We start from the raw sequence: 143,218 nt of genomic DNA on the forward strand, positions 1-143,218 counted from the left end.
ATAAAAATCCTCGAAAATGAAATGGAGCAAATACAATTGATGGTCCAAAAGAGAAAACAAAATCTCTTGAAAAGATTAATGAAGCTCTAGAAGAGCCCAATGACATAACAAAAGAATATAAGGTACCTGAAAAAAATGAAAATGATGAGATCTCAATAAATTATGTCATCACAGAAATAAGATGGAACCAACATAAGACAGAAGTCGACGATAATTTTTCATATTATGTTCTGCGCTCGATTATAAAGAAAATGAGGATCTTGAACCTAAATCTATTGAGAAATGTATGAATAGAAAATATTGGCCAAAATGGAAAGATGAAATAAATAAAGAGCTTAATTGTCTTACCTAATGAAAAGTTTTTGGACCTGTAGTCTATACACCAAACAGAGTAAGAACAGTGGGACACGAATGGGTATTTGTGCGCAAAAGAAACGAGAAAAAATGAAGTTGTGAGATATAAAGCAATACTTGTTGCACAAGGTTTTACCCAAAGGCCCGAAATTGATTATGAAGAAACGTATTCTCTTGTAGTTGATGCAATTACATTAAGTTATTTTATAAGTTTAACAACATATGCAAAACTTGTATGGTAATAAATGTACAATCTTAACAGATCATAAGAGTCTATAGCATATCTTTGAACAAAAAGAACTCAACATGAGGCAACACAGGTGGTTCGAACTGCTAAATGATTACGACTGTGAGATTCGTTATCACCCTGGCAAGGCTAATGTAGTGGCAGATGCTCTGAGTCGGAAAGAGCATGAGAAACCTAGACGTGCGTGTGCACTAATCATGACCGTTCATTCCAATCTAGGTACACGGATACGGCAAGCCCAACTCGAAGCTGTAAAAGAAGAGAATATTGCAGAAGAAGCCCTGCAATGAATGGAACAACAATTCGAGCTTAGGGATGACGGGACACGATATTTCATGGACCGAATCTGGACGCCCAAATTCGGAGGAATCACGGTTCTAGTCTTGGATGAGGCTCACAAAACAAGATATTATGTCCATCCCGGCTCCGACAAGATGTACCAAGACCTAAAGAGGTTGTACTGGTGGCCGAACATGGAATGCTTGACATCTTTTTATTTGTATTATGTAGGATGGATAGTGATGACTCTAATTCATTCAATGATACTGAAGAATGTTGGGGGGAAGAGGATAGAGAATTTGAAATGTTATGTGGATTAGCTTTGAAAGGGGTAATACTAGCTCGTAACGTACGTATGCAATGTCACACTTCAGACCGTACAGGGCACATGTTTATTAATGAAGCACTAAATGGCCATCCTAAATGGTGTTATGAGATGTTTAGACTGCACGTACCGGTTTTTGGACAATTATGCATAGATCTTGCTACAAATTACGGACTACAACAAACTCGAAATATATCTATTGAGGAGTTTGTAGGAATATTCTTGATGACTTTGGATCATGGGTGTAGCTCTGAGTCGGAAACTATAATGATGATGTTCCCGAATATATATTAAATAACCCTCAGTATCATCCAATGTTCAAGGTATTATCCAATGTTCATTTTCTTGGTAGTCAAACTTTAACAAATTATTTATTTATGATATATTTTTGTATTTGAAGGATTGCATTGATGCTATAGATGGGACACAGTTAGGGCATCAGTTCCACAAAAAGAGGAAGCGAAATACATTGGTCAAAAGGGATATGCAACACAAAATATAATGGTTGTTTGTGATTTTAACATGTATGGACCAGTTGGGAGGGGACTGCGCATGACACAATAATTTTTAATGAAGCCTTATAGAGACCAGATCTTAATTTTCCATATCCAACGGGCGGTTAGTATATTTTTTTTGGAACACAAGTTTTATGTTTTTACTACTTGTTCGAAACAAATAATAAATGTTTGTTTTATTTACAGATAAATATTACGATTCCAGATATCCAAATACCAGAGGGTATCTTGCTCCATACAAAGACACAAATATTCGTTATCATTTACCAGATTATCGACGTGGACACACGGCTGCCATTCGTGAACCTCGTGGACCGAAAGAGAAATTTAACTATCTCCACTCATCATTGCGAAATATCATTGAACGAACTTTTGGAGTGTGGAAAGCTAGGTGGACGTTATTAAGAGACATGCATGTTAATTATAAGTACAAGAACCAAGTGAGAATTGTGATAGCATTTATGACGATCCATAACTACATTAGAAATGTTGGTAAGATTGATGAAGCGTTTAATAGGGCACAACAAGAATCCTACAATCACATACGAGGTGGTACTAGTAGTGAAGTTTACGAAGAAGATCCAAATACACGTCACACGAGTGATGATGATTTGTATATGACGTCGATACGAGATATTATTGCACAAGATATAATCACATTGCGAAGATGAATGTAATATTATCTATGATATTTTTTATGAATTATTTACAATTTGTATGAACGTAGTTTTAATATTATCATGGTCTAATAAAAAAATTAGAAATTTTTTAAAAGAAATTTATATTTTATATTTTCTAATAAAATATTTACAAAATTATAATATGTGTTTTAAAAAATATTAAGTATAAATAGTATATGTAAAGTAGTAAATCGTTGTAAACATGTAAACATCTTATTTTTAATCATTTTACATGTAAAAGTTAAACCAAATATTTTTTAAAAACCACTTTTGATTTTTGCCTCAAAAACTAATCCAAACACATTTTAAAAAAATTAAAAAATTAATTTGTATAGAATTCATTTTTTTAACTCCTTTCTAAGAGGTATTTCTACAAAAAGTATTTTTTTAAAAAAATTAAAAAGTAATCCCAATCACCTCTAACTAAGCTTTGAAATTTTAAATCCATAAATTTTGATTTTAAAAATCATACCTACTCAATTACTGCATATCTGCAATTGAACTTGAAGAGCGAAATGTACCGATTCCGGCAGCTGGAATTCCTCTCCCGCCCTCCCGGACATAGTTATATTTTTCCTTCTTTTGAATTACGAAAGTTTTATGGTTGAATTGCAGATTTATGAACGAAAAATGCAAATAGAGAGGGTGTTTGAGATTGCTTTTAAACATCAAAAGTGCTTTTTATAAAAGGAATTTTTGTAAAATGACTTTTTGCAAAAGAAGCTCTTTAAAAAATATTTAGATTAGCAAAATGACTTTTGTCTTAACTTTTACACACAAGGTCACAAAAAGTCATGTTTTTGTGACTTTTTAAAACCCTTCGTTTTACTATATGTAAAAAGTCATTTTAAAAAGAACTTTTCTATTACTCAAACATCTTTTGACTTTTAAAAAAAGTTAAAAGTCAAAATTCATTCTAAAATACTTTTTGAAAAAGTCAAAAATCAAAAGTCATATAAAAGGAAACCTAAACACCCCAGATTACCACGTTGTTATGGATGCGAATCGACGATTCGTCAATGGAAAGGTCGGTACTACAAATTGCTTAAAGTTTCTTAAAGTTTTGGAATCTTAAGACTAAGCGAAGTGGCACTCGTCAAGCCACTCGTTTTACTCGCCAAAAATGTAGAACACCACTCGCCAAATAAAACACGCCAAGCATAAAGCGAGAAGAAAGAGAGAGCACTGTGAGGTTTTGATTGGCTGAAATGAATTGTTTAGGGTTGCATGTTGAAACTTCAGCGTATTTAATTCTTGATTCCATCCAAATTAATTTATGCATTAATATCTCAACAACAATTTATCCATCCAAATTAATATCTCAACAATTTATGATTTAATTACAAAAAAAATGTTTATATATATATATATATATATATATATATATATATATATATTCAACTACCATTTAACTAATATTTTATATAATATTAGATAAAAAAATTATTTGTTTATTAAAATATAGTAATTAAATTAAATAGAAAATAAAAAATAAAAAATGGAGTGCTAGGAGTGTTACCACTCCTTACAAAATGTTAAGTTTAGATGTTAAAAGAAGAAAAATGGAGTGACATTTAAAATGCTAATGTGGCAAGGTATTAGTAATAATTTTTTCAAACAAAAACCTGATGCTAGAGGAAGAATGGGTTTTAGTAGTATACAAAAATATGCGGCAGCTCTTAGGTATTTGGGATACGGTATAGCATTCAATGCATCTGACGAATACTTGAAAGTGTAGATTGGTTTTCTGCATGTGTTTATGAGGTTTTTCACAAAGAATATTTGCGCAAACCTACTCAACGTGATATTGAGAGATTATATTCGGCTCATGAAGAGAGGCATGAATTTTCGGGTATGCTTGGCAGTCTAGAGTGTACGCATGTTGCTTGGGAAAAATGTCCAACTGCATGGCGTGGTCAGTTCACTCGAGGAGATATAGGTGAACCAACTATCATCTTAGAAGTTGTTGCATCTCAAGATTTGTGGATATGACATGCCTTTTTTGGAGTAGCGGGGTCTAACAACGATCTTAATGTTCTTGGTCAGTCTCCACTTTTAAACGATATTTGGACCGGCAAAGCACCTGATATGACGTTCACGGTGAACGGGCACGCGCACAAATACGGTTACTACCTTGGTGATGGGATATACCCGTATTATTCTACATTGATGAAGGCGTACTCGGTTCCTTGAAGTGAAAAGACAAAGTTTTTTACAAAAAAACAGGAATCGACGAGAAAGGATATCGAGAGGGCATTTGGAGTCTTTAAGCAGACATGGCATGTAGTAAAATATGATACACGACTCTGGGATAAAGAAAGAATTAAACGAATGGTCCTAGCATGTATTATAATGCATAATATGATTATCGAAGATGAAGGTCGAGCGATTTGCATGTATGATTCGAACGACGGTGTCATTCCAATTAAGGAGTTCGTACCGGGAACGAATGCGTTTTTAGAGCGAGTTGTTGAAATTCATAACAGTGAAACGTGTTTCAATCTTCGAGAAGATGTGAAACGACCCAAAAATACGACCCAAATTTTTTTTTTTTGTTTTTAATATAATCAAAACTGTAATCAGAGCATCATATAATAAAACCATGCGTGATGTACTCCAAAACATAATAAAATACTGTGCGGAAAACTGTATCATACTACATCAAATCAAACAACTAAATCAATCCCAGGCTAAAGCTGAGGCGGTGGTGTGTGCGATGCCGTCATCCCGAGCTCTTCCCTTTGCTTGCGGAAGTACCTGAAACCAAAACTGAAACTGTAAGCACGAAGCTTAGTGAGCTCCCCCAAAATACCACATACCATACAATAGCAATATCATATAAACACATATCGGGCCTTGCCCACTGCATCGGGACGAAGCCCGGAAACTGCATCGGACCGAAGTCCGGAACTGACTGGGACCTTGTCCCCTGCATCGGACCAAGGTCCGGAACTAACTGCATCGGACCGAAGTCCGGAACTGACTGGGACCTTGTCCCCTGCATCGGACCAAAGTCCGGAACTAACTGCATCGGACCGAAGTCCGGAACTGACTGCATCGAACCGAAGTCCGGGACTGAACATAGCATAGCATATCATAACAACTAGCATGAACACATATACTACATACTACATCGGGCCGTAGCCCGGAACACATAATACATAACACACAAAATATAGCTCACAAATCCTGTCTGAGCCACGAAGGCATCAAACATACTAACTTCTGCATCGGATCAAGTCCGGAAACTACTGCTAACTGGACGGGCCGGCATTGTGGCCTTAGACCCGTCCCTACTGGAAGGAAACTCACCTCGTAAGCTGGCTGCTGAGTGTGTGTCTCTGAAAGCTACCGGCTGCTGCTCCTGAATCCCCTCGGCTACAAGCCCATGAACACACTCAATCAAATACTAAACACTGCACTTGGGGTAAAATGACTCTTTTACCCTTGGTCAAAGTCAACTTACTTTGGGCTGACTCGCCGAGTTGGGCCACCCAACTCGCCGAGTCCTACTCTCACTTCTCAGTTCTACACGCTGCTACTCGTCGAGTGTGGCATCGACTCGACGAGTACCCTCTTGATCCAAGAACTCAGACAATCTTCATCCGACTCGCCGAGCCGTATGAACAAACTCGACGAGTTGTTCATGATCCTAAGAAGATTGCCTTGGACTCGCCGAGTTGTATGAATAACTCGCCGAGTCCCTCCATCACTGAGTCTACCCTCAACTCGCTGAGTCCACTCTCTAACTCACTGGATTCACTCGACACTGATCAAAATGAAGGACTGGGGAACTCGCGACCCAACTCGCCGAGTCGTTCTTCCCGACTCGCCGAGTTGCTGCCATGCAACTGATTTTTACTCGATTTTGTTTGAATCCAACACATACAATTGATAGATCTGAGTCCAATAAGCTGATTTACCACGTAAAGTTTCCAACTTTACGTGCACAACCTCATGAATAAGGGAAATAAGGCTAAAAGATGCATAAAATGGGTAGATCTATGATTAATATGCAAAGTAACTCCAAAAAGACAGTAGATCTGGGCTCTACAACACCCCAACATCCAGATCCAAAGGTATTTCGACTTATTAAGACATTCATGCAAACATAAGGCTTGGAACAAACATCAAATAGCTCTTAGAAGAGCTCTAATGGAAGTTTAAAGCATATAACAAGAAGGGAACTCCGAAAATACCTCAATAAACTCAGATTTGCCCTTGGATCTTTGCACTACAACTCGTTTCCTTGCTTCTTTCTTCTTCTCCTTCTTCACACCTTCACAAAATGGCACCAAATCACTTATAAGCTCTCAAGGGAGGATTAGGGTTTTCTCACTGTGTTCTCAGGGTGAGGGAGGCGAGAATGGGGCTATAAGGTGGTCTAAATAGTGGGCAACCTGGGGATTTAGGGTTTCACCCAGACGGATGGACTCGCCGAGTCCAGGATATGGACTCGCCGAGTCCCCGGCTCACGCGAGCTCGCAGCCGCGACCCTACTCGGCGAGTCAGGCTATGAACTCGCCGAGTTCCTCTTGCAAAACTTACAACAATTACCAAGGAATTAACATACCGGAAACGGGTCGTTACAATTCAACCCCACTTGTCTCAGACTTCGTCCTCGAAGTCTGCTACGGCTGGATCTGCAAATAACTCTGGGTAGTGCTCTCTCATTTCCTCCTCAGCCTCCCACGTCCACTCGGACCCCTTCCGGTGCTGCCACTGCACCTTTACTAACTGAATTTCCTTGTTCCTCAAGGCCTTGGTCTTCCGGTCCAGAATTACGACCGGTCTCTCAATATAATTCAGGCTGCTATCAACCTGAATATCCTCTAGGGGAACGACTGCTGACTCATCCACCAGACACTTTCTCAACTGAGACACATGGAAAGTGCTGTGGATCTGACTAAGCTCCTCAGGAAGATCTAACCGATAAGCAACCCGACCCACCCGGGCCAAAACCCTGAAAGGACCAATAAATCTGGGGCCCAACTTGCCCCTCTTCCGGAACCTGATGACACCCTTCCAAGGTGAGACTTTCAGAAGGACCATATCTCCCACCTGGAACTCCAAATCCGAACGCCTCCTATCGGCGTAGCTCTTCTGCCGACTCTGAGCAGTTTGCAGTCTACTACGGACCTGCTGGATCAACTCAGTCGTCTTGAGCACCACCTCTGTGCTCCCAATGACTCGCTGACCGACCTCGCCCTAACAAATCGGGGTCCTACACTTCCTCCCATACAACATCTCAAAGGGAGGTCGATCAATGCTCGCATGATAACTGTTGTTATACGAGAATTCCGCTAACGGAAGATACGTATCCCAACTGCCACCGAAATCTAGGACACATGCCCTAAGCATGTCCTCGAGAGTCTGAATCGTCCTCTCGCTCTGCCCATCTGTCTGAGGGTGGAAAGCGGTGCTGAAATGGAGACGAGTACCCATCTCGTCGTGGAACCGCTTCCAAAATCTGGATGTGAAACGGACATCTCGGTCAGACACCACTGATACCGGCACTCCATGACGTGCCACGATCTCACGCACATAGATATCGGCTAACTTCTCCGCCGATATACTCTCCTGGATCGGGATAAAATGGGCACTCTTCGTCAACCGATCCACTACTACCCATATCGAGTCCACTCCACGTGCGGTCCGGGGAAGCTTGGTGACAAAATCCATGGTAATGTCCTCCCATTTCCACACGGGAATGTCTAACGGCTGCATCCTGCCGTGAGGTCTCTGGTGCTCCGCCTTGACCTTCCGGCAGGTCAGGCATCTCTCGACGTACCAGGCGACGTCCCGCTTCATGCAGGGCCACCAATAATCGGGTCGAAGATCTCGGTACATCTTTGTCGCTCCTGGGTGGATAGAAAATCGAGACTTATGAGCCTCCTCCATCAATACCTGCCGTACCCCACCCCAGTACGGTACCCATACCCTACCATGAAGTGTCAACAAACCCCGACTGTCGTAATCAAATGAAGCTACTCGGCCTACTATCCTCTCACACTTCTGCCTCTCCTCCTTGAGGCCCTCCATCTGAGCCTCCTTGATCCGCTCCAACAGTGGAGTGATCACTGTCATCCTCATACACAGATCCCTGATAGGGGCCGCCGACACCTTGCGGCTTAGGGCGTCGGCCACCACATTGGCCTTCCCTGGATGATAAAGGATCTCACAGTCATAGTCCTTCAGCACGTCCAACCACCTCCTCTGCCTCATGTTCAAACTCGGCTGATCCATAAGATATCTCAAACTCTTGTGATCCGTGTATATAGTACAACGGACCCCATAAAGGTAGTGCCTCCAAATCTTGAGGGCAAACACAACTGCCCCCAGCTCCAAATCATGGGTAGGATAATTTGCCTCGTGAGGCTTCAACTGTCTCGAGGCATAAGCTATCACATGGCCTCGGTGCATCAGAACTGCTCCCAAACCTGTGATCGAGGCATCACAATAGACTACAAGGTCCTCTACTCCCTCTGGCAAGGTAAGGATCGGAGCCTCGCACAATCTCTGCCTGAGGGTCTCGAATGCTGTCTGCTGCTCCGGACCCCAACGAAATACCACCGACTTCTTGGTCAGTCGGGTGAGCGGCACTGCTATCTTGGAGAAATCCTGAATAAATCTCCGATAATACCCTGCCAACCCTAGGAAGCTCCGAATCTCAGATGGAGACTTCGGGACCTCCCACTGCATGACGGCCTCTATCTTGGCCGGATCTACCAGAATACCCTTCTGGTTGACGAGGTGACCAAGGAACTGCACCTCGCGCAACCAAAACTCACATTTGGAGAACTTTGCGAAAAGTCTCTCCCTCCTCAAAACCTCCAGCACCTCCCGCAGGTGTTCCTCGTGCTGCTCCTGCGTCTTGGAATATACCAAGATGTCATCTATGAACACTATCACTGACCGATCCAGCATCGGTCTACACACGCGGTTCATGAGATCCATGAACGCGACTGGAGCATTGGTGAGCCCAAATGGCATCACCACAAACTCGTAATGACCATACCTGGTCCTGAAAGCAGTCTTCTGAACATCCTCATCTCTAACCCGCATCTGATGATATCCGGAGCGTAGATCAATCTTGGAGAACCAAGACGCTCCCTGAAGCTGATCAAACAAATCATCTATCCTCGGGAGTGGGTAACGGTTCTTCACCGTTACCTTATTCAACTCCCGATAATCAATACACATACGATGCGACCCATCCTTCTTTCTCACAAACAGGATCGGCGCTCCCCAAGGCGAGCTGCTCGGCCGAATGAAACCCTTGTCTAACAGCTCCTGCAGCTGTGTAGACAACTCCTGCATCTCAGGGGGAGCTAGTCGATACGGTGCCTTGGCTATCGGAGCCGCACCAGGGACGAGGTCGATCCTGAACTCAACCTGTCTCTCAGGAGGTATCCCCGGCAAATCCTCAGGAAACACGTCCGGGTAGTCTCGAACAATAGGAACATCATCCACTGTCGACTTGCCCTTCTCCCGGGCATCCAAAACGTAGGCTACAAAACCGGCGCAACCCTGCTGAACATAGCGCCTCGCCCTTGCGGCGGAACAAAAGGTCGGTCCTCGCTGTGGCCTCTCGCCATGAATCACCAACTCTCCCCCACTGGGAGTGCGAACCCTCACTAGCTGAAGCTCGCAATCAATCACCGCCCCATTGGGGCTTAGCCAATCCATACCCATAATAACCTTATTCCCTCGCAGGGGAATAGGTACCAGATCTACTGAAAACTGCTCAGCAAATAACTGAAGAGAACACCCTCTGTGCACTCTGCCGACCCTCACGGTCCTATCATCCGCTATCTCAACCTCTAATGGACAATCCAGCTCCCCTGGAGCTCTACTGAACCTCTTGCTAAGCGCAAGAGATACGAATGATCGGGTAGCCCCCGAATCGAATAATACCAAAGCAAAAATGCCGTTCACAGAGAACGACCCCGTCACCACATCAGGAGTCGCTCGCGCCTCCTCTGCTGTCATCTGAAACGCCCTACTCTTCGCCACTGGCGTATCAGCTCGGCCCTGCCGGCCATCTGTAATCCTCAAGGTAGCAGGGGCCGTACAATCCCTACTCAAATGCCCAATCCGACCGCACTTGTAGCAGTCGGAACTCCCTGCCTTGCACGCTCCCTCGTGCAATCTCCCACACTTGCCACATCGACCGTGGCTCTGCTGACTCCTAGATCTGTGATCCGAAACCTTGGGCTTTTTTCCCGAACCGCCTGAACCCGAAACCGCCTCCGGTTTCCTCTTCTTCTCCATCTCAAGATCAATCTCCCTCTCCCGAGCTCTAGCAATCATATCTTCCAGCGTTTTACAGCTGGACCGGCTCACAAACTGGCGGATATCGCTCCGCAACATCTCATGATAACGGGCCTTCTTCATTTCCTCATCAGCTACATACTGAGGAACGAGAAGAGCCCTCTCCCTGAACTTGGCGGTGATCTCCGCCACTGTCTCTGTAGTCTGGGTGAGGTCCTGAAACTCCCTAGCTAGTTGTTGCACCTCAATGACCGGTGCAAACTCCGCCCTGAACCTGGTAGAGAAGTCAGCCCAGGTCATGGCGTCCAATGCTGCATCATCCCCAATGGCATGCCCGACCTCCTCCCACCAATCTCGTGCCCTGTCCTTCAGAAGACAGGACGCCAATCTGACCTTGTCCCCCTCGGGACATCTGCTAGTGCGGAAGGCGTTGGCCACATCCGCCAACCATCTGCTGCTCGCTATGGGGTCTCGCGCCCCATGATAGTCCGGAGCTCCACATGCCCTGAACTCCCTGAAAGTAAGGGTGCGCGACCCCATCATGGCCGCCACCTCGGCACGGAAGGTGCCCAATCTCTCATCCATCAGCTCTAGAATCCCCTCCTTGATCGAACCGAAGATCACAGGAGTCTGCTCTATAATGATGCGCGTAATCTCCGAAGAAAGGAACTCTCGGGTCTGCTCATCCATGCGCTCATCCCCCGATCCTGAACCTGATCCCTCCCCGGCACCTCCGCTGCCGGCTGCTGGTCTCGAACGCAGAACCACCATTCTGAAACACATCACAACTACATTAGAAAACAAAAATATCTTGAGGGATCATTGATACTACAACTAGCTTCCTGGTCTTGTCTCAGCCTTTCTTGATTCGAGTACGGATCCTCTGCTTCCAGTAGTACGGGCCCATACTACCTTCCACATCTATCCATACTTTCTTCAAGAACTGCCCTGACTCCACCAAGTCACTTCTACTACTACTGATCTCTGCTACTCTCATCCTAGGCTTGCCCCAGGGAAACCTCAGACTCAACTCAACTAGTCCTCAGCTGCTGCAGGTCTCCTTATAATGCTAATTAATCATCACCTGAACACCATCACATGTGACGAAGATCAGATAATCCTTCAAGTAAAAGACCCGTCCCTATAACGGTTGGACTCAAACAAGAGCTGCGCAATAGGGCCAGTTCCAGCACTCTGGGATTATTTAACCCTGATCACATATGGTGTAACGTGTTCACTTAATGGTTAACTTCCATCACTCAGAACTCCCACAAAGCACGAAGCAAGCAGCATTCGGAATAAGGGAACATACTTAGGCAAAACTATTCTCAAAACGAGAAACTGATCTAGCATAAGATGCTAAGCTCCTGCTATCAGGCATAACCTAATCAGGCTATCCTATTGCTGTCTACTCAGTACTAGCATGCAATACTCATAAAGCTGTAACACATAAGCAGGCACATAAGGCATTCTCCTAAATCCTTAGTCCTATACCAGCATGCTGTTCTACTAAAACTGAAATTGAACAAATAACTTGTATGGGTAATTTGGGAGTACTTACTTGAGCTCGGCTGACCGCATGCACACACCTCTATCTTGTTTAAAAAAATTCTTCCTTTCTAAGTACTTTCAAAATTCTTTTTATAAAACGTTTTTATAAAATCTTTCATTTCCCTTAGTTTGAGTTCAGATACACCCGGAAGTGTATCCGAATCCCTCAAACCAGGGCTCTGATACCAACTTGAAACGACCCAAAAATACGACCCAATTTTTTTTTTTGTTTTTAATATAATCAAAACTGTAATCAGAGCATCATATAATAAAACCATGCGTGATGTACTCCAAAACATAATAAAATACTGTGCGGAAAACTGTATCATACTACATCAAATCAAACAACTAAATCAATCCCAGGCTAAAGCTGAGGCGGTGGTGTGTGCGATGCCGTCATCCCGAGCTCTTCCCTTTGCTTGCGGAAGTACCTGAAACCAAAACTGAAACTGTAAGCACGAAGCTTAGTGAGATCCCTCAAAATACCACATACCATACAATAGCAATATCATATAAACACATATCGGGCCTTGCCCACTGCATCGGGACGAAGCCCGGAAACTGCATCGGACCGAAGTCCGGAACTGACTGGGACCTTGTCCCCTGCATCGGACCAAGGTCCGGAACTAACTGCATCGGACCGAAGTCCGGAACTGACTGGGACCTTGTCCCCTGCATCGGACCAAAGTCCGGAACTAACTGCATCGGACCGAAGTCCGGAACTGACTGCATCGAACCGAAGTCCGGGACTGAACATACCATAGCATATCATAACAACTAGCATGAACACATATACTACATACTACATCGGGCCGTAGCTCGGAACACATAATACATAACACACAAAATATAGCTCACAAATCCTGTCTGAGCCACGAAGGCATCAAACATACTAACTTCTGCATCGGATCAAGTCCGGAAACTACTGCTAACTGGACGGGCCGGCATTGTGGCCTTAGACCCGTCCCTACTGGAAGGAAACTCACCTCGTAAGCTGGCTGCTGAGTGTGTGTCTCTGAAAGCTACCGGCTGCTGCTCCTGAATCCCCTCGGCTACAAGCCCATGAACACACTCAATCAAATACTAAACACTGCACTTGGGGTAAAATGACTCTTTTACCCTTGGTCAAAGTCAACTTACTTTGGGCTGACTCGCCGAGTTGGGCCACCCAACTCGCCGAGTCCTACTCTCACTTCTCAGTTCTACACGCTGCTACTCGTCGAGTGTGGCATCGACTCGACGAGTACCCTCTTGATCCAAGAACTCAGACAATCTTCATCCGACTCGCCGAGCCGTATGAACAAACTCGACGAGTTGTTCATGATCCTAAGAAGATTGCCTTGGACTCGCCGAGTTGTATGAATAACTCGCCGAGTCCCTCCATCATTGAGTCTACCCTCAACTCGTTGAGTCCACTCTCTAACTCACTGGATTCACTCGACACTGATCAAAATGAAGGACTGGGGAACTCGCGACCCAACTCGCCGAGTCGTTCTTCCCGACTCGCCGAGTTGCTGCCATGCAACTGATTTTTACTCGATTTTGTTTGAATCCAACACATACAATTGATAGATCTGAGTCCAATAAGCTGATTTACCACGTAAAGTTTCCAACTTTACGTGCACAACCTCATGAATAAGGGAAATAAGGCTAAAAGATGCATAAAATGGGTAGATCTATGATTAATATGCAAAGTAACTCCAAAAAGACAGTAGATCTGGGCTCTACAACACCCCAACATCCAGATCCAAAGGTATTTCGACTTATTAAGACATTCATGCAAACATAAGGCTTGGAACAAACATCAAATAGCTCTTAGAAGAGCTCTAATGGAAGTTTAAAGCATATAACAAGAAGGGAACTCCGAAAATACCTCAATAAACTCAGATTTGCCCTTGGATCTTTGCACTACAACTCGTTTCCTTGCTTCTTTCTTCTTCTCCTTCTTCACACCTTCACAAAATGGCACCAAATCACTTATAAGCTCTCAAGGGAGGATTAGGGTTTTCTCACTGTGTTCTCAGGGTGAGGGAGGCGAGAATGGGGCTATAAGGTGGTTTAAATAGTGGGCAACCCGGGGATTTAGGGTTTCACCCAGACGGATGGACTCGCCGAGTCCAGGATATGGACTCGCCGAGTCCCCGGCTCACGCGAGCTCGCAGCCGCGACCCTACTCGGCGAGTCAGGCTATGAACTCGCCGAGTTCCTCTTGCAAAACTTACAACAATTACCAAGGAATTAACATACCGGAAACGGGTCGTTACAAGATGTCGCAGAACATTTGTACCAACATAGCATGAACGACGATTAGGTTTTTTATATGTATGTTTCTTTGTTTTTTTCATTAATGTAATTTTTTTTCTAAATTAACTAAGTAATGTAGTTTGAAGTTGTAATTTTATTTTTATAATTAATGAAACACTAGTTTAAAAAAATAAATGTTTTTTAATTATAAAATATGCAACTTTATTGTATTTTTGAATTAAAAATAAATAAAAATAATGATGTAGAGTGGTGTGTGAGTGGTAGATATCTCATGTTAGTGGAAGAAGATTGTGGTGTTGATGTGACAACACTAGGATGCGGTGGGTCCGGATGACCTAATAATGTTTTGACGTTCGTTTTCCTGATTTATAAAGGGCGAGGCGTCATTATTACACAAACGAAAAGTAAAATTACTAGTCCAATCAAACAGCTCAGGAGAATTCGGTGGAAATCCATGAATTTGATAAAATTACACCGAACATAGTTACAGGTTACTATGGATGCGAATCGGTTAATCTATAATTAAGGGGATATTGCTCATACCGGATACACGATCACTGAGCTCCGATCTGATTATTAATTCAAGTACAGTCTTTATAAGCTATTTTGTTTGAAAACCAGCAACCTTTCCAAGTGCTTCGACTTCTTTAGCTAGGAGTTCCACTTTATCGACCATCTCCATTACCAGAAACAAGAAATTTGCTATCGCAAGATCTTCAACGTTTTCAATTGCTCCTAGCTTTGAAGTAGAAAGCAGGATCAAGTCTAGTTTAATGGATTGCAATTCTGGCATTATGAAGACCTCTAAATTGCTCCTTTTCTTGTTCATGATGTTTTCCCCTAGCTCTCGCATGGTAAGTCCAAGCAACAGCCCAACATTTTTGCATGGCTCTTTGATTACTTCTAGCAGCATTGATGAGGGCTGTGTAGAGAAATGAGTGATTTTAATACCTTTTTGTGCTCTGATTTTATCTTTATTTGTTGCATTGGTCATAATTCATAAAGCAGATCCTGGTAGATAATACTGTGGACCTGTAATGCAGATTTAAGACACCCTTGAAGTGACAGAATGTTAGAAGCAAGCTCCCTCAGCAATTCTGTTATCTGTTGATGTTTCTCCCAAGGATTACAAAACCAAAATCTTCCATGTGTAGGTTCCCACCTTGCAAAATTCACCTGAAACTTATATGGAATTTCAATACCGGGTCTTGGATTTTGGTTAGTTTATGAATTTTACAAGAGAGTTTAAGACTTGTCGTAACAACTTAATTAAAAACTTGATATTTGGTGCATGGTATTTAAGTTTGATATGGATAAGAGATATCACCAGTGATTCATCACTTGAGTTCGAGTGCAAAACTGAGTTGCAACTGCTGACATGAATGATTGGGCGACTTTCCTTTTCATCAACTACCAAGAATGCTTCCATGCATTCTAGAATTCATCAATGATAAGTAAAAGAGTGTTATGTATGGGGTATAACATCAACATGCAAGTACCTTCAATGCAGGAAGCTAGTTGTTTAAATTTGGAGGAGGTGAGTTGATGAAGTTCATCAGTAGCCCACATGGGAAATACAAGTAAACCGATGAATATACAGACAGCAAAACCCATGGCAACTGCTGAAAGACGATGGTGGGCTAATTCCATGACTTGATCATCACCATGCAAGCTTGATGCTGCTACAAGGTTAAAGGTAAGGATAAAGATTGTAACCCCATAATCATATCTCTTGTTTATGCTTGGAATAAGTCGACAGTATGTTGCCATGGCACCTATAATCCATTCATTATACAATATCTTTCATTCATTAACATACTTCATGACATAGATCAGACAAATATCGGAAGTAGATGAATATTTATTCAACAAGTTTTGGAAAATACTTGCCAAAAACAAATATTAAAGTGCCAACAACTATAGTGTATTCTATCTTTCCCAGATCACTTGCCAAAGTTGATGCCAAACACCCAAGTCCACCACCAAGTAGAGTTCCAATTCCACGAAGTAACCCTTTGCTTAATGTGGCACCTGGGATTATATGTATTGATCAAACTAAATTCTAAAATTAATATATAGTTGTAGAATAATTCCATTATAACAAACCTGCAAAGAAGTCAAAGATAACTTCAATAGTCATGATAGCCCACATTGCATTTTCCCCAACTTGCTCAAATAGTGGATCAAGGATATACAGAAGTGAAACCAAGACCAAGGCAAATCCAACCTTGAAGCTGTGAATGAGTTTTTTTATGTCATGTTCACATATTGTGGGTAGTATAGGAGAAAACAGAGTTGAAAAGAAACAAGCTTTCTTTTGCTTTGTGTGGCTAGGAGTAGGAGAAGTTTCATTTCTGATGGAAATGTCTATTTTGGTGCTCATAACTCTTTTACTCCCTTTCTCTTGGTTGGGTTTCATTTCTTTTGATATATATATATATATATATATATATATATATATATATATATATATATATATATATATATATATATATATATATATATATATATATATATATATATATATATATATATATAGAAGGCCATTTCTTGAGAGATATGGAATGGAACATAGGTAAGTGCAAAAGTCTACATTCCTTTTAGGGTTTGACACAACATTAATTTGCACCACAAACCCTTACTTGAATAAATATTCAACTAGGGATAAGATAGTCCCATGAGTGCACTTGGCACACCCATCATGGTTGAAATGTCATAAGCCAATAAGCACCACAAACTAAGTAGTCACAATGGCTGATTCATACCATTATATCTAGACTAGCCTAGCCATGCTGGAGCTGGACTTATAATCACCCCATTTCTTAAATTACCATTACACATGGAAAAAATAAAACATGACTTGTAATCATCCCAAAACAACGTAAACAAGTGCAAAAATCTGAACATGTGTAAAGTAGTGAACTGATACAACAGATTTACAGTTTACCTAATTACCTCTCTCATTCAGCCAACTTTTTTTTTTTTATAATTTCATTTTGCCAAATCCATTTTTACATGTTTTTCCTTAAATCAGATTTTACATATTTTTTCATAAGTTGCTTTTACGACTTTATGTTTATAAGTTTTTTTTTTTTTTACCTTGTTTTAATAAACCGTTTTCGGCTTTACAGGGTTTTTTTACAAGTTTGTTAATGCTTCTGGAAACCCTATGGCTCCATAGAAGGCATGTAGAACACATTAACTCGACCTAGAAGAGTAGTTTGTGTAGGAATTGGGATGAGGCTTACACACACAGAGAGACAAGAACATTTATATTTATGGTTTGTGAAGAGTGTATGGTTTCTCACCCATCCCAATGAAGCTAGATTTTTAATATTAATCTACTACTGATTATAATGTACAGTAACTTAATAGGTAATTGACATGTCTTATCTATCAATCGGACTTGCATTTTATGTTGTTGGAGTCATGGCTTAGATTATGAAGACATGAGAGGAAGAAAAGCATAAATGATAATGATGATAAGAGGATATAGATATATCGTGCACCAAAGAATTTTCCCATGCACAGGATAAATAAGATGGGACTTATTGAATACGATGGAACAGAATTACCCTAAATCATAACGAGCGCACTTCACTTCACTTGTATCCAAAGTCCCAGACTCACATTGCCCTTCTCAATTGGGCACGTGTATATAAGAATGTTTAAGGTTGAATATGTAAAAATCAACTTTTAAAAAAAAGTTAGGGACTAAATTCATAATTAAAAAAAAAAAATTGTAAAAAAAGGTCATGTAACATGTGAAAATGCTATAGCAAGTCACCAGGGTATCATGATTCATGGATACAGTTTTTTAAAGTTACCAACAACATATGGGGGAGCAATATCAAGAAAGGTTAAATGGTCTAGGATTAGGAATGATACTGTAAAAAATTTCATAATGTTTAGTGTCCATATTTTAGTTTAGAATTTAAGTTGAAATGAAGCCTTAATAAATGGAAGCACTAGGGACCAAGAAGAGTGGATCTTAAGATGATGATTTTGAAAGAGTATAGTATAAATCATAAATTAGAAGCGAGTGTATATTTTTCCTTGCAATTTGGTTTATTAGGAATCTTGAAAAAACTTAATGTGAGGTGAGTTGAGTTGTGTTGAAGAAATTGTAGATAGTAATACTAGATAAAGCAAAAAATGTAAGAGAAGTCCATCCATATCCATAATAATAATAATAATAATAATAATAATAATAATAATAAATTAGCAACAAAGACAGAAAATGAGACTTTGAAAAGCGGATGGCAATAAAGGGGGCAAAACTTTATTGTTTTTGCAGTTAGTTACAGTCAGAGTCAGAACATGATCCCTTCAGTAGCATTCATCTTTTCCAAGTCTTGTTGTGAGAGGAGTGTTTTCTTTCCACTACCACCCGTTTTATCATAAGGCTGTGCCATTTTCCTCAAAAACTGCATTTAAAATACAACTTTAATGGAGTACACCCACCATAACTTCAAAGGAGGAGGGGAGGGCATTCGTGTGTGTGTGTGTGTCTTTTTGGGCGAGACAAACAATTGCATTTTTTGTCTCACTGATATCAATCCAAGTCCAATGCAAGTACTGTTATGTTATGTTCTGTGTAACAAATAAATCAACTGCAACTACAAGATGTGTGTGTGTGTGTGTACCTCTCTTGCTATATGGACAGCCATATCTGTACTCAAGTTGAGGTGGGCATCACGCAGATGAGACAGAATCCACCCAGGCAATTTTGACCGCTTGTCATGTCGGGTATATCTACATTTTTTTACATACATATATATATATATATATATATATATATATATATATATATATATGAAATCAAAAAACATGGAAGAAATAAATATAAATAACTAACTATAAAAAACAAGGGAGGGAACCACCTCTTGTCAGCAAATATCATCATTCCATAATCTGCCTTTGAACGGATAACTCGTCCCACACATTGAGCAGCTTGTCTCTGTTTAGATTTAGAATGAATATATATATATATATATATATATATATATATATATATTCCTTACAAACAATTCAAGATTCATCAAAAAAAAAAAAAAAGGTACCAATGCATCGAAAGTCAAAAAGTCCCCTTCTTTTATCTGAAAAGTCTCTCGCAGGTACTCCAACCGAGCAAGTAATATCCTGCAACCAAATAATATGATATATATATATATATATATATATATATATATATATATATATATATATATATATATATATATATATATATCAATCAGAATCCCCCACCTTTTATTTACAAACACACTTTCATTTATTATAGCATATCCTACTTTCATTTGTTTCTATTATTAGAGCATATTTCTTTTCTAGATTGAATAAACCGTTTAAATGATCATTTTACCTTTGATAAAATGCAACAAACAAATTTTCACAAGATTCATTGACTTGAATGTTGGGAAAGGGTTGGTGTCGTGTCTTAATAGGTTTCTTGGCTTATTAAGTCAAAAAGATACATGATACAGCCATGTATATGTATATGTATTCTATAGGGTATAACTATAGCATAGCCCCTCAGTTAATCTTGATTACTCACTCACCTGCTTAATGTGTACTGGAAAGGAATGCCAAACATGATTACAAGTCTCCCATAATGTCGGTCAAAGTCTATACCTTCTGCAACTTTTCCCCTGCAACACAACATTGTCGATACAAATAATCATACATGGATTCAAACTGCAATGCTATAACTATTAACTAGGTAGATTGAACAAACTTAAGTATGATGTATGATTCCTCCTTAATAGTACTAGTTAATAATAATGTAATGTAGGTAGAATGCTGTTGTTGATAAGCCCCAACTTTACTGGTTTATATAGCATAGGGGTATTTCTGTCTTTTATCTATTTATTTTCCTATTAGTGAGTCTACACTAGAGCCAATCATAGGTGGAAAACAACGTTAGTGGGGATATCACCTCGCTAAGCTGTTATGTTGTTCCCTTTTGTCCTTTTCTTTAGTAGTAGTTAGAAGGTAGAATGAGGGAGCTAAGAAATTATATTGTTAAGAACTTTGTTCTTCATGGAGAGTCCATTCCTCTCGAATGAATGGGAGGGAAAACCCTCCCTGATCTATCTTATTCTTATCAGTTCATAGTTTGATTATCAATGGGAATTCTATCCTGATTTTTTTATAGTGTTATTGAGTGTTTTGTTGCTGTGAATCTGTTAGTATACGATAGATTCAACAAGGGTCTATCAGTTACCTAGCAACAGAGAAAAACACAGCACCTCTCCCGCAATCACAGGCTTTACGATAATTGTCCAGTGCTAAAGTAGTTTCAACCACATCTTGTGTCTCAATGAACACCAGTTTACGTTGCATTATTTCCTGGACCATAACAAAATTAATTTCAAATTTCAAATAATACCAATAACTGAAGGAGAAGAGGGTTTTGTTTTGTACCTTCAAGATCCCTGTTTCATTCCAACTGTTGACAATGGCATCCATATACGAGTAACTCACAAAGAAACAAACAATTCCATCAGGAACCACTGACACCATCTCCAATAAAAGCCTTCCGTAATTTCTTTCCACTCCAGGGTCACTTCTCAAATCAAATTTTGTGCTAACTGGAAGCTGATCGCTGTCGTTCACAAGTCAACAAAAGTAATAAACAACTGAGATCTCAATCAAAATAAATACAATACACACATTTGTCAATCAGTTTACCTTCCACGTGTGAGAACCATGGGGCATATGCAATCCCTTGTCAAAGACATGGTAAAACTCCTACTAACCACTGGATTGAAATTAAGAAGCCGAGGATACAGATCAATGGGGCTTAGTGTTCCAGATGTGATCACAACCGATTGAAATCTCTCAAACACCGGCTTTATTGCAAGAGAAGCATCATGGCAGCTAAGCTGAAAAAATTAAAAACTATGATGTAACAGATTTGATTTCCTGATGTTGGAAACTTGTATAAATACCTGCAAAACTGGATCAGGAATATGGGGCATTCTCTCATCATAAGGTTCAATTATGATTGAAAACCCTCTGGTGTATGTCCCCACAAGTGTTGCAAAGTCGCAAATTGTTTGAATGTGCAGAAACTCATCCGTATCAGTTATTTCCAAAGTCAGCATAAGCGAATGCAGACGATCGTAGCAAAACTTGAGCATTTTTTGGTCAATCCCAACATGTGAATTCACAGCATTAACAAATGTAAGTGGGCCCTCCTTTTCAACATTGTCAGTATCCAAACGCCCTTTCAAATACTGCACTAATCTGCGCAAAACAGACAAGAAATGCTCTGCTCTCCTTATATTTCCAGGCACTGCCTCCTTCAGGATATCATCAGGCAATGCAGGATTTGCAAGCCACGTGTCACCAACTGTAAAGCTCAAGATTTTTTTATGTAAAAAATATATATATATATATATATATATATATATATATATATATATATATATATATATATATATATATATATATAATGAAAAAAAGTTGGTGTTTACATACGGGGTAAGTTCCCTCTTTGTGCTAAACCATCAACAAGTCGGTTGTATTCAGCACGCAGCCTACCAGCATCAGTGGCCTTAAACCTTCCTACCAAGTTGAACAAAGTTAAAATAAAGATTATCAAACAAAACAATTATCAATGAGAGCTGCCTAAATGATTTGAAAGTAATAAAAGGATTACCTTTCGATCTCTTGAGACATTTTATTAAGGTTTCTAGTCGCCCCTTCAAGTGTTTGTTTGCGTACACTCACACTTAGGGCTTCAATGCAGACATTATCAATATTGTGAGCCTCATCAAACACGACTACAGACTCTCTTTGCATCTCCTTTGATATGAAGCCAGCTACTTTCGGATCAAGCAAGTATTGGTAGCTATAAACCACCACATTTGCAAATTGGATCATGTGGCGGGCTAGAAAGTATGGGCACCACCCTTTCTCCTTCCCAAACATCCTCAGATCCTGCCACCAGTTTAAATCATCATCATAACATCCTCAAATCACACCAAGGTTAAGATATCGTCATTGCAGTGCATTCATGTGTTAAAGGTAATTCAATGTTTAATCTTAGCAAATTACTAGCTTAGTTATTCCAATTTCAGTACATAAGTGACACACAGGACTATGAAAATGCCTGTATCTCTTATGAAAAAAAACTACAAACCTGTAACGTATACACTCCAGGAGGCAAAACAGCATCAGAGCCAGCCTTCTCGTAGGTCTCAAAGAACGAACAAGTTGGAATATTAGGGTTTTCAATAGCAAGCGCCCTAACCCAACTAGCAGTAAGTTTCCGACATCCCGCATCAACGGAATCCCGATTCTCCGCAGAAACCACATCGGGATTTATACACAAATTCTTTCTCGACGAAAGCCCAAGGGCAAGCATCCGAGCAGAAGGACCGATATTCTCGAGCTGGTACTTGTGAAGGAGCTTGAGCTCGGCTAGGGTTTTTTCCATTTCGTGCACCGTGCGAGTACAGTAGAGTAGTTTAACGGGATTAGATGGTTTAGAAAGAGTGTAGCTGGTGATCAATGAGAGAAGGGCGATGGTTTTTCCGGTACCGGTGGGCATTTCAAGGAGGCAATGGCCTTTGGCGTCTAGGGCTCGTTTGAGCTCGATCATGTAGGAGTACTGTTCGGGATATATGTGATCGTAGGGGAAGTAGACTGTTACATCTTCGATTTGGAACTTCATCTTCCCCGTATATTCACACTAGCGTTCTTTGATATGATAATGATTCTATTGTGACTGTTTGAGAGTGCGATCTGCGAGAGAAAACGAAGATTGCCGGAAATGGCGACGGACTGAGAATGTCTGACGGCGCCAGGGGATAATGAAAGAGAAGCCGCAAGCGTAAATTTTTATAGTTTGAGCGCATGGTGTTCTTTTTGGGAAAAAAAGGTTGCGAATTTTTACATCTTTTGTGAAAATATTGTGGAAAAATAATAGTATTATTTTTAGAGGAAAAATCAAGAAATTCACTTTATATATATATATATATATATATATATATATATAGAGAGAGAGAGAGAGAGTTAGGTTCCAATGTTTTCATTATCTATTATGTACATGTATGATTGATTCTGAACCAATCATTTTAGTTATTTTAAGAAAATAATTAATGCATATTAAATGCTAAAGATGTAATTAATACTTATTATATTTTCAAAATTTAATATGCATTAATTATTTTCTTAAAATAACTAAAATAATTGGTCCAGAATCAATCTTACATACACACAATAAATAGTGAAAACAAAAGAACCTAACCTTTTATATATATATATATATATATATATATATATATATATATATATATATATATATTCTTTTAGAAATTAGATACGACACTAGATGCAAATAAATTGGTTGAAATTATGTTTTCTAATTTTTGTACACTTAATATTTATTTTTTAGACTATGTTTATTAGTTGTTTCATAGACATTAATAGTTGGATGAGACTAAACAAATCTTTTAAGGCATTTTAAAATAGGAGGATGAGAAAGTCAGTTCAAATAAAATGTTGTATTTTGTCACATTAATATCGATTCGGTCTATTTTATATAAAATACAATATAAATGTATGTAATGTATTACTTAGCAAACAAAGCTTTAGATTGTGTTTGGGAAGGGTGTGGTATCAAAAAATTATTTTCTTACAAATATGATAGTCAAATACTAGTATAATGAAATATTATTTACATTTTTTGAACTAATTAATCCCTATATTCTCATCTTCTAACAAGATTATTATTTTTATCTATGATTTTCATGCATAGCCAGAATTTGTTAAGCATTCACATAATTGTCTATCAAATGGTAAATAAAATTATCATTCACATATTTTTAACCTAATTTGAGAGGGGTTTACACTAATTTTAGGGAAAATGACTCTTGAGGGTAATTAACTTTTGCGTTTGTACTCATTTGGTCCCTTTTTTTTGTATTCAATATACCATCAAATTTGTTGTTGGTGTTTACCATAGCCCTTTTGACCGGCTTTTGACCTGTGATAGCCGGTCAAAGGGTTATGGTAAACACAAACAACAAGTTCGCTGGTATATTGAGTACAAAAAAAAGGGACCAAATGAGAACAAACGCAACAATTGGTTACCCTCCTGATTCATTTTCCCTTTACTCATTTACAACAAATCTTACATCATCTCCTACTGATATTAATGATTTTATGAGATTCATTCTTGCTTATCTTCAAAACATAACCTACGAAAGGACATTATTCATACATGTACAACTTTGTAATGCACTTGAATATTTATTAGGGGAATCTTGACTAAGCAGACGCATTTCATGACTACATTTACATTTGCAATCAAATGATTTATCGTATCATGGATTCTAGACAAGTCTACAAACGAGTGAAATCACAAGTGCTGTGATTTTTGAGTTTACTTAACTTTAAGATCGAACTCATGGGATAAGATACAACATCAATATGTAGAATATTATGGTGATGTGTCTACAAAAGCAGCATTATATTGTACATATTGATGTTGTATCTTAAAGTTAAGTAAACTCAAAAATCACAGCACTTGTGATTCCACTCGTTTGTAGACTTGTCTAGAATCCATGATACAATAAATCATTTGATTGCAAATGTAAATGTAGTCATGAAATGCGTCTGCTTAGTCAAGATTCCCCTAATAAATATTCAAGTGCATTACAAAGTTGTACATGCATGAATAATGTTCTTTCGTGAGTTATGTTTTGAAGAGAAGCAATAATGAATCTCATAGTCATTAGTTTCAGTAGGAGATGACGTGGGATTTGCTGTAAATGAGTAAAGAGAAAATGAATCAGGAGAGTAACCAACTGTTGCGTTTGTTCTCATTTGGTCCCTTTCCTTTTTTTTGTACTCAATATACCATCGAACTTGTTGTTTGTGCTCATCATAACCCTTTGACCAGCTATCACAGGTCAAATGTCGGTCAAAAGGGTTATAGTAAACACCAACAACAAGTTCGATGGTATATTGAATACAAAAAAAAAAAAAAAAAAAAAAAAAAAAAAAAAGACCAAATGAGTACAAACGCAAAAGTTAATTACCCTCAAGAGTCATTTTCCCCTAATTTTACGAGGAAACCTCATTTTTTTATCACAACAATGTCATTTTTGGTAATTTTATATGTTATTTTCTTAAACAAAAATTTATTTAACACTCAAACAGCTTATTATTACAACTTTGAACAATAAACATGTCCAAATACTATCTTTTTAATTGACATGGTGAGGTAATTGGTTCATGAGAATGTCTCTTTATACAAACCAATAAAAGAAAGATCTTTTTCTTTTTCTCAAATAACAAAGTACTTTTATTTTTTACCCATAATAACAACCTAGTTACATTTCACTACCAATAAGTGTGCAATATACTTTATTTGGTACATAATGCTCTTATCAGTAAGTACATTAGTATTATCATAGTAAAGAACTAATTCACATATTGCTATTATGGTAAAAAGTAAAGTACATTGTTTGTATAGGTAAAATGATTAAAGTAAATTGTGATTTCCTGCTATTTTCCCTTTTTTAAAGACATATCCATGTTTAATAAACAAACATCATTTTGATCCACAAACACAACACTATAACTTCCCTAGTATTGGTTGGATTAATACAACTTACAAAATTAATCAAACATGACATCCATTAAAGAGGGAATATAAGGAAAATAAATAAATGAATTTTGCAAACCAATTACGCCATCAATTTATGCATATCCATGCATTGTTTTAACCATGAAATAAGTCTACACTTTGAAAGATATAAGCAAAGATGCCAAATGGTTATGGAGATCATATCATGCTACAATTTACTGATTTAGACATATGATGAATACTAAACCTGTTGTTCTTCAGTTCAGCTTCAGAACAACCCCAACAACAGTGGTTTTGAAGTTGAATGAATTGATTGCTTTTGTTAGTTCCATGTCATGTTTCTTGAAGTAAGTTTGCTTTTGTTTAGAATGTGGGCAACATCAACCTCTGTCATATCATAAATCATAATGTTCATTCTTCTGGTGATGTCTTGCAAACCAAACCCTTGATAACATGCCGACATTGAAACCTACAATAAAAAGTAAAAACATTTTTTTTTCATTTGACCTCCCAAAAATGAAGACAATTATAATCAACTAATAAATTTCAATTTGAAAGGAGTATTACCAGATGTAATCATTTGAAGTAGAAGACATCATATTATTAGAGTCTGCAGGTTGAGGGTCAGAACTTAGAGCAGGAATCTCATGATCTTGGTTTCTACACTTGATTCTTAATCTCATAGGCACTATCTGCAAATGAAGAGCAATATTTTATACTTGTAGGTGTAGTCAGCAAAGATCTCACAGACAGGCAGAGGGGTATAAAATATGCTTCTTTATGAAATATTACCTTTTTATTGTATCTAAAGTCACGTTTGGGTAGAAAATGCAGAGGCGCATTGAAAGAAGAATGAGCTTTGATCAACAGGAACAACTTGGAAGGGCCTAAAAATGGCAAAGCTTCAACTCTCACCATTTCCAAGAAACTCAAAAGTTTTTTTTTTTTGTTTGTTTATGACAAAAGCTGATCAAAAAATACCTCCATAAGAAGCAGATCCAGCACCTCTGGATACAAGTGTCCTGATGGCCTGTTGCATAGGTGAAATATTACTATATTAGCCCCTAGAATGCTGGGAATATATATAATATTATATGGAGCTGAGATAACAAACCTTTCTAGAAATCCCTTCTGCTGCTTTAGTTTTGGTAAAATCACAAGCATCAGAGAGGGTATCCTGTCCATGTGAAAAGCAGAGCTCATATACATGTTGAGGTCGAGCAGGACTACCTCCAAGAACCAGAATGACAGCCTCAACATGTGGGATCTCACTGAAGACCAGTTTGAGGGCAGTTTGGGCATTACTGATATTGTTCATCAGCTTTTGGAGCCTTTTTATGCCATGTTTCACTTCTCTCTTTCTTCCATTTTGAACTCTTCGTTGAGACGCTTTCATATCTGTCTCTGCAAGAACTACCTCCTGAAAAGGAATTCTTAAATGAAATCATTATCTTTAAGAAAATTGTGCAAGCTTAGCATACCAGATCTTTATACTCCGTATGCAGTGCATCAAACTCAAGATTGACATCTTGTAAGATCCTGCAAAGAAAAAAGGTATAAAGGTTGACCATTTCTAGCATACAAAAGAGCACCATTACAAGTTTAATAGGAACTGAAGATTCAATTTATAGTAACTAACAGATTAAAACAAGTGCAGTTGTAACAAGAATCATCCTGATTTTCCTTCATACAGCTTCAAGCAAACAAAAGAACGTTTTTTCATGCTTCAAAAGTCCTATTTGATGTGAGTGGAGAAAGAGAGAATTAACTTTTTAACTTTTCTTTTTAATCTAATATAAACAGGAAGCTTATACTTGAGAAACTATCAGCTTTCTTTGTCTTTTTTCACAGGTCCTAGGAACGAGCTGATACCTAAAACATATCACTTTCTTTCTTCCAGCTTGAGAGAGAACAATTTAAACAAGATTATTATTGTCATCTTTTGCTTTCTATATCTCTATTTTTTTTCCCAATTGGGGGATGAAATCACACAAAATTAACAAACTTTATGATAAACATAAAGTTGCAAAATAGAGATGGAACTGGAACCAGAAATATTCACATTGTTGCAGCTCCATACGACCAATTACAAAATTCGGGACAAATTACTCTCATAACAGATAATCTTCCTTAAATTATCCAAATAAGAGTTGCGATACATTATCCTTTCACACATAGATCTAATTTTCGACTTCCTGAGGCATACGTCTAACATATAATCTCAATATTTAGGTTATTCAAGCACGGATGTTCAGCAACTCAATCAAATGTCAGAAATAATGAAACAAAGTCTGATTTGTGATAAGGAAAGTAGAATTGATATGGAACTTACGAAGGGATCTGTTGGTGCATGTAAAGAACAAACCCTAGGATGTCCATAACGAGATGAAACATCACAGAGGCGTCGATAGAGTCCGCCGCAACTTCGAGGTCGGCGAACTCCATCTCCGAGCTACCTCCTCCTTCCATCGGTTCTCTATCATTTGGCATTCTGAAAATCGACACTTGCGTGTTCAGTGCTCTGCTCCTAATTTTGAAAAAGCCAAGAGGCGGGTAAACATTCGTGAATCAAGATGCCAACTTTGATTTTCAACATAATATAATTATAGTTTTTGTAACGACATTTTTCGAATAAGGTTATATTCCGCATTCTAACTTTTTTTTTTTAATATATCATTGAAACGAGTTTATAAATTTTATAAAGTTCTTTAAAAAGAAATAATATATCGTTTATTAATTATAAAAAATCATTACCTATCTTAATTGATGATAATTTAAACTATTTGAATATGAAATAATTAAAACATTAAATAACAATTGTAATCATTTTCATGATTGTTCCTAAAAATCTAAATATCTTCTATATTCTAAAATTCATAAAATATAATTATATTATTTATTGAAGTTTATATAAATAAAAGAATAATCATTATATATAAAATATATAAAGATAGTATTTTTTATAAGCGTGTCTAACATGCGATACTTCAAGGCTAACGACATCTCTAATTAGTGACATTATTGATCCAGATTAACTGACATGTCTAATTAGTGAATTCATAAGCTATCATATTTTCATAAAATTGTATAATATATGATGCTTCAAATGACTTATTTAATTTGATTATGTGTTTGCATATTTTGAATTAATTATAAAAATTCCCTCATGCGTATTACATATTTCTCTTATAATAATGAATCATTTTTTTTTCTGAATTTTGAATTTTTGTTTATATCATTTTCCATTCAACAAATAAATTATCAGCTGGTTTTTAGTTACATAACACCATTTTTATCAACTATTATTAGGTAGCAACTATTTTCTTAATCGATCTGTAAAATATAATCTTGCCATTTTTGCTAACTATATCATTATCTTATAATAATTACTAAATGATAAATGTAATTTTGAATCAAAACTATCCAAAATGAAAAATATATATTATGAGATAACAAAGTACTTGTTATACTTTTAAGATTTAAAAAAATGTTAAAAGAGACATTTTATTTATCATATCTTGTAAAAAGATATATTTTTTTAGGTTGTTTTAAAGAATATAATGTTTTCTTCTTTTGGTAATGACATAAGAAATAGTTTATAAGATAATTTTTGTTTTTTTTAACAATTAGACAAACATTTCTTTTTTTGAAACGACAAATCTAACATACTCTTAAACTACACCTTAAATCTGACATGATTTTTTTAAATATATCATTTATTTATTAATTATAAAAACCTACGACGTCGATGATCATTTAAACTATTTGAATAGAAAAATAAGTAAACATTGTTATAACAAATGTAATCATTTTTATGACCAAAAATCTAAGTATATTTTTATATTCTAAAAATCATCAAATGTCTTGATATTGTTGATTAAGTTGAAATAAATAAAATAATAATCATTATATGTAAAGATAATAGTTAGGTCCTATCAAAATACATGTTAATGACGTCATTAATCCGGATGATGGTTAACAACATCTCTACTCAGTGAATTCATAACCTTGTCGAATTTTTATAAAATTGTCACATACCGCGTTTAGTTTTTTCGAATGACCTATTTAATTTGATTACATGTTTGCACATTTTGTTTTTTATTATAAGAATCTCCAGCATTATTATGTATTTCCTTTATGATATTGAAATATTTGTCCTAAATAAAAACAAACATTGATGTAGATCCAAAATGGTCATACATACCTATGACAAGAATTTCATTTATACACAAGAAAATCATATAATCAAAACTTTCCCCAAAACATTTAAAAAAATAATAATAATATTGATGACCCGACGAGGCTCTGGGACAACAAAACATATACCACCATATAATATAACCAGAGAGTATGTTTGCCCCCACAAATGGTTCATATCCCAGAAGTGAAACTTTGTTTTTTTTTTTTATTGTCTGCTCAGAGGGGAGCCCTTTGTTGCAACACATCATCATCCATCATGCAATAAGGCAATAAGTCGATAAGACAATATGCATGCTGCTTCCCTTTTTGTGTGTTTAGATTGGTAGAATATGGATCAATCTATGTGTGTATCATACACCGTATCGCTTTAAGGCTTTGGTTAAACTTGGCATGACATTGTAGGCTTCATAAGATCTTTTTAGTTCGATGATTGAACCCACCTGCACCAAGTCACAAACAACATGTCATGTCTATTCATTGTCTTGTCTTCCATTTTGCACAAACAAGATGTGGAATTAAGAGCTAAAAATTGAAAGTGGTATATAATAAAGACTTACGATGATTAGAACAGATGTAAACCCTATCGAAAATCCTTCGTTTGTTTTTCGCAGATAATGATCAAGAATTGTTGATGATGTCGCCAATATACTCAACAGCAAACCACCTGAAAAAACAAACAAAAAAAAGTTTCAGTTAATTAATCATGCTATGCAACAAAACACATAACATAATTTTAGCTGGAAAGGTTTGTTTGTGTTGTGGAGAGAGAAGAGATAGAATACCCCAGAAACGGGTTGAAGCTTGAATCTTGGTCAAATATTCAACAGTCGCCTTTCCAGGCTTTATATTTGGTATCCTTGCCCCCATTTTATTCAAGTACTCTGCAATTTCCTTTGGCATGTTGGCCTGACAATAACACAATTAGTCAATTAGTCAATTATGTTTAAACACCCTTGTATCTATCATACTCATTGCTAAAATATGAGTACTTACAATATCAAATATGTTGAAAAGGAAAACAAAGAATGCATAGATTGTATAGTACACCCATGGTGCTGCTCCAAGAGATGATTCAGGATTTAGAATCTCTCTCACATTTCTCCAAAATCTTGAACTAAAAAAGCTGCCAACAACAGGGGTATGTATGTATCAATATCTTCCAACTGATGGAGATGGATCAAATTTTAAATTAAAATCACCACCAAAACAAAACAAACCAAACATCAAACACATCCAATAACAATCAAGATGTTATAATCATATATAAATATGATCAAACCTGGCAACAATTGCAGGAAAGCCTAATAGGTAGCTGGTAGTGAGGACAGGTTGCATTCCAGATGGATTAATATTGAATGGAATATATTGCTCCACCTCTGTAACTGGGGAATCTTCTCTGTCCACAACATAAATATTTCACAAATTACTAATCTTCATTCTTTACTTGTACTACTACTCAAATCAAAGTATTAAAAAAAAAACAATATGACCTTGTGGAAGATGCAAGTTTGAAGCCATAGTATTGCAGCTTGATTTTTCTGCAACCCTGAGTTACAACAACCGCCCACATAGTCACAACAACAAACACACCCGACACTCCAAATATATATTGCCACCATCCACTGCCACCTACACCACAAAACTTATTTAATATTATACCAAGTTTTCATGCATTTCAATTACAAACAAGATGTTACTCACCTGAGAGCTGAGACAACATTTTATGTAATGTCTCTATGTAGCCATTCAAGATATTCACACATATCAGCAAAGATGATCCATGACCTACATCATGACATACATGCTATATCAAACACCTGAAAATTGAGAACCCAACACACACAATAAATTCACATACCAAAACCAGAGTCTGATATTTTGTCACAGATCCATGTTGTAGTCATTGCACCAGAAACCAACAAAATTGTTGTCAACATGATGTGCTTCAATCTGCAAGTAAAATATTAATAATAAGCAACTTCCACGGTGTGTAAATCAATACTAGAAATTACCTTTGACTTGCATTTGCTGCATAAATCGAATACGAAAGTGAAAAATAAGAAATGATCAGTGCCTCTACTATTGCAAACCCAAGCGACATCCACCATCTGGACTCAAGTAAGAAAAACATGGGATTATTAACCTTTTATAATAGTATAAAACCATTTTTAAGAGAATGTGAGTAAACATACATATAACCCTTTATTTTCTCATTAGCATCCAACCCTTCTTTCCTTAGCTTGATCAATGAAGGAAGAACATAGCAAAGTACCTGATCCCATAATCACTCTATAATTAGCTTAAATATATATATGAAATCAAATTCAATTTCAATCACAATCAACCTGCATAACAATAGATGCTGCAATTTGGGGACTGATTCCAAGTTGGAATAGGGAAAGCTTAAGTTCTGGTGCCAGCTCACCAAGCTCCTCTGCCATTTCAGACAATGAAATTATAATAAGAAATGAAAAGAAAAGATAATGATGATTAAAATGTCATTAACATACCAACTGAACCCGAGACAAAACTAAGGTAATTCTCTGGTACTAATCTTCTATCAAAACCAGGAAGAGGAATAAAATATCCTACACGACTAATCACAAGTAATGCAGCAGTAACAAATAATCTCCTTCTTATCTCACTCTTGAAAAATGATTCAGCAGCATTATTGATGACTGAACCAACACGTGCAAAAATAAGGAATCTGTTTTCATATTTGGGTTTTGGTTGTGATTTTTCAGGATTATATGAACTAACTTCAAACTCGTGTTCAGAAGTTTGCTCAATAGGTTCGTGGCTTAGAGACTCTGCAGATGCTGAATGGATTCTCATATGGCTTCTTTTGGGCTGATTGTATATGGACATTGGTGAATTGTGGCATTCACTTGAATGAAAAGGTTTTGCTAAATTTACAAAATGTAGTTTGTAAAGTTCTGAATTCGTGGTCTTGAGGGAAAATCTTTTTCTATCATATGGTACATGCCATAACTGGAGGCTACGTGCATGTCTGCCTGTTCATCAGAGAAAAGGAATTACATATTACACCCATAAGAATAAGATAACAATTTGATTTAAACTCGGTAGTTAGATAATTTTAGAATTATTTTAATAATCAGTTTATTTTGATCGCAAAAATCAGCAAATCCTAATCATATTCAGTTTTCCCAATCACTAGAAAGCTGAGAACTTATGCATCATTTTATAAATCCCCATGAGTAATCTTCAACATTTTTTAATGATGAAAATGCTCGGACAATTATCCTAAGTTCTTACGATTCTAAAAATTTGATCTTTGTCACATAATCAGAGCCTCTACTCAGGATAAGTCTTCTATTCATACCACTTACCCAACACAATTCATATAAATTCAAGAACATGATTATATGAAAAAAGTCGATTAAGAAATAGGAATTATCAAAATTACCTGATACGCGTAATCCACGTTGTAGAGAAAAGTAATTAGCGGATAGTGAATTAACGTCGCTAAAACATGGGTTGATGCTCTGCATTTGCAAATTCTTTGAAAGGTAAACCCTAGTCCTTATAAACAGTCGAGTAATAGCTATATCTCGTCAATTAACTATTGACGGCTTAGACCGGCGGCGATAAAGATTACGGCATCCGGCTCGGGTCACAATGAAGTGGACGGACTGTGGACGTTGGTCGTACCTGGGACTTGGGGTTTTGCTTCGACAGTATTGGGGTTTTAAGATGATTGTGATATTTATATTGTTGGTCCAGTACTTATATTTTTCATAGTTTTGCCACAGAACGTTTATCAAAGTTCAATAGAATTACCAAACTCCGGTCCCAATACAAAATAACTAACATACAAGGTCTATGTCATAATGATTTGGTTTGTTTTTGTTTTAACAGTAAAACGTTGCTCAATTAGGTAAGTTTAGTTTATAATGTTCCAAACCAAATCATGGATTTTACTGGACTAGTTTGGCTTGGTAGAAAAAAAATATATACGTACTTGAAAACTCAACATCCAACTTAGGTTTAGGCCATATTTGGAAAATAATAAGCTATTTTATTGTAATTTAGCGTTTGGTAAAATTATAAAAATAATTATTACAGTTTATAAAGCATATTATAAAATAAGTTATTGATAAACTAGTTTAAAATAGTTTATTGATAACTTAGCTTATAAGTTGGTTTTTCAACATGAGTACATGACCTTAACTGAAAATCTCAATCCCAAGTTGATGACCGAAGAAAAAAAATACAAAAACTATGGGATCCCAAATCCACACTCATTTATACTTTACAATATTAAATATTATAAGTTTATGGTTATAACAATAGAAACACAAGTTTTTGCTTGTTTTTTTTTCTTTGTGCTTGTTTTTTTTTCTTTGTGCTTGTTTTGACCCACAATCACCCCTCGATTTGTATGATTTTGTTGATTTCCCTTGTCAAGTATAAAAGATCAAAAGTCTAATCAGGTTTGCCTTGTTGCCCATTTACCTTCAATCTTTTGTACGTAAAAAAGAAAATTGAATAAGTTTGTTTGCATATTTAGGTAAAAATAAGTTCATAAGTTGATAATCCCTTTATGTCGATGATCATGTCGGTTAAAGTGGTTTCTTTAATATTTGTTATTTGCGTATGGTTTCAAGCGATTGAACATTTTGGTTTAGATCAATCGTAAAGCCTTCTCCAGTAAGTCTTTTGATCATGTCGAATGGGGAAAAATCCTGTTGACAATTGGTGGGATTGTTAAATTATATTTAGTACTTAACTATTTACTAGTAATATTAATATATTATTAACAAAAAGCAAATTATATGTGTTTGCGTTTATCATGTGGCTCCCAACACATAAACACTGCAACATAAGTATCGCATCTACTCAATTGCATACACATTTGGACTGGATCACCTACCATTTCTTCATATGCTTAGAGCAACTCTGAAAATAAAACCTATTTTATTCTACCAAACACGCTTCCAAACTTTACTAAGGCCTCGTTTGTTTTTCTACAAAAGTACTTTTTGAGCACTTTTCCCTTCTGGCGGGTACACGTTTTGCAAGTGCACGTCTTCTTCCGCAAACTTGGAAAAAGACAAAAAACATTTAACCACTTCCAAAACAAACAGCACCTAAGTCTCACAGTAAGTTTTACTCCTACTCACAAAAAATATATATTACACGTAAATCTGCTGTCAATACAGAAAACTCACATAATAAACACCATATAAATTCCAAAAAGTAGTCCCTCAGTAACTCAATGCATACACATTTGGAGCACAAACATATCCTTTCTTTCAAAGGATTAAAGCAACTACATGAAAATAATCTAAGCAATACAAATTAGTAACTTGACTGGAAAAAAAAAGGCCAATTTGCAAGACCTTTTTTTCTACTAAAGATGCGTTGAAACTTCACTTACACACATTTTACTTGTCACCTTTATAAGTTGATATGTTTCATCATTCAATTCCACTTTATCTTTCTTCATCCTCTCGCCTACAATTAATGGCATTTTTCCAGCTTTCACATACGTCTTAAGAACCAAATTATATATCTCTGTGCTCACATAGCCAGCATCACGAAGAGTCACCAACACTTGCTCAGCACCCTCAACATTACCATATTCTTCAAGCATTCCATACACTTTTCTAACAATCTTTTCATCCGGGTCCCACTTTTTCACTGACCCTATAGCTTTCTTGAAACATTCCAAAACTTTATCCATTTCCTTTTCATGTACATAACCATATGTAAGAAGCTCCCATGATGTGTAACTAGGTACAATTCCTTTTTCAACCATCCTTTTTTCAAAAAAGTTTTCAGCCATTTTCATTTCATTTTTGTTGATGTAAGCTGCAAGGATCAAATTTGGAACCCTAGAATCGCCAGTTATAGATACAGACTCCCATTCTGTATATATATTCTCTGCTTCTTTAAGCTCATTAAGTTTTATCATAGAAGATATCATGCAATTATATTCTGCATCATTTAGCTTGCGAAAGGTTGATTTCATCTTCCTCCATATGCGATCAACATCTTCTTTTTTCCCAAGACTTGTATAAAGACTGATAATTGAAGAATAAGCAACACGGACCTTTTTAGAAACCCTTTTCTCCATTTCCTTAACACTCAAAGAGGCGTCTTCATGTCGTGAATTTTTAAGATACAAACTGGTTAAAAGACTAAATGTTACCCAATCTGGATCCACCTTTCTCTTCTTGAGCTCAAGAATAATCTTTTCAGCAGTAATGATGTCATTCTGGGAGTTACATGCTGTTAACCATAGATTGTAAGTTACTATATCTGGTGAGGTATTCTTTTTCAGCTCCTGAAGAATTCCAGGAAGCTTCTGTAATTGGCCATTGGAGATGTAGAGTGACATCATATGGTTAAAAGGAAGAGGGTATTTCAAGAAACCACATTCTGACATTTTTGCCATTAAAGCTTCGGCTTTGGAAGAATCTTTATGCTGGACGTAAGTATGGAGAAGAGATGTACAGGTTGGCTGCCCTTTCATTTGATCCGGCAGATCTTCAAAAAACTTCTCTGCGCTGTTTACACCACGAATTTTTGCAATTAAGTCCAAGTGAACAGCGTAATCTCCTTCTACTAACTTGATATCTTGTTGTAAAGTCATCCATTCACAAACCTTCAGAATATTCAAATTAATGTTAAAAGAAAAACTTAATACAAATAATTTTCAAAACCAGCACATCGACAGTAGAATTAAAGCTATTATTCTTTACAAAAAGTCAGATATACTTCTATCTGAAGCTGATAACCATTTAATCAATCATAATGTAAAGACATACAAGATAATTCTTACTAAATTGACAGTGAAAACTTCAAATAGATTTATTCGAACTGATGCAAAAATTTCGTAATGTAGACGAGAGATATGAGTACCTCGAGGGCGTGTTTGTAACGCTTTAGCTTCCGGAGCTCTCGTACTATGCGATTAAGCTCGTACTTACGAACTACGTGCCCTTCCTCCTTCCATTTCTTTATGGTGATAACGGCGCAGCGTTTCGTGTAAACCAGGCTAAGAAGCCTTCGACCTAAGGTGTCCTTTCCGGCACCGGTGTTTTTCCTAGGGGCGATGGTGATGGCACCAGGAGCAGGGGATGGAACTGGAACTTTCGAAGCCTCCGCAACCGCTGTGGCCGAGAAATATCGGACAGCGGCGAGTGATCGTCGACCAAGACGGAGCATGGCTTACACCGTCAACAGACCCAGGCAGAGTGGTGCGGCTGCAGCCTTCTGGATTCCATGACCAAGACCAAGAAACGGTGAATCAGGGGTAAATTTTGGGCCCCCGTTTCAATTGAATATGGGCTTCGAAAGAAAAAGTTGGTTTTCTTTAGTTTGTTAAAAAATAAAATAAAATAAGTAGTACACCAATATTATTATTATTATTATTATTAATATTATTGTTATTATATCATCCAGTATGATATGATTTACTACTCAACCATAATACATGAAATATTAAATCATAACAAATATTATGATTAAATATTTTTATTATGTTATGTAGGTTAATCATAAATTTTGATATGATTCAAAATTATAAATTTAGAATTTATATCGTCTCTATTTGACTATTTGTATAGAAAGTTAAAATACAAATTTTGATGTATTTAGTTATCTTAATAAAAATAATATTGTATAACTAAATAAAATTTGCTAAAAAACCGTGCAACCAACCACTAATTATGCATAATAATTAACTGAGTTACGATCTGATATTTATTAAATTAGTGGTCGAGATTAATCATCGGGTTCCAAAAAAAATGGATAATTAGGATATGTCCAATGCACATTTGACTATTTTTAGCATTGACTTGGTGGAACATATTAACGAGGTTTAACACATTGACCTCAATTTTGTAATGTCCCATTTTCACAACCAAATTTTTTTATTTTATTAAAATAAAACTTATCAATTATAAATCCATTATTAAGAAAACCGTTTATTCTAAAATACATTTATTGAAAATCATAGTAATATTAAAGCGCAAAATATTCATTGTTGCTAATGAATGTTTACATTCACGCATTCGTCCTCCCATGATAACCGATAATATCTGAAACAATAAACAATTAGGTAAACACAAAGTTTAGTGAGTTTCCTCCAAAGTATTCATACGATAAACATACAGGCATGCACAACAGTCCTCAATCATCGGATTGGAATGCCCAGTCCCCATAAGTCATCGGACTTGAATGCGAACATGCAACGGGTCCAATTAGTCATCGGACTAGAATACCCAAGGTTTGTTGGCTTACCGCCTCAAGCCAACTGCTCGTCCCGAGCCTCCGTACCTACGGCTTACAGCTGGCCCGTACCGGGTATGTTGGCCTATAACACAAAGCAAGACCCCGCATCGAGTATATTTTTAGTTATTTTAATCGTTTGATGAGTGTTTTTTAATGTCATGGTATATTTTTTTATAGGTAATGCAATGTAATGTTTTTTAAGTAATGAAATGAAGTTTTTATTGTTTAAAATTTAGTTTTTTTTTAAATAGATTCTTAAAAAATGAGTGTGACACCACTACTTGGGTGTGGTATCAAACCATATTTTTGTGGTAAATACTGGGGTGGCGCCTACATGGCAGTGTGATAACATGAAGGAGTGTGACACAACTCCTTCCACCCTAAGGAGCTTTTGATAAGAAGGGTAATAAACTTTTTTTGTAAAATGATTTGCTAGAAGTCTCAAACACCTATAAACTTTTTTTTTTTAAAAATGATACCAAACATTCTTTTTAACTTATATAGGCTATATAGATATGAAACCGGTAATAAGTTAAAAATATATATATTTTTTAAGCTTAGCCAAACCCTCTCTAAACCACCACGACTCATTTTAAAATCTTGAACAAAGAAAAAGAAAAGAAGTGTGCTTTTATAGTCTTGGTGGAGTAAAAAAAAAATATAGTCTTGGTAATAACTTATATAAGCTGTATAATATTAATTATAATGTTATATACGTTGGAGTAAAAAAAATATATTAATAATGTAGAGTGTTGATCATTTCCAAAAGTTTGTGGTGTTATAATAAGGATTAGTGAAAATGATGTGCAGACGAGGCGTCACTTTTTCAATAAACATGTAGTGATCCTACCTCTTAGCTTGACCGTGACCACAAACGGTAAGTCAGAGGTAGATTTTGGCCCCCCATTTCAGTTGAATATGGAATTCAAAGGAAAAGTTTGTTTTCGTTTATATAAGGTTATACTATAATAATATGGGTAGATTTGTCGAAACGAAAACTAACAAATAACAAATAAGGCATTGAGTAGTTTAAAACCTTCTTTTCCAACAAAACTTATTTGATTATAAGCAAGATTTTATTTTTATTAAAATAGTAACACACCAATATATTTTTTTGTTGTTGTTGTAATTTGAATTATATCATCTCATAGGATACAATAACTATTGTTATGATTTGACAAACATGATAAAATATTTTTGCTATAATTTGTCATTTAATCATAATTTTCATTACGATTAAAAATTAAAAATTATAAATTTGTAATGTAAATATGTTTTCTATTTGTATAACGAATTCTGATGTATAACTAAATAAAATTTGCTAAAAAAACAATCAAATAACAACTAATTAATACATAAATAGTTAATTGAGTTACCAAAAAACACAGTCAAAAGATTTGACATTTATTAAATTAGTTATCGAGGCAAATGGTGGGTTTCCAATGAAAAAAATGAATAATGATTATAACCAATGTTGAAAAATGGATAATCAAGGTAGTCCAATGTTTGGAACTTATGGCTCACACATTTAATTGTTTTCGAGTTCATTTTAGGAGGGGAATAAAAAGGAAAAAAATCAAACATGTTATTGGTTTATTTTTAAGGATAGAATGGAAGGGAAATGAAGGACAAAGGGAAAATGACTTATGAAGGTAACTAATTATTTCGATTGTCCACATATAGGTAATGTTCTTTTTTTGTTCTCATTAATGAAACCAACTTGTTATTTATGTTCATATTTAGGTAATATGATCGGCTATTACATGTTTTTGCTTATGTGGCAGCCATCTGGCACGTGACTTGAATACGTTGCACCTACGTGGCATTGTGCATAAATTCTCTCCGTTTACAATATAAGAAGTCATTCAATTACACCCCTGATTTTGAACCCTAGATCAACGATGGCTTCTTCTTCCTCATCTTATTCTTCAAACGACAAGATGAATTTCAAGCTGATCATCCATGTGATTGCAACTTACCATCTCGTGTGAAAAGTTTAAGAACCCCTGACAACCCTGGAAGAAAATTTAGAGTTTGTCAAAACTCAATGGTAATCAGTATTGTTGAATACGTTGCAACTTTCTTCTTCATCGTCTTGTTGAATACCCTTTCTTCTTCTTCATCCTTTAATTTAACATTTTTTAATTTTTCTTCAAGAATGGAAAAAGTCCAAGCTATAAATTCTGGCAATGGCTGGATGAGGATGAAGGGAGGACAGATGGAAGAAAGCCTTACTGGAGGAAACCAGAAGAAAGCTTTAATTTAATCTTGAAAATTTGCACTTTGGAGAATGAAATCAGCATATGTAGGATGAAGATCGAACAAGAAAACAACACCAATTTGGTTAATAGATAGGAATTGTACAAAGTCAAGTGGAAGTTGTTTACTCACAAATTGTGTAACATCCCGAGTTCAGGAGTGCAAGTTCTGGGTTCAAAGTGAAAATGTGAAAGGGCAACTCGGCGAGTCCATGGGTGGACTCGGCGAGTAGGGTCGCGATTCTGGTCGCGTGTTAAGTGGCCAACTCGGCGAGTCGGCGGTTGGACTCGGCGAGTTGGTGCTGTGTGGAGAAAACCATAATTTTGGAGGATGAGCCCTATATAAAGGACATTATACCCTCTCCCCAGCCTCTTTACCCTCTCTTGAAGTCCATAAAACCCTAATGCGCGTTTGTGAGTGTTTTGAGAGCATTTGAACCTTGGAGAAGAGATTTTGGAAGAGATCTTGGAGAGTTAAGAGGCTTGGAGCAAGGGGCTTTGCTAGGACTCGGATTCTCTTCTGTTGGAGCTTCCTTTTGAGGTATTATTTCGTTGCTTGGGCTGTTATTACATCTAGATTCTTCATTTTGGGGTGTTTGGAAAGAATAGCTTGTGATATTTTGAGTTTGGAGGTTAGATCTGAGGTTGCTACCTCAGATCTAGAATGGAGAAGGTCTAGAGTGCATTAAAGTCCCTGTTCTTGAGTGATTGGTGAAGCCATCTTGTCCCAAACCCAAACCCTAGAGTGTAAAACGCTTAGATCTACTTGGATTCACGTAAAGTTTGCCACTTTACGTGATGGATGGCTTGTAGAAGGGTAGATATATGGTTTGAATCATCTGCATGGCCTGGAAAGCTTCTGTATGGATTAAGATCTAGGGGTACTCGGCGATTCACAAAGGTATACTCGGCGAGTTGCTTGAAGATGGGCAGGAACTCGATGAGTTGGAAGAACAACTCGGCGAGTTGATTGAAGATAGCCTTGGACTCGGCGAGTCTGTTCTTGGACTCAGCGAGTCTGGTCGTGAGGTCCTAACCTTCTTCTGGTTGAACCGTGAATCGGTGAGTCAAGGGATGACTCGGTGAGTTGAGTGAGAAAGGACTTAGAGTTGTGGGGCTCGGCGAGTCTCGAGGTGACTCGGCGAGTTGAGTCGCGGATTGGGGAAGTTCTGAGCATGGGGACTCGACGAGTCATCGGGTTGAATTGACGAGTAGAGTCAGTCAGGAGGTTGACTTTGACTTTTGTAACAACCCGAAGTTGTCCATCACTGAAACCCATTTCGTCCGTAAAACCCGTCTTTAGCGATTCGTTCCGATTTCGTTTTTGGGCTAAATTATTTAAATTTATATGTTTATTTTAATCTCATGAGTGTCCAAACCCCTTAGGAACTCATGAAAATTGGCCCCAAAATGTTTATTTGAAAATTTTAGAAACGTCCCCGTCGGGTTACGACAACTTAATCGGGTGTGACCAAAAGCCTCGTTTAACGTCGGTATTGTGTAGAATTCCACCGTGTCCAACACTTAGAACATATTTAAAACTCAAAAGACTTCATTTTGAAGTTTTACACTCTCTCTCTAACCTCTCTCCTCAAATCCAAGTCTAGGTCCAAAAATCATCCAAAACAAGCTTCAAATCATCAAGGTAACTATCTTAGCTCCTAGTATAACACCTTTGGCCTTCAAATTTGTGAAAAATATGAGGATTAGGACCATAAACATGTGTTTACGGCCCTGGAACATCCCTAGGCCGTGAACACATGTAAATGGGGTTTTTGAGCCATAAAACCCTTCCAAACTTCATTTGGAGCTTAGATATGACTTAGGGAATTACCAAATTGGACTTGGAACACCTTGAACATCATTTTTGAGGAGTAAACATGAGTTTCCTGCCCAAGAACATGCTTGGGCCGTAAACTCATATTCTTGGAGAGTAAACTCATTTCAATGTGTTAAGATGCCACTTAAACACACCATAAGCCTTGGGATAAAATCTAGAAGTAACCACAATCAAGTTAAGGGCCTTAAACATGCTAGAACAACCCCCATAGGAGCTTACGGCCGTGAACACCCCCAATAATGGGTTCTTAGGCCGTAAACCACCAAAACATCAAAGGAATGTGTGTGGGGGAGTTTACGGCCGTAAACTCCTAGTTTACTGCCGTAAACTCCAATAAATGGTCCATATGTGAGTTAAATCCATTCCAATGCCCTAGATGTGATCCTATCTAATTTTCCCAAGTGATATAAGGCCATTTAGCACCTTAAAACCCATCAACCATGAGTTCACGGCCGTGAACTCATGTGGTCATAGTCTTAGGGCCGTAAACTCCCTAAGGAGTTTACTCTTGAAGAGCAAACTCATTATCCAAACCTTATACGTCCTTAGATGTCACCCGGGTCACTCCAAACACTTATTTTAAAGTGTTTTCGCGTCCTGGAGTGTATAACCTTATCTAATTAGTGATTCAAAGTCTAATTAGATACAATTGTGTATTATTTCATATTACATAGGAACCTCGTGCGTTTGCAAACCCAGAACTGACGTTTAGGATCCAAACCGACGCGTTCCTCAACCGGTGAGTTCATACCCCTACCCTTTTTCAATGGTTTTTTCAATGTTTTCAGGGGGGGAATACAAGCAAAATAAAAATGTTTTCAAAACCTAAAATTGATGTATTTCAATAAATATCTGGCAAACTTATAGATATCTTTACCCCTTATGTATTATGCTGAGCATAAGGGATGTTTTATCAACTATAACTATATGGATTTTAGTAAAGGAAACAATCAAACCAATCAAATTATTATGGGAATAATTTGGGATCTTTAGTTCTTATTTAACGCGTACTGATGTATGTAAAGTTATGTATGTAAAGTTATTAGATAAACTATGTCTGATTCAGTTTATCTCTGTTTAATTTAGAATATATTGCCAGATAATTTCATTGTATATAATTGTATTCACTGTATTATGTTTCATAACGTTTATTATGTTTGATATAGTCTGAGAACACCGTGAATAATTTAATACTAGCTTGTGAGATTCGTCATTACCCTTTGGGTTATCAGTAAATCTTCCCCGGAAGTGTAACCAGAGTCTCCTGGAGGGAGAGCGTGGAATTTGTGAATAGATCTATTCGGGACTGACAATCCCACACCTTAACTGCTAGCTACAGTTAGGCGGGCACGCCTGGGGTGACAAATTCTGGAAATCGTCCGACGTCTGATAAACGTCAAGGAGGTCTCGGTGTCGCATTAGCATGGTTACCCGACTCACAATACGTATTAATATAAGTTTGTTCACGGTATTGGATTTGATTTTATATCTATCTTCTATCTATAGTTCTTGTATCTAGTTCGGGATGATAACCCCATGATTTTCAATCTATAATCTAGTAGGGATGATAATCCCATGGTTTTCAGTCTATATCTAGTACGGGATAATAATCCCATGGTTTTCAGTCTATATCTAGTACGGGATGATAATCCCATGGTTTTCAATCTATATCTAGTACGGGATGATAATCCCATGGTTTTCAATCTATATCTAGTACGGGATGAAAATCTCATGGTTTTCAATCTATATCTAGTACGGGATGATAATCCCATGATTTTCAATCTATATATAGTACGGGATGATAATCTCATGATTTTCAATCTATATCTATCTATAGTTTTGTGTATATCAAACTATCTTATATCTAGTAAGGGATGGTATTTCTATAGCATTTATACCTAGTACGGGACGGTAAATCCCATGATTTTCAAACTATAGTCTTTGTGTATCGGAGTTATCTTATATCTAGTACGGGATAGTAATCCCATGATTTTTCAATATATAGTTTTATGTATCAAACTATACACTGTGATATTCAACTAAACTTTACTTTTAGAAAAATAAGGGTTTTTCCTGGGATAATTGAACTGTATATAATCGAAACGTATGATAAACAGAAAACTAAACTATACTTATAAGAAAATATGGGATTTTCTTGGATAACAAACCTTTTCAGAAATCTAAAGGAAACTTGTACATTTTTCAGAAAACAAACATCTTATGAACTCACCAGCTTTATGCTGATTTTCAAACTGCTTGTATTCTCAGGTCCGCATTAGACAGGTACCCGATGATCCCTTTTGGCGAAGACGGAGTGCGTTGAAGACACGTCTTTCTTTTGTTTATATATACTATGTAACACACTTGTACAACTTACTTTTGAACAAATGTAAACTTTTATATGTAATGTAATGGTTGTTTACTTTGCTTACTATGTGCATTGGATTTGATACTCAACGTGGAGTCCGCCCCGGAAATGTTTCCGCCTTCGGTTTTCGGGGTGTGACAACTTTGACCAAGGGTTGACTAGTTGACTTCCAGGGGCATTTTGGTAATTGTTGGCAATTGTTTTGAGTTCAGTGTTGGTGTTGGCTAGTAGTGGAGATTGTGTCAGTGGTCGGAGCATCTTGGTCTTATCTTTTCAGTCGGCAGTTGCGAGGTGAGTTATCCTCACTATATCGACAGGGTCTACGGCACCAAGGCCAACCCTTTATCGGATTGAGATCCGGGTATCGTTGCTATGTTATTGCTTTGCTATGTTTGCATCCTGGTAGTTAGGATGGTATATGTTAGAGACCTGGTTAAGGTCGGTATCCTGGTTAGGATGACGTTATGCTATGTGATCTGCTAGATCGATTTGATTGGATGAGAATTGTTATATGATTGAATGTTTATGTGCACATGGTTTTGTGCTGTAGGCCAACATACCCAGGGCGGACCGGTTATCCCGAAGGCCCAGCGAGCGGTCCGGATAGGCTATAGGCCCCAAGAGGGCGGACTAGACGTGTCGAGGCTCGGAGAGTGGACCAGGCTAACTGAAGGTTCAGTGCGGGCGGACCAGTCATACTGTAGACTCAGAGAGTGGACCAAGTGGATTGAAGGCCCGGTGCGGGCGGACCAATCACACTGTAGACTCGATGTATATGGCTAGACTCGGAGGGTGGACCAGGTGGACTGAAGGCCCGGTACGGCGGACCAGTCACACAGTAGACCCGAAGTGCATGGTTGTTCTGTGTTCTGTTATGTTATGGCATGTTGTGCATGTATGGTATATGTGGTTGGTATTTTGGGGGTATCTCACTAAGCTTTTGGGCTTACAGTTGTGGTTTAATGTTTTTCAGGTTCTTCAGGAGACCGTGGCAAGGCAAAGGCGTGATCGTACCGCTCCTCATGATAATGTTTTATGATGTGGTTCTGGGAAGACTCTGATAATAATTGTATTGAAAACCTTTTTGTAATAACTTTATGAAACTGGGTTGTTTTTGAAAAGTTTAAATTGTTTGAAATTTCTAGAGCGTTACAAATTGGCACTGATTTTGTTATTTGTATTGTATGTGAAAATGTTGATTTGATTGTAGTTCATGATGTATTAGGGTTGAATGATGTATTTCATGATTGAAACTTGATTGGTAATCAATGGATGTAGTCCACCTGTTATTGTGTATGCTTATGTATGTAATGAATGGATGGAACTTTTATTACATGTTTTTGCTTTTGATGTTTTTGTTACATGTTTAGAATGAAAAATAATTAAACACTGGAATGGTATACATTGAAACATTGGGATGTAATATAATCTAACATGGGAATGTAACATTGGATTCCCAGGAAACATTGTTTACAAAACATTGGAATTTAACACAGTTACACGTGCATTACTGCCAAAGGTACACACAAGATTCCAAAAGTAACATATATGACTAGACACAAGTCCAAAAGTTACACATATTACTAGACAAAAGATTCCCAGTCAATGATGCCAAAAAACAACCAATTGTCAAATTCTATTCCAATTCCATTGGATTTTCACCACTACTCCCTTGTTTTCCCATCCCACTTCTTTCTTATTTGAATTTTTGTGATTCTTTTTGAAGGTTTCCTTCTTCTCTTTCCCTGTAGAACTTGAAATGTTGGTAGTTCCATCATATGCTCCTCTTCCACTGGATCTTCAACTGCAATCTGTCCTTGGTCATCTTGTCCAACTAGATCTTGAAGTACTTCAAGTTCTTCACCTTCTTGACCATCACCTTGTCCTTCAGCTTTAACTTCTACTTGATCTAGAACTGCGGCCTGGTATTCACCTTCTTCAACTTCAACTTCAACAAGTGCTTCAACCTGTTCTTCAACCCCTCCAACTTCAACTTGTTCTTCAGCTTCAACCTCAGGTTGGTCTACATCTTCATATGTATGATTACCCTCTTCAAAATCAACTTCATAAGACTCCACCTCACTGTCAGGCTCCATTTGAACTTCACTGTCACTATCACTTTCCACATCAACTTCTTGATTCCATTCAACCTTCACTTTACTTGTTATGAAATAATTCAAATGTTAGAATTAGAAGCTGTTATATTGTAATCAAAAGGTAAAGGAGGAGAAATACCTTTTTGTTGGCTTTTTTTATTTTTTGACTTTGGCTTTGGATTAGATGATTCCCCAAATAGTTTTTGAGGACATTTTGCTTTGTTATGCCCTGATTCTCTACATATGTTGCATCTCATAACAATTCCCCTTTTTGAGACTGTATACTTATTGCCCTTTAGTTCACTCTCAATCTGATCCCTTTTCCTTTTTGTTGATGGTCTTCCTGGCATCCTTCTCTTATTGGGAGGCAATGGCTTGATGTAATCCACATCAGGCCACATATCACTACCATTTAATTGCTTAATTGTGTACATGTAGGCATTACAAAACATTGTTGTGGTCAGCCATGGTGATACATAGTCCTCTAGATCCTTATTGAGGTTTGAAATTGCAGCATATGCATGTACACAAGGGTAACCAGTTAATTGTCAGCCTCTACATCCACATGTTTTCTTACCAAGGTCTACAACATATGCATCTTGTAAAAGTCTCACTTCAAATTGTTGATAATCAGATGGTACAACTCTCCAAAATCTGTCTACACACACTTAAATGTAAGTATACATAATTGAATGTCAGACATATATATAAAAGGTATTCAACCACTAACCTTTGAAGTTCCTTAATCTTGGACAATTTCAGTCTAATGGCAGGACATATGTTTAAGTCTCCCCAAGAACTTCCCTTACTTTTTTGTCTACAAAGTCTCTCCATCACAAATTCTAATTTCCTCTAACATAGTGATTAGAGGTCTCTTCCTGGCAGCTCCAATGATTGAGTTAAAACTCTCAGAAACACCACAAATCATACCCATTCTTCACTGCATAATTGGTTAGACATAGCTTCAATTGTATTGGGTTTGCAAACTTCATACCTAGAATTGGCACCATCTTATCCCATTCTTGATTCTCATCATGGACATGGAATACAACCTTATCATCTTTTCCATCATTAGGTTGCTCATCATCACTAAGTTTACCTGAAAGTTTGTTTAAAAAATCGTCACCAACAATTTTGTTGGACTTCTTCCTCAACTTCATGCTCATATGCCATAATATCATCCAAGTTATCATCTTCATCATTGTCATCCTCTTCTTCCTTGTGATCCTCTTCTTCATTGTCATCCTCTTCTTTGTTGTCATCCAAGTCATACCAATTACCATCTGATAACACCTCATTTTCAGCCCAATCAAGGATTGGATCATTTTGGTGGTCAATGTAGACATCCAACTGAGCTTCAGGAGTATAAGTAGCTTTAACAAACTCCCAATAATCAGCATCACTGTCGATTCTTATAATACCCTCACCCAAGGTTTCCTTTCTACTACAGTAGTACACATTATCACAACTTCCATTGGTTAAATTCCTAAGCCACAAAAGAAACTCTTTGTACGTAAATCCTCCAAAATCGACATCACGCACTGTTATCTTTTTGAGGTCTAAGTATTTCAACGGATTTCGGGCAAATACTCCATTGTAATGAACATCTACAGTTAAATACTTACCTGTAGATGATTGGGACGCCATCTTACAGTCGATTTCAACACGTAACTTCAACTCAAAACTCTAATCTTAAATTTGGTGAATCGAATCTAAAATCGGGAGGTGGTTATGGTGAAATTGAACGTATCGAACCCTAATTAAATGAGAAAGGGGAGTAATGGCCACGTAAGAATCCACGTAATTAGCTTTAATTGAGTAAAATTGATGCAACCGGTTAAAACGAGCAAAAAGAGGTAATAGCCGGTCATATTACCTAAATATGAACATAAATAACAAGTTGGTTTCATTAATAAGAACAAAAAAAAGAACATTACCTATATGTGGACAATCGAAATAGTTAGTTACCTTCATAAGTCATTTTTCCAAGGACAAAATAGCATTGAAATCTATCCTTCAAGTTTTGGGCGAATTAGAAGGGGAAGATAGAGGAATGTTCATAAGTTACATTTTTACCCATGCAACAAATCTCTTTTCTCTCAAATGAAGGGCAAAACTATAAGAATGTTGATTTCCTTCTCTTTACAAATCTCTTTTCTCTCAAATGAAGGGCAAAACTATAAGAATGTTGATTTCCTTCTCTTTTCTAGCAGCTTAAGAGCACAAATTTTCTTCTATTTTTCCTTCAACTCAAGAACACAATTAGTTACTTCTATTTCCCTTCCAATTCCTTTCTTCCCTTCCAATTCTTTTCTTCCCTTCCCCTCCCTTACCTTTATTAAAAAACTTAATAACATGGCAATAAGGATAATGTTTATATTTATATATGTGTAAATTATATAAGCATGTCAAACTCGTTTGGCTTGAAAAGTTAAGGTCGAGAACATGGCGATCATGTTTATATTTCAATATGTATAACTATATAAGTGTTATGATCTCACATCGGCCGAAAGTACTATAAGTTGGTGGCTTATAAGTCTAAGTGTCCCCTCCTCCCACAAGCTGACTTTTGGGAGTGAGTTCTACACTTGGGCTTATGGCATGATACGGGCCTAGTATGGGATGAGTTCGTATCAATTGGTATCAGAGCCGTCCCCATCTTTCGGGGTGCCAACACTTGGAGTGGTGGCCTACGGAGTGGTGGCTTGGACCTGAAAAGAGGGGTGCCAACCGTGACCAACGTAGCCGTGACCAACAATGACTCGGAGTGGTGGCTTGGACCAAAAGGGGGTGCCAACCGTGACCAACGAGGACGTTGGCTCTTTAAAGCGTGGGGTATTGTTATGATCCCACATCGGCCGAAAGTACTATAAGTTGGTGGCTTATAAGTCTAAGTGTCCCCTCCTCCCACAAGCTGGCTTTTGGGAGTGAGTTCTACACTTGAGTTTATGGCATGATACGAGCCTAGTATGGGATGAGTTCGTATCAATAAGCTTGTCAAGAAAACGTGAAACGAGCTTTCAATCCATCTCAACTCAAGCTCTTATCGAGCTTCTCAAACTCTATATATCTATATATCTCAGATTACTCTCGACTAACACAAATTACCATTAAAATTAATCAAATTTATTAGCTATACCAAAGCTTGTTCAATTGCATCTCACAACACACGCCTCAAATGCAAACTTATAAAGATTCAAGACTAGCATTGCCTATGATATCATAATGGCATATGGAGGTTTTGGACATCAATCTGTAACCCTTTGATTCTTTCCTCCATTTTTGTCAATTCTTGTTGAATCATCACAAGTTCATCTAATCTAGTTTGTGCTGAATCCTGATATGGTTTACCAACAAGCTTAACATAGCTTTCAAGACTCTCACTTGTCTCCAACAAATCTCTCTCCATTGCTTCTTCAATTTTACGTGCCAAGTTATCCGCAGTCCTCTTCACTTTTTCCACCACTTTTTGCCTTCGAAACGGAAAATTCGCAATCGCTATGTAACTATCACATGACCCAAGAAAAAAATAAAAAATTTATTATTATTTTGGTCAGGTGATTTTACATTGGGCAAAATGCAAGAAATAGCAATCTACTTATATTTATTTACATCAACAAGTAGCAAAGTAGGATGCTAATAAGCAAATGAATGAAAGTATGTTGCTATTATTGAAAAATATAATACCCGCCAGCAGAGCAAAGACCAAGAGCAAGAAGATCTTCCAAAGTGGTTGGTAGGACAGATGTCAGAAGTGAAGCTAATAAACTGGCTGTTCCTATTCCACCAAATGTCCCTAAGAACTTTATTAACACAAAAAATAAAAAAGACTAATTAGCACTTGCAAAATTTAACAATAGTTTTTTTTTTCAAGTGTTTACAAATAAATTCCTAAATTGCTTTATTCATTATAACCGGATATTTATTTAAATAATTATAAAAGGAAGCTGACCACTTCACGGATTTCTTGCTCAAATAGTTTGGAAGCAGCAGCAGCACTGAAGTCATCTAATTGTTGGATACTGAATTCATTTTTACTCTCAACCAATTTTCGAGTCTCAAACAAATATCGATTGCCTGACTTCATAAATGATGCCCATCTTTTCTCAAAACTTTCCTCATAAAATTTTACTTCACGTGCATTATTTGATCGGAGCCATTCACCATATTCCCCTAGTAATTTCTGCAAAAAAAACATAAAATCAAGAAATCTGAATAAAATGCCAATTTCTAAAACCTTATTCTTTTCGTTCAAACTCATCTAAAACTGGATTCAAAAAACAAGAGCCAGCATTTTTAGATCATGATGTGTCAATATATTGAGTAAAGCTGATTTTTGCAATCTTGGTCCTTATTTTGATGTTTCTTAATGATTTCGGACCTTGTTCCATGCAAAGTGACTATTTTCACCCTTTATGAAGAGAAAAAAAAAAAAAAAGGAAGTGCATACCTGTGATTCCAATAGTGCTGGACCAATGATGTCATTTCTAATGGTTGTAGCAGCAGGCATTGGGGCAGTATTACCTCCTCTAAAAACATACGACACCACAATATCAAGATTTGATAACCGCAGAGTTGACATAATAAGCTGCACAACGCGTGCTTGCGTTTTATCTATCTGCATTTATTTCAACACATCAAACAGATTCCAAAACATAAACTTCATTCATTTCAAAGAAAATAAAAATAATAAGTATACCAGCGATGAAGATTGTTTCTTCCAAGATATGCTTTCGGTTTCCATCTTGGATGCATAGTCTTTTACACTGCTTATTAACTCATTAATTGAAACCAAGTCTTTTTTCGCCTGTAAGCATTCTCTTTCCACAAGCTTTTGTGATGCTGAAAGAAGTTGTTCTGCAATTGCAATTGGTGTTTCCAGTTTCAGTTTGATTCTTTCGGTTCCTGTGCTTGTTGACACATCTAAGAAGCTGTATAAAAACTTTTCAAGCTCATAGAAACTAGTTGTTTCCCAATAAGAATCCTTATCTTCAGATATGGTTGACAGTTTTCGTTTAAGGGCAGATCGGGCAGATACAGGAAACAATGTTACTTCGGTGCTTAACAGCTTTTGTGTGTTCTCTTTAATGAATCCAATTGCTTCCTCAAGCTGTACATGTTTCAGAATGATTTAAAATTGCAAGTGGAAGAAACAGAATGTGAATGATTAGTTTTTTAGTATAATAGTATCAAAATTAGAAATACCCTTCAAAATGAGATTGAAGGGATGTATCATGTATGATGATACCTCGATGGGAGTTTGGTATATATCGGATTTGTTGAGTACAAACACGACCTTTTTCTTCCATTGTTGTGTGTAACGCAGAAAAGAAACCTTAAACATAACGAGAATATCTCAAGTAAGATAATTAAAAAAAAGAAAGATATTTTCTAGTTAGTTTCAGAAAACAAAAATCTAGAAGATACCTCGCTTTCAGTCAAAGGACGATCAGCAGAAATAAGGAAAAGAAGCAAATCTGCCCGGGGCACAAATTCTTCGGTCAGGCGCTGCTGTCTTTGAAGAATCACATTGGTCCCTGGCGTATCAACAATCATCATCTGTTTCACCAAAATTAAATTAAATATTTTCTCAATTAAAATATATAATCAAATATATAATTAGTGTCTCACATGCTCAAGTATTGGTGCAGGTAAATAACATATGTATTGCCCATCTGGGTGCCTTTCACAACGCTGCTGTTCGTTAGAATCAAGCTCTGAATATCGTAAAAAGGTTATCTCATTTGTTGTAGGGACAACTCCGTCTTTTAAGTACTTTCTCCCAAGAAGAGCATTTATGAAAGTTGATTTTCCAGAATTGAATTCACCCTATCAAATCATGACAAGATGAAAGAAATCTCAATGAAAATCATACCAAACTGTTAATACTACTTACTTAAGTCTACATACATCATAATACAACTCTGAGGTTAAACTTAAACAACAGAAAAATCTTAGAAATTGACTACGTTGCAAATTCCCCGGTTTTAAATGAGTATTTAAAAGTGACTTTTGTAACAAAAAAAAAAAATCATTTGAAATTCAGAGCTAATACCAATTTATACCCGCGGAATCAGAAGTTGTTGAAGTTCAGCACACAATTACCACTATAACCAGTAAGAATGGCTCACTGAGGTGTGAAACAGCATCCCTGAGAAGCGAAACTTCCTCCATCTGACATTTATTAAAAACCAATGAAATGAAAAAGTATTATATATAACTCAAAAACTATCACCAAAATCAATTTGGCCACCAAATTATAAGATTAAAACATCACCAGAGGCGAAGCTCTCTGAATAAGATCAATGGCTTCAAGCAGCATCGATCTCTCGCTTTCTATCAACTCTACTTCTCTATCCTCCAAATTCACAAACCCTGTGAACCCCTTTTCACCCAAAACACCATTTTCTGATTCCATCATCAAACCATTACGTAAAGCTTCTGTTCTTTTATCGGATGCCTGCATGCTATAGATCTTGTTCAAAGCATCGTTGCCTAGCAACTTTAGTCCTTCTAATGAAACAACTAATCCACTTGCTCCAGATTGTAACAAATATGACATCTCGTTGGATAGTTTATCCTTGTTATCCAGGTTGACAGTGAAAAATGTTGGAATTTTTGTCTGACTGATAATGGAAACCGATGGTTCTTCAATGCTTTCGTCTCCATTGTTATCGTATATTAGAAAATCCGCACCTTCAAAGCTAGAGGCATTCATGGCAGCATCTAAACTTTGCACTTTTCTTCCAATCAGAGGAAGAAATACCGAATCTGATTTTGAATCCATAATTGTATTCCTTGCAACAATGGCAGGTAAACCTGTTTTTGAATTGCAACATACATAAATTATTTCAGTTGTCTAAAGCTACACATAGATAGGCATCATTTCAAAATTAGGGTAAAATCAGTTGACTAAATGCATCGAAACTTTCTAACCTTGATCAGAAACCACAACACCACTGGCATTTACAGCAGTAGCAATATCAACCCTCTCTGCAATCAAAAAGTAAGCACGATCCCTAATCACCGATTTCAACAAACAAGCAGCATCATACAAATTCCTCCCACTTCCATCACCACAATTCAACACCACAACCCCAACAAGCCCCGAAACCGCCTGATCAACAGCATCAAGAACAAGCTTTCCGTCATCCAGCACGTCTTCGGGATTCAATTGAAGCACAACATTGGGGATTTTTATTTCCGGGCGCTTGTACCCACCGGGGAACAACGTTCTTTGGGGCTGTTGGTCATTGTTGCTTGAGATAAAGGAGCCGTTCTTCTCGATGCAGGTTATGAGAGAAGTGGCGGGGTGACGATGGTGGAGATTCAAAAGAGAGGGGGTACGGTGGTGGTGGTGGTGGTTGAAGTGGGTAAAGAGAGGGAGGTGAGATGGGGTGTGGAATGAAATTGAAACTGAACGGTGGAGGAGGGATACCATTAGGGTTTTGGATCAAAAGGTTGAAGAAGATGTGCATACACAGAGATAAAGTGTGTGTTATCTTGAGATTTATGTGGAGGTGGTCTGAGATCTCTGTTTTTCTTATCTTTCTGTAGATTTGTCGTTAGTAGAAACCCTCCATTCCCGCCACTAATTTCACGTGTTTTTTTTAGTAATAAAATATAAACTCATAGATCTAATTAGCTGTGAGTTCAATTTGGTTTCTTAATCAAACCAAACCCCAATTAAATGGGTTTTTGATATTAAATGTCTAGTGTCTTTTCATTTATCATGTAACTAAATTTAGGATAATTTTCAGAAATATTATTACATGAAAAGCCACCATTTTACTAAAAAAAAATTAAATCATTCATATTTACAAAAGTTTTCTTAAAAATCATTTATATTACAAAAATGTTTTAGAAAAGCACATTTTTTACCGGATGAAATTGGTTAGCAACTTTTTACAAGTTTACATGAACAAACATCATTAAAGTGGCATCTTCATCTATCTAGCAAATATATGTCCTACTTATGCAAAAACTTGTATGCTAATTAAGTTTCTTTTTTTTTTCAATCGGTCAATATTCTTGATGACTTCTTTATCAATTCAAATATATGATTTAGGAACCAAGGTTGTTAGGTCTCTATTTTTTCCGAACAGATGATCGTTGCAGTTTTTACTTAAGCAAAACATAAACTACAACAATAACTCTTAAATTCAATCAATTTCAATTGCTTACCTAATAATTATGAAATTTATAAAACTTTATACCTTGATTTATTTCTCATAGGTTTATTTTTTGTAAAACATGTATATGATATTGAAGTCTACAACTATATAGAGGTGTAGTTGAGTTAACATAACTCATGGGATACAAAAGATCAAGTCAAAAAATTCTCGTAATCTTTTGGTGTGTTTGGCAAAACTAGCTGGTAGCTTTTACTTTTGTAGCGTTTTATTGAAAGCTACTCCATGTAGCTTTTGATTTTGGAGCATTTTGTGTAAGCTAAACGCTCCCGTCACCGAACGAGACTTTTTTTTACTTGCGTTTTTTTTTAAAACTATATAGAGGTGTAGTTGAGTTAACATAACTCATGGGACACAAAAGATCGAGTCAAAAAATTATCGTAATCTTTGGGCGTGTTCGGCAAAACTAGCTGGTAGCTAGTAACTTTTGATCTTGGAGCATTTTATTGAAAGCTACTCCATGTAGCTTTTGATTTTGGAGCATTTTGTGTAAGCTAAAAGCTAAACACTCCCGTCACTGAACGAGAATTTTTTTAAGTAGCGTTTTTTTTAAAAAAAAAAAACTAAAAGCCAGAAGCTCCCAAAAGTTGTGTGTCGAACACTCTCTTTATGTTTGAAATTGATGATGGTCTCATGTGTAAATCCACAATTTAGGTTAAACGTTTTACCCTTTAAATGTAATTTTTTAGCAAATAAAATAGATTTTTTAGTAAATAATATTGAAAGTTTTAAAGATATGACTTTTCGAGAATGGATCATTTGGATGAAAAATTATTTGAGGTGATATTTTAGAATTTATGAAAACTAGAAGTATCTTAATATTTTATGAGCTTTGGTTATTTAAGTTGAAAACTGTGTTAATATATGTGAGATTAATTAATATAAACTGATTTAAAGGATTAAAATATTTTGATAAGTGATGATTTTGTTATTCATCTTAAGTTTGGGCTTACTTTGTGGTTTGCGCCAATCTTATGAAGGTTTGCGACAATCTTATGAATTGGTCTTATCTTGGATTTTGGCCATTAAATTACTTAGGGGTTGTTTGATGCATCTTCTAACTGGGTCCAATGCTTGGACCCGGTCATAAATATTCAATCCGCGTGTTTGTTTGCCTGTTGAAGCCTTGGACTCAACCGGTGTTTGGATAAATAGTTTTTAGCTTGTTAGCTCATTGCTTATTTGCTTATTGTGGTGGGAATAAACACTTTTTTTAAAATGTGTTTGGATTAGCTTATTGCGGTGGGAATAAGTAATAAGCAATAAGCATTTTAAGTGTTTGACAAACAAAACAGCTTATATGAGTAAAATGACCAATAAGCAATAAGCATTCCCCCTTGCTTATTAAAATCAGCTTATTTAGCTTATTCCTACCGCAATAAGCTGATTTTTAAAGACTCATATCCAAACACTTAAATTTGCTTATTGCAGTAAGATTAAGCAATAAGCAATAAACAGTCTATTTTTTCCCTATCCAAACACCCCCCTCAGTCTACAATCCTGATTCGGTCTCTATTTTTGTGCTGATTCGGTCCAAAGGAAAAACATGGCTAACTGGGTGGGATGAAGAAAAAGACACGTTTTTCCCTCTACCAGCAACGACTCCTTCACTTCTCCTTCGACGACACATATTCTTCCTTTCTTCATTCCTATCCTGCGATAAATGAAGGATACCAATTTTACCCTTCATAATTTTGTTTTATAACCATCAAAATCAAAACCTATCTCTCAGAAAACTACAATCGATCCTATTGATTTCTCAAATCGATTTCATCGTCTCCGAGCCAAGGTATGCTATATTAAGATTTTGATCCATGTAATTAGCTTTTTTTGTAAATTGTCTTCAATTGTATCAGTGCTATTGCGATTCAGTTGTATCACTGATTGTTTATTTGAAGTTTTTACAAATAATATTTGCAATTGATTGAATTTAATGATGAGTAGTTGGATGTACACACACTGATGTTTCAATTGGTGCTGATATGGTTACATACAAGTTTTTGGTTTTACGTATTGATTTTGCAATTGGTGGTATTATGTTGTAGAATTTACAGCAAAATATGAACAAAATTGCGGAAACAATGTACCCCCCCCCCCCCCCCCCGTGATGTTGTTCTTGTGGTTGCCCTTGGTGTGGTTTACTTTTTTTTTTTTACCCCTGATGTTGATTTGTAGCTTGTTTTGTGACTTCCTTTGGTTAGTTTTTTTATATTTATGTCAACCCGACTTGTATTAAACCTTATAACATGAACATAAAGAAGTAATTTCTCACTTGGTTATCGTTACTAATATTGTTTTTCCCTTTTGTCTTTATATGTTGTTTATACTCTTGTAACTGTTGAAGATTTGAAACGTATATCCAAATGTTGCTGGATTGATAATTTACCCTTCAAATTATATATATAAAACAAAATTCCATTAAAAAGATTGTTATATTAGCCTCTTTGCTTTTGCCTCTTATTATTTTGGATAAGACTTTTTTGGTCCTTATTATGTGTTAGGTAAAAAAGATAATGTTATAAATTAAATGGTAAATTATAATGAAATTATTATGAAAAAATGTTATTTGAGGGTAATATTGATGGGTTTTAGCCATAAGAACTTTCCTATGTGTGCATGCAAAACCCTAATGCTTGGATCTAGGCTTTCTAATTAAACATGCTTTGAACCAAGACTTCTAATGACTATTTAGGAATAAGAACAATGATAAAACAGATCTAGAATCATACCTTTGAATTCCTTGTTGATCTTGTTGTCTTGGAGCTTCTAGAGTCACAATTGTCACTCCTCTAATGGCTTACAAACACCAAATAGCAAGGAGGATGATTTGGGAGAGAGGAGAGGGGAGGAAATCGGCCAGGGTTTCTATGCTTTTGATGAAGTGCCGATTTCCCTTAGCCATAGGGTCTATTTATACTTGTAGACTCCTTAAGGGTTACAACCTAAACCCTAATTGGATAATCTTCTCTTAAGGCTATCCAAATCCATTCCTTAGATAACTCTTGGACGATTTGAGCTATCCTTTAGCTTCTAGAATCCGCCCAATCCATATCTATATGGATTTACAGTCTAAAGTTCAACTATCAAACAATTGATAGTTTATACCCTCTTATTTAATTAATCTCTTTAAGTCACCAAATTAATTCCAATTAATTCTATGACTTATATTAATCAAATAACAATATTATTATTCTTTATATTATTCTCATAATATACTAATAATATTTACTCTCTCTTAATAAATCATCCTATCAAGTTGCTATGGTGAAGGCAACCCAAAAGGACCATGCACAACCGGGTCAAATACTTACCTAATATAGTTGCAGCCTTAGACACTATTCCAACAGTCTCCCACTTGGATAAGTCTAGTAACTATATGCACAAGTACAATTCGGTTTGCAATCGTAGCTCTCAAAGACGCTGTCAAACTCTGATCTAATCAATCTTGTCCTTTAGATAAGGGATCGTATAGTCCTCTGTTAGATATCATGCTGACAATCCTATGGAATGGTTAGTCAAGCATTTAGGTTTCTCGATCTCTGATTCATTCGACATAGAACTTAATCAAACACATCAATTCAGTTCTGACCGGGCCCGACACATAAGTCAAATCAAATCATCGAGCGGCCGAGATATCGCTTTTACCTTCTTAGATAAAAGTTACAGATAAACTTTGACTTATATGCATTTACTTATTCATTAACCAACTATACACAACAATCCGTTTTATAACACTGAGTTACTGATGCGTTTTCGCATTATCAATGTACAATCAATTAACAAATAACAAACCATATATCTAGGTTTTAAGACTATATGATATTATCGTCTTGCGATCACCCTTTTATATCATATTCCATAAGGTGATTCCAGCAAGCGCGGGTTTGTTCCAATGCTCAAAACTAGTTCATAAGCACTCATGAACATTGCAGCAACCCTTTGCTATGTCTAACACCATTTAGACAATCTACACACCAATTCATGACAATCTTCATTCATATCTACTTCCAACATATGAACGATTGTGGACAATTCGAATAATTCAATTATTCCTAATAAACTCAATTATTCTGGAAGTCAAAACATGCAAAGTGAAACAATAGTTAAACAATTAACATAAGACAATAACATTACTCATAAATAAAACTCCTTTATTTAATCATCAAATGTTAATTACATTTATCTATTACACGTTTCTAACACTATCTAATCTATGCTAATATCATCCTTCAGCCCAATACTCCTAGCATGCTGCAAGTGCTTAACCCTACTCAGTCCCTTCGTAAGCGGATCTGTTGGGTTATCTTCTGATGATATCCTCTTCACTACGAGTTGTCCTTCTTCTACACGATGTCTAATGAAGTGATATTTTCCGTCGATATGTCCTGATCTACCATGATCCCTCGGTTCCTTGGTCAAGGCAACCGCTCCTTCGTTATCACAGAAAATCTCCATGGGCTCCTTTATGGCAGGTACAACTCCAAGATCACCGATGAAGTTCTTTAGCCATATTGCCTCCTTCGACACTTCGCTCGCTGCAATGTACTCTGATTCGCACGTTGAATCAGCTACGGTTTCCTGCTTGGAACTCTTCCATGTCACTGCTTCTCCATTCAGGGTAAAGATCCAGCCCGACTGTGAACGGTAGTTGTCCCTGTCGGTCTGAAAACTGGCGTCACTGTACCCTCGCACCTTCAAGTCATCACTCCCTCCGAGGACTAAGAACCATTCCTTCGTCCTCCGAAGGTACTTAAGGATATTCTTCACCGCAATCCAATGTGCTCTGCCAGGATTCCCTTGATATCTGTTAACCATGCTCAAAGCGAAGGCTACATCAGGGCGAGTACAAGTCATAGCATACATGATTGAGCCAACTGCGGAAGCATATGGTACTCGGCTCATTTCTGCTATCTCAGCTTCGGTACTCGGACTTTGAGTCTTACTCAACTTGGCATTACTTTGTATCGGTAATTCTCCCTTCTTTGAGTTTTCCATACTAAAACGTTTTAGTACCTTCTCTAAGTAAGTATTCTGACTAAGTCCAATTAGTCTCTTACTTCTTTCTCTTACTATCCTTATTCCCAAAATGTAAGAAGCCTCTCCGAGGTCCTTCATAGCGAAGCACTTCCCGAGCCAGGACTTAACCTCCTTCAGAGTCGGGATGTCGTTTCCTATGAGTAATATGTCATCGACATATAGAACGAGGAAGCTTACTATACTCCCACTGGCTTTGACATATACACATGATTCGTCTTCGCTTCGTACAAATCCAAAATCTTTGACTTTCTCATCGAAGCAAAGATTCCATCTGCGAGACGCTTGCTTAAGTCCATAAATGGACTTCTCAAGCTTACACACTCTATTTGGATGCTTCGGGTCCACAAACCCCTCTGGCTGAGCCATGTAAACATCCTCAGCCAACTTTCCGTTAAGGAAAGCGGTCTTGACATCCATTTGCCAAATCTCATAATCATGAAATGCGGCAATCGCTAGCATCACTCTAATAGATTTTATCTTCGCAGCTGGTGAGAAGGTCTCATCATAGTCAACTCCGGGAGTTTGAGTAAAGCCCTTCGCAACCAATCGCGCTTTATATGTGTGTACGTTTCCATCCACGTCGATCTTTTTCTTGAAGATCCATTTGCACCCAACGGTCTTACATCCGGGCACATAATCAACAAAATTCCAAACTTGGTTATCATACATGGATTGGATCTCGCTATCCATTGCCTCTTTCCATTTTGCAGACTCCGGGCCTGCCATGGCTTCCTTATAGCTATTAGGTTCATCAAGATTTATTAGTGTACCATCACTAATATACGTGTCCCCTTCGGTAGTAATATGAAAACCATAAAACTGGGGATGAACTCTAACTCTATCGGAACGTCTAAGAGGTAAGGACTCGTCAATCGGTTCAACCGGAGTTTCCTCCTCGGGTTGAGTGCCAGCGGTAGAGGTTCCTTCATCTATCGACTCTTGAAACTCTTCAAGCTCGATTTGCCTCCCACTCTCTCCTTGGCCTATGAGTTATCGCTCTCGGAAAACTCCTCTCCTCGCAACGAAGACAACATTGTCCTTCGGTCTATAGAAGATATATCCAAAGGATTTCTGCGGGTAGCCGATGAAAATACATCGCTCACTTCGAGGTTCGAGCTTGTCGTGAGTATCTCGTCTTACGAAAGCCTCGCAACCCCAAACCTTGATATGTGCCAACGAGGGAGCTTTCCCTGTCCACATCTCGTGAGGTGTTTTGGCAACCTTTTTAGTAGGGACTCGGTTAAGGATATGGGCGGCAGTCTCTAAGGCATACCCCCAAAAAGAGATAGGTAGTGAAGCACGACTCATCATAGAGCGAACCATATCCAATAAGGTTCGATTACGCCTTTCTGCCACACCATTCAATTGCGGTGTCCTAGGAGGCGTCAATTGCGAACTATTCCATACTCCTTGAGATAATCGTGGAATTCAAGACTTAGGTACTCTCCTCCTCGATCGGATCGAAGCATCTTGATTTTCCTGCCCAATTGATTCTCCACTTCATTCTTGAACTCTTTGAACTTTTCAAAGGTTTCTGACTTTTGCTTGATTAAATAGATATACCCATATCTACTATAATCATCGGTAAAAGTCACGTAGAAGCGGTTCCCATCCTTCGTGGTTGATCTAAACGGTCCACATACATCGGTATGTATTAAGTCCAATAGACCTTCACCCCTTTCACATGTACTCGTAAAGGGTGATTTAGTCATCTTTCCAAGTAAACAAGACTCGCATGTGTCATCTTCCCTAAGGTCGAATGACTCCAACACTCCATCCTTTTGGAGTTGGGCTATGCGTTTCTTGTTGACATGCCCAAGACGACAATGCCACAAGGATGCTTTATCCATACTAGTGGAAGAATCTATGTTCAAAACATCATTTCCTAAGTTATCAACAATCATAACAGTTTCATAAATTCCATTACATGGTATAGCTTCAAAGTAAAAGACACCATTTAGATAAGCTAAAATAGAACCATTCTCATTATTAAAAGAAAATCTAAAACCTTGTCTATATAAACCATGAAATGAAATGATGTTTCTAGCCATTTCTGGCGAATAGCAACAATTGTTCAAATCTAAACACAAATTATTCCTAAGCACTAAAGAATACACTCCAATCTTGGTCACAGGCGACGATCTTATGTTCCCCATGATTAGATTGATCCTTCCTTGCTCCACATCCTTACTTCTTCTTAGTCCCCGCACATTAGAACAAATGTGATAACCACAACCGGTATCAAGAACCCAAGAAATAGCATGATTAGAATCGTTAGATTTAGTTGTGTATATACCTGCGAAAGATGGCTTGATCTTTCCTTCCTTTATGGCTTGCAGGTACTCTGGGCAGCTTCTCTTCCAATGTCCTATCTTGTGGCAGTGGTGGCACTCTGCCTCCTTCGGGTTAAGGCAGGGCTTAGCAGGATCAACTTTGGTCCCACTAGAAGAGGCACCATCTCGGGCTTTAACCTTGCGATAGTTCTTAGATGAAGCCTTCCTCTTCTTTCCCTTTCCTTGACCAATAGCCAAGACAGGAGCAGCAGGTGGATTGGGAGTTGGTGCAACAGACTTGTCTTTGAAGTTGCTCTCAGCGACCCTCAAGAGACCTTGGAGTTTACTTAGGGTGACCTCCTCTTTGTTCATGTGGTAGGTCATCCTAAATTGATTGTACATCGGAGGCAAAGAGTGAAGCACCATGTCGATCGCCAAGTCTTCCCCAAAGTCAACATTTAACTTGCGAAGGCGGTCGACATACCTCTGCATCTTTTGCAGGTGCACGGTAAGAGATTCTCCATGACCCATCTTAGTGGAAATCATGTTAGTGAAAATCTCATAACGCTCTTGTCTCGCGTTCTGGTGGTATCTCTCCAATAAGTCCTGATGCATCTCGTACGGGTACATGTCCTCGTAGGACTTTTGGAATTCGGAGTTCATGGTGGCTATCATGATGCAATGTACCTTCGTTGCATCTCGCTCATGAGTTTCAAAAGCGGTAATTTCAGCCGAAGTAGCGATTTCAGGGTTGATTTTCTCGAGCTTCTCATTGAGGACATACTCCTTATCCTCATAGCGAGCAATGGTGCGAATGTATCTTATCCATTCGCTAAAGTTCGTTCCATCGAAGGTGACCTTTTGGTAAAGGCTCATCAACGTGAAAGAACTAGCAGCAGCGTTGTTAGCGTTCGGCATCTACAAATAGAAAAGACAAAGATAGATTAGAATAAGAATCCCTAATTATCACCCAATAAGAAAAATTAGGGCTAGGATCCAACAATAACATTTACATACTAGAAAAGGGATGTCGTAATCTAACATGCAAATAAATTGAAGGTAAGTGAATGACGATTCACTAATTCTCCACCATAAAAACCTAACTATTAGACCTAAATGTATTGAGAATTCCTAGGTTCGGATGAGATTCATTGAAACTATTCAATGGCATGTTTAAATCTCGATATGCCCCTCTTGTTTGTGACTGGGATACCGAGGATCACAAAGCGGGTGTGAATTACCATGCAAATTCACATGGTGCCTTCATTGTAACGATCATCTATTCGATGTGCCGGTAAACCACACACGCTCCATCGAACTATGATAAACAATGAATCACCCTTTGCCACCTTTGCTTAGAACCAATTAGTGTGTCGGTAAACCACACACGCTCCACTAACTTCTTAGCAAGGGTGCAAAGTGTAATTTCATGGGATTGCATCAATTCACTTTTCCTAAAGTAACTAAGATTGGGAATTTTTTTTTAAAAAAATGTGTAGTTACTTTGTATTACTTATTATACTTTTAATGAGAGGATGAGGTTGCCCTATCCTACCCGTTCGGCTAACGACCCTCCACCAATCAAGCAAGCGGTGGGTGTGAGTGTACACCCATTAAGCGCCATTTTATAGGCCGCAACCTTATACCCACCTTATAGATTGGCTTCGTGAATGAGGCCTACTAACGGTAAGACTAGCATTTAGTTATACATATATATATTATTCTTGTAATATTATATTAGTATAGGGTTGTATTTTAAACATTTTAAAATCTAGGGTTTGAAATTTAAATTGTCTAAATTAAAACTTTTAATCACAAAATATAAATTTCAAAACTCGAGGACAAGTTTTAAACATTTAAAACATGGAGGATCAAATAACAACTAATTTCAATTAACAATTAATTTCCTAATTATCTATATTTGATTTATTCAAGATTTCTTTCAAGATAATTACCAAAATAATCAAAATAATTAATTAATTATCATATAAGGAAATTAAATATTTTATTAGTTGATAAATATCTTTAATTAGATCAAGATTATAGTCATATATATCAAAAAATCGGATTAGGGTTGATCTAATATGATTAAGGTAAGTTTCCATAAGATAATCATGAAGAAATCCCGAATCTGGCCATTCCTGACGCTTGGACTCGCCGAGTGCACAAAGGGACTCGCCAAGTCCATGACTCAGAAACACAAAAATCGAATTTTGTAGTTTAGTTTCAGACAATTAAGCAACAATTTAATGAAAACCAAGCTAGGCTCTGATACCACTGATGGGTTTTAGCCATAAGAACTTTCCTATGTGTGCATGCAAAACCCTAATGCTTGGATCTAGGCTTTCTAATTAAACATGCTTTGAATCCAAGACTTCTAATGACTATTTAGGAATAAGAACAATGATAAAACAGATCTAGAATCATACATTTGAATTCCTTGTTGATCTTGTTGTCTTGGAGCTTCTAGAGTCACAATTGTCACTCCTCTAATGGCTTACAAACACCAAATAGCAAGGAGGATGATTTGGGAGAGAGGAGAGGGGAGGAAATCGGCCAGGGTTTCTATGCTTTTGATGAAGTGTCGATTTCTCTAATTGGATAATCTTCTCTTAAGGCTATCCAAATCCATTCCTTAGATAACTCTTGGACGATTTGAGCTATCCTTTAGCTTCTAGAATCCACCCAATCCATATCTATATGGATTTACAGTCTAAAGTTCAACTATCAAACAATTGACAGTTTATACCCTCTTATTTAATTAATCTCTTTAAGTCACCAAATTAATTCCAATTAATTCTATGACTTATATTAATCAAATAACAATATTATTATTCTTTATATTATTCTCATAATATACTAATAATATTTACTCTCTCTTAATAAATCATCCTATCAAGTTGCTATGGTGAAGGCAACCCAAAAGGACCATGCACAACCGGGTCAAATACTTGTCTAATATAGTTGCAACCTTAGACACTATTCCAACAAATATAGTCATTTTACATGGTCAGTCAGATGTAAAATCAAACAATTAATTTCAGCCAGAAGTTAATCCAGTCAGAACTTTCAACCCAGTCGATTCTACCCCATTCAACGACTATCAAACGACCCCTTAGCTTAAATATTTTGAATAGTCTTTGGTAATTGGTTTAGCTTGCATCATTGATCGAGTTTACTCTAATGTTAAGTTTATTCCCTTGTGTTGGATTCGTCTAGCTATTTATATCGGGCTTATTATTGGGTTAATTCTAGGCTTATCTCCTTTAAATGTTGGACCCATATGCCTTTAGCATTCAAACTTACGGACTAAACGAAAATTAACCTATTCAATTAGGTACCACTAATGTTAAATATGTCCATCTAGGGTATATTTTACATAATATAGCATGAGTAGAGGGACTAGTCTTTTCCAAGGGATAGCTGTGGATAATTACGAGTTGGACTTGTTTTTCTTCTCCATTTGACGATCTAGAGAATATAGAGAGGAATAGGATTCAATTCATGAGGAGAATTCAAAACTAAAGTATGATTAATGTTTTCTTTCAAGTTTCAACATCAATTTCATGAAAAAAACAATTGAGGTATATCATTATCCATTATAAGTTGTGTGTTGTATATCATGAAAAGAAACAATGGGGAATCGCCCAAATTATTCATGTATTATAAAAAAAGTTGGAGTAATCACTAATTTCATATCGTTTGAATGTGGATTTGATTGCTCCATATCCATTCGATTGAAGTAAAATTCATTCAAATGGTGAATCATGAAGTTACGAAACGTTGAATTACAAACTGAGTTCTAGCAATGGTGGATTATCTTTTGATCGGTTGATCTATTTGAAAAATATTATAAAATGAAGGTTTTGATATATGATTTGAATATATTAAAGTGTTATATGTTCAAATCATTGAAGGAAATCCAATATAAAGGTCATTAACAATATGTTAAAGCTTAAATTGAAGTCGAGGATGATGTCCTTCTTCATTGTTGAATAGATCACATTAATAGTGTTGATTAGGATGAATTTTGATGCTTGAAAAATGTTTTGAACTCTACTAGAAAAATGTTTTGAACTCTACTAATCCATTTTAAGCCATTACAAATCGATTTCGAAGTGTTAGAATTGAGTTGGATGAGTTTGGTTGTTGTTTTTGGAGGTTAAGGGTTGTTTGCACGTTGCACGGTCATGTGATCGGCCTATTATAACCATAACATGATCGTTTTAACCTTCTGTCCCCCAAACATTAGTTCTTCTATTTGGTTGTGATCGATGTTTCCTTTTGAGCACAGTAAGAATGTGTATGAGATATACGAATGCATCTACAACCCTTCATATTCATCTACAATCATAGCATTACTTTCTTATAATGTTTTCAATATGTGCATATTTATGTACTAAATATGTTGCATTCACTACATTCTTTTTAGGTTGATCACTTCCACAATGACCATGAATCAATTATTTTCAAAAACAGAGATTTTAGGTCGGAAATGATTTTTATATAATTTATCCAAAACTAAATAATTAAATTCGGACCAAAACTAGTTATGTTCCGTTTTGAAGTTTATTTTGCATTTGTATTCTTGAAGAAAAAAAATCATTGTGGAACTAAAAAAATTATTTTGAAAAATAACTGATTTGAACCGGAATAGGTTATTTTAAATTGATCAAACTTACATATAGTAAATGCACCAGCTGGTTAAAATAACATATGAATGATTGATTCATTGATCATTTGAGCAAAAGCACTTTTTTCGTTTATAACAAGAAAACCATTTTTGGTCAACAATCCCATTCTATCTTTCGTCCTCGTCATAATGGTCGGAGATCCCATATCTCCCTGCTTCCGGTTATTCTGAGGCATCATCTCCGGCGAGATCCTCCTCAAGCTCTGAGAAGTCCAAACACACACCCTTAATCACCTTTTCGTAGTCCTCCTCCTCCTCCTCCTCCACCTCCTCTTCATCCTGTCGCGAAGTAAGTTGATGATACTCCACAAGCTGTCGGAGACATTGGTTTTCTCTCGTTAGGTTTGCGTTATCATTAGCCAGTCTCGATTTTTCACCCAACAATGCCTCTAATTGAAGCCTCACCTGGACAATTGACAAATTTATTTTATTTCTTCCACAAAATTTTCACCCAATAATGCGCGCATAGAAATTAATTAGAACGTACCAAATCATCTTCCTCCGGTGGAACTCCCTTCACAAATCCGTCACGAAGCCGCCGGTTTTCTTCTTCAAGAATGCTGCATCGTTCTTGCATAAAACAAAGATCCGATTTCATTGATTTCATTTCTCTAGCCAATAATCCTGCTCTTTTTGCCATCGAAATTGCAATCTTGATGAATCAAAGATAACCATCAGAGACTCAAAAAAGTTTGTGCTTAATATAATTATTCAAGACTCGAGAGTTTAGTTTACTCACATTTTTGGCTCGGTTGAGTTTCCCAAATTCTTTCGTGTCATCGTGGTTTTCATCAGAAGCTTCCTCGGAATCCAACTTCCTTTTCATCCCTCTTCTGTTGGGATCTAAACTCTCATTATCATCTTCTTCCTCTTCATCCTTTGATGAACTTTGAGCTCTTTTTGCTTGTTCTAAAGAACTATGAAGAACATCAGACAGTGTTGGTGGTCTGGCAAGATCTTTTGCTCCCTGTAAATTTTTCAGAAGCGACTCAATTTCAATTTGTTCTTACGACCCAATAGAAGATGAAGATCATAAGCCAATAGATAACTCACAAGAGACAAGATTTAGGCTGATTCTTATTTAGCTTTTAAAAACCGAAATCAATGATTCAGACAGACAAAAGACCATTTTCCCCAATTCTCAAATTCCGGAAAGAAATCAAGTAAAGACGACATGATCTGGATGTATTAAGTTCGTACCTGAAGTGCACTGTCAAGATTGTTAGAAAGCTGAGAAAGGGAACTAGCAACAGAATCAAATCCCCTTAATAAAAGCAACGAGTCTTCCTTTAATCTTTTCGCACGATTCTTCCCTTCATAATTCTACAACCAAATTTCCCAAAACCAACAAAAAATCAAAACACAGAAACAAAAACACAGAATCAATCAAATTCGACCTAACCCTCTTACCAAAGATGGACCTTTCTGGTTCTCAAGAAGCGTATCGATCCGATTTCGAAGAATGCTCCAGAAATGCTTATCAGAGATCGGACTGATGATCGGGGATGAACCCGTGATGTGAGTTGATCCCTGCTATTCGAAAAAACAAAGGACATTAATTAGTGGGTTGGTTTTGTGAAGAAAAAAGATGACAATTCGATTAAAACAAACCTTAAAGAGGGGATCTGGAGATGGGGATTCCATTGACGCAGCTGCCATTGAATTGAAGCAAAGTGAAGAACAGAGAGAAAGAGAAGAAGTAACGGCTAGGTTTATGAGATGTAAAAGTGGGGGGTGGTTTTAAATAAGAGGGTTGTAACGTTATTAATGGAAGGAGATTGGACTTCGTGTTTTGGAGCTTGGATACTCCCTTAAAGAATCTAACGGCTCTAAATTATATTGTTTTCTTTTATTTTAGAAATTCAACTCTAAATTAGATCATATTGTTTTCTTTTAATTTTTCTATATTATTCTTGCATAATTTGTCAAGCTTCTTCTCTTTTTCTATTCTCCATATTCTGTAGAAAACTTTTTCTATTTAATTGCATAAAGAGTAATATATTTTTGTGTAATTCCTATTTTAGGGAAAACATCAAAGAAAAATGTTTTAATTTTTGCGAATAATAAAGTCCGTCAATCAGGATTTTTGTTATGAGAAAATAGAAGCAACTTGTTTTTTTTATTAAAATAAAAATTAAAAATCTTCCAAAACTGGGAGTTGAATAAAAGTAAGTTTTTAGTTTATACAGTCTATTGTTTATATTTTATAGTATGTTCAACCATTGAAAAAAAATGTTTTAATTTTTGCAAATAATAAAGTCTGTGAATCATGATTTTTGTTATGAGAAAATGGAAGCAAGTTGATTTTTTTTTAAATAAAAATCTTCCGAGACTGGAGTTGAATAAAAGTAAGTTTTTAGTTTATACAATCTATTGTTTATAGTTTATGCTATGTTCAACCATTGAAAAAGTTGTAACACTTTTTATCATTAATTATCTCTAAAAGGCAATTTCTTTTTAATAAGTTCTAACCTTTCTCTTTTTTTTAGTACTCATTAGTAAACATTATTTGTAATTAGTAATATTAATTATACCATATAAACTTTATTTTATGTATTTATATAAAGAAGTTTTTTTTATAGGTGGTAGGAACCTAAAAAATTTAAGCGAACTTGTAAAAACAAGTTAATTGGTGGTCAATTTGTTTAAAAACTTTAGACTTCATAAAAAGAATCCAACCTACCACCAACTTATTGAATATGCGATGAGAGACTCACTAAAGCATGTCAATCCCAATTGAATGAGACAAAGAAATATCAACTAGGAGATTTAAAATGCATCATAAAATTTAACGTAAATTTGTCTTTTTAAGCTCAAAAGTCATGTAAAAAATTTAAAATTTTATGTAAAAATAGTTTTTTTTAATCATTTAGTGGTCGTAAAATGAGCACTGAACAGTGGTCATGGCAGATTAGGTCTAAATGGTGTAAACATGTTTACATAACATAGTTTTCAAAAGTCATAAACATGAATTAGAGTATCCAAAAACCATAATCTCATAAAAATCTAGGATGATGTGTACAGTCAAGCCTTCACCTTGTCCCTATCCTTTGAAGTACCTGAAACCACAAGTTCAAATTGTAAGCCAAAGGTTAATGAGTTCCCTCAAAGTACCACACATAACCAAATAGATAACAACATACATATATGAGCCTTCAGAATGATTGGATCGTCTCACAAGGCATATAGCCTATCTGGACCGCTCTTTGGGCATTTGACCTGACCAGACCGCCTCGGGTATCTTAGCCTTCAGCACAAAGCGAGATCGCCTCAACCCAACAAAACATAACATGTCGACATATACAATAACAATAAATAACCATCGAGTACATGTAATCATACAGATCTACCAATCTAACACATAACCAGTAAACACATGTAATTGTACAGATCTACCAGTCTATCATATAACCATCATAACATCATCCAATATATCAGGATATATAATCCAGTGGGTCAGCATGGGTGCCTTCAACCCACAAGTAAAGTGAAGAAAACTCACATCAATGATAGCAGAACTGAATGTTGCTCCAACTACCAGCTCTACGGGTCACCTGTACAACACTTAGTGACCAAGCCTCAATCTACTACTTAAAATATCCCAGATGACCTAAATTCAGACTTGGTCAAAGTCAAAAGTCACTTCACTTGGTCGCCACGTCGTGGCTGCTGAAAGACAAAGCAAACGGGTCTCTACCAAGTCGTCACGTTGTAACGCCCGTAGATCCAGACTAGTCAATTAAGAGATAATAGGGGTCGAAAACGACTTTTCGACAAAAGATTATTTAGAATAAATAATCTTAACCAAGTTTTAGAATATGTCTCAAGGGTTCCATACATATAAAGAACGCCGAAATCCGAGTTATAATGAAGAAGTTATGGCTCGTCGAAGTTTTTACGGCAAAACCGGCACGGCACCGGGAGACGTATATAGTGACTTTTTGATGAAGGGCATTTTAGCCTTAGTGATCTAAACAAAAGTTTTAGTATACTTTAAACCGAGAACATACAAAAAAAAAAGAACGCTAAAATCTGACTTCGTATGATGAAATTATAAATTTTTTAAGATTTGGCATAGCAGTGCACGGCCTGAAACTCGAATTTTAGATCGAGCGGTTTTGGCCTACGCGACCTAAATGATAATTGAAGATCTCACTAATAGGAACTCAACGGTAAAAAGACGGACGAAAACAGAGTCCGTATGTAGAAGTTATGAATTTTAAGCGAACATTTAACAGTATAATCTCCTCGTATTGTTAAATTTAAGATCGGTCGAGAATTAGTCGATGGAGTAAAAATGAAAGTTGTAGATATTATTTTTACCTACGCGTGGATATAAATAACGTCAAAAACGGAGGTGGTATGTGAAAGTTACGGATTTTAGAAGTCGGAAGTGTGCTGTGCGAAAATGGGTGATGTGACACAATATTGGTCATTGCTTTTTCCCCAAGTCTTGCCACTAGATAGTGACATGTGACACCAAGTTCAGCCATTTTCACCCTATAAATAGAACCTCTCTCACCCTCATTTTCTTCACACATTTTTCATTCTTTCTTCTCTTTACTCTCTCTCTCTAGAACCTCTCTCTAGCCCTGAAACCCCCCGAAAATCCTAGGGAGCCTCCCTAGCACGAGGCAGAAGCCCCAGAGTGCTCGAAAACTTCGAGAATAAGAGCTTTTCCGCACGGGAATGCTGCTCCAAGCAAAGACTGGTTTTTCTATAAAACCCGCTGTAAGTGAGCTACGCATACGTTATTTTTAATATAGCTTTTATTTAATGTATAAATATTATTAAAAGAGAACCTTTATTTTTAAACTGAAGAACTCAGTACCATTGATTGCATTTCAATCATATATTTTCCACCTTTGGATTATTTGATGACATCATCTTTGTCAACCCATTTATTTTTGTCAATAGATTTTATAAAACGTATATTACATTTTAAATTAGAATTCCATTAATGACACTTAAATCTCACCAAAAATAAAATGAATTAAATTGGGAATTCTATTAATGACAATTAAATATCACCAAAAATAAAATGAATTAAATTAGGAATTTCATTAAAGACAATTAAATCTCACAAAAAATAAAATACAAAAATACCTCGCCTTCCTCAATTCTTTACATAATATATCTAACCTAAGTTTTGTAGTGGAGAAGAAAATGGGGGAAAACAGATTGTTTTGATTTTTACTTAACGATTTAGATTTATAGTCGAACGACTGCAATTATAAATACATCAGATAAAGGTAAGAAAACAAGTAACTCAAATTCCACTTGACAACTTTTTAGTCATCTCATATATGCTTATTTCTTGATAACTAATATTTGTACTATTTATCGATATTTGTACTAAAGTTGTGACAACATGAAAATGATTGTTACTCAAGTTGTTTGATTTTTTTTAGATTTCTTGTAGGTCGAAATTAGAGTTGACGAACAACAGAAATTATTGAATTCATTTGGGTTCTTGTGAACGTAAGTAAAATATATTTTGATTTTTATGTTATGAGGGTGTCAAATTTTGTGGTTTGAAAATTAATTGTCACAGTTATGTTATTTAGAAATTTGAATCAGATCATTCAATGGGATTCCCCATTTTTTTCATACTTTTGACGAATTGTTCAATAAGTTGAGCAATCAAATTATAAACGGTAGACTCATACACAATGTATGTCATATCCTTTGCTTTTGGTAGTTAAAGTCACAAATTTGTTTTTTTTTTTTTTTTCGTTTTTTTGGATGTGTTAGGATTTGAGACCTTGATTTGGATACTTGGAAATTTTGTTTGGTCTACATGTCTACTATCTGTTCGATGAAATGCTTAAGGTAACAATATTGGGATAAACCTGTGGCCCGGTTTAAATTACTTTAAAAATATATTGGTTTAAATTACTTAAAAAATATACTTGTTGATTTTTGTTATCCTTCACGGTTTAAATTTGTATGTTTCTCCTTAAAGTTTTATGTTTCATCCGTAATAGTTCTTTGTTTATGTTTTAGTTATAATGTCTTCTGTGACCGTTGATCATATTGGTTAGTTTCTCATACTAAGTTTTATTTGAAAATTATATTTAATTGCAACTTATTACACTATCTAACATTCCAATAATCTCTAATATTTGTGTGTGTGTGTGTGTGTGTGTATATATATATATATATATATATATATATATATATATATATATATATATATATATATATAAGTTATATTATAATATAAGTTTTTAAATAAGACATAACGAGATTATCACCTTATAAAAATAAAAATAAGATAGCAACCAATTAATTGATTCTTTATTTCAATATTTCATTATTATCTTTAAACGATTAATTATGTTCTAAAGTTTTGTTATACGAAAATTTTGTCAGATATATAAAATAATCATGTTTTAATTTTTCAAATTATAAGTAATCATGGTTTTAATTTTTAAACAGATATTTTGACAAAATAACTATTTTTTTTAGGATTAATGTATACTTATATATGAATAGGAGATGATACAAGAACAATATATTGCGTGTTCTTTAAAGTATAACATGTTCCTGCTAAGAACATATGAAAATTTGCATTCATAAATAAGTCTCATTTTTAACCAATTTGTTAATATTTATTGCAACACACCCTCCCTCTAAACCTTAAGCCCCTAAATAGTCGTTTGAAACTTATCATCGAAAGAAACTATTTGGTACAATTGCATCACTAATAGTCAAAATAAACTATCTAGAGATTTGGTCCAAGGTTTCCTCTATGTCCGCATGAAGATGACATGTTACCATTCAAGCTGATAAGAAAACAATTTCTAATCAATTTATGTTTCGCGATGTCAATCAATAAAGCTTACGGAGAAACAATTCCAAACGTAGGTATTTATCTCCCAGAATCGGTTTCACACATGGCCAACTTTATGTGGCATTATCTAGAGGGATATCGCGTGCCAATACAAAAGTATTAGTGAACTCTGACGAACAATTCAACGACAATGAAGTTTATACATCAAATATGATCAACAAAGATGATATCATTGCTCTGTAGGTATTTATCTTTAAGAATCGTTTGGAGGCAAGACCATTTTATATGGAGATGGCTTTAGACAAATTCTTCTAGCAATACAAAGAGGCAATTGTTCGGATATTGTGCATGCATCATATTCGTCCAAATTACGGCGTGATGTACAGTTTTACGTTTAACCGTAAACATGAGATTTATTTTGGTTGTCTAACTAAGATTTGGATGAGACAAAAGCATTTGATGAGTGGATTGTTAAAATTGGTGAAGGTAATATTGGCGGCCCTAATGATAGTGAAGTTGAAATTGAATTTCCAGAAGACATTGTTGTTCGCTCTATAGGTGACCATATTCATTCAATTGTATCCACCATTTATCCATCCTTTGAAAACCATCTTGATGATCAATCATATTTTCAAGATAAAACTATTTTGTTCCCTACAAATGTAGAATTTGATGCTACCAATGACTATATTTTAGGATTGATGAAAGATGAAGGGAAAACATATGAGTTCAAATTCTTTACGTGATACAGAGTTACCAGGTTTTTTTTGAGGAATCAATTTACTCTTCAGTTGTGTTGAATGATTTTAAGGCATCTGGAATTTCCAACCATAAACTTACACTAAAAATAGGTGTTCCGGTCATATTACTTTGTAATATCGACCAAACCAAAGGACTATGCAATTGTACTAGATTATAGATTGTTAGGCTTGGAAGAAACGTAATTGAAGCCTGAATCATATATGATAGATTCTTTATGGAGACTACTTATATACCTTACATGAATTTAACTCCGTCTAATGAAAGAATCTCGTTCTGTTTTCAGCGTAAGCAATTCCCTATAGTAGTTTATTTGCTATGGTCATTAACAAAAGTCAATGACAATAATTATCAAATGTTGGATTATACTTGCATAAGCTTGTCTTCACTCATTTTCAGTTATATATTTTTTTGTTTCTCGCGTCACAAGTGAAAAGGGATTGAAGGTACTCATATATTACGATGAAGGTTGTCAAACTAATAAAACAAAAAGTTATGTTTACAAAGATGTCCTTCAACTATTATAGATATTCAAATGTTTCTTTGTTTTTTTTTTCAAACATTTAAATGTTAGCAATAATGCTAAGTTTGTTTATGTTACTTTGTTTTTTTATAGTGCCAACTTTTTTATACATTTACATGTACATTTTTATATGTTCCCCGCGTTTTACGCGGGTCATAATCTAGTTATAGTAACGTTATTAAGAACTTATAATAAGAAATTGGGCTATTATTATGGGTTATATAAGTATTGTTTAACGCTTATATAATAGTAATAATATCTAGATTATTAATTAGTCTCGGCGAATAATAGACTAAACTCTAGTCGTAATAATACTAGGTTTCGTCAAAGAAAATTATTTTTTTAGAAGCGAAGCGCTGTCTGAGTTCGGAATCACCACCTTATCAAGTGAGTGCATAGTCCCTTTCATGAACATGAGTTTAATACAAGTATTGATTGAAGTATTAATTATATGTTTATGTGCGAGTTAATTGACGTTGCCTGAAATACGTGTTAAAGAACATACGTGATTATATATGATGATTTAGGATAAAGAGTAAACCTAAATTAATTATGAGGAATATTGGGTAGTAATTTCTTACGAGTACGAGTGAGTTATACTCAGAGAATAGAACTTTAGTATATGTCTTTGATCCGGGAGCGTGGATTAGACATAGTCATTGTCCCTAGTCCGAGACTATGGATTGGACATAGTCCGCTGTCATTAATCTGGGAGTATGGATTAAGACATAGTCAGATGTCCTTAGTCCGAGAGTATGGATTAAGACATAGTCAGTCGTCCTCAGTCCGGGAGTATGGATAGGACATAGTCATTCGTCGTTAATCTGGGAGAATGGATTTACACTTAGACACTTGTCCCTAATCCGAGAGTATGGAATGGACATAATTATTTATCCGAGAGCATGAATTAGATCCGAGAGTATGGGTTAAGTAAGAGTAAAATTTAAGGTCCGAGATTTTGGATAGTCTCGTTGTAAGGATTAATGGAGTGGGGCAAGAGTTGCTTATATATATATATATATATATATATATATATATATATATATATATATATATATATATATATATATATATATGGTAAAATTGTATATTTTGTGAGTTCTAAATTATACATATGATATAACATTGTGTGATTGAAATCCCTATGTACTCACCAGGTTTCCCAACCTTACCCACTCCAACTTATATGTATCACAGGTGTCTATATGAAGTTACATTACACTGAGAGATTAAGGAGATGTAAATCACTAGTGATAATGAATGTAAGTTTTGTTATGCTTATGTTTCTGTATTGACAATGACATCCCAATGTTTTAAAATAAAAAAATACATTTCTTCGGAAATGCTTTGATAACGTATTTATCATGTTTTTCTGGGAAGAAATTCCGCAACATTTTTATAAAAAGGGTACTCTGGTTTTTATAAAGCATAAACATAATCGGTCTTTTCTGGCCGTGAAAATGGGGATGTCACACACGTCGTGGTAACCTAAGGTCACGCCGTGGGGACTGGTCTGGACAGCTTAACCACCAAGTCATTTTTCCTATAACTTCAAGAACTTCAAATCTTAGATATGGTCCTTCTCATGGTATTGATGGATAAAGTTTCCAACTTTATACATTAAGACTCCTCGATAAGTCAAGATTCCAAACCCTAATTCCTTAAGAGTGACCAAAAGCATAAAGACACCCATTAAGCACCAAATCTCTAGAGTTGCACATCGAATGTTTCCATAATGATTCCATACTCCAAATAACCTCTAAAAATCATAGCTTTATCGACATGCATGTCCAATGCATGTCCCTTCCATTTTAGGTCAAAAACATGAAAATAAAGGCTTAAACTTGAGAATGGAACCAAAAACTACATAGATCATCATATTTGGAACATATAATACTAGAATGATCACATAGATTCATAAAGTTGCTAACTTTATGAGATCCAACCATCCAAATTATCACAACAAGAAGATTTAGGGACAAAAGGGCTAGATCTAAAGGTAAATAACATAAAGGTTGGATCTTAGGGACTTACAATGGTCCAGAAACGTGATCAAGGTTGGTGAGATGATTTGATTGCTGTAACCAAGCTCAAAGATGCCTTCTTCTTCAAAATACCACCAAAATACACAAAAACTCAAAGATTAGCAATATAGGTTAGGGTTTCCTTTTGGAGGCTGAGGGATAACTGATAGGTGCATTTTATGCACCTATTTTGCATGTTTATTTCCGCCATTTTCATAGCATTCTACTTCACAATTGTTGCATTTACTTAATCAATTGGGCAATTGCATATTTTATTAAGAATGATTGGTACTTCACTATTTTTGATTTATTTTGTAGGCATTATGGAGCATGGAGCTTGGATCATGGAGAATGGAGCTTGGATCATGGAGCATGGAGCTTTAGTGTATGAAAAGAAGATGTATCGATCATGCCATGGAAGGAAAGCATGAAGACATAATATGAGTCATTGTTGCATTATCATCATAGCAAAGGACTACGTTTGAAACACGGTTCATGTCACACTGACACGGGTCATGTTTGTCCTTTCTCGTCTTATATTTGAGCAAAATGACTCATGTTGAAGCTAGACTGAAGATGGAGCCAACAGTGAAGACTCTTTGGAATTTTAGCAAAAAGCATGGGTCATGCCAAAAACACATGGGCAAAAGGCATGACCATGCTAAAAACGCATGGTCTTATGGAAAGAACGTGAACACTAAATAAAACAAAGCCAGACATCATTTTATGAGGAGAGACGGTTTCTGGAGCAACTTTGGGCGATCTTGGACGATTTTGGGAAAATTATTGGAGCTTTTGATAAGACCTAATCATTGCAAACACTTTTGATTTCATTTTAGTAAGCATTAAAATTTTCAATTTCATCTTTATTCTTGTTTGATTTGTTCTTAGCAATGTGTGGCTAAGAAACCCTAGTTTCCAGTTCTTGTTCAAAACATGTTGATTGCTTGACTTGAAGCATATGATTTGATGTTTGATTTGTGATTCTATTCTAGTGATTATGTTTTTGTTTTATAATCCTTGAATTTGATTTGTGTTTGATTGGCCACTTTCATGAATTGAATTTTTGTGTAGTTAATTAACTTTTAGGGCACTTAATCATTCTATTAAGTTAATAATTGGTAACAAGCAATAAGTTTTCTTATTGTAAAACATATATCACATGTTTTCACACTTTCGAGCGTATGATAAGAAATGAACATTGTTGGGAAGCCTGTACAAAACTTAATGCGGTTTTTCAATGCAATGTAAGAGCGTGTTTAGGTTGAATTAGTAAAGCTAGGTCTAGTTAAAGAGCGTGTTTTGGTTAGATAATTTGGCAAGCGAGGGGTATTAGAGCTTGTTAATATCCTTCAGTACCAACATATAATAACAATAATGAATTACATCAAGTCATAATCAAGTTGAACAACAACATTGAGAACCAGAACTGGAAGCACTTTTACAACTTGTTTACAAATCTATTTCATTATGTGCATGCTTTTAAAGTAGATTGTTATTTAGTTACTTACTTTTGCAAACAAAATCCCCTTTTTGACCAAAGTACCTTGTGCAAAGAGGTATAGACTTTTGACCCGTGTCTCTGTGGTTCGATCTTGCTTGCCTGGTACTACTTTTTAGTGCATTAAAACAGTTTATTTGGAGTCTGTTGTACCCCTTTATTTGTTGGGTTTGACAAGCCTAACAAGAGTGAATGAGGTTGAGGTTAGGTAACCCTAGCCATCACATTCCTTAAATAGGGGCTCAAACTCCGGATTAGGGTTTGTCATTAAACAGCGGCCACGTCGTGGCGCCAACTTAAGGGCCATGAAAACTCTTGCCTTGGCCATGTCGTGGGATTCCATCACCACGTAGTGGCCACCATAAATACAAATTCAATTGATTAAATTTACTTAAAAAAGACCATACCTAAAACTTGGCATTACACCTGTGTGAGTTAGTTGATTCTAAGGCCTCGAGGCCCTTGTTCGAAGTAGTACTAGTTTGAGTATGAATCAAGTAGGAAGTGATTGTGTTAATCGACTCAAGGATTGCAGTATAAGGATGGGTGTGGGCCAATGATTTGGGATGTCATTTTCTACGATGGGGTTTTGTTTTTCCAACTTTTCGTGTTCGAGGGAGAAGAGATCGGATGCGTGTCAATCGATAAATATAATATAGGGATGGTGTTCTCCACATCGGTTTCTATTGCAAAAGGGTAAAGTCTGGTTCGTTGTCAATCTTTTCCATCTTTAATATAAGGATGTTTGAGACTGATTGTTCGTTGGTTCGGTGGATGGATTGGAGATCATGTCGTAAGTTGAGACTCTGACCCAGTTTTGACAGGATCGGTGTCTCCAATGTAGATTAAGAATTTGATTCTAAAGTCGAAACGGAAGTTCGAAGAACGAGGATAACTGGTGCGTAACCAAGCACTACACTCAGGGTAGAGAATTCAAGGTTTTGTTACTCGCTCAAAGGGTTTAGAGAGTCGCAGTTGGGGCGACATGTAGAGAAATGACGCAAAAGGGGTACTCGTCATAAGTTAGCATCGAGATGTTTTTGGTTCGAATAAGGGAGTTCTAATGTTATGCTAGGTTTTTTGGAGTTATTTTCAGGGGATTCTTGAAGGTTCACAGGAGGATGAAGTTGGGTGTAATTTCTTCAAATGCAAGTTTCTAGTGTGCAAGGTCCGGTCCTTAGGGTGCCTCGTCAATCAAATGGTGTTATGGGTGACTTCGTTAAGTGTGAGTCAGTGTCACTATGGGACGTTACAGGGTATCCATCTGAGATTCAGAGTCTCCCTAAAATTGACTGTATCGGGTTGAACCGGTTTGATGATTTGTGGTTCGAAAACGTCATTCGGTGGTAGTTCGAACTCTAAGTGGGGAAGAACTGTGTATTCCTCTTAGAGGATTATCGGTCTATTTGATCTTTGTAGGTTTCAGTATAATGGGATAGAGGAAACAATAGTTCAGGTATACAATATTTTGGTTTAGGTTTATTGTTGCATAGGAGAACGAAAGAAGGCTACCATTAAAGTACTCATAGTTAGGAAGTTTTATCATTGTGTTTCTCAAAGGATTCATGTCGAAGTCCTTCATGGCCAAGAAGAATTTGTGTAACATCCCCAAAATACTAAGTAAATTTTTTTGTTTTAAAACAGCCAAAACTATCAACCATTCATTTCATAAACCATCAAAGTATGTCAATATAGAAAATAGTTATCAGAGTGCAATACAAAATCATAAAATGAAAAACACGGGTGGATGTTGTGTCATCATGTCAGGCCCTTCCCCTTCGAACCGGAAGTACCTGAAAAAACATTTTAAACACAAACCATGAACACAAAGCTTAGTGTAACATTCCGTTAAAATAAATAAATAAATAATATAAGTAAATAAATTAATAAATAATAAGCCCTAAAACCCCGAGACATAATTTCTAGAATTTGGAGTCTATATTATAACATTAGGGCTTGAAATGTTAAGACGAAATTCGTAAAGCAAGGGTTGTTTGGTAATTATTGGTTTTAATTTGAAAAGGATTTAGGGAGGCAGAGACCAATGTTGTATAAATGGAATTAAGTTTGGAAGGGACGGGATTTACCCCCCCCCCCCTTCGTTTCCTTCATGCCAACCCTAACCCTAAACATATCCTCCAGCCGCCACCTGTAACACTCCAATTCAACTATTGCACTTTAGACCCTTGAAAAGGAAAATATGGAATAACGGGTACCTTAGTAAGCAGGGCATAATTTAGGAGTACGCCAAGCGTATTAAGAATTCATGATCGTGGAAGGTGGTCACGTACGCAGGGCGTATGCATAGGTACGCGGTTCGTACGCGACAGAGGGCCAAAACCCTAATTCTCAGACTTGACACCTATTTAAACACCTTTAAGCCTCTTGGACTAAACCCTAGTCTGCCTCCCTAGTCTTATTTCGCCCTTCTACACCAAAGATACCTTGTGAGATCATTTTTGATCTTAAGGAGTGTATTTGTGGTCATTTTAGTGACCATTCAAGAAGAAGGAGTTGCTAAGCAAGCTTGGAGTGGCATTGGGCTTCAAGAATTTGCATCTAGTTCACCTTGAAGAGCTTCTGGAAGTATAAAGCTTTGATCTTGCCATCTTATTCATTAGATCTAGCTAGGGTTTCTATTTTGTTCCTTTAGTTGGTTTTGGACCACCTCTTGAGAGTTTGAGAAACTCCATAGTTTAGGGAGGATAGATCTGAAGTCCTTTGGTCCATTCATTGCATAAAAATGGAGTCTTGATGAATGTTTTGACCTCATGCATGGATTAAAACTCTTGGAAAGGTCTTAATGGGTTGTTGGGAGCATAGGGGACATGCAAAGGCATAAAGTTGCCAACTTTATGCCTTAGGACGTCTTAATGAGATTAGATCTAAGGTTTGGACGTTAGAACATCGAGTATTAAGCACTTAATGGAAAATGTACTTAATCTGTTTGTACACTGGGCGTAACTTAGAGTATGCAACGCGTATGTCTCAGGGACTCAGTACGTTGCGCATACTAGGGTGGTATGCAAGACGTACGCACAACGGATGAACTCGGACTTGTTTTGAGCTTGTAAGCTTTTGGGCCTCAATTAGTCATTGGGCCTGGTCATGTTTTGGATTTAGTGGACCAACTTATCTTTTTTGGGCCATGGATACTATGGTTGGACCTTATTGGGCCATGAGGCCCATTAATGATTTTAGACATGGACTTTGGGCCCATTAGCACAAGAAGACTTTTTGTGCCATTGTGAAAGGACTTGGGGTTTGGGTTCTTCAATTGGATTGTGTTCAATCCTAACCTTGGGTAATGTTATTATTGTTCAACACGGTTGGTTATAGACTGTTAGGAGAGCAGCTTTCGGATTCAGCTGGCAAAAGTGAGTCTCCTCACCATACCAATGGGTCTAAGGCACCAAGACTGACCCATTTTATGATATGTGGTATCCTAGCTGAAGTTGTATTATGTAGCATGTTAGTTGGTATGAGCTAGGAAGTATGTTAGTGGTATATATGGTATGCTTGTATGGAAGACCATGGGAGAGCCCATGGCACCTGGATGTAAGACCATGTGGAGAGCCCATGGCTTTCCTACTAAAAGACCATGGGAGAGCCCATGACACTCGGATGTAAGACCATGTGGAGATCCCATGCCTTTCCTATTAAAGACCATGGGGGAGCTCATGGCACTTAGGTGTAAGACCATGAGGGGAGCCCATGGCATCCTAGAATAAGACCCTGGGGACGAGCCCACGACATGCCTATATGTTGTATGCAAGGCTTATGTAGCTTTTATAGCTAATATGATTATGTGATCATGTGGATTGTGTGGGGTATGCTATGGAGAAATCACTAAGCATTAACTTACAATTTGTTGATTTGTTTCAGGTACATCTGAGCCTAAGGGCAAGGGCAAGGCTTGATGGCACGGAGTGCACTCTCCGACATTTGTTTTGATGGGATACTCTGATGTTTTGAATAAAATGTTAATGTTATGAATTTTGAAAACAGTTGTTAATGTTACTTTACATTTTATAGGAGTGTTTGGCTAATTAGAAATGAAAAAATTATTTGAAAATTTTGGGTCGTTACACCACCCTTATACCTCCATTCCTCGAGTTGCCGTTGCCACCTTATCACCGCCTTGCACCACCAAGCGACCCGTCGTTGTTCCCGCCGTCGACAAATACAAGAACTGCAAGCCCGAAGCCATAACAGTGGGGAGATCGGAGGAGCTAAAAGCTCGTGATATCTGTTGCTGCCATTTTCAGTCGGGTTTGTGCACCTCCCTCTTCTACGATTATTTTTCCGTTAACATCGCTGTTGTCGCCACTCCACGCGATTGTTCTTTTCGTGGTTAATCCAGCCGTCATCCTCCTCCAAAGGGGAGGTTGCAACAACGTGGTTAGTGTTTTCAAAGGCGTGTGTGCGTGTTTCAGAATATGTCGGCGCGTATGTGTGCATTTGTTGGTCAGAGATCATAAAGGAGCACCATGGCAGCTAACCATGGTGGTTGCCGCCCATGCTACTTCTTCTGCCACCACCAACCACTATGAGAGGTGGTTGTGTGTGTGAAATGGTGTTTATGAGTGTGTTTATTTTAGTTGAATGTTGTTTTTGGGTGTTGCTTGACTGGAAACTGAATAAAAACCACCACCAGCACAATGTTGCCGTTCTACCACCACCAGCCGCCACTTTGGGTGGTTGTGTGTATATGTGTGTATGTCTGGACTGATGTTTGAAATGCTTTTATCACTGTTTTGGCCTAAAATCATAACCACCGCCGTCGTGAGGTGGTGGCTGCTGTCGTGAACCACCGTTGACCAACACCACTCGGGGTGTTAGTGGGTGGTGCCCAGCTTATTAAACTCTAATTAACCTAAAAGCCTAACCTGGAACCTAATTGGCTAGTATTTGGGTTGGAAACCCTAATGTCATGAAACCCTAATTTTGGAGTTGGACGGGACCCGTATTAAAACTATTAATTAAACTTAAAATAATACTTAATAATGCCCTTACAGTTAACTTAATGCAATATTTGGCTTAATAGATTAGGTCCTTAAAGGGTTAAGTGTGGAACACTAACCTTAGTTATCATTTTATGTGAAAACCCCTAGAATCGAGAAGCTCTATTTTGGAAAATGATCGGGCACATAGTTGGACTATTGATTGGGTTTTTATTTCACCCGAGAATGACTAAGTTAAACCTTAATCAGTCCTACCCTTAGGTGATTAAGTCCTTAACGGGTTATGTAACATCCCCCTCTGGCACGTATCACAATATTGTCCGCTTTGGGCCACTCGGCACGAGGACTTCCCAGGGGGTCACCCATCCTGGTACTACTCCCGCCCGAGCACGCTTAACTGCAGAGTTTTTATGGGATCTGCTGCCCTCACGGCTTTAAAACGCGTTGTAATAGGGAAGGTATCCACACCCCTTATAAGGAATGCCTAGTTCTCCTTCCCAGCTGATGTGGGATCAGATTTAACCCACTTTCACCCCCCATTATAGGGTTCGACGTCCCCGTCGAACACATCGACCCGTGCCCTGGCTCTGATACCATTTGTAACATCCCCCTCTGGCACGTATCACAATATTGTCCGCTTTGGGCCACTCGGCACGAGAACTTCCCAGGGGGTCAACCATCCTGGTACTACTCCCGCCCGAGCACGCTTAACTGCAGAGTTCTTATGGGATCTGCTGCCCTCACGGCTTTAAAACGCGTTGTGATAGGGAAGGTATCCACACCCCTTATAAGGAATGCTTAGTTCTCCTTCCCAGCCGATGTGGGATCAGATCTAACCCACTTTGGATTTGTAACATCCACCTCTGGAACGTATCACAATATTGTCCGCTTTGGGCCACTCGGCACGAGGACTTCCCAAGGGGTCACCCATCCTGGTACTACTCCCGCCCGAGCACGCTTAACTGCAAAGTTCTTATGGGATCTGCTGCCCTCACGGCTTTAAAACGCGTTGTGAAGGGAAGGTATCCACACCTCTTATAAGGTGTAACATCCCCCTCTGGCACGTATCACAATATTGTCCGTTTTGGGCCACTTGGCACGAGGACTTCCCAGGGGGTCACCCATCCTGGTACTACTCCCGCCCGAGCACGCTTAACTGCAGAGTTCTTATGGGATCTACTGCCCTCACAGCTTTAAAACGCGGTGTGTTAGGGAAGGTATCCACACCCCTTATAAGTTGTAACGCCCCATTTCTGGTATGTTGCTTTCGTGGCATTTATTTAGAAGTTTTCGAGAGGGACTCGGCGAGTCTATGGCCCAACTCGTCGAGTAGGGAAGAGATTTCGAGCACGTGATAGTCGGCGACTCGGCAAGTCCATATTCGGGACTCGGCGAGTCTGCCTGCCAGGTAGAAACCCTAAATCCCCGGGTTTGCACCCTATTTAAACCACCTTATGAGCCCCAAACTCGTCCCCTTCACCCTCAAAGCATCATTTAGCAAACCCTAATCGTTTTCTTGAGTAATTGAGTATTTCTTGTGTGAATCTTGAAGTTTTGAAGAGAAGAAGGAGGCTAGATCCAAAGGAGAAGAAGAAGATCCAAGGTCTTGCACCCATTTCAGAGTTTATTGAGGTATCAGCTGATTTCCTTCTGTTTCTATGATTTATTTATCTTTCACAAGCATATTTAGCCTCTTTTAGCCATTCCTTAGCTTGTTCTTAGTAGAGGGATCACATTAGATTGATTAGCCTTCGGATCTCGCCATGTTTCAGTTCCAAAATCGTAGATCTATTACCTTTATAGAGCCATTTTGCATGATAGCCCTAGATCTACTCTTCTAAGTACCTTTTTAGCCTTTATATCCCTTTTCATGCGTATGTGCACGTAAAGTTGGAAACTTTACGTGGTAAATCAGCCTTAGAAACTCAGATCTATAAATTGTATGCGGTGGTTTCGAGCAGAATCGAGTTTTTAGTATCTGCATGCATGTGACTCGGCGAGTCGTTCTTCGGACTCGGCGAGTCAGGTCGCGAGTCCCCGATCTTTACCCTTTAAGTGATTTCGAGTGGAGGCCAGTGAGCAGTAGGATGGACTCAGTGAGTCGGAGGTTAGACTCAGTAATGGAGGGACTCGACGAGTTGTTCATACAACTCGGCGAGTCCAAGAAAATCTTCTTAGATCGAAGAACAACTCGTCGAGTTGTTCATATGACTCGACGAGTCGGATGCAGATTGCCTGAGCTTTTGAATCAAGAGGGTACTCGTCGAGTCGATGCCATGCTCGATGAGTAGCCACGAGTAGGGTTGAGAAGTGAGACTAGGGACTCGGCGAGTTGGCGGCCCAACTCGGCGAGTCAGGTCAACTGTAGGTTGACTTTGACCGGGAGAGTTGACTTTGACCAGGGGTAAAAAAGTCATTTTACCCAAGGCAGTGATTAGCATCTGATTGAGTGTGTTTATGGATTTGTAGCCGGAGAGATACCGAAGTTGCAGCAGTTAGCTTCCAGATCCATACACACAGCAGCCTGTTCGCGAGGTGAGTTTCCTTCCAGTAGGAACGGGTCTAAGGCCACAATGCCGGCCCGTTCAATTAGCAGTAGTTTCTGGACTTCGGTCCAATGCAGTAGTTAGTATGTTTGACGCCTCTGTGGCTCAGACAGGATTTATGTGCTTATACTAGATGATATGTTATGTTATGCCGTGTTCAGTTAGTCCGGACTTCGGTCCGATGCAGGGGACGGGGTCCCAGTCAGTTTCGGACTTCGGTCCGATGTAGGGGACGGGGTCCCAGACAGTTTTGGACTTCGGTCTGATTTAGGGGACGGGGTCCCAGTCAGTTTTCGGACTTCGGTCCGATGCAGGGGACGGGGTCCCAGATAGTTAGTCCGGACTTCGGTCTGATGCAGGGGACGGGGTCCCAGTCAGTGGGCAAGGCCCAGTATGTGCTTTTTATGTATTGTATGGTATGTGGTAGTTTGGGGGAGCTCACTAAGCTTCGTGCTTACAGTTTCAGTTTTGGTTTCAGGTACTTCCGCAAGCAAAGGGAAGAGCTCGGGATGATGGCATCGCACACACCACAGCTTCAGTTTTTGTCCTGGGAGTTGATTCAGTTTCTTGATATGTTTGGATACAATTGTGTTACAGTTTCTCTCACAGTATTTTATTATGGTTTTTGAAACACGCAACGAATGGTTTTAATATGTGATACTCAGTTTCATGGTTTTTGTTATAATAAAAATTGAAATTTTTGGGTCGTATTTTTGGGTTGTTTCATAAGGAATGCTTAGTTCTCCTAACCAGCCGATGTGGGATCAGATCTAACCCACTTTCACCCCCCATTATAGGGTTCGGCGTCCCCGTCGAACACATCGACCCGTGCCCCGGCTCTGATACCATTTGTAACATCCCCCTCTGGCACGTATCACAATATTGTCCGTTTTGGGCCACTCGGCACGAGGACTTCCCAGGGGGTCACCCATCCTGGTACTACTCCCGCCCGAGCACGCTTAACTAAAGAGTTCTTATGGGATCTGCTGCCCTCACGGCTTTAAAACGCGTTGTTTAGGATAGCCTGTTTAGGACTAAGGATCTAGGAAGATGCCTTATGTTCCTGTTATATGCGTTCCAGCTTTATGAGAATTGCATGCTAATATCGAGTAGACAGCAGTAGGATAGCCTGTTTAGGTTATGCCTGGTAGCGCGAGCTTACCATTGTATGCTAGTATAGTTTCTCGTTATGAGAGTAGATTTGCTTGAGTAGTTTCCGGTGTCCGAATGTTGCTTGCTTCGTGCTTTGTAGAACTCTTGGTGATGAGAGTTAGCCATTAGGTGAATACGTCACGTCACATGTGATCAGGGTTGAATAATCTCAGAGTGTTGGATTTGGCCCTATTGCGCAGCTCTCGTTTGAGTCTAACCGTTGTAGGGACGAGCCTTTTACTCGAAGGATTATCCGAGCCTCATCACATGTGATGGTATTCAGGTGATGGCTAATTAGCATTGCAGGGAGGCCTTTAACAGCTGAGGACTGGTTTGAGTGGAGTAAGAGATTTCCCTAGGGCAAGCCTAGGATGAGAGTAGCAGAGATCAGTAGTAGTATAAGTGACTTAGTGGAGTCAAGACAGTTCTTGAGGAAAGTACGGATAGATGTGGAAGGTAGTATGGGCCCGTACTACTGAAAGCAGAGGATCCGTACTCGAATCGAGGAAGGCCGAGACAAGACCAGGGAGCTAGTAGTAGTATCAATGATCCCTTGAGATATTTCAGTTTTTTGATGTTGCTATGATGTGTTTCAGAATGGTGGTTTTGCGTTCTAGGCCAGCAGCCGGCAGTGGAGGTCCAGGGGAGGGATTAGGATCAGGCTCGGGGGACGAGCGCATGGATGAGCAGACCAGAGAGTTTCTTTCTTCAGAGATTACCCATATCATTTTGGAGCAGACTCCTGTGATCTTCGGTTCGATCAAGGAGGGTATCCTAGAGCTGATGGATGAGAGGTTCGGCACCTTCCGTGCCGAGGTGGCGGCCATGATGGGGTTGCGCACACTTACGTTCAGGGAGTTCAGGGCATGTGGAGCTCCAGATTATCATGGGGCGCGGGACCCCATAGCGAGTACTAGATGGTTGGCGGATGTGGCCAACGCGTTCCGCACGAGCAGGTGTCCCGAGGGGGACAAGGTTAGATTGGCGTCCTGTCTTCTGAAGGACAGGGCACGGGATTGGTGGGAAGAGGTCGGACATACCATTGGAGATGATGCAACGTTAGATGCCATGACCTGGGCTGATTTCTCTACCAGGTTCAGGGCGGAGTTTGCACCGGTTATTGAGGTGCAGCAGTTAGCCAGAGAGTTTCAGGACCTCACCCAGACTACAAAGACCGTGGCGGAGATCACCGCCAAATTCAGGGAGAGGGCTCTTCTTGTTCCTCAGTATGCAGCCGATGAGGAGATGAAGAAGGCCCGTTATCATGAGATGTTGCGGAGCGATATCCGCCAGTTTGTGAGCCGATCCAGTTGTAAAACGCTGGATGACATGATTGCTAGGGCTCGAGAGAGGGAGATTGATCTCGAGATGGAGAAGAAGAGGAAACCGGAGGCGGTTTCGGGTTCAGGAGGTTCGGGCAAAAAGCCCAAGGTTTCAGATCACAGAACCAGGATTCAGCCGAGCCACGGTCGATGTGGCAAGTGTGGGAGGATGCACGATGGGGTGTGCAAGGCAGGGAGTTCCGGCTGCTTCAAGTGCGGTCGGACTGGGCATTTGAGTAGGGATTGTACGAACCCTGCTACTGCCATTGCAGCATCGGATCTGATTTGCTTTCAGTGCAATCAGAGGGGACATAAAAAGTCCCAGTGCCCGAGTTTAGCCGCAGTAAGGAAGGTGGCTGCACCTGCCCCTGCTACTTTGAGGATTACAGATGGCCGGCAGGGCCGAGCCGAGGCGCCAGTGGCGAAGAGTAGGGCTTTTCAGATGACAGCAGAGGAGGCGCGAGTAACTCCTGATGTGGTGACGGGTATGTATTTTCCCTTCATCTATTTATTATTATTGATTAATTATTGCTTATGATTATATGTTTTTATATAGGGTCGTTCTCTGTGAACGACATTTCTGCTACGGTGTTATTTGATTCGGGGGCTACCCGATCGTTTGTATCGCTTGCGCTTAGCAAGAGATTTAGTAGAGCTCCAGGGAACCTGGATTGTCCACTAGAGGTTGAGATAGCAGATGACAGGACCGTGAGGGTCGCCAGAGTGCATAGAGAGTGTTCTCTTCAGTTGTTCGACGAACAGTTTTCGGTGGACCTGGTTCCGATTCCCCTGCGAGGGAATAAGGTTATAGTAGGCATGGATTGGTTGAGTCCCAATGGGACGGTGATTGATTGTGAGCTGCAGCTAGTGAAGGTTCGCACTCCCAGTGGGGGAGAGTTAGTGATTCAGGGCGAGAGGCCACAACGCGGACCAACCTTTTGTTCCGCCGCGAGAGCGAGACGCTATTTTCAGCAGGGTTGCGCTGGTTATGTAGCTTATGTCTTGGATGCCCGGGAGAAGGGCAAGGCGGTAGTTGATGATGTTCCGGTAGTGCGAGACTTCTCGGATGTATTTCCCGAGGATTTACCGGGAATACCTCCTGAGAGGCAGGTTGAGTTTAGGATCGACCTGATTCCTGGTGCGGCTCCGATAGCCAAGGCACCGTACCGTCTAGCTCCCCCTGAGATGCAGGAGTTGTCTACACAGCTGCAGGAGCTGCTAGACAAGGGTTTCATTTGGCCGAGCAGTTCGCCTTGGGGAGCGCCAATCCTGTTTGTGAGGAAGAAGGATGGGTCGCACCGTATGTGTATAGATTACCGGGAGTTGAATAAGGTAACGGTGAAGAACCGTTACCCACTTCCGAGGATAGATGATTTGTTTGACCATCTTCAGGGATCGTCGTGGTTCTCCAAGATCGATCTATGCTCCGGATATCATCAGATGCGGGTTAGGGATGAGGATGTGCAGAAGACTGCTTTCAGGACCAGGTATGGTCATTATGAGTTTGTGGTGATTCCATTTGGCTCACCAATGCTCCAGCCGCGTTCATGGATCTCATGAATCGCGTGTGTAGACCGATGCTGGATCGGTCAGTGATAGTATTCATAGATGATATCTTGGTGTATTCCAAGACGCAGGAGCAGCACGAGGAGCACCTGAGGGAGGTGCTGGAAGTTTTGAGGAGGGAGAGACTTTTCGCAAAGTTCTCCAAGTGCGAGTTCTGGTTGCGCGAGGTGCAGTTCCTTGGTCACCTCGTCAACCAGAAGGGTATTTTGGTGGATCCGGCCAAGATAGAGGTCGTGATGCAGTGGGAGGTCCCGAAGTCTCCATTCGAGATTCGGAGCTTCCTAGGGTTGGCAGGGTATTACCGGAGGTTCATTCAGGATTTCTCCAAGATAGCAGTGCCGCTCACCCGACTGACCAAGAAGTCGGTGGTATTTCGTTGGGGGCCTGAGCAGCAGGCAGCGTTCGAGACTCTCAGGCAGAGATTGTGCGAGGCTCCGATCCTTACCTTGCCAGAGGGAGTAGAGGACTTTGTAGTCTACTGTGATGCTTCAATCATAGGTATGGGAGCAGTGTTGATGCAACGAGGCCATGTGATAGCTTACGCCTCGAGACAGTTGAAGCCTCACGAGGCTAACTATCCTACCCATGATTTAGATCTGGGGGTGGTTGTGTTTGCCCTCAAGATTTGGAGACATTATCTTTATGGGGTCCGTTGTACTATCTACACGGATCACAAGTGTTTGAGGTACCTTATGGATCAGCCGAGTCTGAATATGAGGTAGAGGAGGTGGTTGGATGTGTTGAAGGATTATGATTGTGAGATCCTTTACCATCCAGGGAAGGCCAACGTGGTGGCCGACGCCCTAAGCCGTAAGGTGTCGGCAGCCCCTATCAGAGATTTGTGTTTGAGGATGACAGTGATTACTCCGTTGTTGGAACGGATCAGGGAGGCTCAGGTTGAGGGCCTCAAGGAGGAGAGGCAAAAGTGTGAGAGGATAGTGGGCCGAGTAGCTTCGTTTGATTATGACAGTCGGGGATTGCTGACACTTCATGGGAGAGTGTGGGTACCGTACTGGGGTGGGGTACGGCAGGTGTTGATGGACGAGGCTCATAAGTCTCGATTTTCTATCCACCCAGGGGCGACGAATATGTATAGAGATCTTCGACCCAATTATTGGTGGTCCTGCATGAAGCGGGATGTCGCCTGGTATGTTGAGAGGTGCCTGACCTGCAGGAAGGTCAAGGCGGAGCACCAGAGGCCTCATGGCAAGATGCAGCCGTTAGATATTTCTGTGTGGAAATGGGAGGACATCACCATGGATTTTATCACCAAGCTTCCCAGGACCGCACGAGGGGTAGATTCGATTTGGGTAGTAGTGGATCGGTTGACGAAGAGTGCTCATTTTATCTCGATCCAGGAGAGTATATCGGCAGAAAAGTTAGCCGATATCTATGTGCGTGAGATCGTAGCATGTCATGGAGTGCCGGTATCGGTGGTGTCAGACCGAGATGTCCGTTTTACATCCAGATTCTGGAAGCGGTTTCACGACGAGATGGGTACTCGTCTCCATTTCAACACCGCTTTCCACCCTCAGACGGACGGGCAGAGCGAGAGGACGATTCAGACTCTCGAGGACATGCTCAGGGCATGTGTTCTAGACTTCGGTGGCAGTTGGGATACGTATCTTCCGTTAGCGGAATTTTCGTATAACAACAGTTATCATGCGAGCATTGATCGACCTCCCTTCGAGATGCTTTATGGGAGGAAGTGTACGACCCCGATTTGTTGGGGCGAGGTCGGTTAGCGGGTCATTGGGAGTACAGAGGTGGTGCTCAAGACGACCGAGTTGATTCAGCAGGTCCGTAGTAGACTGCAGACTGCGCAGAGTCGGCAGAAGAGCTACGCCAACAGGAGGCGTTCAGACTTGGAGTTCCGGGTGGGCGATATGGTCCTTCTGAAGGTCTCACCCTGGAAGGGTGTCATCAGGTTTCGGAAGAGGGGCAAGCTGGGCTCCAGATTCATTGGTCCTTTCAGGGTTTTGGCTCGAGTGGGTCGGGTTGCTTATCGGCTGGATCTTCCAGTAGAGCTTAGCCAGATCCACAACACTTTCCATGTGTCTCAGTTGAGGAGGTGTTTGGTGGATGATTCAGCAGTTGTCCCCTTAGAAGATATTCAGGTTGATAGCAGCCTGAATTATATTGAGAGGCGGTCACGATTCTGGACCGGAAGACAAAGACCTTGAGGAACAAGGCAATTCAGTTAGTAAAGGTGCAGTGGCAGCACCGGAAGGGGTCTGAGTGGACGTGGGAGGCTGAGGAAGAAATGAGAAAGCACTACCCGGAGTTATTTGCAGATTCAGCCGTAGCAGACTTCGAGGATGAAGTCTGACACAAGTGGGAGAGAATTGTAACGCCCCATTTCTAGTATGTTGCTTTCGTGGCTTTTATTTAGAAGTTTTCGAGAGGGACTCGGCGAGTCTATGGCCCGACTCGTCGAGTAGGGACGAGATTTCGAGCACGTGATAGTCGGCGACTCGGCGAGTCCATATTCGGGACTCGGCGAGTCTGCCTGCCAGGTAGAAACCCTAAATCCCCGGGTTTGCACCCTATTTAAACCACCTTATGAGCCCCAAACTCGTCCCCTTCACCCTCAGAGCATCATTTAGCAAACCCTAATCGTTTTCTTGAGTAATTGAGTATTTCTTGTGTGAATCTTGAAGTTTTGAAGAGAAGAAGGAGGCTAGATCCAAAGGAGAAGAAGAAGATCCAAGGTCTTGCACCCATTTCAGAGTTTATTGAGGTATCATCTGATTTCCTTCTGTTTCTATGATTTATTTATCTTTCACAAGCATATTTAGCCTCTTTTAGCCATTCCTTAGCTTGTTCTTAGTAGAGGGATCACATTAGATTGATTAGCCTTCGGATCTAGCCATGTTTCAGTTCCAAAATCGTAGATCTATTACCTTTATAGAGCCATTTTGCATGATAGCCCTAGATCTACTCTTCTAAGTACCTTTTTAGCCTTTATATCCCTTTTCATGCGTATGTGCACGTAAAGTTGGAAACTTTACGTGGTAAATCAGCCTTAGAAACTCAGATCTATAAATTGTATGTGGTGGTTTCGAGCAGAATCGAGTTTTTAGTATCTGCATGCATGTGACTCGGCGAGTCGTTCTTCGGACTCGGCGAGTCAGGTCGCGAGTCCCCGATCTTTACCCTTTGAGTGATTTCGAGTGGAGGCCAGTGAGCAGTACGATGGACTCAGTGAGTCGGAGGTTAGACTCAATAATGGAGGGACTCGACGAGTTGTTCATACAACTCGGCGAGTCCAAGAAAATCTTCTTAGATCGAAGAACAACTCGTCGAGTTGTTCATATGACTCGACGAGTCGGATGCAGATTGCCTGAGCTTTTGAATCAAGAGGGTACTCGTCGAGTCGATGCCATGCTCGATGAGTAGCCACGAGTAGGGTTGAGAAGTGAGACTAGGGACTCGGCGAGTTGGCGGCCCAACTCGGCGAGTCAGGTCAACTGTAGGTTGACTTTGACCGGGAGAGTTGACTTTGACCAGGGGTAAAAAAGTCATTTTACCCAAGGCAGTGATTAGCATCTGATTGAGTGTGTTTATGGATTTGTAGCCGGAGAGATACCGAAGCTGCAGCAGTTAGCTTCCAGAGCCATACACACAGCAGCCTGTTCGCGAGGTGAGTTTCCTTCCAGTAGGAACGGGTCTAAGGCCACAATGCCGGCCCGTTCAGTTAGCAGTAGTTTCTGGACTTCGGTCCAATGCAGTAGTTAGTATGTTTGACGCCTCCGTGGCTCAGACAGGATTTATGTGCTTATGCTAGATGATATGTTATGTTATGCCGTGTTCAGTTAGTCCGGACTTCGGTCCGATGCAGGGGACGGGGTCCCAGTCAGTTTCGGACTTCGGTCCGATGTAGGGGACGGGGTCCTAGACAGTTTTGGACTTCGGTCTGATTTAGGGGACGGGGTCCCAGTCAGTTTTCGGACTTCGGTCCGATGCAGGGGACGGGGTCCTAGATAGTTAGTCCGGACTTCGGTCCGATGCAGGGGACGGGGTCCCAGTCAGTGGGCAAGGCCCAGTATGTGCTTTTTATGTATTGTATGGTATGTGGTAGTTTGGGGGAGCTCACTAAACTTCGTGCTTACAGTTTCAGTTTTGGTTTTAGGTACTTCCGCAAGCAAAGGGAAGAGCTCGGGATGACGGCATCGCACACACCACAGCTTCAGTTTTTGTCCTGGGAGTTGATTCAGTTTCTTGATATGTTTGGATACAGTTGTGTTACAGTTTCTCTCACAGTATTTTATTATGGTTTTTGAAACACGCAACGTATGGTTTTAATATGTGATACTCAGTTTCATGGTTTTTGTTATAATAAAAATTGAAAATTTTGGGTCGTATTTTTGGGTTATTTCATAAGGAATGCTTAGTTCTCCTAACCAGCCGATGTGGGATCAGATCTAACCCACTTTCACCCCCCATTATAGGGTTCGACGTCCTCGTCGAACACATCGACCCGTGCCCCGGCTCTGATACCATTTGTAACATCCCCCTCTGGCACGTATCACAATATTGTCCATTTTGGGCCACTCGGCACGAGGACTTCCCAAGGGGTCACCCATCCTGGTACTACTCCCGCGCGAGCACGCTTAACTACAGAGTTCTTATGGGATCTGCTGCCCTCACGGCTTTAAAACGCGTTGTGATAGGGAAGGTATCCACACCCCTTATAAGGAATGCTTAGTTCTCCTTCCCAGCCGATGTGGGATCAGATCTAACCCACTTTCACCCCCCATTATAGGGTTCGACGTCCCTTATAAGGAACGCGTTGCAAGTGACTATGACCTGTGACCGTTTATTGACTCAAGTACCTTCCTGTAGGTGAATAGAAGCGAGTTAAATCTGGTAGAGTTCTTCGTTGCTATAGTGGTTATCCGCACGTATATCGAAGTGAGTTTTTCCTCACTGTACCCATGGGTCGAAGGCACCAAGGTCAGCCAACTAGTTTTGGTTATCTGCTAGTAGAGGGATTCCCTAGGGACTGTATATAGGCATGTAGGATAGATTGAGGACTCTTGATCTAGGCTCTCTTGCCTGTTTCTTGTTTGGTTGTGGTTTTGGAGTAGGATCACATGTCCGGGTGACTATCACACCTCTGAGTATATACGGCCATGCATTCCTTGGATTGTCGATATTTAACATGTTGTTATGCTATAGTGGTTTGTTAGATCTTTGTTTTGGTATTAAGTATATTGTTATGTTGTAGTGATCTGTTAGATTTGTGTTCTAGTATCGTGTATGTTGTTATGCTGTAGTGATCAGTTAGATCTGTCTCCTGGTATTGAGTATGTTGCTTTGTGGCAATAACCTGTAGAACTGTATGTTATATTTGTTTGTTGGTTATCATTTACGGAGTGCACTTAGGGACTGTCTGTGGTCATGTAGGATAGTCCGAGAGCTTTTGGTCTAGGCTCTCTTACATGTTCCTTGTTTGGTTATGGCTATAGAGTAGGAACATCTGTTCGGATGGCTACCTCACCTCTGGTTACTTACGGTTACGCATTCTATGGGGGTTAACTGGTAGCGGGACGGTATGTTGTGAGAGGATTAGTAGGCAGTAGTGAGCTGTATGAATACTGTTTGCCTATATTATGTGCCTACTTGATCTTGATTGTTTATATGTCGACATATTGTGTTTGGTTTGGATTGAGGTGGTCATGCTTTGTGCGGTAGGCCAAGTTACCCGGTGTGGGCCGGCTGTAAGCCCTAGGCACGGAGGCTCAGGAAGAGCATTAGGGTTGAGGTGGTAGGCCAACAAACCCTAGGTATTCCAGCTTGATGGCTGATTGGACCTATTGTATATTGGCATTCCAACCTGGGGTATTCCATCATGAAGATAACTGGACCCGGAGGTTGACTGGGTCTGGGGTATTCCAACCCGATGGTTGTCTGGACCCAACATGTTTGATTATATATGTGATCTGTTTATATGGTGGTATTTTTTGTGGGGGGGGGGGGAGGGGGAATTCACTAAGCTTTATGATTATCCAGTTGTTTATGATTTTAGATATCATCGGTTATTGCTGGAATGCGAAGGTGAGACTGTACACACTCATTAGCAACATTGAAGATTATGTGATTCTACTATACTCTGATTTTTAATAAATGTACTTCAGAATAAATGGTTTTCTTGTTTAATGAATTAATAAATTGGAAAGTTTTTATCTTAATTAAAATGAATACTTTTTGTTGCGAAATTGAGACGTTACACTTAATGAGTTCCCCAAAATACCACATATCATACATACAATGAGCCCCGCCCGGTACATATCTATCAGTAACATACGATGGGCCCCACCTAGCATCGATTTTTATAAAATATAAAAATGTAGGTTAAAAATGAAAGTTAAAATTAGAAGATGCAACCTAACGGAAAGTTGTAGTTCTAGGAAAGAGCTACACAAATTTATAAAGAGGGTAAGAAAATAAGTTCATATGAAGAAAATATGAATTTTTTAAAAGGAATTAAGGGTGCGCAGCATGCCCGTCGCGCACATCTGACCCCCAGATTCGTCAGAGATTTGGAAACGTGGATCAGCAGAAGGGTGACACGTGGCAAGATTTGCATGGGCCACGAAGCAAGTGCACGCCGCGCAAGAGAGTGCATGACGCGCACCATCACTATAAATAAAGGTGCTTGCTTCCTGGTTATTCATCTCAACCCAACCTCCAAACTCTCTCCATATACTTCAATACCCTCTCGATGGCAAGAAACTCCGGTTGCAACGGTTCGGGCGATTCTCGATACGCTATTAGAATGAGTTTACGACCCCTATTTTACTATTTTAAAATCTTTTCAGGGGGAATACATGGTTAACAAATGATTTTATAAAAATAATTATTTTATAAATATTAATTCATTTTATAATAAGCTAGATGTCTTAGGATAGTATAACTGTAGATACTATGCCTAGATTTAAGCTATGATCTGTGTCTAAAAGATATGACGTCCGATAATCTAGGAGTAGGTATTACTTAGATGTTATAATGGCCAAATCCCTAGGAAACGTTAGTACCTAGGAGTTATGTTAGACAAGATTTAGGATATGCATTGTATTTAGTTGTTACGCTGCCCAAATATCTTATTAAAATAACCATAATTAGGGTATATATATGACGATTTATATACATCTTATAATTATGAAATCATGAATATAATTATATATATATATATATATATATATATATATATATATATATATATATATATATATATGTAGGGGTAATTATGATAACAATAAAATATTAAAAGATAAAAGACTAGGGTTAATGCGTTAGTGAGTTGATTATTCATCCAAAAGCCTTGATTAAATTCGGCATATCCCTAATACTTATAATCGTTAATCTTGCGAGAGCTATAAAGTTATGTATAGATCTATATGGGGCCATGACAACCCCACATGTGATTGCTTGCTATAATCCCAGTATGTTACCTTCCATATAAGTAACTATTCGAAGTTTGATGAAGCATCGTGATTAGGGGTACATTTATGGTCATAGCATCGATTATAATGGCTCATGTTAATACATTAAAAATTACCTTAGAACTTAGATTATCATTTAGGACGCCTGGTATGGTAATTAAAATACTTTAGGATCATTAGAAATCCTTAAAACATGGTAAATTAGGGTTAACGAAAGATAATCCTAATTAAAATACGTTAGGATCGTTAGAAATCCTTAAAAGATAGTAAATTAGGGTTAACGAAAGATAATCCTAATTAAAATATGTTAGGATCGTTAGATATCCTAAAAAGATAGTAATTTAAGATTAATAAAAGATACCCTAAAAGATAGAAGACTAGGTAAATAAATAAGAAATGTTTTCACAAAAGAAAATTATTCTTAAAAGAAATTCAAAAATAAAAACCCGTACACTCACCAACATTATGTTGACTTTTCAATATTCATTTATTCTCAGGTTAATAGGATTGACGCTCTTTATACCGTCACACTACTCAGTGTTTCCACCACAGGCCGGACAGGGAGTGTGACACATGGGACCAAAAACTCAAAAGAATTTACCAACCAACAAGATCTAGCAAATGAACCATCAAGGTGGGAGCTTTTATCTTCTAGAGAAACTAGATGAACAACACAAACTGGATCTACAAGCAATGGATCTCCAAGAGCTCCTCTAAATATCACCTTTACAAACACACAAAAACATCACTCTAATAGCTTAAAGAACCTCACAAGTTGACTAGGCTTTCGAAATGGTGCTTTGGGATAGTGGGGGCTGATGATGAGAGAGGCCTCAAGGACTTAAGGTTCTTTAAATAGGGTCCAAACCCTAAAAATTAGGGTTTGGGACATGTGTGAGTACGCCCTGCATACCACTTGAGTACTTCCTGCATACTCAAAAGAGTCCTGATATCCTTTTAATGAGTTACGGTAGGCGTACTCATGGAGTACGCCTCGCGTAAGGACCAAAAATGGAACATTTTTATATTTTTAGCTGGAAAATGAAAATACTTGGGAACACAAGTGTTACAATTCAAGGATTGGTCATGTAACGTCTGTAAGTTGGGGCTAAATGATTAAGTGATTTGAGTAATAATTATTTATTTTATTGAATAGTCAAAAATCCTCGAATAGGATAATTACTCGTTATACACGTTACAAACTATATAAATATTTATTTATCATATACACGTTATGTGGACACATATTATGAGTATATAATATTACAGAAAATCTTATTATAAAATTTATCATTGAAACGATACAATAAATTTTAAAAATAAAAGATTATTCAGGATAAACAATCTTAACAAAAGTTGTTATATTGGTGATGACGATCATGTGAAGATAAAGAACGCCTAAATCTGATTTTGCATTAATAAGTTATGATTTTCCAAAATTTCTCATACAACCCGACATAGCAATGTGTGTCATAAAAAGTGAATTGGAGATCAGTTGTTTGTTAGTCAAAACAATCTAAATGAAAGTTTAAGTTCTCGTATATACGAATTCGTCAATATAAAGAACGTCCAAAACAAAGTTTGTATGAAAAGTTATGAATATCGTAAAGCCTTTTACAATGTATTTTTTATACAATATTAATTATCCGACGAAGTCTAGATGAAATTTAATAATACTCGTTGATAGGAAAGTTTTGATATAAAGAATGTTGAAAACGGAGCTCGTATGCGAAAAATATGATTTTTCAAAAATGGTGAAAAATATTTGTGTATGGTAACTTGGCCCTATGAGAGCATGCCATGTGGCAAGGCTGAAGTCGGCTTTTTTAACCGACTCAATGACGTGGCCAGACGAGCATGTCACACGTGGCATAACCTGAATAGAGCCACCACGCCATGACGTGACGCACCATTCTCTATAGAAACTTTCCTATGGCCCCGAGACCGATATTTCTAAGTTTTTAGCTACTTTAGCGAGGTGTTGAAGCTTTAGAGAGCCCCGAAGAAATAAAGTATTCAGGGTCGAAATTTTTTCTTCAACTTTCCGAACTTTTGCTACAAATTTATATAAGTTAAGTTGCACTTACTACATTTTATTTGTAACTTACATGTATGCTCATTATCGTTATTATGAACCTATAAATAAGATTTATCAGTGATTCTAATAAAAATATTGATTGGTCTACTTACTGGAGTGATGTCTAGGCTAAGTCTAGTGAGGTGTTTAAAGTGAAATTTCCAAACATTATACGTTGTATACCAAACGGATTCTGCATTTGATATGATTTTATCTGGTTATTCCGTATCAGATAGAACTTGATGTAGCTCTTTGAAATTATTGAAGGATCCATAAATGGTTAAATATAACCTTATAAATACGAATGAATACTGAGACGTAGTAATATTCGTATTTAGGTTGTTTAAAAGAGAAAAGTTGAAGTGTTAGGCGATGAGTTGTATTAACCGTGAATCTTCCACCTATAATCGAGTGAATGGATATTTACTTTTACGAGTATGATTTAATATAAGTATTGAATACTTAAAGAATTAAATATATGTTGAAAAGTTTTGTATTCTATGTTGATAGTATACTTTATAGGTGAATTAAATGTTTATTATCTAAAATACGTGTTAAGTGTATATTTGATAATATTACGTAACACTCTATGTGAATCAGATATAATTATATAAAAGCTAAAAGTATTCTTGGTTATACTACATGAAAATCTTATTACAAATCTTATTACTTAAATAGATACTTTCCGGTTAAATTATATGTTGAATATAAATACATGTAGGATGAAAATTATTTCATAATATAAGAAAAGTGTTTTAGAGTTAAGCAGAGAGGAGAATGTGCGCTTTGAAATGCTTTTAAGATACATACATGATACCGAAAACAGCTATAAGAAAATCCGAAGAGGAGTTTATTGGATAATTGAAATGAGGATGTTGAGGTGGACTTGCGGTAGAACTCTTTTGGATAAGCTACCAAATACAATTATAAGATTTTTTTAGAGTTAAGCGGATCATCAAAAAATTAAGCGAATGACGATTGAGGTTGTATTGACATGTACAAAGAAGGTCGACATCAGATGGTATAGTCGATGATAATTGATGGTAAGAAAAGAAGACGTCATAAAAGGAAGTTGGATAACAATATGAGGATATAAATGGAGGAGTTTTCTCTTTCTGATGATATAACAGTAGATAGGAGCGTTTGGAGGCTTAGTATTAAGATAGATGACTAGCCTAACCCACATGTACCTTTTGTTATTGATCTTTATATTGATGACAATTGCTTCACACTCATATACACGTTTTCTTAATTTTATTTATTTTCATGTTTTTGTTTTACTGTTCACATTGATTTATCGTTTCCTTGTTTGCTTCATTTATAGGTATTCATATTCATAGGTTTGTTCCATATTTTTCTCATGTTTTGTCTGACTTCTAACTTTGATGTATTGTTTCCTTGTTTGCATCATTTATAGGTATTTATATTCATAGGTTTGTTCCGTATTTTTCTCATGTTTTGTCTGACTGCTAACTTTGATGTATTGTTTCCTTCTTTGCCTCATCTATGGGTCCTCATCGAGGAACACGTCATAGGTTATCGATGTGAATCTTCTAGGCTAATTGTTGACATTCTACCTCTCTCGCCCCCATATAAATGGAATTTATGGGGCATGTTGTCGTTAGGATAGGAAAAATGCAAAATGGAGTTTTTTTTTCTTCTTTGGAATTGTGTTGGCTTTAGAAAATAATTGAAAATTTGATGATGATTTTAAAATATGAAAGTAACTGAATGAGTATAAAATTTAGTTTAATGGTAAATGATGTATAAAAATATAAATTTAATGACATTTTTTTGAGTGATGATATTTCTAGAGCAGTAAAAACATGTTTGACTTGTAATAATTGATCAAAATAATATTTCTTTCAAATTAAATCTAAATTTAATTATAAAACATATTTTTACTGCTGGTTGGGAAGAAGGGCGAGTATCAATGGTTTTTAAAATTAATCATTTAATCCATAACAAAAAATAAATAAATAAATAAAAGGAAAGTGTTGGCTCTCTCTCTCTCTCTCCCTCTCTCTATTATTGATTGTATATTAGATGAAAAACTGCTGGTTGTGAAGAAGGGCGAGTATCAATGGCCACTCTTCTTTCATCCTCTCTCGTCTTCTCCAATCTCTCTCGGCCTTCTCTCTCTCCCTCTATCTCCTCCCTAGCTCTATCCTCCTCGTTTTCTCTATCTTCATCCATCTCTGTCGCTCCTCACACTGTATCATCTTCATGGAGAAAAAAACCCTCTCTTTCTACCTTCACGGTGAAGGCTATTGCTTCAGAGAAGAAGAAAGTTGTGATTGTTAACACCAATAGCGGTGGGCATGCTGTGATTGGCTTCTATTTCGCTAAGCAGCTTTTGAGTTCTGGGCATGATGTCACCATTCTTACCGTTGGTGATGAGAGCTCTGATAAGATGAAGAAGCCTCCATTCACCAGATTCTCTGTTAATTCTAACTCCATTGTGTTTATTTATATATATAAGAAAAATTCATCCAATTGTAGCATTAGTCGATAAAGTGAGAGATATTTATTTGCAGGAAATTGTGGATGGTGGTGGTAAAACGGTATGGGGTGATGTTGGTGCAATTGGGACAGTTTTGGAGGGATTGACATTTGATGTTGTTTTGGATAACAATGGCAAAGATTTGGATGCTGTGAGGTTTGTTTTTCCAACATACTGATTTTGAGTCACAAATAATTCAGGCTTAAAGTCAATTAACACAATCTATATGGATTTGGAGTAAAATTTACAACCAATCAATCAAATTCGATTCTACTGGAATTCAATGATGATGGAAATGATTATTTGCAGGCCAGTGGCAGATTGGGCTAAGAGTGCAGGCGTAGGACAGTTTTTGTTCATAAGCAGCGCCGGAATTTATAAGCAAACCGAAGAGCCACCACATGTGGAAGGGGTGGGTACACACATCCTCATTCCTCAATCTTGAATCATTGCATAAACTGATTCGTTTTTACATAAAAAAAAAAAAAAAAAAAAAAAAAAGTCAAAATTGTAGTTTTTGTTCCATTTGTTAGCACGTGTTATGCAGAAGTGTTTAGTCTGATAAGTTTATAATGATGAATAAATACACTATTACAGGATGCGGTGAAATCCGATGCGGGTCACGTTTTAGTAGAAAAATACCTGTCGGAGGTTTTCGAAAACTGGGCCAGCTTTCGCCCACAATACATGATTGGCTCCGGCAACAACAAAGACTGTGAAGAGTGGTTCTTTGATCGTAAGTCTTACCTTGCCTACTCAGATTTCTGGGCATTATATTTGAACAAACAAACCAGAGGTCGAGGGGGTAGTGTAGTCTCCTATTGACATCTGTTTTATGGAATTTCCACAGGTATTGTGAGGGGGAGGCCGGTTCCGATTCCAGGGTCGGGAATGCAGCTAACAAACATCTCACACGTAAGGGATTTATCGTCCATGCTAACAAAAGCGGTTGAGAATCCAAGTGCTGCAAGTGGGAATATCTTCAACTGTGTTAGCGATCGAGCCGTCACACTAGACGGAATGGCTAAACTATGTGCTAAAGCAGCAGGATTGCCCGTTGAGATCCTGCACTACGATCCCAAATCCATTGGGACTGATGCAAAGAAAGCTTTTCCTTTTCGTAATATGGTAAGACTAGTGGTAGTGGACTACCATTTTTTAATGCACCATTTGTCTAATTCATGATTTACTATTTGTTTTGCAGCATTTTTATGCGGAACCCAGGGCTGCAAAGGACATTTTAGGATGGGAAAGCAGCACCAATTTACCGGAGGATTTGAAAGACAGATTTCAAGAGTATGTCAAGATTGGGAGAGACAAAAAGACCATCAAATTTGATATCGATGATAAGATATTAGAATCCCTTAAAATCCCGGTTCCTGTCTGATCACCAACAGTTCTATGTTCCTTCAAATTTCCCATTCTTATAAATGTCATCAGATTGTTTTTTGCCTAATATTTCATCACGTGTATGTGTCAAATTTTACACCCAAAAAAAAGTCACCATAACAGTTTTGAACAAAGAAAAGTAAAGGATAAAACCGCAAAATACACAAAAACACGTCTACCATTTAATTATTTTTGTAATAAAATCATTTTAGCTTTTTGACTTTTGAAAGAAGATCCGTGACCCTGTTTTCTTCTATGTTTGAGCTATAGAAAAAGTCAAAAACACAAAAGTTGTCTAAATTTGGAAAAAAAACATTTGCACCTTACTCTGTGCTCCAGCAGCTGTAATCTTTTAGCACAACAAACCTGAACCAATCAACGACTTTAGGATGGGTCTGACAAATTTCATTTCTAGAACAAAATTTCAAATTATAAAACGACAACAAAAATCATAATAGAGTTGTAATAATAATACAAGTACCCAGCTTTATAGGTTTGAATAGTATATAGATAGAAAACATATCATTCATCCTAACTCTTGATTAGATTCTAAATATACTGAATCCATCTTCTCCTACTCTTCCTGCTTGATCTCAAGATCCTTAAGCTTTGACTGCAACTCATCTTCATTAGCATCATCACCATCTTCATCATCATCATCATCATCATCATTATATTCTTCTCCTTCAGGGTCATTTTCGTCCAATGGACCGAGAACACTAGGAAAACTCTTGAATATCTCTTTCACATTATCAACCCCTTCATCCGATAAAAAGTTACCATTAATGTTCAGTAATTTAAACCCTGGTTTACCCACAACAGCCTGCGACAAAGCCCTAGCTCCAACCGTTCTGATTCCGTTTGTGCTCAGGTCAACTTCGGTCAACTGTCCAAACTCTTCTTTGAGTGAGTTAGCAATCACTATCACACCTTCATCCTTCAATTCATTCTCAGATAAAACCAATTTAATCAAAGTATTTTTCTTTGCGGTTATAACAGCCGCCAAAGCCGAAGCCGATTCCGATGTAATATCGTTTCCGGCCATCTCAAGAACTTCAAGGGGGGAATCGGAATCCTTGATTGCATTCACAAGAGCCAAAGTCCCCTCGTCCTCCAAATTCAAATAGCTAAAATACACCTCGGTGAGACTAGTAAACACTGGAATGGCTTTGCTTAATGCGATTCCGGCTTCGATTCCAAACATATTGTCACGAAGATCAATCTTTTTCAGATTGGGACAAGTCCCAAGTGCTTTAGATAATGCAACCCCGCCTTCGGAATCAACCCTCGTGGAGGAACACCGGAAGTCCTCCAGAATTGGTGATTCCTTCACGAGTCCGGAAATGGCAATCGCTCCTTCGTCTCCGGTCATGTTGTTATGAAAATGAAGGACTTTGAGTTTATTTGTTGATGGGATTAATTCACATACTGCCTTTGCAGCTTCCTCTGAGATACCATCATTCATCAAATACAACTCTTCAAGATTACTTTGTGAAGCTAAAAGCTTTTCAAATGCCCTTACACCTTTTTCACCTAAAGCATTATTTGAAAGGTTTAAATACCTAAGATTTGACCCTTCAAGAGCTGAGGCAAAAATGGTCATGACTTCAAGAGCATCAGCTTCTGGCCTCCCGGCGATAAAATCGGATAAGTCAACTTCGGTCAACTGTTCTTTCAGAGATGACAAAATGGGTCCAGCAATTCGGGCAGCATCCAGACCGAAACTTCTATTGCTAAAACATATCTTTGTGTATTTGTTTCCAGGTTCAGATAAAGGTTTTAGAAGTTCTTGAGCTTCATCTGCCTCAATGAAGGCTCGCTTTCCTCCAGAAATGTCAAAGAAGGTTTCATGGTGTGGTGTAACTGTATCTGGTATGGGTTCAGGTTCTTGATCTGTTTTTGGTTTAGGGCCTCTTTTGACAGCTTCCACCATGAGTTTACTGGATTCTTTAGCATAAGTTTGTACAGCAGATCCTCCATCACCATCAGGTTCCTTTTCAAAGTGTTGGTTTGCAATGGCAAAGGCTGATGACTCTATTTGCTTTGCCTCTTCTTCTGCTTCTTCCTTGCTTAAAATGCCATATTTTCTAGATAGAATAGATGGAGTTGTAAGATTTTTAACTATACGTTGCACAAGAACAAGCCTGGTGCCATGGCTTGGAGGCCACAGTTTAATTGAGCGCAGTTGATTTGGTGCAGTAGACTCCATATCAAACGAACCTGCAATAACACGATAAAATACAGAAGATTTAAATCTTGCGCTCGTGTTTTAATCCAGCACGACTTACTTAAGAAAGTTGTCAGAACTAATAAATCAATCACCCTAATCTCTAAAATAAAGGAAATGAACTAGCGAAATAGCTTAAATGATAATACTTTCGAACAAACGGTAGCGCTGTAACCTCGATACTAAGCCGTCAACGTCGTTTTATCTGAAACAACTGATGTATATTTTCTGTAATGCATAAATTCAACATCGACTACATTTACCAATATCCTACGATTAGCTGAACTTTCATCCATTGCACAAAGGATTAAGTTAAGATTCTTCGGTTAACAACAGATTAAACTAAAACAGCAAAATCAATGGATAAGATAAAAAGAAAAACAAATCCGATTCAAAGTGCCCTAGTTTCCAGCGTCAACGGTCGTGTAGTAAAAGGATCCGGTCATTAAATTCATTAAACACAAACAAGATCTGAAAGAAATAAATGCTCTTTTCAGTGTAATAGGGCAAAAGAAATATGAAGAAAAACTTTACCGGTGGCGGTGCTGGTGGATAAGAAAGAGAAACGGCGATTGATGAAGTTTTCTCCTGTTGAAAACCGTCCGGAGCGGCTCTTTGCTCCGCCGGCAAAGACGAAAACCCTTTGCAGTAAGAAGAGGGCAATTCGAACTGCAAAGTGGGGGACTGTGAGTGTTTCCCCCGTGATTATGTTTTTGTATGGAAGAAGGCACGTGGGCCCTAATGGACTTGGAGAAGAAGCGATACGCCGATACGAATACGATTTCTTCTCTAGGCCGGGCTGCTGTCTTACAAGCCCATTTTATATTTTAGATATGGCCCATGGGCTATCCAACTCAGAAAAACACTCCACTACCACTAGGGTGTTGCTGCTACCTTTTTCATGTTTTTATTATTTATTAATATTTCTAAAGAAAGTGGTTGTTTATGTAAATTTTATTCCCTTTTTATCCCGGTCCGATTCTATCCGACTGATCCCTATTTATTCTCAACCCAACCTTTAATAGCTCTTTTGGAGAGTAAAATTATAAAATAATTACTCAAAATTACGTTGATCTTGAAATTTTGAATGAGCTCGTTGTAGCCAAAAAAAAAATTATGTTTACATCATAGTCAGGGGCGGAGACAATGAGGGGGCTGCCGGGTGCTCTGCCCCCTCCGATCTCTTCTATAACTTCAACTAATAGGATATATATAATAGTCCATGCAGTAATCTTTTAGCCGACATTGGTTGTTAGAGAACCTTCTAATCATTTTCAAAAATCCAACTATTATTATATAGACAAATAATAAGCCCATACAATTATGAAAAGAACTGAGACCTAGTTGGCTAAATTCTCACTGCATCAACTCCCATTTATTTTAATTTGCCTACATATAACCCCATTTATTTTTATTAGTGTTCGGAAATAGCTCTTGTAACTACTAATTAGTTGATATATTCGTTGGGTCTTTTTATTGTATTTTTCATCAATGAGGTTTCAATTAAAAAATTATTTCTCGCGTATATATTACCCCACTTATATTAATTTTCCTATATATTACCCCATTCATTTTATTAGTGTTTATAAATAGCTCTTGTAACTGCCAATTAGTTGATATATTAGTTGGGTCTTGTAGCGGGCTAATTAATCTTTAATCTGAAAAAATAAGATGTCATATTTAAGAGAGGTACATTAGATTCTTTGATTCATGATCCCCAAGAACAGTCTTTAATTTTAAGCTATTGATGTTCTTATTTAGACGATTTTTTCTTTATCAGTTTCTTATCCAGTTTTACAAAGCGTATTATATTATTCAGTTATAAAAAGTAATTTAATATTCTTATTATGATGTAAGCCCCCTTCAATCTAGAATCCTGGCTCTGCCCTTGATCATAGTTGCAAAAACAAAGATAATTACCTTACCCTGAAGGAAGTCGTAGGCCTCCCCCCTTATATCCGTATATGGTGAAAGTTGCATGTCTTTTTCTCACCAAATGATATACTTGTTTTTAATGATTAATAATCTCTATCAATTTATACTAACTAAGGTGTATTCATGTACTTTTTATGTCCATGGTGTAGATTAAATTGAAAGTAAGTTTGTCATAATGGTGTTAGGCTCATTTAGTTGGAGTGGTCACCTCTTTGTGCCTATTACCATGACTAGCCAATTCTCTTGGATCCTTTGATACCAATGTTTTGTCCCGTGTGCTACGCATCCACTTTAAGCATCTATTTGAGATAAGGGTATTTTGGGAAAATCATAAATAAAGAGCATCTTATTAGTATAGGGATAATTTAGGTATTTTACTTATTAAGTTTGTTATGCCAAAGTATTATAAGAGGATGGTTGGAAGGAGGGTGAAGGTATCTTTTTTCAAATTCTAGTCTTAGAACCCTTGGGAGAGGTTAGGCTCTCAAATCTCTACCAAATCATTAGGTTTATCTTGATTATTCTTGTGTTGGTTTGAATGTTTTAATTCAATACAGAGAAGCTTTTGTTATGGTTCTTGTTTATTGAGTTTATTGAGATATCGATTCATATCATCCTCATTCAGAGAGAAGGTTTGGAGCACGCACTTGCCTCCTTGTCCCTTCATTCTCTCTCATTGTCCCCTCTTTGACTCATAACCTGGCCTATAAATAAAATAAAAAAACACATCTCCACCATTAGGAGGGACATCATATTCATCCATACTCAACTCTCCTTCTCACATACACTTATCAAGATGGTTTGCTTTAGTCTAGAGAAACTATCTTCGTTTATGTACTATACATATGTGATTTAATCGTCAGACTCTGCTCTTAAAAGGCAACAATCATCGTTGCGGCTAATTTTGGAGAGTACAACAGTAACGAAATATGGAAAATCAAACTCTAAAATCTTTTTGACATCACAGAGAAACAAAGATGAAATCTTTTATCAAACGAAAGGCAACTAATATTCATTATTAGTTATATTACTAAACAATAATATATAACATAATGGTTGATAAATAGATCAAACCATCTTCGATACAACAGCTACAAACAATTTTCTAAATGGTTCGATAAGTGTTCTAGTTTCACATATTTATTAAAAAAAAAAAAAAAGAAACTCATTCGATATGTATTCCAATAGTGGTATGATAACTGGAGTCATTACTGTTCTTCGACCAGTTGTCTTTGATTAATCCACATGCACCGTTGATCACATGCAATGGCCGTTGTACCTGAAGCTCCTCCTCGCCTGGAGCCACATTCATCAACGCGGAACAATACCTTCCAAACGTAGAAATGTCAACATACAGTCGAAAATCAATTCCAAACAGAAATTTCATCTCCAGTCTGTTCAATTCTGCTGTTGTCACTCCTCCCACTTTCGCATAATACGCATTATTAAAAAATCTGCAATAATTGGATGTTTAAGAAGGTCGATTAGGGATTTGGGAAGAAGAATTAAGAAGATCGATTAGGGACTTACGCTTCATCAACGAACTTTGTAGCTACCAATATGCTTGTGATCAAAAGACGATGAACATTAAGAGAAGTCAAAATGATATTTTGAGATTGGATGAATCTATCGATGTATATATGTGCAACAATGAAGCAAGAAGGACTGCAGCGAGAGTACTTAAAGATGCGATCCATGTATTGTTGAATGGTGAGTGTAGGTGCTCTTGAGCCATGGAAAACTGTAATATCAATGTCTTTTTTAGTAGTTTGCTCGTTCTTTTCAACCCATTTCTCAAGACATGAAGAAACAAGGGATACAACTTTTGGGTTTCCATATTTTTGTTTGAGGCCTAAAAAATTGCAGACTTTTGAGCCAATGGTGTCGTTTTCAAGTGTTAAAGCTGCTTCCTGCACTTATGAAAGCGGAATCGGTTACCATATATGGAAGAAAAATTAAAGCCTTTTAAATAGCCGAGGGAAATTCACCATTACCTAATAAACTCGTATTCAATATACAAAATTTATTTATGACAACAAAGCAATGTCATGTCAAGAAACGATTTCATATTTAGAAGAAAAACAAGATTAGCTTGACCCATATATGTTGTAAGAACCATAAACTGATGATTAAAAGCAAAACCCACGACTAAAATTGCATAAAAATTCGGCAATGTGTTGCAAAAAACATATAGAAAGGGAGACCAGAGATAATCGTGACCATTTAAGCAAGTAAATAAGTAATTTTACTCGTAATCATGGATTATAGGATTCGTTGCAACTACTATGACTACTGAGACTTAATACCAACCAATCATCTAACCATAATGGAAGGAGGTTGGTTGCTCAAGACAATTAAAGTCACAATGATCATCAAATAAAAACACATCGAAACACCACTAAATGATTAAAAAAGCAAAACCCACATAGATATTTATGAACGTCAACGTGTTACAAGAAATACCCAAAAATGAAAAGCAAGAGAGAAATCAAAGAACATACAGAGGTCCTTGAAGCATCCATGGTTGCCACGCCCACTACCCAAAAGTCAAATCATCGATCACCTATACATCATGATGTTCTATGTATGATGATGATGATGCATATGAGTAGTCCTTTACTTGAAGCAAGCATAAGCATAAACCCCTTTTATCTTCTTATAATAAGTTTGGTCACTTTCTCTTTCTCCCTCGAGATTGGTTGTCTAATTTTAGGTCAATTCACGTTGAAAAATAGGGTTTTTTTTATTGATTGAATAATTTGTTGGTTTGCAATAATGGAATAGAATGGAGGTGTATTTAGGTGAATCAAGGAACATGAAAGCCGGTGGGTGTCGGTGGCCTTTATATTTTATTGAGTGAATGACAAAAATGGTCCATGTGGTAAATAAGATATATATTAATTATGATTTAATAATGTATAAAATATATATGGATTGATAAGCGGATTTAATGGTGACGTTAATGTGTGCACGTTAGGTTTTATCAAAAGACTGTTCCATCAGAGTAATTAGTCCCCTGTCGACTCTTGTATAGGAAATTAGCAATAAGGGCATTAATCATGTTCGGAAATACACATTCTGTTGAAGAACTACAGCTGTGAATGTGATGCATGAAAAAAACAACACAAACTGATTACTTTCTGTACATTTTCCCTTGAAAAAAACAAACCTAAATGGCTAAATCATCTCTCTCAGATTTCATTTCAGTGGTTTGCCAAGTATCTTCATAAAGTAATCACACATGTCTGGCAACATCCGCTTCATCAAACTACCATACCTGAAATTGAAACTTCCATTTTAAGTTTTTAACTAACCATCGCAAGTATTATTATAAATTAAAAAAAATGTTAAATTGGCTTATTATATCTTACCATGGTTTTGAATTTAATTTGTCAAAGTGTTCCAAAATAAACAGAATACAAGCATCCTTTAAGGAGACAGCATTGAAGGCCTCTGATAAGTCATACATATATGCGACTTTGTCAAGCGTAATATCCTAATTAACAGCAGATACAGAAACAAGATGTTCATGTTAGCCAACAAAATCCATAACTGATGGATAGTTCCAATTCCATAACAGATATGAAAAGGTTACCTGTGCAATGGTGTATTCACAAAGACGCTTGAGCCCATCTAGAAGATATTGGTCGGCAGCTCTAAGGAGATCCTGGGCTATTCTCAGATCCACCTCCACTGATCCACTGTAAATGTACCTCATCATTTTCTCAAATGTCTCCCAACTTATATTTGGTATCTCAATATCTTTTGCATCTCTCTCCTACAATGCAACCAAACCACATTCATAAACACACACACACACATATATGATACTACATGTTTCTAGTTTAAGACTAACCCGGTAACCACCATCAAACATTGCCCGAAACGCATCAGAAGAAGCAAGCAGGCAGATTCTGTGAGCATAAAACCGTTTCCCTGATATCATACCAAACAAACATTCTCAGCCACATCCATTACTTAATTTTTACTTTTTTTAAAAACATATCATATCATATGTGTACCTTCAATCAGGAAGGTTACATCAGAAAGTGTAGGGTTGTTCACATACTGCTCACCCAAATATACCTGCAATGCAACAACAGTAAGAACCACAACCAATGATCAAAATTGAAAGCTTCAGGGACCAAAAATGTAATTATCTCTAAGAAAAAAAGAAAAAAAGGAAAGCCAACTTGAGATATTGGAGATGATGGTCCTGCTGCATCCACAGGATTAAGTGAAGTAGCTTTTTCAGCCAGCTTTCGCAAAGCAACGCAACTATCTTCTTGATGTTTTGAATTGCTTGATTGGAAAAGCTCCAAAAGTATATCCAATCCTGAAAGGTGTCATCAAATATATATATAAAGAAAATGTGTAATTACCAATATGTCACTCAAATTTTAACAAAGAACAGACTGTTTTTACCAATGCTATCCACAAATATTGATTTCTGGTCATCAGGCGAACAGAGATGTGCAAGAGCCAAGGTGACTCGTCTTTGAACATTTCTCTCAGAACTACGCATTAGGTACAGCAAATGACTCAACACCTGACACAACAAATAGTAATACCATGTCATGTGTGATTGAAAATTTCAATTAAGAATCCTACATATTATCTACCAATAATTACCCTTCCATGAATCTTCTCCTCCAACCTCTTCAATGTCTTTGCTACACATTCCCGAGTTGGCTGCACAATAAATATAAACTCATGAATTCAACCAAGTAATCTGTCCCAGAAGTCAGGCTTATTATTTTAAAGGGTGTGGAAAGACATTGGTGATGACTGATATGATAATTCATAAGTAAAGTAATTACTTGAACAACAAATTCACCATCCAGCAGCTTTTGAACACCACCAACTCTTATCAGATCAGCAACATTATCCTACAAAAAAGATTTTACCATAAGTTGAAGGGTAACTATTGGCTACAGATATTATATTGGTCTAACTTTATACAATGTTCAAGGTTTTACCTCATTATCTGCAAGTCCATACAAAGCAAATGCAGCATTGTGTTGCAGAGTACCATTTCTGGAATCTAAAAGTTTCAATAATGGAACAATGCCACCACTATGTGCAATACCAGCTTGATTGTGAGTGTCCTGATAGATGACAATAAAAGCATCATTTAAAAAAAAAAAAACTGATTTTTTATCATAAATGTTATAGCAATAAATATAAAAGAAAATAACTAAATTCATGATGTACCTGTGCCAACCTCCCAAGTGCAAAAGCTGACATTTCCTTCAGTTGAGCTTCTGGAGACTGCAACATATCAATTAGTGGACCAACAGCACCTCTTTGAACTATATGTACCTGAAAAAGTAAAGTTTTTGGTTATGTGGGTTATGGTGATAACCAAATTTAAGCATAAAAAACAAATTTTTTTTTATTGTTAGATATACAGTTACAACACAATAGCATCATTTGATAAATGATAAAAAATTGAGAAACCTTGCAGTCTGTATCAGCAGCAGCAAACTGTCCAAGTAGTAATGCAGCTTCTCTTTGGCTCTCTGAACAAGTTGAACTGCTGACAAAAGATAAAATTAAACAAGACCAAAAGAAAGTGAGCAGAGGTTGCATTAGTCAATAGAGGGGTATTATGGTACCTAAGCAATTCAATTACAGGCTGCAATGCTCCAGCAAGGAGAACTTCCTTCTTTATATTTGGGGATGAGTGCACAAGGTTGCCAATCACACCAACCTAAGAGACCATTCAAAAGTCAATAGATAGTCAAAAACATACTGAAATATCTAATGCAATGGATGTATGCACACTAATTGGTATTTAAGAAATGGTACAGAAACTAACTGCTTCGTAGTGTATAGCAGCATCTTCTGAATGAAGCATTAGAACAAGGGTGGGCAGAGCATTACATTCCACTATCTGCAAATGTTTCATGGATATATTAGAAAAAATTTAGTTCTTGATCCCGAAAAGAAGCTTCACTAAATTATAGAAGCATCAACCTGGTTTTTGTTTTCATCATTTTTGAAAGCTAGTGTACGCAAGGCCCCCGCTGCAGCTCTTTGCACTTTTGCATCACTGGATTCTAACAATTCAACAAGTGGAGGAATGCCGCCTTCAACCCTAAACATGAAAAAATGTGATGAACTAAAGGTACTAAAATAAATGAATAGCAGCTGAAAAAGATGGAGGGAAACAGACCTAACAAGGGTCTTGATGCTGCTATTTTCATGAGCAAGGTTGGTGATTGCATCAGCTGCTTTCCTTATGGCACCATTCAGTGCTCGAGAACTTTGGCCATCCAAGCGTCTCTTAAGAAGACCAACCAGATGAGGTAAGGCTCCAGCATCCACTATGCGTTGTTGATGCTCAGGCTATTAAAACAAAGTGGAGGTTTTTTGAAAGTGTTCAGAAATTGTTTGTGAACAGATTCAAGAGGAAACAATCTATCACCATTAATAACAGTAATTTTATTAAATATAATCTTTCGGATTCTCCTTTATTTTAATTGACAAGGTTATGCAATTCAAATGAGTACCTACCTTAATGGCAAGAAGTCCAAGAGTAAAAGCACTTCCTTTTTCCACCTCATGTTCATACGGTATTGTGCCAGTAACAACCTCTTCTGGTGACTGTGGCGCTTGAAGATGCCGTACTAGGGCTGGAACAGCACCAGATTCGACGATCAAGTTCACAATATCCTCTGAAAACAAAATGAAAAATCTTAGCGAATAATAAATAAAAGCAGGGGTGCCATTAATTATTCAACTTAGCAGCTTTGCTAACACAAATCATTAGCCAGATACTCAACAAAAAGTCAAAACAATCAAGAAACACAAAATTAAATATAGAAGGATCAGTGATCACACGAAGTAAGAATAAAATCTAAAAACGAAATTTAAGAGAACATGTAATGAATATATTAAGAACTCGTCGGCAAAGTATTCAATTTATTTGCAGTAATAACACAAAGCATCAGCAGCTACCTAGTCGCCAAAAAGAAATTTCCGTTGAGCAACACGATATTAAAAGGCGATAAGAACGGATAAACATACCTATATGTGTAAATATATATCACACGAAGTATGAATAAAATCTAAAAAACGAAAACTAAGAGTAGGTGAAATGAAAGATATTAAAAATTCGTCCGCGCGTTAACACAAAACTACAAATCTAAAACTTGCACAATAACTACTAAATTATAAGCAAACGAAATCAAATCAAATTACGCTGCGTAAAGTTGAAAAACAAAACTCAATAAGAAAAATCCAAACCGTTCTTTGCGAACTCGGAGAGGGCGTGAAGTGAGCGTTTGACTAGGGCACGATCTGCTTCACTCGATGAGAAAGTAGAATCGAGTACTTCAACCTGAGCACGAATTCCATATAATAGATCTTGTTGAGAAACGTCGTCTGTAGAAGAAAACTTATGATCTACGATTAATTCGTCCTCCAGCTTCCTCTTCAGGCTCCTTCTACCGGAGTTAGTAGGTTGTTCATGGCGTCTCCGATCCTCCGCCATGAGAGATTGAATGTAGGGGTAAATTGGGGAAAGAGAAGTTACGTTTTACAAGAGGAGTGTGTAAAAGTGAAAATGAAATGGGGAGAAAGCAATTTCGGAGGTTAAAATAAATGAATTAGAAATTCAACGCCCGCCCTTGAATATGTGTTTTTCCCCTCTCTTTTTTGAGATTTTCGTGCTAACGTACACTCCCGCTCTAAATATGTTGCCGAATAAGATGCTAATCTGCGCGCTGCATTTTTTGTCAACTTAAATAATACAGCTAATTTTCATTTACTTAATGTTAACTAGAAAGGTTACCCCGCTACGCGGGGGTCAGAAACTTTCAATATTGTTTCCGAATCGATAAATATAATAGACGTAGAAAGTGCAAAGATGAAAAGCCTGGAGTTTGTCCCGGACCGGTTTTTTCATGTTTTTATGAAAAAATGCAAGGTTCTAAAAAGCTCTCGATGGCGCGTCATGACTCCAAGGCTTGTACCTGCCGCTAAGGTTTATCAAAACGCCACCTTAACTCATATATGTGTATAAAATAGAATAATAGTTGAAAAAATATATAAAAATATTAATTATATACAAAATTATCGCCTTAAGTCACGCCTTACAAACGACGTGGCTCGCCAAATCTCGGAAAAGCTTGAGGTTTGACATAGCCGACAAGTCACGCCTTACGTTATTTAGAACCTTGAAAAAATGTAAACGTTTTGATTGAAGGATCAAAAGTTTCAAAACGGTTAAAGAATTAAAGGGGTAGGAATTAACAAATTTTTAGAAAATTGATCAAAATTGTCAAACCGTTAAAGTTTTGTGGCCAAACTTTAAATATTAAAAGGTTCCTAAAAAGTGTAAAAATATGGATTGCAAGGACCAAAAATGTCAAAATAAGTAAAGAATGAGAAGCAAAGTGCAAGGACCATTTCTGCCAAAAAATGTCAAGTTTACTATTCCTAAGCTTCATATCTTTAATATTGTTTACGAATCAATAAATATAACAGACATAGAAAGTGCAAGGATGAAAAGCCCGGAGTTTACCCCGGACCGTTTTTTTCATGTTTTTATGAAAAAATATAAACGTTTTGACTGTAACGATCAAAAGTTTCAAAATGGTTAAAGAATTAAAATGGTAGGAATTAGCAATTTTTTTAGAAAATTGATCAAAGTTGTCAAACCGTTAAAGTTTTGTGGCCAAACTTTAAATATTAAAAGGTTCCTAAAAAGTGTAAAAATATTGATTGCAATGACCGAAAATGTCAAAATAAGTAAAGAATAAGAAGCAAAGTGCAGAGACCATTTCTGCCAAAAAAATGTCAACCTTATTAATCCTAAGCTTCATATATATATATATATATATATATATATATATATATATATATATATATATATATATATATATATATATATATATATATATATATGATACACTTGTATCATATGGTAACGATATGTAATTAGGTATAAAATTCTATATTACATGGTTTTATTTACAAATATATATATATATATATATATATATATATATATATATATATATATATATATATATATATATATATATATATATATATATATATATGAAATTCTAAACATTTGATAAGTTTGAGTTTATAAAAAAAAAATTTAAAATATTGAATTATTAAAGTTAATGTGTTTTTTCTTTTTTAAATTAAAAAAAAAAATAGATAAATAAACAAGGGAAACTAATGACTTTGATTTAGAAGTTTAAAAATTAAAAGGAAAGTCAATTAAGAAAAGTGAATTGCATTTATTATTGTATTTATTGCAATTAATATATTTAATTTAATTAAATATTATGTGAAATTTAATAAATATGACACGATCACAAGATGTCATATGGAAAATTTTATTTGAAAATAACCACAAAATGGCAGGTGTCAAATCAATAAAAGTGTGATATGTGTCAAAAAAAAAATATTTGTTAGATTAGATATTTACATACAATTTACTGACAAAAAAATATATGTTGTATAAACTGATAAAATATTATAACTATGATGCATTTTTTAAGGTTTTTTTTTTTGCAAAAAAAAAAAAAAAATTTATGCCTTTTGTTAGTGGACCGACAGGCTAGAGCTCATAATGAGTCTATTTCGGTTCGTTTTGCCTTCAAGCCATTTAATAAATAGGTTAAAGATTTCAACATAACTAAACATGTTTACTTGAATGGATTAAGATTTTCAACCGGTCCAACATGTTGGAAATATTTTGATGTGATTGTCACTTCAAATAAGTTGAGTATCGATTTAAATTTTCTAACAAACATTATCATAATGTTTAAGGTTGGAATGATACTGAAGATTCAACAAGTGCTTGAAGAATCAGATGTTGGAACACTTGAAGCTTACATGGAGCACCTGTTGTTGACATGGATCATTTGTTGAAAGCTAGTTGAATCATCATGATCTCAAATGGCACATCTAGATCATATGTGGAGCATCAAGGCATTGATGGGTCATTTGGAATATTGATGGCTCATTAGAAACATTATCAGAATGTTTAAGGTTGGAATGATACTGAAGATTCAACAAGTGCTTGAAGAATCAAATGTTGGAACACTTGAAACTTACATGGAGCACCTGTTGTTGACATGGATCATTTGTTGAAAGCTAGTTGAATCATCATGATCTCAAATGGCACATCTAGATCATATGTGGAGCATCAAGGCATTGATGGGTCATTTGGAATATTGATGGCTCATTAGAAACATTGTTGACTCATCCATAACTCTATGGCCCAACAAGAGTTGATGGCTCAACAAGAATACTTGGTGGCTCAACTCAAGTCAATGGATCAACATGGTCACATTGATGGCTCAACAAGACTACACATGGCATATCATGTACAATGAAGGCACGTCCAAATGCTTAAAGGAACATCAATTTCGTCCATGTTCCATCATGAACATGTGGTTGTACATCTTCAAGTTCAAGTAACAGTCCAACACTCAAGTAAAAACTCAACTTGGTCAACAACACTTATGGAAGTTGATGACATCTAAGAAGACAATTGAGCAACATGATGCTCATGTTGCTCATCACTTTTTCAATGTTGATAAAGAAGGTTCAAGAATTATGAAGACTCATAACTTGGATGGAACCCTAACGGAATACTAACGGAATTGGAATATTCCATCCATTATCCGTTAAGTAGGGCAAAGGTGTCAACTAATGACCAAGTCATGATGACGTGTCAACACCTGATTGGTCAAGCCATGTCATGGGCTTTTCCAAAGCCTATAAATAGGCCCTTTGGGGTCCATTATAAAGTTGCTCGTCATTGCTCATTTCAGATCATTATGCACAATTGTTGTTTAGATTAGTCTTCAGAGAGCCATTTGAGTGTTTTAGCTTGTCTATCATTCAAACACTTGTAACCGAATCTTGATGAATATGAGACACTTTTGAATCATTGTTCTTGAACATATAAAAAACGTTTTTATCGTTAACTTTGTGATTCACAACTCTTTATTTTCCGCATTACTTGCCACTTGACGATTCTGAAACTCTGTTTCAGTATTTTCAACACTTTGACTACTCTAGTATAGGTTTATTGAATTTTTCTCATTTATTCACAACATATTAGATAATTGATTACTATTAGGTTGACTTGTTTATAAATTTCAAGCTCACCAATTTGTGGTTAGGTAGCATGAGGCATGATTGAAAAAGTGAGGTCCATAGTTTGTAGTGTTGCCGACACTAAGATTCGGTTAGAGTTGGAATTATGGTTGCATTTTTTCTAAATATATATTAGAATATAACATTTACAATTATAATCAACGTATTAAATAACATTACTCAAAAATTAAATATAAAATTAAATACATATTAAATTTAAATGGGGTTGTGTTGGCTAAAACACGTACTGACAAGTATACAAGGTCGTGCAAAATAATATAATCGTAAGACCAAATATTGTACTCACATGACAATCTATCTCAATGGAAGATAAATCATATAAATGTTGGTTAAAATGGTTTGGTTTGATTAAACTAATGACAACTAACTTTTTAAAACTAAGATAAAATAGAATTACCAAGCAACCAATACTCTAAGACCATCTCCAACATATCTCTATTTTCCCTCATAAAAGGTATAAGAAATAAGGTAAATAGCGTTTCATTTTTAACCCTACTTTATTTTTACCCTATTTTTTACCCCAAAAAATATATTTTTAGAATATTTCACTTTTATAACGTATATATATTGTCAAATACATCACTCTACAAATTAAATTTTAAGAAATATATATTATATTTTTTCATTTTAAAAAATATTAACAATTATATTATCATAAATAAAATGTTTATATATAATAAATTTAAATTAATAATTACATTATTATAAATAATTATTAAATAAATGAGATTATATTTATAATAAATATATCAAAATCACGATCATATTTGATTATTATATTTTATAAATTATGTTATCATGTTCAAAGTCTTTAGTATATATATAATTTTTTTATATGAATTAGATAAATAAATATTAAACTCTATATTTATGATTAATTAATATAAATTAGTATATAACATGATATTACAAATATTAAATACTACATTTAAATTATAACTAGTAGATAAAATTAAACTAGAAATATGAAATAAAAATGAGAGAGACTAAAATTAGCAACTGAAACTTCAACTCCATTTTTTGAGACATGAAAAATATTCCCCTAAATATGGGGAATATTATTCCTATATCTAAAAATGAAGATGGAAATGGGGTATGGTTGTGTAACGCCCTGTTTTGAATCATTTCTCATTATGTGGTGGTGATTAAGGAGTGGGTATTAACATACTTAGAACCCTTTAAGAATTGAGTTTGGGCTCATTTGGAGGTGGATGATGTAGTTTGGATGATCCGGGTGTTCAGTTTGTGTTTTGGAGCCCAAGGGTATCGGTAAAGGCGTTGGTTCGGGCTTTTTTTGAATTTTGGATTTAATTTTGGTTGGTTTTTAGACTAAACAATGTTTTATAGAGGTGCAAGGCTTCTCGTTACCTTTTCGTGGATATAAAGAACGTCGAAAACGGATAAGGGATGCAAAAGCTATGACCATTTGAAGTTAGAGGGGTGTTGGGCCAAAACGGGTACGCATGGCGTACACAGGAATTTGGACGCGGGTGCATTTAGGAACGCGCTACGTTCGTCGGGCCAGATTAAAACCCTAATATTGGGTCTTGGACCCTATTTAAAGACCTTAACTCCCCTCCAACCCTCGTTTCCCTTAGCCTCCATCCTCTCTAACCCTAAGAACAAAACCTTAGACTCCATTTGAGTGATTATTGAGCTTCAAAGTGATTTATGTCATTATGTGTGTGTTTAGTGCTTGATGAAGAAGAAATAACTTCTTAAAGAGTCATTGCTTGACTTGGAGCTTTTGGATCCAGGCTTTGTGCACCTACATCTATCTTCTGGAGGTATAAAGTCTCAACCTTGACAACTATTTCATGTAGATCTAGCTAAGTGGTATTTTGTTATGGTTTTGGTCCCTTTGAGGTGGTTCTTGTGAGTAGAAGTTACTCCATAACCTTTGAGCTTCATTATTTGGTCCTTGTTGAGGTTACGGAGTCATAGAGTTTGGATCTTGATGGGTATAAACCTTCCATGCTTGATTTGGTAGTCATTTGATGAAGTTTGGGACTTAGGGTTTTGATTTGGGTCCCATTGAGTTATGTTAAGTCATAAAGTTTGAAACTTTATGACTTAAGAAGTCCCTTGAAATCAAATCTGGAAGTTTTGATTGAGATCTTAAGGTATTAAGAAGATTTTAAGACATTTTGGGGTGATTTTGACCTTTGGGGTTCATCTTCGGTGTTGGGCTTCATTAAGCTATGCAAAGGCTTAAAGCCTTTGACTTTATGGATTAAGTTACTTATTTTGAGCTACTCTGATATTTTGGACGTTTGGCTTAAGGGATTAAGCCATTGGATTAAGACGTTGGAATTTGACGGGAACACTGTGCGTTCAGCTGATGAACGCCATACGTTCGTCTGATCAAATGGGTATCGGGTTTAATGGATTTGGACTCTTTGGAATGGGCTTCGGTTGGGCTGGGTTGTTTCTTTAGGATATGAATATCTGTTTGGGCTCTGGTTGGGCCTTAGGACTTTAAGTAGGCCTTATGTTTGGTTTGGGCCTCGGGCTGTGTTGTTGGCCCATTAGTGGGCCTTGGGCCAAGTATGAGTTGGGCCCATTAAAGAAAGGGTAAATTAGTCTTTTATCGTATGAGTCAGGACTTTCGAGTTAAGACCACAGTTAATGGATTATGGCATAATTATTAATTGAGAGTTATTTGATGTTAGTTGGTGCAAGGTTATCCAGTTCGGCAGTGCAAATAGTCATTTGCGTATCAACGGATTGAGGTGAGTTTTTCCTCACTGTACTTAAGGGCTAAGGCACCAAGGCCGACCCTTTGAATTGTTATCCTGATTTTTCGCATGATCGAGTACTGTAGTGAATTGTTAGATCTGCATGTTATCTGTTCTGGCTATATGTTTACCGGTCGCATGTGTTAATGTAGTGTGGTTGGGTTGAGACTGTATTGCTTTATGTTGCCAACCAACAAACCATATAATATTTATATTGGTATGTTATATATATCTTTATATGTTATGTACATGCCAACATGGTTTGTGTGTGGTTGGGTTGAGGCAGTCCTGCTTAGTGCTGAAGGCAAACAGACCCAGGTCAGTCCAGATAGGCTGAAGGCCAGTAGGGTGTACCAGTCGGGCTGAAGGCCCGAAGAACGGTCCAGACAGGCTGAAGGCTTTGTATGCATGTTGTTTGTTGGTACATGTTATTTGTTGTGTGTTGGTACTTTAAGGGAACTTACTAAGCTTTGTGCTTACAGTTTTAGTTTATTGTTTCGGATGCTCCTTATGATTTTGGTAAGGCGAATGTGTGATCGTAGACATCCTTGGTTTTCTACGGATTGGATCTTGGGAGACTCTGATTTTAAATCATGTTTTGGGAAACAATGTTTTTATAAACACTTTTGTTAATAAATGGGTTGTTTTGAAAAGTTTAAATTTGTTGAATTTTTTGGGATGTTTCAAGTTGGAGGATAATGGGTGGAAAATGGGGAAAAATTAAGTTTGAGGGTGGGTTGGAGATGCCTTAAGGCATACTAAAGAAAATTCAGTAACACGTACTAAAACAAAGTGACTAAAAGAGGGCAAACATGCAATATGTGATTTAGCATACAAGATGGAAAACGAGGTTTAGTTGACATTTACGGGTCCATGATTTATATCATGTAATTAAATCACTTACACAATTATAGTGCTAATAAATTCGTAACACCCCTCACATAGGTATGCTTGAGTTAGCCTTTAATAATATCTTTCAAAATAATTTCAGAGTTTTAGTTTGCAGAAAAACGATTTCCAGAGTTAAAATCAAACAAGTTACAGAGTTCAAACGTCGATAATGGTCCCAATTAAAAATTTCCAAACATTTAGCGGTTTAACACAACAATTCATGCGATAGTGCTACAATTGATATCAAAACAAAGGTTTAAGTAGATATTACAAACCAAAAGTCTTATAAATATCCAAAATTTCACAAGTCTCACAAGCTTCATACATTATCTACTAACATGCAACAGTTTATCAACAAGTGATTTAGGCTACGAGGAGCCTAGTGAGTACAATCTCAAGGTTAGACATTACGGACGATGCATGAGTGAACATTATGGTTCATACACCAATGTACAAGCTCGTACCATCTCAAAACAACAAAACCAACATCAAAAGTCAACTTAGGGGTAAAATATTACACTGATCAAAGTACAGTGTCATTTGGGTAAATTACACGAATGGTCCCTATGGTTTGAAGTCGTTTACACGCTTGGTCCCTAACTATTTTTTTAACCCTGACCAGCTGACCGTCCCTAAAATTTGATTTTGTTGCGAATTTCGTCCTTACTATACCTAAATTGACTATGTTACCCTTAATCCATTTATTTTTATTTAATCGGTTGTTTTCTATTATTTGAAAAATTAACAAAAAGAAAAGAAATGTGTTTCTTTCCTTCAAGTCCAGTTCCTATCTCTCTCCCATCACGTCTCTCTCACTTCTGATGACCACGTCCGACAGTCACTCGTATTTCATGTCCGACGACTATAACAACCACCGATATCGACCTCCAGAACCCCGACGAACAGAAGCCCCTTTGAATACATCAATTTCTGAAAATGCAAACCCTATCCTGGCAAAATCCTGATGACTCAACGTATCGGGGACCCATCTTTCCCCTTCCTGAAGCGAATCATTTGTGCTCACAAGCATGAACACTCATACCTGGCCCAATCAGCCTCAGGCTGGAATACCATGCATGCCTGCGACGGGTCCGGTCATCCCTATGATGGAATACCTCATATCATGCACATGTTTGGCTCAATCAACCCTCGGGTTGGAATACCAAACATGTCAGGTCCAATCAATCATAGGGCCCGATCATCCTCAGGATGGAATACCCTATATTGGGATACCACTATAAACATAACTCGGCTCTAAACCCCTAACTTGAGATCCAAGGTTCTATCCTTGCATATCGTCCAAAATCCTCTTATTCGTCGCAACCGATTACAGCTTACCCGAACCTCAGCAATACATCCATTCTGAAAGCACTCCCACAGGAGTGATAAACTATTATGATCTCTAGGCTCATAACTTCTGACTGGAATGCTCCTAATAACCTATCGACGTTGTCGTTTTCTCGTCAGTTGGACAATCCTTCGGGCCTGAAGGTACTGTCCTTCCTCCGTTGCCCAAAAGGACTAATCAGCGTTCCTCACATCACCAAACTAGTATTGCAATATTGAAACTATACCATGCATGATTCCCTTTTGGAACAAGTTGCTACCCAATAGTTTACAGGCTCTCCTTCATGATCACCGACAGTCCCTACGGGCACTCTATAAGTGATAACCCACAAGCACATATAACGTACGATTCCACATGTTATTATTACAAAGCAGCATGTTTAATACCAGAACGTAGATCTAACAGAATACACGCAGAGTCTTCAGCATAACTGTACCGCCTCATCGGGCCTTCAACCTATATGGACCACTCTCGGAACCTTCAACATGTATGGACCGCCTCTCCGGGCCTTCATACTGTCTGGATCGTTCTTCGGGCCTTCGGCCTGACTGGTACACCCCGTTGGCCTTCAGTCTATCCGGGTCGCCCTAGGTCTATTGAGCAAAACCTTGAACCCATCCGGGTACCTTGTTCATAGATGTTAGTTCTCCCCCACTTAGGGTTCGAGCTTCTGATCCAATTCGCAAACTATAATCCCGACCTAACCATACACATAAGTCGTACCAAGCCCTAATGCTACCTTGAACACCTACAAATACATTCGAATGCATCGCCTCCATGCATGGACTTTGGGAAACCCTTGACCTCATGTTTAATCGCCCAACCTCTCTAGAAATCGTTATCCGGACAACAACAGACAAAACCTTCAATGGTTGATGCTCCGTCTGAGAATTCTCAATTGTCCCCCACTTAGGATACTAACCAATACCTACTGGTGGCGAAACCAAAAGATGACTTAACCGTCCCAACCAAATATTACCATACTTAATCCAAAGAATGATTAACCATGGAATGAATAACCTATGCGGAACAATCCTCCCGGCACGGAGCAACCGAACTTCAAGAGAAACCTGAATCCCAACTGAATATTTCTGAATTTTCATATTACAACTATTGCCCCTAGAATGACAATTCCCTACCCTAACTTCTTGTCTTCAAATGCATCCCTGAATCCTAACCATCTACACCCTTTGATACTAAATTCTTCTGACGCTCCTAGGTCCTAGTGTCTCATGCAGAAGGCAAATTAAAGTTCACAATATAACCATAAACAATAAGATAAGAGGTAAATACATACCAATCGCCACATCAGGTGTTGTCCTGGCCTCCTCGGCAGTAAGATGGAAGGCGCGTCCCCGAGCCCTCGGGGGTTGTGCCCTACCCTGACTCTCGTCAGCAATCCTAAAGGTAGCCGGAACTTGAGCCATTGCTAGCCTGACAGCTAGCAGGGGAACTTGACAACCATTGTTAGCCTTACAGCCCGAGGCGGATCGGTCCAATCATAGGTTTTTGTGGTTATGCGTTAGCAGTTGACTGCTACTGTATGTAGATTCGGGAGCTAAAGGAAACATTATCCCGTCAACACAAAAAGGTTTCTTCTCCTTGATTGCCTCCCGCAGTCCGTGCTGTCTCTGAAAATTATGTCATAGAATGAGTTCCCTTGAAAGAATATATAATCTCTTATCTAGCAGAGAATTATCGACAATCGCATATGATCCATGATTGTGTTGTGGGAAGGACTCCAGGTTTTCAGGGTGTGATCCGCTTCAGGAAGAAGGGAATTTGGGTTCCCGATATATTAGGCCATTTCGGGTTTTGCCAAGGTTGGCAAGGCAACGTATCGACTCGGTCTCCCGGAGGATCTCAGTAAGATTCATAGCACTTCATATGTCTTGTAGTTGCGAAAGTGCAAGTCGGGCGAGGATGTCGTGGCTTCATTGGGGGATCTTCAGGACGATGAGCGCCTGACTACGTCGAGATGTCTGTGGTTGTCTTGAAACGAGAGGTAAAGTTTCTGCATAACAAGGAGGTACCTTTGGTAAAGTTACACATGGCAACATCAGAGGGGATCCGAGTAGGTTTGGGAGCCGAAGGTTGGAATGCAAAAGCATTGTCTGGATTTGTCCAATGTAGCAGGCTTCGAGGACGAAGCATAGTTCAAGTGGGGGAGAGTTGTAACATCCTGATTTCCAGGAATGATATTTTAGGGATTTCATGCAATTAAAGAAGCCTACTCGACGAGTTGGAGGCCCCAACTCGTCGTGTACTCAACCCGCGTGAATTATAAGGTCTACTCGACGAGTCGAAGGACCCCAACTCGACGAGTATGAACCGGAAAATGAAACCCTAATTTTCAGGGTTTTACACCTTATTTAAAGGGTGATTATCCTCCCTCTGCCTCCTTTACCATCCCCCTTGATCTCAGAAAACCCTAGTCGAGCTCACTCTCCATTTTTGTGTATTAAGAAGCTTTGAAGGTGGATTTGGCGAAGAGAGCTTAAAGTCTAAGGACTTTGGAGCAAGGAGAAACTTGTGGATCTGATTTCAACTTCATCTTAGCATCATCTTGAAGGTATCAAGTCGTTACCTTAGCTTTTCTCTAGCTAGATATTTTCATTTAAAGGTTTAGGGCTATTTCTAGTTTGTTGTGGGTTATTTCGGGTATTGGGCATGATCTGAAGTTGTAACTTCAGATATAGAATCCTCTAAGTCCTTATAGTCATAAAGTTCTAGTCTTTAGCAAGTCATGGCCTTCTCCTTACCTAAAACTTATTCTTTAGCTTGGTTTTGGCTTTTGAGACCTTGCATGCACGTAAAGTTTGCAACTTTATGTGGTAACTATGCCTCAGGAAGTTAGATTTGCAATATGGGGCTTTGAGGTAGCTTTAAAACGTCTGAATGAGAAATGGACCGAAGGGACTCGACGAGTTGCATGGCCAACTCGACGAGTCAGATGAAGATTGGTCGTTTTTGGTTTCTGCATGGACTCGACGAGTTAGTGAGATGACTCGACGAGTCAATTAGGGTTTTCCCGATGTTTTCACACCGCATTTACTCGACGAGTTGCCTGGAAACTTAGCGAGTCAACTAGGATTTTCATGATTTCTCGAGTTCTGGAAGAACTCAATGAGTTAGTGGGCTACACTCGACTAGTTGGGTCAACATGGACTGTTGACTTTGACTTTGACAAATGTGAGGTTGGAGTTGTATTTGGGGAGTTGGACATTTATCATCCCGAGCTACTTGTGAGGTGAGTTGTCCTCACTATACAAACAAGGTCGAAGGCACCAATGTCGGCCCTTTTCAAATTTGTATCCGGATTTATTGCATGATATGCTTATTGATTTCCATTCTGGTAGTTAGGGTGCTGATATTCTTAGTGACCTGGTTGGTCGGTATCCTGGTATATAGGATAATGTTATGTTAGTGACTGTTTAGGTCGAAATCCTGGTATATAGGATACTTCTATGTTAGTGACCGGTTAGGTCGGTATCCTGGTATATAGGATAATGTTATGTTATTGACCAGTTAGGTCGATATCCTGGTATATAGGATAATGCTATGCTAGTGACTGGTTAGGTCGGTATCCTGGTTATAGGATGTTGCTATGATTAGTGACCTGTTAGATCGGTTTGACTGTTATATATGTTAGCGTATGATATTTATGTGCGCATGATTGTTTGATTTGGGGGTTGGGTTGAGGCAGACCTGCTTTGCGCTGAAGGCCAACATACCCAGGGCAGACCAGATAGATTGCATGCCTGGGAGGGCATACTAGTCAGGCTGAAGCCCCGACGAGCGGTTCAGATAGGATGAAGGCCCTGAGAGGCGGTCTAGACGTGTCGATGGCTCGGAGAGCGGTCCAGGTAGACTGATGGCCCTGCGAGGCGGTCCAGTGAGGCTGGTGGCTCATTATACATGTTGTTTGCTTATATGATATTGATATGGTTTGTATGGTGTTGGTATTATGGGGTTAATCACTAAGCTTCGGGCTTACAGTTGTTGATTTTGTTTCAGGTACTTCTGATGATCGCGAGAAGGCGAATGCGTGATCGTGTACCTCTTTATATTTTTATGATTCGATTCTGGATACTATGACATGTAATCATTTTGAAAACAAATTTGTAGTAATTATTGGTTTTTGAATGATTTACAAAAGTTTTAAATTGGCTTGATTTTTATGGGTGTTACATCATTATTGGTATGCAGATGGATACAGTCAGAGACTTTATCCATTAGAACTTTCCCTTGGTTCATATCTGGAAATTTGAGGAGCTAAGTTTATGTATTAAGATCTTAATGAGATTTTTGACCATTATGCTGCTACGTTGGTCGTAAATTCCTCTACGCTGAGTGTAGCGTAGTCTTGGCCCGTTTCCATCTAGAGCTCTACGTTAAGCGTAAAGTAGCTTGTACAAGGGGCATAGGCTGACCATTGACTTTTGGTCAAATTTAGGTTGAAGAGTATAGACCTAAAGGGATTTCTTTGTTTCTATTAGGTGACTTGTTGTACCTGTCTACTCTGTGTGTGAGTTGTTGTGTCTAGCTGTTATCCGCAAGGCGTGTCTTCTCACTATATTTACCTGTGTAGTAGTGTAGGCAAGATGACCAACTGGGTCTTCCTTATTGATTGATGTTATATGTGAGCATGAGCTACTGATAACTCTTGGAAATTTGTGAGTCCACGGGGCTGCTGATAGTCCTCAGGTTTGTTGATAACCCCGGAAATACGGGCTGTTAATCCATAAGGTTGATGATAACCCATGGTTGTTTATTATGCTGAGTTGTTTATAATATTTTGGAAAACTCACTAAGCTTCGTACTTACACTTGTGGATTAAATATGTTTTTGGTATTTTAGATGATCGCGGAAAAGGCGAAGGCTTGACTGTACACTTCAGCTTGCAGATTTTATGATTTTCCGCATTTTGATACTCTGATTTGGATGTTTGTATCTGATTAACCTGGGATTTTATGACTCTGGCTTTATAATACATGATGGTTTCCTGTATTAAAAATGAAAAATTTTGTTGTAAAATTTGGATGTTACACATTGTATGTGTATTGTTGTGTGAGGTAATTTTGGGCACTAAGTTTGGTGTTTACAGTTGTGGATTAAATGTTTTTCATGTACTTTATCAGTTTGTGAGAATGTGAATGCGTAACTGTACACATTCATTTATAGTTTAATGATTTGAGATTTCACGATACTTTTCATTATAAATTTGGATTTGAACTACGGTTTACAAACAAATGGGTTTTTTTCCTTGGTTATGTCTTATGAAAATACGTGTTTATTCTAGTTTAAAAATGAGCAATTTATTCGGAAAACTAGGACGTTACAAAAATGCACCTAACACATTCAGACTAGTCAAACGGAACCGAACCCGCATCAGAACGAACCATAATGTTACTACATAGGGGGGATGGGTTCCCTAGTTCTTATCTTCTAGGGTTATTTGGTTACCGGTTCTACTGAAAAACGGGCATAACCAGGTAGGCCAAAAGACAAGTATTTTTTAACCAGTTACAAGTTTAAACCGAACAAACTGAAATCGTGTCGCCGACCGCTTCCTCTGTTGACGACGACTCAAACACACAAAAAAATGAAACGTTTTATGCTTTCTTTGATAATTTCTTCACCGAAACCCTCTCTTGCGACCACCATTAATGGTGATAGAAAATTGGGTTAAACGGGAACAATTTTTTGGATTGTCCTACAAAGAAAAATATGACATTGCCGGATCGACTCAAAAGGAAAAAAGAAGTTGCTACTTGTGATGTCGACAACAATTTGTTTTACGATTTCTTAAATGTAGAAGGAACCAATTCAATTTCAATGAAAACGAGTTAAGAAAGTATTTGAGTGGGTCCAAAGTATCTTTTATTAAAAAAATCGACACTCTAGATTGATGGAAAAAATGCATTGTCTTTTCTTATCGTTGCTTGTATGAAAAAATGTATTTTCTAATATTTAATTTAGTAGTATATAATATTTTAGCTCATACATTAATTGCCTTAATTATAACTTTTTAATCGTTTGTTGTTACATATTTTGACCATACAAGTGTCAACAATTGCATCCGAACCCGCATTTAACACTTGCGGTCAAGTTTTAGATGAATATCGAACGTGTTTGACAACAACAATTGTGGAGACATTGGTGTGTACCAAATATTAGCTCTGAAAATAGAAACCCATAATATATAATGTTGAAGATATATTAAAAGATTATGAGATAAAGTTAACTTTAAATCTTTATAATCTTTATTGTGTTATTTGTTAGAAGTTTAAGATACTAACTATATTTTTTGGTTAATTATATAGAGATGTAGGAGGCGCTAGAAGAAGATAGTAAGGAAAAGGGGAATGAAGACGATTAAAGTTTTTTTTTTTTTTTTTGGTTGGATTTTTTCTTTTCCGTGTTATGGTTAGACAAATGATTAAAATGAATTTTTGATACTATTTCTTTTGGTCTATTGGTATTTTGGTTTTAATATATGAAGTTTCCGTATAGTTTCTTTTGGATTGACCTTAGTATTTGTTTGAAATGTGATATAAGTAAATTGAAACTAAACTGAAAGTGGGTTGCAAAACAACTTAATGGGCTAAAAAAGACTTAATTGGTTGGAAAATAATTTATTAGAATGGAAAAAAACTTATTGAACGAAAGACCATTTTTGGAACCGAAAACTAGGATCGGCGCCGAAACCTATTTAGGTCATGATGATCCAATTCATGGTTCTACATTTCCCATTAGGCTGTCTTTCCTGGTTCTTCCGATTCTTGGTTCTTATGGTTTTTGGTTATTCTAGTTCCTAGTTCGGTCGGATCAAATATGGACCTGTGTTCATGCCTATTGGTGAGACATATATTGAAGACACAATATAAGATATGATCCATCATAATCGTCTTATTTCATATATTTGTCTTTTCTATCCAACAAAAACGAACATACAATCTTGATTACGGAGATGAAATTTACAAATATACAACCAAATTCTAAATCTAAATTTTAGAAAACTGTATTTAAATATTTAAAACAAGCATAATTGAGTAACAAATGAGTGTTCGTCTTCACAATAAGTAGAGTTTGGATTGCCAACCCAACTACTTAAAGCTAAACAAGAAATTAATAATCACTTATTTGTATTGTTGGCGTATAATATTGTATAATTAATATCACGTACATAATTCTAAAAGAAATTATTAATAAGTGCCTAACAGAAAAGGAAAAAAAAATATCGAACACATAATTTAATTTAAAAATGAAATCCTAACATCACCTTACGAAGAATTACAGTTTTGAAATTGATTTTTATATAATAACAGGGAGATATTTTATAACCTTATTCTCGATTTTGACCAATATCGATATTATGCAATTTAAATGGTGTTTTAAATTATACCATGATTTATATATTTGTTTCACAATTGTGGTTTAATACTTCTAATATAATATATGTATTTTAAGTCTTACCCATGAAGTCAGTTTTTTAATGATACAATTCTTCTTTAATCAACTTTATTATGTTAGTGGGTTGATTAATCTAGCGATTTAGTATAATTGGGCATACCTACCCATATCTCTTTCTCCTGAAGGCAACCCTTTAGCTTCGGGGACAATTAATTCAAATTTTAACTTAAAACAACAATTAACCAGCTCCAATATAACAATGATAACGCTATCTTTGTTTCTTTTCAGATTTTAGATAAATATTAGTATCATAGATCGTACTTGTTTAGATTGTGATTAGCTTCATAATATTGTCCCCTTTGCCCCTTTTTTAGTTAAGGACAAAACTTAAGCTTACGGTCCATGCTTGGAAGCACCCCTATGTCACATAAAAATCATGTTTTATTTAGCAAAAACGCTGTCGTTTTTGTATATATATAAACTAATACAATGTGGTTTTAGTGGTAATATTTTTCTATGTGAATAAACTTTTGTACTTCTCTAGTTCCAGCACCTATTTCAGTAATTTGAGGTGGTTAAAAGACAAAAATTAACATGTGTCACATATAAGACCAAAGCTGATCATAACATACTTGGTCCCATATAACTGTGTTACTACCTTAATGCATACAGTTTGTGATAGAAATACATAACATGAAAATTGGTGCAATACCAACTTCTATGGTCATCGTTATCTGTCGGAGTTATATAGAGAGTAATTGATTGCTGTGAAAATCTTGAATATATTCATTAATACGATTGCCTTATATAGGCTGAATACAAATGTTTGACTGCTCCATATTTACAGGAGAATAAGTAGCAGCTAGACTAGGTAATTTGACTATACAATTGACTATACAATTACACGTGATAATATCTAATTATACATAAGATAAATCTATTTGTGAATATCCTTAATAAGTTATACTTATAATCCAAAGATCTTATAACTCTTCAATATCATCTAATGTAACTTATCTGATCCTAATTATTCGAGAACATGTAATCTCAAATACATGTCCATTTTGAAACCAAGTGCCAAACTACAAAGTCTAAGGGAAAAACACAACACCAACAAAAAAAGACACCAAACTCTGACTTCTCATTGATATGCAGGTGGGGTAAAAACAATGGGTTATGGTGCATGGAGTGGGGTGGATGACACTGACGGATCCAGAACAATACGCAAGAGCACACACATGATTTTAGAGGTAACATGTCCGAAAAATTACACTATCTTATAAAATTTCAAAAAAAATTCCATTGAGCAAATTTTTGAAGGACAACATGGATTACCATTGACATACCCATCCCAAACTCCCATAAAATCCTTGTGGGCAAATTATACCATTATCCTTGTTTTCCTTTCACAACGTGTGTAATAAAATGACCATTGATAAAATAACATCATCAAATAAATATATAATGACATGGATTAGATATAATGCTCATGCCACGTATAATGCAAATACATGTCGTATCCAAAATCCAGATGACCATGCATGTAGCGGTCGTAAACATGACATTGTCATTAAATAATCTAACATCTTATGAGCTTGCCTCAACTAATAATAGTTAAATAGGGTGTGATATAGCATAATAATATATCATCACAAAATATTCGTAGATACGTAAAACACATAAACATATTGGTAAACACGGAATAATATATCATGACAATTGACAACATTTTATGGATTTTTTTTAAATATTTATGTAAAAAATATTATCCGTAGACAATCATTCAAAGTGGTAATTAATGTATATAATCACGTTTATTTATTTGGAAAAGCATAATGTAATTGATTATTATTGAGAACAAAATTTATTTGTTACGTTTTTGTAAGACTGGTGCGAGAATTACAGAGGGCATTAATCTTGAAAGTCATTGTTTCCCGCCAATTGTGATCGTTACAAGGTGTTTCTACTATGTTATCGTTAGTAAAATGTCGCACACTTTTACTAATCTTCTTCATTAGTGTTGATTATTTACCTCATGAGTACATAGCAAACTTCGCCTTTACATGTTAGTTTGTCGTTATCAAAAAATGATATTTAATTGGTAAATTGAGATGAGGGGGATCGATAAAACACAAATACATCGAGATCTGATTCTTTAATAAAAGAGGGCCATTAACATAATTAAGTATTATTAGATATTGGAATCTTACTTTTACAAGGCATCTGCTAGGCTTTTAATGCCATTTATTAGCCAAGAAGCTACTTAATTATTTCTTTACTTATTTTGTTCGGAAAACAAGAAGAATTTTATAATTAAAAATGTTACTTAGCATCATGAATAATAAAATAAATACAGACCAAAAAGTTTCAAAATTTTCGACATTACACATAGCGACAGACTGGTTACTTTATTGACCATGGTAAAATTTAACCCGAGATGGGTTAAAACTTAAACCTTAAAACTAACAAACGGAACACCTACCGGCCGTGAACGAGTGGAGTAACACTAACGGCGGCATCCTTACAAGGACTAGGCGGCAAGCTACTCCTTCGAGAAGACACGAGTCGCTGAACAAAGCTTTCGATTCTTTCTCCGTTAGTCTCCGTCAGTAACCGTTTAGCGCCAAACGGCAATGATTCGACTCCTCTCTCCATCAACACCTCCTCCAATGTCGGTCCCACGCTTCCCTTCGTGTAGCAGTTCGACTGCAAAAACTTCAACGGCGTCAGTTACCCATAACCAAAAAACTCAATATGCATGATTCTTCTATTCACAGAAAAGTTACCTGAATTCTGACGTAATCACTGTCGTTCCAGCAGAATGCGTTGCCTAACATTTGGTCAACGGTCTCCGATACACCGTCGAGAGCAATGTCTACCACGGATGAATTAAGGCATCGGCCGTGACGATCGAGTTTCCGTTTCGGCGATATGCTCAATAGACCGTTCCCTATGGAAATAACCACGAGGTTTTCAACACCGGTGAGTGCAGGAAAATGGCGTTTGTTGTGCAATGCGTGAGTGACAGCGATGGCGGTAGGATTGTTCATCACTAAGCCACCGTCGATAGCTAAGCACGAGGTTTTTCCGTCGAGTGAGGTAAGCGGAAACGGCTTGAACATGGACGGATCAGCGGAGGTGGCACGGATAACTTTCCAGAGCTCAAAGTCGTAGCTAGCCGATTCAGAAGCGTCGGCTCGAGAGAAAACAAATGGCGCAGAACTATTGAGATCATAGCAGGGAACAAGGAGAGGCTTACATGTATCCTTCAGCGTCAACACCTTACCATCGTCTCTGGTTAACACCTCTTTCAAAATCCTATCCATGCTCTTACTGGAAAACATCAGTCTCCTACGAAAAACGCCTACAGTTTTTACTTCGAACAGTTCCGTCCGTCTATCGTTCACAAACTTAACCGCGTCCCTGGCGGTAAACAGCGGGCGGCCATTACCGTCGTCGGCATTAAGCAATACCGCGAGAAGCGCTCCAATACCGGTTCCGGCGATAATGTCGAAAAAATCGACTATTCGAGCATTCGAATCACCGGTTTTTGCTTGGATCTGGTCTTCGAGATGGATCAAGGAGGCTCCTGAGACGATGCCAGTGGTTCCGCCGCCATCAATGCTGAGAACTCTTGTCTTCTTACTGCCTTCACAGTGCGACAGCCACTTCTTCTCAAGCTTCGAAAATATCTCCAATGTAATTTTACTGATCTCCATCGCCATTTTCGCTAGGAGATTGAGATCTTATCAAATTATACCCCAAAACAAAACTCCCCTCAAAATCAGAGCCAAATCGTAGCCTAAAAATATATAGGCAAGCGGTACTCACGCTTTCTTTCTGCAATACATTAATGGAGTAAGGTCGATCGAAACAGTGTCACAGTTTGTGTGTGTATGGGTAAAGAGTGGAACGAAGGTGGTGGGACGTTGTATTTATATAAGGGGTGACAATGTTACTGTGTTTGGTGGTGTAGGTGATAATTGTGTACTCTCGGCAGTATTTACTTTGTTTACCTTTTTCTATGCAAATAGTACATCCTATCACTGTCTCTTCGCACGTGAGAATTGCGTGGAATTTCATATGTTTAATCGAATTTATTTCTCGGATTCCAATTGGTAATTAATTTAACCATTTATCCACGTAGTTATGAGTTTCACAGTTTGTCGCAAATATATGTTTTGAATTCGATAGCTTATACTTGTTAATAGAGCTGGTGCCGAAACATAAATCCATCACATTTTTGTTAATATTGTGTCCCTTCTTAGCCCTCTGTCTTTATTTGGGCCTAATATATAGTCATATAATTGCTAGGTCCATATTAACTTCTCTACTATCTACTGTATTATTTTTACGTAGTCCGTGTTGGAGAATACAAAGTAAATTGTTAGATCACCCATAAAAACATAAAAACATACGAACTTTGATTATATCATCAATCTCTTACAGATCCATCAAACACATATTTATACACGCTTAAACGACACAAACAAACGGGGTTCAAGGGTTCTAGAGGGGCAATTGCTACTAGTCCCAACCAACCCAAGTGTCTCAATAATAATTATCATATACATAAACCAACTTAAGGGGGTGTTTGGTAACGGAAAATAAAACCAGGGAAAATGAATTGATTCATTTTCTCTTGTTGGGTTATTACAAAAAATAAGAATTTGAAAGATAAACCGATTCATTTTCTATCAAAACAATTCTCTATTAAAAATAGAGAAAAAGAGAAAAAATAGAATAATAATAAAAAAAACCCAGAGTATTCAAGTAGTTCGAACCCCTTACGTACAAAATTAACCTAAAGCTCACAATCGATTGGACTTTTTGAAGGATTTTGTTAACCCGCGTAGTGGAGTTCATGCAATCGTCAAATGTAGTTCTTCTTTGTTTGCCCTACTGCCGTACACATCAAATACTCATGATTCACTCTTCTTGCGATCACAGACTCACCTCCTTCTTATCGATTTTCTCACACAATCTTCCAATTCAAGGTATGTCTCTTAAGACTTAACAGGGCAATCCAAGATAATTTGGGTTCTAGGACAAAATAAAAAATTTGGCCCCTTATAATTTTCTTTTTGTAAAGGAGGGCGAACCTCCAGAAAATTTTATTAAATAAAAAATATTATAATTAAAGGTTGAAGACTACCCGCTTATGGAAAAAAGGCTTCAGACAGGCCCCAAAAGCCAAACAATCAAACAACTATTAATACAAAACAACAAAATATAATGTCGAAACATGCTCTCAACCTAATACATAAACATAACAATGAAAAACTAAATAAATTTACATTTACGAGTTTTTTTAGATTTAAAGTCATCAATTATAAAATCAAGTTCAATGTCAACCAACAAATATTTTTCAATGCATAACATAGCCAAACCATGTTTATGTATATGATATTATCTTCGTAATTTAAAAGATTTTCATGTGTGACATTAAATTTTTACCTGATAACAATTAAGATAAAATATCAATAATCACACAAATTCACAAAACCGTGAAAAGAGACCGCATGCTTAGCAATCAACTTCTCTCTTGTCTTATTTATATCCTTTGAGCCTAAAACATAAATGAGAAATCTGAAGTTTAGAAAATAGAGAAATCGAATTAAACAAAATCATCTTTAAAATTTAGAAAATTCGAATTAAGCAATGATTCATACAAAATTGAAATCAGAAAGATTATATTTCAATGGATAATGATTCATACAAAATCAAATTAGAGAAATTAATTGAAGCAAAATCAGAGATTGATTTGCATATTCTTAACAAAACAAGTTCACACATGAAAAGGTACTCTACTTCAAACTTTGGATTTTAGAAAGAAATCCAATTGATGCAGTTAATATGATAATCTCGAGTCACAACTAACAAAAATCTGATTCAGAAATAAAACTGAACCAGGTAACTTTCCGATTGCTACTATTTAAAAAAAAATGAAATCAGAAATAAGAAGAGAAAGAATCAACTATTGTGTGTTTGTGATGAGCGAATTCAGAAAATTAGAAAGGAATCAATTAACTTGAACTAGAAATAGAATAAAGAGAACTAACAATTAGGGCGTTGGCATGCTTAGGGAGAGATTAGAGATGGCGTCATTTGGATTTTCCATAAATCGAAAATTGAATAGGTTATCTGCTTATGCGCCTTGGAAGTCGGAAATAGATCGGTCAGTCACCATAAAATCATGCATCTTGATTTTGGATTGGCACCCATACTCATGAGAATATTGGGCCAAAACTAGTTTATAAGGCTTAAATTTAATGGGTTGTCATTACTATAACCTAATAATAAGTATAAAATGGGGCTCTTTAGCATTTAAGAGCCTGCAACAGTCGCCCAACTTGCCCAGCCCTGTGGGTCGGCCCTGTCTATTAATCTTGTAATGTTTAAACTCGATTCTTGATGTTTGAGTTATGTTTTTGTGTTGTTTGAAGGTCAATTGTTGCCATACTATATGCGATTATAGATATTTTAAGTTCTAGTTGTCATAATAATTATAGATAGTGTTGAATGATGATTGATTGTCATTTTTTATTTTTTTGTCCTTGAGTTGTTTGTAAAAAAATAAAAATAAAAAATTACAATTTAAGTTTTTTTTTTATATTTTTTTCTTTAATTTGAACACCCATTAAATCTTAATATGATCTCAGAACGAGTATATTATTATAGTCCTCTGTCTTGACTATGTTTTAGGCTAAAAAACAACTAAATTGATTAAAATATGATTGAGTTATATAGCCTTAAACATAGGATTTTAGTATTGTTGTAAGCTATTTAAACATATATAAACTTTTAGTCCAACTTTAAATCACCATAAAATCTACATATGAGATCGGTATTAGTTGATTTTTTTCTACTATACTCCTCTATCTTGGCTACATTGTAGGATCAAAAAAACAAGTTAATTGATTAGGATTTTGCTGAGTTATATAGCTCTAAACATGGACCGGTAGGATTGTTGTAAACTATTTAAACATTTTTTAGATTTTTTTTCCTAATTTTGGAACTATCATAAAATCTTTATATGAGCTCGGAATGAGGTGATGTGTTTTTGAGATTGTAGTCCTCTATCTTGTATATGTTTTAGGCAAAAAAGTAGCATATTTGGTTTAGTTTTGGCTGAGTCATGCAGCTTTAAATAGGGGTTGTTAGGATTGTTGTATAATTGTAACATCCCGACTCTCACGTACAATTTTGAAAGCTTTGTATTCATTTATTGAGGGGACTCGACGAGTTGGAGGCCCCAACTCGTCATGTCGAACATAGTCAGCCCGCGTGATTTATAACCTCTACTCGACGAGTTGGAGGACCCCGACTCGACGAATAGGGGTTGTGCATGAAAAACCTAATTTTTAGGGTTTGTACCATATTTAAAGGACTTTAAGCCCTTTCCTCCAGCCTCCTTACCACCTTTTGACGGCCAAAAGCAACCCTAATCAATCTAAACCCTATCCTTGAGTGTGTGAGAGGCTAAAGTGTGTTTTTGGTGCATTTGTTGAAGAAGCTTGGAGATTAAGAGGCATAGAACGAGAGGAAGCTTTGTAGATCCAGTGTCTACATTGTATTGGCTTGCATTCGAAGGTAAAAAAGTCCTTAACCTGACCTCCCATTTGTTATGTCTCTTCTTATATGAGAATATGGGATTTTGGTGCAAAATGGGGGTCACCTTTGGATTTGAGCTTGTCACAAGGGCATGGTTTTAGATATGGACTCCTCTAGGCCCTTATGGACATAAAGCCTCGGGATTTATGAAGCTTTGGCCCTCCTTCATGTCCAAAACCTTATTCTAAGGCTAGTTATGAGTGTTTTAGCTTCAAGGAGCCTTACATGCACATAAAGTTAACAAATTTACGTGATAACAACATCCTCGGAGCCTAGATCTACAGTTTGGAGTTTTGGTTTAACGTAAAAACGTATGAATGAGAAATAGACTGAAGGGACTCGACGAGTTGCATGAGTCAACTCAATGAGTCGAATGAGGGTTTCCTGTTTTCTGGTTTCTGCATGAACTTGGCGAGTTGGTGAGTTAACTCGACGAGTTGGTTAGGGTTTTTGTAACATCCCAAAAACACAGTCTGAAAATTTCGTTTTAAATTGGTAATAAAACCATATTCATCAAACGTCATATAAGAATCATAAACTATGTATCTCAAAATATCATAACAACTGTCAAATATATCAGAGTATAAACACCCCAGGCTGAACAAATGGTGTGTGCACTGCAATATTCCCGAGCTCCTCTTTTGAAAACTGAGTACCTGAAACCAAAACTGAAACTGTAAGCACAAAGCTTAATGAGCTCCCCCAAACTACCACATACCATACAATAACATATAAACACATATTGGGCCTTGCCCACTGCATCAGACCAAAGTCCGAAAACTGCATCGGACCGAAGTCCGGAACTAACTGGGACCCCGTCCCCTGCATCGGACCGAAGTCCAGAACTGACTGCATCGGACCGAAGTCCGGAAACTGACTGAACATAGCATATTGTAACATATCAACTCGCATGAATACATATACTGCATACTGCATCGGAACAGATTCCAGAACACATAACACAAAACATGCTTGAATCACAAAGACATCAAGCACTCTAACTACTGCATCGGACCGAGGTCCGGAACTAACTGAACATAGCATAACATAATCATAGCATATAATATAAACACATATACTGCATACTGCATCAGACCATAGTCCGGAACACATAACTCATCTGTATCACAAAGACACCAAGCATAATGAACTATTGCATCGGACTGTAGTCCGGAACTATTGCTAACTAAACGGGGCGGCATTGTGGCCGTAGACCCGTTCCTACTGGAAGGAAACTCACCTCACACTGCTGAAGTCCCGTAGACACAATCCCACATTGTTGAAGTACCGCAGACTCAACCTTAGCTGCTGGATGACAGATTCTCGAACTGTCAGCACCAAAATAACACCCAATTAATAATTGGGTTCTAAAACATAACTATAAATACATACTTTGGGTAATTACTACAAGCCCAAGGCCCAATCCATTGGCCCAAAGTCAACTAGGGATCAAAGCCCAACATATGGCCCAATTTTCCAAATTGGGCCCAAGCCTCAACATGGACTTCCCTTAAGGCCCAATTGCTCATTCTGGTCCAACATGTCTCATTCTAAGGGACCAATATCATACAACCAACTAGGCCCAAACTATGGCCCATCTATGGCCCAATTTTCCAAATTGGACCCAATCCTTCATATGGGCCTTACCCTAGAGCCCAACTAATTACTATAGTCCTTTGATTATTCTTGGATGGCCCAACACAAAGCCCAAGTGAAATTAGGGTTTCACATAAAATGATAATTAGGGTTAAGTGTTTCTCACTTAACCCACTAAGGACTTAATCCATTAAGTCCATTATTGCTTAGATTAATTTTTGTCAATGATTATTATTTAATATTTCACTTATTAAATAATTCATGTGTGTGTCCTGATAATTTCTCAAATATTAGGATTTTCTTAATTAGCCCATTAAGGACTTAGTCCATTAAGTCCTTTACTCTACTAGATAAATGGCATGGAATGGTTTGGGCTTAATTCACAATCCAATCCCCATGGCCCAAAAGTGGGTCCAAATAGGTCCAAGGCCCGAATGCTAACAGTTAGGGTCTTCCACCCAAACATGGCCCAATAGGCCCAACACCAATCTTTAAGCCCGTTAGGGTTTGCTAGTGGGGCACCATCCCCTACCACCTCGGGTAGTGGTGGTCTATGGCGGCTTACGGCGGCGGCCGCCACCTTAAGGTGGTGGTTATCGTTATTTTTATTATTAACCAAAGCTAAGTACAATTACAATGTTTAATCCAAACATAAACACACACACACACTAACACACACACCCACACCATGGTGGTCGGCGGCGGTGCTTGGCGGCAGCCACCACCCTATGGTGGTGGTGGCGTTTCCGGCCAATAAAATCACACATCCACACTCGTCTTCTATTCATGAAGGAAGTCCAGCCACCCACCTGGTGGCATAAGGCGGCAATGACGAATTCTCTTTGTCTCCCTTGTCCAAGAATATCCAAACCAGATTAAACTCACAACTAGGCTCACAATACACCGAAACACACACACATCCACCCTTCACGGCGACTATGGCGGCAGAAAACGATGGCAACCACCACCATGAGGTGGTGGCGGTGGGTTTCTAGTCAAATAACACCCATATTTGCGCATTCAACTCGTGGCAGCAACCCAAGCGTATAAACAACACAGGACCAAGGCTCCCTAGCCACCGACTAGAAGGCCAAGGTCGCTGCACCGAGTAGAAATGGCGGTGCAAGGGTCGCCGGTACCCACAGTCGTCCTACATAACGTCAAATTGCCAAAAAGAACGAATGAGGGGAGAGATAAGTCACAGTTAACCTTACCGAGGGCCTTCCCGTCGTTCACAGCCTCACGGCTTCCTTCCATCGATCTCGGCGATCTTCCAATTGCATACATCGACTCCGATAACATGTTCCGGGGGTGGCGCTACAATGGCGAGGCATCAGGGGCGGCGCACTGGCTTGGCGACGAAAGCGGCAGTTGAGGAAGCTCTTAACAATGGCGGCTGAAGTCCTTGCTCGGTCTAGGGTTTAGATGCTCCAACGGGAGGAAAAAGGATGGCATCGATTAATACCGTGCCTATCCAATCTTCACACAGTTTTGACACTAATAGCCCCTCCCCTTCGAAATCTTTTCAACTTAAGTATAGAAATTACCCTTTAGCCCTGGGTCCCATAATTTCCTTTCATAATAAGTCCCAACATTATCAACCAACCCCCTTAAACCTTCAAATCTTTTCAATTTAAATCCATCAACTACCAACCACACCCTGACTTCTGAAGCCCTTTTCAAATTAGATCCATAACTTACAATTTTAACCCCCAACTTCTAAAATTGTAACAATTAACCCTCGAAACTAGCGCCTTGCTCAGCTATTATTGATTTTAGGGCTTCTATGCATTTATTTGTTTATTTTATAAACAAGGTGTTACACTTTTCCCGACTATTAGACTCCACATGGACTCGATGAGCTGTCTGGAGACTCGGCGAGTCAATTGGGGTTTTTACGAATGAGTATTCTTGTAGCACCTGGTTCCTGGTACGTATTTATTTCTAGGTATTTTGCATTTTTGGCCGTGGACTCAGCGAGTTGAAGGACCAACTCGCCGAGTAGAAGCGGGACGGGACGTGGGATTTAAGTGATGGTCTCGACGATTCGGAACCCGGACTCGACGAGTAGACCCTATCTAGACAAAAACCCTAATCCGAGGGTTTGCACCCTATTTAAGCAATGTTATGTCGGCCACAACGTCCCTTCTGCTCCCAAAAAACCTCTCATCGAAACCCTACCCGTTATTGAAGCAATTTAAGCCTTGTTGGTAGATTTTGTTGCTTATTGTCTTAAGATGGAAGGAGAAAAGCTTGAGGAAGCAAGTAGAGGCCAAGGGAACCCGAGTTTATGCACCTTCTACAGTTCATTGAAGGTAAAAAGCTGTTAACTTTCTCACTCATTTGTTAGATCCCTCTTTGGGGAGATTTAGGGCTTTTATAAGTCATTTTTGATGGCCAACCATGTTTGCAAACATG

The 143,218-nt window shown here is 37.5% G+C and overlaps 13 protein-coding genes, 1 long non-coding RNA gene and 1 pseudogene across 17 annotated transcripts; 2 read left to right on the top strand and 13 right to left on the bottom strand.

Moving 5' to 3' along the window:
* Positions 1 to 14,921: 14,921 nt before the first annotated feature.
* Positions 14,922 to 16,908, bottom strand: LOC145077043 (aluminum-activated malate transporter 13-like). 2 transcript variants are annotated; one of them, XM_079022824.1, is made up of 6 exons: positions 16,597 to 16,908; positions 16,381 to 16,521; positions 15,990 to 16,265; positions 15,818 to 15,924; positions 15,523 to 15,666; positions 14,922 to 15,412 (listed from the first exon to the last, which is right to left on the bottom strand). In XM_079022824.1, the coding sequence occupies exons 1-6, from the start codon at positions 16,871 to 16,873 to the stop codon at positions 15,092 to 15,094; spliced, it is 1,266 nt and encodes a 421-aa protein (XP_078878950.1). In that variant the 5' UTR covers positions 16,874 to 16,908; the 3' UTR covers positions 14,922 to 15,091. The 2 variants fall into 2 exon arrangements, with proteins under 2 accessions (XP_078878950.1, XP_078878949.1); XM_079022823.1 differs by having other exon boundaries at positions 15,523 to 15,672.
* On the top strand, positions 16,085 to 17,807 carry LOC145077044 (uncharacterized). Its single transcript, XR_013692919.1, has 2 exons — positions 16,085 to 16,186; positions 17,622 to 17,807. It is a non-coding gene; the product is annotated as an uncharacterized LOC145077044 (long non-coding RNA).
* Positions 17,808 to 18,634: 827 nt separating this feature from the next.
* Positions 18,635 to 23,342, bottom strand: UVH6 (RAD3-like DNA-binding helicase protein). Its single transcript, XM_079022822.1, has 12 exons — positions 22,637 to 23,342; positions 22,154 to 22,434; positions 21,973 to 22,055; positions 21,441 to 21,844; positions 21,181 to 21,374; positions 20,914 to 21,094; positions 20,714 to 20,838; positions 20,049 to 20,138; positions 19,554 to 19,632; positions 19,374 to 19,450; positions 19,137 to 19,245; positions 18,635 to 18,917 (listed from the first exon to the last, which is right to left on the bottom strand). Exons 1-12 carry the CDS (start codon positions 23,168 to 23,170, stop codon positions 18,804 to 18,806), a joined length of 2,271 nt encoding a protein of 756 aa, XP_078878948.1. The 5' UTR covers positions 23,171 to 23,342; the 3' UTR covers positions 18,635 to 18,803.
* Positions 23,343 to 26,158: 2,816 nt separating this feature from the next.
* On the bottom strand, positions 26,159 to 28,679 carry LOC145073630 (non-structural protein). The gene is made up of 7 exons (XM_079020161.1): positions 28,425 to 28,679; positions 27,574 to 27,631; positions 27,207 to 27,512; positions 27,074 to 27,122; positions 26,885 to 26,979; positions 26,660 to 26,784; positions 26,159 to 26,561 (listed from the first exon to the last, which is right to left on the bottom strand). Exons 1-7 carry the CDS (start codon positions 28,580 to 28,582, stop codon positions 26,504 to 26,506), a joined length of 849 nt encoding a protein of 282 aa, XP_078876287.1. The 5' UTR covers positions 28,583 to 28,679; the 3' UTR covers positions 26,159 to 26,503.
* Positions 28,680 to 30,272: 1,593 nt separating this feature from the next.
* Positions 30,273 to 33,990, bottom strand: LOC145074633 (preprotein translocase subunit SCY2, chloroplastic-like). Its single transcript, XM_079020978.1, has 13 exons — positions 33,720 to 33,990; positions 32,803 to 33,306; positions 32,638 to 32,726; positions 32,485 to 32,564; positions 32,305 to 32,400; positions 32,151 to 32,242; positions 31,994 to 32,077; positions 31,783 to 31,921; positions 31,572 to 31,688; positions 31,286 to 31,415; positions 31,075 to 31,198; positions 30,850 to 30,956; positions 30,273 to 30,732 (listed from the first exon to the last, which is right to left on the bottom strand). Exons 1-13 carry the CDS (start codon positions 33,802 to 33,804, stop codon positions 30,643 to 30,645), a joined length of 1,737 nt encoding a protein of 578 aa, XP_078877104.1. The 5' UTR covers positions 33,805 to 33,990; the 3' UTR covers positions 30,273 to 30,642.
* Positions 33,991 to 35,461: 1,471 nt separating this feature from the next.
* Positions 35,462 to 37,569, bottom strand: LOC145074354 (Pentatricopeptide repeat (PPR) superfamily protein). The gene is made up of 2 exons (XM_079020745.1): positions 37,181 to 37,569; positions 35,462 to 36,923 (listed from the first exon to the last, which is right to left on the bottom strand). Exons 1-2 carry the CDS (start codon positions 37,484 to 37,486, stop codon positions 35,667 to 35,669), a joined length of 1,563 nt encoding a protein of 520 aa, XP_078876871.1. The 5' UTR covers positions 37,487 to 37,569; the 3' UTR covers positions 35,462 to 35,666.
* Positions 37,570 to 46,420: 8,851 nt separating this feature from the next.
* LOC145076911 (uncharacterized) lies at positions 46,421 to 50,131 on the bottom strand. Its single transcript, XM_079022706.1, has 2 exons — positions 47,256 to 50,131; positions 46,421 to 47,175 (listed from the first exon to the last, which is right to left on the bottom strand). Exons 1-2 carry the CDS (start codon positions 47,566 to 47,568, stop codon positions 46,685 to 46,687), a joined length of 804 nt encoding a protein of 267 aa, XP_078878832.1. The 5' UTR covers positions 47,569 to 50,131; the 3' UTR covers positions 46,421 to 46,684.
* An 89-nt stretch (positions 50,132 to 50,220) lies between these two features.
* Positions 50,221 to 54,646, bottom strand: FZL (FZO-like protein). Its single transcript, XM_079022705.1, has 11 exons — positions 54,053 to 54,646; positions 53,394 to 53,935; positions 53,222 to 53,290; positions 52,748 to 52,945; positions 52,544 to 52,675; positions 52,365 to 52,451; positions 51,816 to 52,226; positions 51,567 to 51,734; positions 51,069 to 51,299; positions 50,804 to 50,919; positions 50,221 to 50,622 (listed from the first exon to the last, which is right to left on the bottom strand). The coding sequence occupies exons 1-11, from the start codon at positions 54,555 to 54,557 to the stop codon at positions 50,337 to 50,339; spliced, it is 2,745 nt and encodes a 914-aa protein (XP_078878831.1). The 5' UTR covers positions 54,558 to 54,646; the 3' UTR covers positions 50,221 to 50,336.
* A 12,676-nt stretch (positions 54,647 to 67,322) lies between these two features.
* On the bottom strand, positions 67,323 to 69,075 carry LOC145076997 (GRIP/coiled-coil protein). Of its 2 annotated transcripts, none has more exons than XM_079022780.1 (6): positions 68,923 to 69,075; positions 68,722 to 68,841; positions 68,512 to 68,634; positions 68,051 to 68,278; positions 67,799 to 67,963; positions 67,323 to 67,716 (listed from the first exon to the last, which is right to left on the bottom strand). In XM_079022780.1, exons 1-6 carry the CDS (start codon positions 68,968 to 68,970, stop codon positions 67,474 to 67,476), a joined length of 927 nt encoding a protein of 308 aa, XP_078878906.1. In that variant the 5' UTR covers positions 68,971 to 69,075; the 3' UTR covers positions 67,323 to 67,473. The 2 variants fall into 2 exon arrangements, with proteins under 2 accessions (XP_078878906.1, XP_078878905.1); XM_079022779.1 differs by having other exon boundaries at positions 68,722 to 68,844; positions 68,923 to 69,072.
* A 25,938-nt stretch (positions 69,076 to 95,013) lies between these two features.
* Positions 95,014 to 95,131, bottom strand: LOC145077374 (5S ribosomal RNA; annotated as a pseudogene).
* A 6,878-nt stretch (positions 95,132 to 102,009) lies between these two features.
* On the top strand, positions 102,010 to 103,948 carry CSP41A (chloroplast stem-loop binding protein of 41 kDa). The gene is made up of 6 exons (XM_079019636.1): positions 102,010 to 102,432; positions 102,527 to 102,648; positions 102,802 to 102,904; positions 103,090 to 103,228; positions 103,343 to 103,620; positions 103,697 to 103,948. Exons 1-6 carry the CDS (start codon positions 102,073 to 102,075, stop codon positions 103,877 to 103,879), a joined length of 1,185 nt encoding a protein of 394 aa, XP_078875762.1. The 5' UTR covers positions 102,010 to 102,072; the 3' UTR covers positions 103,880 to 103,948.
* A 362-nt stretch (positions 103,949 to 104,310) lies between these two features.
* On the bottom strand, positions 104,311 to 106,807 carry RANGAP1 (RAN GTPase activating protein 1). The gene is made up of 2 exons (XM_079019635.1): positions 106,643 to 106,807; positions 104,311 to 106,101 (listed from the first exon to the last, which is right to left on the bottom strand). Exon 2 carries the CDS (start codon positions 106,088 to 106,090, stop codon positions 104,456 to 104,458), a length of 1,635 nt encoding a protein of 544 aa, XP_078875761.1. The 5' UTR covers positions 106,091 to 106,101; positions 106,643 to 106,807; the 3' UTR covers positions 104,311 to 104,455.
* A 2,221-nt stretch (positions 106,808 to 109,028) lies between these two features.
* CYCP1;1 (cyclin p1;1) lies at positions 109,029 to 110,823 on the bottom strand. Its single transcript, XM_079018884.1, has 3 exons — positions 110,545 to 110,823; positions 109,574 to 109,953; positions 109,029 to 109,497 (listed from the first exon to the last, which is right to left on the bottom strand). The coding sequence occupies exons 1-3, from the start codon at positions 110,563 to 110,565 to the stop codon at positions 109,209 to 109,211; spliced, it is 690 nt and encodes a 229-aa protein (XP_078875010.1). The 5' UTR covers positions 110,566 to 110,823; the 3' UTR covers positions 109,029 to 109,208.
* A 219-nt stretch (positions 110,824 to 111,042) lies between these two features.
* On the bottom strand, positions 111,043 to 115,653 carry LOC145072461 (ARM REPEAT PROTEIN INTERACTING WITH ABF2-like). 2 transcript variants are annotated; one of them, XM_079018882.1, is made up of 18 exons: positions 115,295 to 115,653; positions 114,563 to 114,723; positions 114,222 to 114,394; positions 114,023 to 114,143; positions 113,865 to 113,939; positions 113,662 to 113,756; positions 113,504 to 113,579; positions 113,258 to 113,365; positions 113,023 to 113,151; positions 112,864 to 112,932; positions 112,676 to 112,735; positions 112,469 to 112,592; positions 112,237 to 112,379; positions 112,066 to 112,129; positions 111,900 to 111,979; positions 111,639 to 111,821; positions 111,415 to 111,539; positions 111,043 to 111,332 (listed from the first exon to the last, which is right to left on the bottom strand). In XM_079018882.1, exons 1-18 carry the CDS (start codon positions 115,539 to 115,541, stop codon positions 111,242 to 111,244), a joined length of 2,124 nt encoding a protein of 707 aa, XP_078875008.1. In that variant the 5' UTR covers positions 115,542 to 115,653; the 3' UTR covers positions 111,043 to 111,241. The 2 variants fall into 2 exon arrangements, with proteins under 2 accessions (XP_078875008.1, XP_078875009.1); XM_079018883.1 differs by having other exon boundaries at positions 111,043 to 111,320; positions 115,295 to 115,651.
* Positions 115,654 to 133,895: 18,242 nt separating this feature from the next.
* Positions 133,896 to 135,504, bottom strand: PLP9 (PATATIN-like protein 9). The gene is made up of 2 exons (XM_079022756.1): positions 134,377 to 135,504; positions 133,896 to 134,296 (listed from the first exon to the last, which is right to left on the bottom strand). The coding sequence occupies exons 1-2, from the start codon at positions 135,313 to 135,315 to the stop codon at positions 134,069 to 134,071; spliced, it is 1,167 nt and encodes a 388-aa protein (XP_078878882.1). The 5' UTR covers positions 135,316 to 135,504; the 3' UTR covers positions 133,896 to 134,068.
* Positions 135,505 to 143,218: the final 7,714 nt, after the last annotated feature.

The sequence above is a fragment of the Lactuca serriola genome, chromosome 9, assembly GCF_051521515.1.
Source record: "Lactuca serriola cultivar US96UC23 chromosome 9, Lser_US96UC23_V15, whole genome shotgun sequence".
NCBI classification, from domain to species: domain Eukaryota; kingdom Viridiplantae; phylum Streptophyta; class Magnoliopsida; order Asterales; family Asteraceae; genus Lactuca; species Lactuca serriola.

Coding starts and splice junctions, on each gene's coding strand:
- CSP41A (XM_079019636.1), top strand. CDS start 102,073: ATGGCCACTCTTCTTTCATCCTCTCTCGTCTTCTCCAATCTCTCTCGG. Junction 102,649..102,801: donor AAAGATTTGGATGCTGTGAG/GTTTGTTTTTCC, acceptor GATTATTTGCAG/GCCAGTGGCAGATTGGGCTA. Junction 103,621..103,696: donor CTTTTCCTTTTCGTAATATG/GTAAGACTAGTG, acceptor TTTGTTTTGCAG/CATTTTTATGCGGAACCCAG.
- LOC145072461 (XM_079018882.1), bottom strand. CDS start 115,541: ATGGCGGAGGATCGGAGACGCCATGAACAACCTACTAACTCCGGTAGA. Junction 113,940..114,022: donor ATGATGAAAACAAAAACCAG/GTTGATGCTTCT, acceptor AAACATTTGCAG/ATAGTGGAATGTAATGCTCT. Junction 112,130..112,236: donor CATCATCTCCAATATCTCAA/GTTGGCTTTCCT, acceptor GTTGCATTGCAG/GTATATTTGGGTGAGCAGTA.
- RANGAP1 (XM_079019635.1), bottom strand. CDS start 106,090: ATGGAGTCTACTGCACCAAATCAACTGCGCTCAATTAAACTGTGGCCT.
- LOC145076911 (XM_079022706.1), bottom strand. CDS start 47,568: ATGTTTTGTAATGCCTACATGTACACAATTAAGCAATTAAATGGTAGT. Junction 47,176..47,255: donor TAAAAAAAGCCAACAAAAAG/GTATTTCTCCTC, acceptor TAACAAGTAAAG/TGAAGGTTGAATGGAATCAA.
- LOC145074354 (XM_079020745.1), bottom strand. CDS start 37,486: ATGCTCCGTCTTGGTCGACGATCACTCGCCGCTGTCCGATATTTCTCG. Junction 36,924..37,180: donor GTTACAAACACGCCCTCGAG/GTACTCATATCT, acceptor AATATTCTGAAG/GTTTGTGAATGGATGACTTT.
- PLP9 (XM_079022756.1), bottom strand. CDS start 135,315: ATGGCGATGGAGATCAGTAAAATTACATTGGAGATATTTTCGAAGCTT. Junction 134,297..134,376: donor GTGATTACGTCAGAATTCAG/GTAACTTTTCTG, acceptor AAGTTTTTGCAG/TCGAACTGCTACACGAAGGG.
- LOC145077043 (XM_079022823.1), bottom strand. CDS start 16,873: ATGAGCACCAAAATAGACATTTCCATCAGAAATGAAACTTCTCCTACT. Junction 16,522..16,596: donor TATCTTTGACTTCTTTGCAG/GTTTGTTATAAT, acceptor ATATAATCCCAG/GTGCCACATTAAGCAAAGGG. Junction 15,925..15,989: donor ACTAGCTTCCTGCATTGAAG/GTACTTGCATGT, acceptor GATGAATTCTAG/AATGCATGGAAGCATTCTTG.
- LOC145073630 (XM_079020161.1), bottom strand. CDS start 28,582: ATGCCAAATGATAGAGAACCGATGGAAGGAGGAGGTAGCTCGGAGATG. Junction 27,632..28,424: donor ATGCACCAACAGATCCCTTC/GTAAGTTCCATA, acceptor TTTTCTTTGCAG/GATCTTACAAGATGTCAATC. Junction 27,513..27,573: donor ATACGGAGTATAAAGATCTG/GTATGCTAAGCT, acceptor ATTCCTTTTCAG/GAGGTAGTTCTTGCAGAGAC.
- UVH6 (XM_079022822.1), bottom strand. CDS start 23,170: ATGAAGTTCCAAATCGAAGATGTAACAGTCTACTTCCCCTACGATCAC. Junction 22,435..22,636: donor CTGGAGTGTATACGTTACAG/GTTTGTAGTTTT, acceptor AACTGGTGGCAG/GATCTGAGGATGTTTGGGAA. Junction 21,375..21,440: donor TTCCTGATCCAGTTTTGCAG/GTATTTATACAA, acceptor TAATTTTTTCAG/CTTAGCTGCCATGATGCTTC.
- LOC145074633 (XM_079020978.1), bottom strand. CDS start 33,804: ATGCAGAGCATCAACCCATGTTTTAGCGACGTTAATTCACTATCCGCT. Junction 32,078..32,150: donor AATATCAGACTCTGGTTTTG/GTATGTGAATTT, acceptor GTCATGATGTAG/GTCATGGATCATCTTTGCTG. Junction 30,733..30,849: donor TTACATCTGTTCTAATCATC/GTAAGTCTTTAT, acceptor GACTTGGTGCAG/GTGGGTTCAATCATCGAACT.
- LOC145076997 (XM_079022779.1), bottom strand. CDS start 68,970: ATGGCAGCTGCGTCAATGGAATCCCCATCTCCAGATCCCCTCTTTAAG. Junction 68,635..68,721: donor ACCAGAAAGGTCCATCTTTG/GTAAGAGGGTTA, acceptor ATTTGGTTGTAG/AATTATGAAGGGAAGAATCG. Junction 67,717..67,798: donor CACCGGAGGAAGATGATTTG/GTACGTTCTAAT, acceptor TCAATTGTCCAG/GTGAGGCTTCAATTAGAGGC.
- FZL (XM_079022705.1), bottom strand. CDS start 54,557: ATGGTATCCCTCCTCCACCGTTCAGTTTCAATTTCATTCCACACCCCA. Junction 52,946..53,221: donor CATTCTTACTGGTTATAGTG/GTAATTGTGTGC, acceptor ATGATTTGATAG/GGTGAATTCAATTCTGGAAA. Junction 51,300..51,566: donor CAGCACTATTGGAATCACAG/GTATGCACTTCC, acceptor TTTTTTTTGCAG/AAATTACTAGGGGAATATGG.